The sequence below is a fragment of the Eublepharis macularius genome, chromosome 14, assembly GCF_028583425.1.
Source record: "Eublepharis macularius isolate TG4126 chromosome 14, MPM_Emac_v1.0, whole genome shotgun sequence".
NCBI classification, from domain to species: Eukaryota; Metazoa; Chordata; class Lepidosauria; order Squamata; family Eublepharidae; genus Eublepharis; species Eublepharis macularius.
In genome coordinates, this window is record NC_072803.1 from 60,271,531 (window position 1) to 60,393,426 (window position 121,896).

The 121,896-nt window shown below is 47.6% G+C and overlaps 1 protein-coding gene across 1 annotated transcript; it reads left to right on the plus strand.

Annotated features, from left to right (window-relative positions):
* Positions 1-60,312: 60,312 nt before the first annotated feature.
* On the plus strand, positions 60,313-121,150 carry FIBCD1 (fibrinogen C domain containing 1). Its single transcript, XM_054998361.1, has 6 exons — positions 60,313-60,786; positions 79,907-80,066; positions 80,842-80,978; positions 114,926-115,022; positions 117,304-117,483; positions 120,891-121,150. The coding sequence occupies exons 1-6, from the start codon at positions 60,313-60,315 to the stop codon at positions 121,148-121,150; spliced, it is 1,308 nt and encodes a 435-aa protein (XP_054854336.1).
* Positions 121,151-121,896: the final 746 nt, after the last annotated feature.

Consider the following 121,896-nt stretch of genomic DNA (forward strand, 5'->3'; position numbering starts at 1 on the left):
CCCTGACTCTTTTGTGGTTCTGCTGGTTTCCTCTGTTTCTATTCATTTTTCCTGTTGGTATTTATCTGGATCAGGTGGGTTTTTTGACAATGGGAAAGCAGCTTTCAAAGTATTACATAACTAATTGAATAGCTAGTCTGGGCTGAGGGTGCCTGGAGACCCCACATACCTCCACATGAAGTTGCCCAGTTGTTGAGCTCAGAGGCCCACCTCTGGGTATCCAGCCCTTGCAAGTGGCAAGGGTGGCAGGCAGGGATAGGACCATCTCCTTGGCGGCACCTTGTCTCCTTGGCTGGCTTTGACATTGGCTTCCACGCGCCAAGGAACGTAACTGTTTCCCTGAGATTTTGAATGCATCCCACAGCTAACTTAGAACGCTCAGCTCAAGTGGGGAGGGAGCCATCTCAGAGAAAAACATTCATTCACACGGGCAAAGCCATTCCTTGAGCCTGCAGCCATCAGGTGATGGGAGCGGCACGTGGGAGCAATCTAACCCATCTAACAGGTATGCCATCACCTGTGGTATAGGCCCTATACCCTGGGATGTATTAGACTGGGCTTCAGCATATGGGTCGCTGTTAAAAGTTGCTCTCTCTTGTACTGATTTTTATGATTTTAATGTAATGTAACGTAACCAATAAATAATGGCTTTTAATGCGATTTTGACTGTTGTTACCTACTCTGAGCCTGCATGCGAGACAGTGGGATATAAATTTAACAAAATAAAATGAATAAATAAGTAAATAAATAAATAAAAAGTTCCTGGGTTGGTTGGCAGTGTTGGTTCTCCCGCTAAGTCACTCAAGTGACAGCCTGGGGCAGCACGAGGAGGTGGGCACTGCCAGGACCCCACTGGCTCCCGGTCCTCCGGGCCAGGGGACTTGACCAGCGCCCCCTCCTGGGCTCTCACTGCTGATGGCCTGTTCCGCCTTGGCTTGGACCTGGACTCAGCCAGCAGCGCTGAAGCCCGGAGAAGGGACGGGTGTATCTTGTTTAGGGTGACAAAACCCCTCCGATCAGAGCTGCTCTTTTTCGAAGGGCAAAGTTTTCAACAAAACAGCCCCCCCCCCGGTAAGAAAACTGATGAGGGGGCCCCGAGGAGGCGTTGGGGCGTCGGACTCAGCTCGGCCTTCCGAGGCGAGAGACTTCTTCGGCGGCCGGTCGGCGCAAAGAGAACGGCTGGCGGGCGGGCGTGTGGACGCGTCTGCCGCGCATCGGCTTCGGGAGCCTCGGTGCGCAAAGAGGCTTTCCGCCTCCGCTCCCAGGGAGGAGGGGGCTGCAGGGACTCCACTGGGGCACGATGGGAGGGGGGTTTGCAACGGGAAAAACGGCCACCGACGCCCCCTCCCCTCCGTGCAAACTGCCAGCCCCCCCCCCCCCCTTCCCGGGGAAGCGCCGGGGCGATGCGCGCCTGACGCGCGGAGTCAAGTTCATGCCGGGCTGGAGCTGGCGCGCCTCCTCCTGCCGGGGCTCGGCCGGGCGGCTGCACAGCCCTCCCGCGGGCCACCCCCAGGCGGCGAAGTTTGGCCCGGCGGCCCGCCCTGCTCGGCCCCCGCCCCAGCGCCTGGCTGGGCTGGGCTGGGCGCCGCCTGCGTCTCCCTCCGGCTTCGTGTGTTTGAGTCGCTGCTGCGGATCCGCCTGCGAACGCGAGGAGGCGGCGGCGGCGGCAAGCAGAGGGCGGGCGGGCGGCGGGGCTGGAGCAGAAGGAGCCGCGCAGCGCCCGCAGCAGGAGGGGCAGCCGCTCGCTCGCCCGCCTCGCCGCCTCGGCACTCCTGCGCGCCCGCAGCGCACGACGGAGAGGAGCCGCCCGCCGGGCCCGGCCCGCGCCCCCAGCCCGCGCCGGGCCATGGGCAACGAGCGCTGGAAGGAGGCGGGCGGCGGCGCGCAACTCGAGGACGGCCCGCAGGAGAAAGCCCAGGTAGGCAGCGGGCCCAGCGGGGGGCGCCTGTTGGCCGGGCTGCGGCGGGGCGCCAGTTGCGCGCGGGCGGGCTGGCCCGGGGCGGGCTCCCCCCCGTCGAAGCCGCCCGGCTCTCTGCCCCGTGCCCGAGGACGCCGCCGGGGAGGGCGCGTTGGGCCGCCCGGGCTGCGGGCGGGGCGCCGGCGCTGCCCTTCGCCAAACTTTTCCCCTCCTGTTGCCGCCGCGCCGCCGCCCTCCTCCCGCAGAGCGCGCCTCCTTCGCGGGCCGGGGCTGGCCGGGGAGCGGCGCGCAGGTGGCGCCCCGCGGAGTGGCCTTGGCGACGGGCTCCTTTCCGGCCATGTGCCGCCGGGGCCGGGGCGCAGGGGCTTGGCCCCGGGCGCTCGGAAAGAGGTGCTGGCAGAAGCCCCGCGGCCGGCCCCGTCCTGGCCTGCTTGGAGGCTTGGCTGCGCCTTCGCTGCTGGCTTCCCCCGGGACCCGCCGGGAACCTGCGTTGCCGGCTCGTGGCGAATTCGCCTTGAATTATTTAGCTTATTTATTTACAGAGAATGTCACATCGCCGCCTGGCTGAGCGGCTGGGCTGCGGGGGCAAGCGCGGAAAGAGGCTGGGCGGATCCACCTGCCCGGGAGAACTGCTCACCCCTGGCAGGGACCCTCTCCAAGAGGGGCAGCCTCTGGGCTGAAGTCCAAGTTCCCCCCTTCCCTTGGTTGTCAGAAGCAAGCTGCCATTGGGGCACGGATGCACCTAGCAGAGCATAAAATTAAGCATGCATCTGTAGGAGAAGCTGCTCTCAAGGCAATGTGTCAGTGTCACACTTTTGACTTGTGACACAGGCAACAAACCTACGCAACACTCCAGGGGAGTCCAGGTGCATGCTTGGCCCCGCACAGGCAAACTTCGGCTGGCTTGTGAAACAAGCTGCACTACAAGGAAGCTGCGCCCTTCCAGATCCACAGTGTGAACAGGTACACAGGTTTGTGGACTGTGATGGGGAAGGCTGTGCAAAACTGTGATCATGTGCAAGAGTGTGCTTGTACCGCCATGCAGTAGTCCACCTGGAATACAGGACAGGAGTATATCCAAGTGTGTAAGTATGTGGCAGATGCTATAGAAACAAGTAACCGCGCAGCCATACATGTGGCTGCATTTGAAAGAAGAAAAATGTGGATTAAGAGCATGCATGCACAGTTATGTATGCACAGCAGAGGTTGTCTCAGCACTACAAAGACGTCTTCAATAGCATCGCACCTGTAATGGTTTTCTTTCAAGTGCAGGAGCTTCTAGGTCCATAAGTGCAAAGTTGCAGAAAATTGGATGCGTGTGTTTATTTTTTAAAGATGATCCGCAGCAGGGCCGTTCACTAGGAGAATGTCTTATGTGGTTGCAAAAGTCCTGCACCCAGCCAGAAATGAGCTGCCAGCCGATCCTTTTCAGTTAAAGTAAGGGAAGCTAATGGGAAGAGAGGCTTTGAGCACAACGGAGGGAAGGAGACACTGAGCAAGATTCTTCCCCTTGCTTTCTCACTGCAGCAGCTCAGAGCCCGAGGCATTGCTCCAGGGGGTGGAGTAGAGCAGAGTGCCTGCTGGGACTCAATTTGACCTCCCAAATGCAACCAGGCACCTGTGTCCTCGACTGTCTCTTCCCACAAATGTCCCAGTTCTTAGAAGAGGTGAGCACAGGAACAGACACGGCAGGGGAATGAACCGCGGCAGGAGCAGATTTGCAGAGCTGGTGCTGGAGCCGGGCAGGTCTGGCTTGTGAGGCAGAGGGAAGCTCTCCTGCGCAAGCTCCACGGGAGCGGGCAGAAGCTGCATGGGAGCAAAGTGCAGCGTTCCATCAAGTCGCTGCAGAAGGATCAACCCAGCATTGCATTCCTGTTCAGGAAGGCTGTGCAGGAGACCTTCCCGGGAGACTGTACCTTCTGTTAATTAGCGGGATAACTGGAGATGCTGTTTGGATTTTCAAGCAGGGTCCAAAACATCCCAGGCTAGCCCAGAGGATGAAGGAAGGCCCCCAGCAGCACAATCCACGCAGGAAGTTGTTTCGGACAAGATCGGTGCAAGCCAAACACCCATCAGGCCCTCTGCTTTGCCGTCCACTTGGTAATAGGTGGCTGTCCCCACCCCTCCCCCAGTGCCAGTCTAGTCTTTGCAACCTTCCACCTGCAGCATGAACAGTGAGAGGACAAGACACGCTTCACCCAGCACCTGAGAGACATCCGATACCAGGCCCCTGGGGAACTGCCCTGCAGGGGGGGCTGAAAGCCCGTTCTGCTGGATGGCCCCCAGGTCTTCCTTACCCCCAAATCTGCAGGCCCACTGAGGTGGAAGAGGAGGAAGTGCTGTGGGACAGGCAGAATTTGACTCCTTGCCTGCCACAGAGGCCCCTCCCTCAGACCCCCACATGGCTCCCTTTCCCAGCGTTTTGACAATCAGAAAATTTCGCAAGGTTTCTGTCCTCTCTCCCCCACCTCCAATTCAGGCAATGCACTCAGTTAAATGTTTTTAGTGGATAAGTCACTTGCATGAACTCAGAAGTTAGTCCTGCCGTTTTCTTGGGGAACTTTCTCCTAGTGAAAATGTGCCGCCTTGGTTGATTCATCACAGATTCAATTTAAATAAATTTGCACATCGCCAAAAACGTCAATGTAGGTGGCTTTTTGAGAAATCAAGGGAGGTGTGAGATAATGATTGAACCAGCACAAGCTACCTCTCTTTCCTCTCTGAATATGCCCTGGGACTTAGGCAGGGGGTGTGGACTTAAAGGGGCTCTGCTAGACAGGGTGGTACATATAACACTGTTGTGACAAGCTTGGCCCTACACAGGCGCACATGCAGTGGAAGGTGCGCAAAGGTCCAACACAGGCCACAGCTCTAGGCAATCGAGAGCCCTGAAAAAGCAGGATTTTTCATCTTTTACTGCAACACACCAGTCTCAAATTTGCCGCCTAAATAAACAAAAGGTGATCTTGCCTCTCAGTTTCACAAGTTTAAAAGCCTGCACACCGAGGAGCCAGCAAAAGCTTCTGCCACTTGATCTAGTACTTAAGCTTGCTGCCCAAAGAATACATATAGCACTTTCCTGCAACTTTTAGAGTACTTCACATACATTAACTTTAGCGATTTCTATAACAACCCTGCAAGGTAGACCCAGACCAGTATTATTACCCCACAGAGCAGAGGGAGGCACTGATGATGGAAGACAGGGTTGCCCAGGGTTATCAGACAGTCTGGCCGAGCATGTCACGGAGAGAGGTTCTCTTAGAAATGCTAATTTTTAATATGCAGGGGCTGTTTTTATGTATGTAGGAATCAGCAGTTAAGTGACCCACAGCTGAAGTCTGAACTAATGAGGATGCTTACTATTTGTGTAGTTCTTTCCAACATTCAGCCCTTAAGTATTGTCGAAGGCTTTCACGGCCGGAGAACCATGGTTGTTGTGGGTTTTCCGGGCTGTATTGCCGTGGTCTTGGCATTGTAGTTCCTGACGTTTCGCCAGCAGCTGTGGCTGGCATCTTCAGAGGTGTAGCACCAAAAGACAGAGATCTGACACTGAGAAGTCTCTGTCTTTTGGTGCTACACCTCTGAAGATGCCAGCCACCGCTGCTGGCAAAACGTCAGGAACTACAATGCCAAGACCACGGCAATACAGCCCGGAAAACCCACAACAACCATTCAGCCCTTATTTTGTTGCAACATCCACAACTGCCCTGTAAGGCTTATCATCTCCATATTGTAGGGGTGGGGACAGGGCTTTTTTCTGGGAAAAGAGGTGGTGGAACTCAGTGGGTTGCCCTTGGAGAAAATGATCACATGGCTGGTGGCCCCGCCCCCTGATCTCCAGACAGAGGGGAGTTGAGATTGCCCTCCGCGCCGCTGAGCGGCGCGTAGGGCAATCTCAACTCCCCTCTGTCTGGAGATCAGGGGGCGGAGCCACCAGCCATGTGACCATTTTCAAGAGGTTCCGGAACGCCGTTCCACCGCGTTCCTGCTGAAAAAAAGCCCTGGATAGGGACGAGGATAAGAGAGAGAGAACAGTTTGCTAAAGCCAACTAGTGAATGCGAGGTGGAACTGAGATGCAAATTGTCGGCTTCCTCGATGCCACCCCACTTCTTGACCCAGACATACGCCCTCCATGAGACCCAAGTCTTTGCAAAATATCCGTGGGGACTTCCTGACTCACAACTCATTCCCTGAGCCCTTGCAGCCACTCTTTAAATGAGAATCAAAGTACCCAACTATTGCTTTTGTGCCTCTTGGGATTTTAAAGCCCAGCCCTAAGTACATTCTTTGGAAACACGTTCCACTAAAGAGCAAATCCGTCCTGGAAAAACCAAACAACCCCTTATTTTTGGATGGCGCAGCCACTCCGTACAGATACTAAACTTCGAATGAGAGCAGTGAACCATGTCCAACTACCTGGAAGTTTGTCCTTCAGGAAAAATTAAAAACATAACTGCTCCAGTGTGGATCAGACCAAAGATCCACTCAGACCAACATTCATCCTTCACAAAGCTTACGGAAGCAGGGAATGAAGGGGACAGCGTTGCCCTATTTGGCATTGAGGTATACTTTCTCTTAACATGGACATAGATCCAGAGGAGTTAGCCGTGTTAGTCTGTAGTAGCAAAATAGTAAAGAGCCCAGTAGCACCTTTAAGACTAACCAACTTTATTGTAGCATAAGCTTCCGAGAGCCACAGCTCTCTTTGTCAGATGCATTGTCAGAAAGTTAGTTTTAAAGGTGCTACTGGACTCTTTACTGTTTTTCTTAACATGGAGATTCCAGTCTTAACTGTCATATCTAATGGCCATTGATGGACCAATCCTCCATGAATTAAAAGCCGTTTAGGCCCGCAGTCACTCATTACTAACTTTTGTGACAGCACAATCCCATCAACTAATGAAACACGGTGTGAATTTTGCTTCCTTTGCCGGTCCTGCTGCCATTCATCTCCATCAGGTATCCCCCAATTCTGAGAGGAGGAGGAAAATGTCCCTATCCCCTCTTTCAATGCCTCTTATCGTTTTAAGAAGCCGCTACCACGCCCCCCTCAGTCTCCTCTTTGCTAAGACAAAAGCCCACCGAAAGCTTTAGCGTTTTACTGCGAGAGAATGTGCAAAGACATCATATTGTCAGAGCGGCATCGGAAACCTGCTTTCCTGGAAATTAAAAGTCCCTTTCTTTTGAGTAAATAAGCGTGGGATGATTTTTAAAAGAAAATTTAGATGTATTCTTTGAAAGAAAAATCACTTTAAGATGAGAGAAGACAAAAAAGGAGAGGCTTTTGGATGTTTAATGGCTGTGCAGATGAGGGAATTGTTGGCTGCTGAATATGGTTTTTCTCCCCTACGTGAGTAGCTCCCTAGATGCTCACACCTACCCACCTTTGCACCCCCCTAGCAAGACATGAAGCTAATTTTAGAGAGGTAGATTTAAAGGGGGAGGTCCAAGAGCAATTGACCAAAGAAGGCAGAGAGCCCGTTGTCGAATGGGAAATCTCTTTCCTTAAAGAGAAATTAATATCTTGTGAAAACTCTCCACGCATGAATTTCAGGGATCCTTCCAAACGAACATGCCATTAAAATCACAGTTAAAACCCCCTTAGAACAGCACGTTATAATTGCTAGCAGCAAATCTCTCTCTCTCTCTCTCTCTCTCTCTCTCTCTCTCTCTCTCTCTCTCTGTCTCTCTCTCTCTCTCTCTCTTTCTGTCTCACCTCATTTACTTAAGCAAACAATCCATTTCCACCTGCTCCCTAAAATTAAGATGGTTTTTTCCTTTGCTGGAACTTGCATAGAAAAAGATGTTGTACTGAATGTGTTGACAATGTTTCCAAAACAGACTCACTTCTCTAAAACTGTGCCGTCTGTTGGTACCCAAGTTTTGAAAATGCCTTTTGCTGCCAGCTGAATTTGTATGCGCAGTGATGGAAAGGTGCCCAGAGAGGGGCACCGAGGCTGATGCTTGAGATTTGAGAATACAATATTTAATCCTTTCCCCGAGAGTGTTCTCCGGTGTAAAATCATTGCAAGGAAGGTGACAGATGCAGCAGCTCAGACCAGATTACAGAAGAGAGCTAACCTGAAGGGGATCAGTCCGTGTTATCCCCATGGGAGGTCAAAGGCAGCCACTGTAGTGGTATGCTTTCTTCAATGGAGTTGGGAGAGGGTGTGTGTAAGCTGGAGAAGTATTATGCCCAATGGGAGCTTCAACAGAATTTCCTTTGAGCCAGGGTTAAGTAAGGACCAATTTTTCAGTGATGGGCTTCTGCTCTTCGCTTGGCAGCATTGCAATAAGATAAAAACCAGCAATTGACAAATGGAAGCGCCCCCCCCCTCCTTTTTGTGAGGAAAGACAGCAGCCATGGTTCAAGCTGGGTCTGGCCAGAAGGGCTGCAGGCTTACAAGGTGGTGGGTGTACCTTGCTTGGAGTGGCAAAACCCCTTAAACTGCAGAGCAAGGGCCCCTTTCCCAAGCACTGCAAGAGTAGGTCATAGATCCAGAGGAGTTAGCCGTGTTAGTCTGTAGTTGCAAAGTAGTAAAAAGTCCAGTAGCTCCTTTAAGTCTAAGTAACCAACTTAATTGTAGCATAAGCTTTCGAGAACCACAGCTCTCTTCATCAGATGCATCTGATGAAGAGAGCTGTGGTTCTCAAAAGCTTTATCCTACAATAAAGTTGGTTAGTCTTAAAGGTGCTACTGGACTCTACTATTTTCTAAGAGTATGGACGTTGCTGAACGCTGCGGCTGCTGTGGTTCAATTCAAAAGCTGGAGTGCTTTTTCTTGGCCCTCACGACCACATCGCGGTGGCTGCTTTCCTGGCCAAATTGAATCTGATTGATGTTAAAATTGATGCCTGTTTTGTGAGCAGAACAGAAATGAACACAACAGGAAAATGGGGCGGGACAAAAATGCTCACGATGAATACGCACAAAAGCAAAAATCACTGAAAAAAATGGCACCCCCACCAATCTCACACCGGCTCTCAAAAGTATGGGATCAACTTATCATAGATAAAATAACAGATAATTTAACCAGCAAAGTACACAAATCCAACTTCTATGAAAAAATGGTGGCATTTCTTAGATTACATTGACAGAACAGAAGCAAATCCTCCAAACCATCTATATCAGAAAATTCTTGATAGTTAGGTATAAGATAAGTTGTTTCACTAGACTCTGTATACTATTTCTAACTGTAATGACTGCAAATAATAGTATTCTGTTATCAATTTCTCTATGTAAAACATCTTATTGTTACTTCTATACCTTACCCTTTGTATTTACTGTTTATGTGATAATGTTTGAAGTTGTTTACTGTTACGTTGATTTATAAAATTTAATTTAAAAAAATGGCACATTCGTAGAGACCACTATCGTCAGGTGGGCGGGCCCCAGGCTTGCCTTTGGCCCATGGTGCTGGTGGCCTGAGCGCATGGCAACCACATCTAGAAATCAGTGCGTGAAGTTGTCTTACCCCTGAGGCAGACCAACAGTTGATTGACTTTGGTGTTGTCTGTGCCTGGTGTGGCTGTATGCACTCTTGAGAAAAGGGGCTTCCCAGTGCTGCTACGTGGTATAACAGAGTGCTGGATTAGGATCTAAGCCACCATTCTACCATGAAGCTTGCTGGGTGACTTTGGGCTCCGCACTCTCAGTCTAATCTACCTCATAGGGTTGTTGTTAGGGTAAAAGGGAGAAGGCAGGGACCGGCTTAGGTGCTTCCCTGAGCTCTCTGGAGGAGGGGCAGGATAAAGATGTCCGGAACAGAGCCTTGTAAGTGGAGATAGTAGTTTGCCAACCTCCAGGTGGGGCCCAGAGATCTCCTGGAATTACAACTGATCTCCAGTCTACAGAGTGCCCCTGGAGAAAATGGCGGTCTTGGAGGGTGGAATTTCACCCCTGTTGATTTCCCTCCCCAAACCCCACCCTTCAGGCTCCACGCCCAAATCTCCAGGAATTTTACAACCCGGAGCTGGGGACCTGTGGAGATGCTAGGGAGTGAACCCAGCAGTTTTACCACCGAGATATGGTCCATCTCAGTGCCCACGTTGTGTTATCCAGAGAGTCCAAGGCAAGGTATGAGAGGGACCTGTGATCAGACGGCTGGATGTATTTTAATGTTAACAAGGGCCGATTCCAGACGGCCCTCCCCATCGCGAAACGTCGCGCGTCGTCGCGCAGAAAACGCGATATTTCGCGTTTTCTGCGTGACGACGCGCGACGTTTCGCGATGGGGAGGGCCGTCTGGAATCGGCCAAGGACTGGTGGAGAGGGGCTGTGGCACAAGAAGCGGAGGCTCGTCCGTCCGTTTCCTCATGCTGTTTTCCCAGTACAGACTTACTTATTGGCAAGATTTTTGCCCTGCCTTTCTGCCCTCACAGGGCCACCAAAGTGGCTAGCAAATTTAAAACATAAGAATTAAAATCTCATCTTAAAAGCCATTAAAACCAACACATAAAATGTATCATGAAAACATTTTTAAAAACCCAAATTTAAAATAAATATAAAGGTTTTTTTTTAAATCCTCCTGCTCCCTGCTCAGTGTTTCCTGGCCTGTGAGTGACCCAAAAGTAGGCCCCAAAGCCTGTGAAAGTGGGCACCAGGCTTTTGCAGTTTTAATGATTTGTGAAATGCTCTGTTTTTTTCCAGTTAATTTTGACTTGTGGGTCACCATACCAAAACGGTTGGAGACCACTGCCCTAGCTGCTATTCACCATGGTAGGAGAACAAGATGGGCACAGTATGGGGGCCTGTCTCTTTTCTCTTTGCAGGGCTTATATCGGAGGGGCAAATTCTGTTGGGAAAATGGCATGGGAGAAAAGCATTAACCCCCCCTCAGCTTGCATTGTGAACTCAAGGCTATTCTCCCCTCCATAACTTTTGAACATGAAAAGATACATCTCCCATACACTGTGTCCTTTAACCTAGAATTAGTTCCTTGGCCTATCTAGTAAGGGAGGGTGTGTGTGGTTCTAGCAGGCTGGGGAGACAGGAGTTCAAGTTCCCGTTCTTGGATGTCTTTGGACCACTCTCTCTCTTATGCCTCATCTATCCGGCAGTTTTGTTGTGAGGATAAAATGGCAAAGGGGGGGGGATTCTTATATGCCACAGCTCCTTGGAGGAAGGGTGGAATAAAAATGTAATTAATGAGCACTCTCACCCTCCGCTGCTCTCCAGGGTCTTGACAGAGGGAATTTCCCAGGCCTATTACCTCAGCCTCCTTTTATCTGGTTATTCCTCACACAAAGTATGTGCTTTGCTACTGAGCTACAACATTTCCTTAGCTCAAAATCTCCACTGCTGAGGCTCAGAGAATGGTGAGAAGGGCCAGGTGCAGATCTCCAAGCACGTCAGGAGCAACTCTGAGGAAGATTTAGGCATTGTAGTGAACATCTGGACATGTTATCGCTTATAAATCGCAAAAGCTGGGGCAGATTGCTTCATCGTTTTCCAGGCTTAGAACTTTATAATACTGCTCTGCTCAAATCTGGTAATATTCTGTTCAGAGAACAGAGTTCAGTTCTGGTTATCAGAATTCAGGAAGGAGATGGATCATTTGTAAGAAGGTTCAGACGAGAGCAGCGACCATGATAAAGGGGGCCGGAAGGCAAATCGGATGAGGCCGAGGGCTGAAAGACCAAAGTGTTTAGCCTACAGAAAAGAAGATTAGGTGTGGGAGAGAGGATGAAAGTATATTCAAATATTTAAGACAACCTTGCATATGTTCTATAACACAATATAATTGCCTATTGCTCCTCCTTTTAGGAAGTTCAGAGCATCTTACTTAGGCACTTGGTAGTGTCTCCCATCTGGGCAAGGCTCATGTCCACATATCTGTTTCGCTTCAAAAAGTGGCACAGCACCGGGCATTGATTGGGCAAAAGTTACTACCCCACAAAAATTATCACTAACCAACTTGCCCATAAGTGTTTTGCTTGTCATTTCTGTCCCTAAAGGAAGGAAAACGTCCGCTAAATATTCACGATGCTCTATTTCAGTGCAAAAGTTTGGGAAGGGTCTTCTTTATTACGACTGGAGGAATTACCCCACGAAGGTGAAGAGGTGTCCCGTGGCCAGTAACCAGTGTGAAAACGGCCCAAAATTCAGGGCAGCCAACCAGATTCAGCTATGCAGTAATACCAACGAAAGCTTTCTTCACTGTATGATGCCAAACAATTGGGGATCACATGGTGAACTTGATAATATCACAGGTCAGTGCTGCCAATCAGGCCCTCACTTTGCTGAGTACAGATGTAAAGAAACACCTGGGCTTTTAAAAATGTACGGAACCCCACAAATACTTTTAGCCTTTTCAAGCCCCCCCCCCCAACCGGGTCATCGAAGGCTGAGAAAATATAACAACAACAACATTGGGTTTATATACCATCCTTCAGGACAACTTAATGCCCACTCAGAATGGTTTACAAAGTATGTTATTATTATCCTCAGGACAATCACCCTGCGAGGTGGTTGGGGCTGAGAGAGCTCTGAAAGAGGGTGGGGCTGAGAGCGCTCCGAGAAGTTGTGACTGACCCAGGGTCAGCTTCAAGCGGAGGAGTGGAGAATCAAACCCGGTTCTCCAGACTGGAGTCCCGTTCTTAACCACTACACCAAGCTGGCTCAGTGCTGGGGAGCTAAGGCCCTCAGTGTTGGTAAAGCTTCTCTCATCACCCAGAAGGGATTCTTACTTGCCGCAGGAGACTGAGTAAATGGCTATTTACAAGTGTGAGAAAAGGGTAAGCAGTTCCTCAGCTTGCCTTCTGAGCATGGACTAAGAAGGGGTGACTTTCAGTTACAGAGAGAGAGGTTAGCTTTAGCCAAATATCAGGCAGAATTTTCAAACTGTATAGGCATTTTGCTACCTCAACAAGCTGCATGGAGAAATTACGGACTTCCCTCCTTTACAGAAGCTTAGCCAGATAACTGTCAGGAATAGTTCCGGTGTTCAGTTCTGAGGCTAGGATGGAGTAAAAGATCCATGAAGTGGCGTTTAGTTCCGCAGTTCTAGCATGATGGGTTCACAGCAGCTTGTGACAAAATGAGGTTTCCTGGACATGAGAAGTCCTGGAAACAGAGCTCCACCTTGGAAGTTCCCGCTTCGCTTTCCCCTCATTTCCCCTTGGCCCTTCACAGATACTTTGAGACTGGCTTTAATTATCCGTTGAGATGCCTGATCCTGTCCATTTGTGGGGTCTTTAGGATTATCCTGCATTCAAGAATCCAAATTCGCCCTGCATGATATTCCAGTAGATCTGAACATGGCTGTTTGGCCAAATTTTAATTGATTTTTATACCTGTTCCAAATTACTGTAATTTTCTCTTGATGTGTAAATTACATCAACTTTCTCCTGCCTAATGAAGAGAAGCACATCACCAGGCGATTATCTCCTAACAATTGAATGCCCATTGAGGAAACATCAGCGGACATCCTGAGTCATCAGCATGCCAAAGAATCACCGTTTACCCCAAACCTATGCAATTCTTCTCCATCTCTTGTACTGCAGTGGTTAGAGGATTTTCCTGTTCTGGGTTTTTTTTAGTGGTCAGAAGAAGTGCTTCATGCCTTCCGAAGGGCGGCACAAACTTGAGGACCATCAAGACCTGCAAGGTCTGCTGGTCTCTTCAACCAGGTCCACCTATTGCCCCTCTGCTGCTCTTTGTACAAGGAACCATCTCTCAGAACACCTACAGAGCATCATCTTTCTTTTGACCTTCAAATTTCCCTTCAGGTCCCACTCTTCCCATGGTTTAGCCCCCATGTTTTTCTCCATAACTAGAGGAACAACTGACCATCCTGAAAAAGCACAGCCCAACAGCCTAGCTGTGGTTGGGGGAGTATGGCTGGAAGACACATGAGGCAGCCACCTTGCTAAAAGGTCTGGTCAAGGCCTGACTGGGAAACATCCAGGGAACTTGGGGAGCAGTTGTGGCTCAGTGGCAGAGCTTCTGCTTTGCATGTTGAAGGTTCCAGGTTCAATCCCTGGCACCCATGGACGGGTCGAGGGGGGGCAGGGGGGTAGCCTGCCCCCGGTGCCGCAAAAGAGGGGGTGCCGGGTGCAGCTGCCAGCCGCCGGGAGCACACTGTGGCTTGCCATGCAGGAGGCTGAGCGCAGGGTTGAGAAGCGCTCGCCTGCCTTGCTGATGGGGCGGCTGGCTTGCTGCACGTGCAGGACCTCCCAGCCCTGCGCTTAGCCACTTGTGCGGCAATCCAGCCGCCCCAGCGCACGCCTGTGCCGCTGCCAGCTCTACGGCGCACCATGCGCTGGGGCAGCCAGCTTGCCGCGCCGGCGGCACGGGGCAGCGGGGCAGGCGAACTACGCGGAGGGCCTCCTAGCCCTGTGCTCAGCTGCCCACGCAGCAAGCCGGCCACTCCAGCACATGGCCGCGCTGCCACTGCTAGCTCTGCGGTGAACCGGGCGCTGGGGCAGCTGGTTTGCCATGCGGGTGGCATGCCTCCCACCCTGCATGATGACATCACAGAAGTGACGTCATCACGCATCACCAGGAGCGCACGCGCACTGCGCTCACACACAGACGGCCGGACAAGGGTTGCACCAGGCACTGGCAATGCTAGATCTGGCCCTGCTGGCACCTCCACTTAAAAAGATCATAGATCCAGAGGAGTTGGCCGTGTTAGTCTGTAGTTGCAAAATAGTAAAGAGTCCAGTAGCACCTTTAATACTAACCAACTTTATTGTAGCATAATTTTTAGAGACCCGCAGCTCTCTTCGGTAGATGCATCTGTAGCATAAGCTTTCGAGACCCACAGCTCTCTTCTTGTTTTCAAAGTTGTTTTTATTTTATTAATAGAAATAAAAGCCCATTGAAAGGGCAGAAAACAAGAATACAGAAAAAGTTTTTTAAAAAGGTAAAGAAAACTTACAAGCAAGAGAAAAGAAAAAAAAGAAAAGAGGAGAAAAAGAAAACAGAACTTGGAACTTAGAAAAGAAAAAGGACAAAAATACATATTTCATTCCAGTTCTTCTCTACAACACTTGTCTTATTTTAACAAAGTTACCATCTCTTCAAAATTTTCTTTCCCACTACTGCCACCCTTCTGTTTGGTTTATATTCCCCCATTATCTTCTTAATGATCGAAACCACAAATCATCAAGTTACTATTCCTCCTTCGTGCAGAAAGTCAATAAAAGGTTTCCAGTTAACCAAAAAGATAGACAATGATGAAGAGAGCTGTGGTTCTCAAAATCTTATGCTACAGATGCTTCTGACAAAGAGAGCTGTGGTTCTCGAAAGCTTATGCTACAATAAAGTTGGATAGTCTTAAAGGTGCTATTTTAAAAGGATCACGTAGCAAGTGATGTGAAAGACCTTAGCCTGAGACCCTGAGAAGCCAGTGCCAGTCTGAGTAAACAATACTGACCTTGACGGACCAAGAAGCTGATTCAGTATAAGGCAGTTTTGTGTGTTTACATAAGCTACCTTGATTTCCATGATGGAAAAAGGGGCGATATTAATGGCAATCATTAAAAAAAAAATACTGGTTCGCATCCAGTTGGAGGACAAAATCATTTTGGGATTATGGTTTAAGGACAGAGTCCAGCATACCGGATGATCCAGGCGGGGGGGCGGGGGGGAGCTTAGGGAGCTTTTGGCTGATTTTGGGGCGGAGCCCAGTTCGAAAGCTATGTCATTTTAAGACTTATATTGTAAGCTGCTTAGGGTAAAGAACTGTTCTGGATTTTTATGCCATCTTCTAACATACTGATAACTTTACCAGTGCTACTTGAATTGCTTATGAGGCAAGAGCAGGGCTTTTTTTCTGGGAAAAGAGGTGGTGGAACTCAGTGGGTTGCCAGCACAGGGGGCAACTCTTGGCGGGAGGTGGTGCCCCTGGTACCACATGTGCACATGCAAAGTGCATGCATGCTTCCAGGGCTAATGATGTCACTTTGGGTCAGCTGGAACAAGGGGGGGAGTTTTTAAAAGTTTAAATCGCCCTTGGCGAAAATGGTCACATGGCTGGTGGCCCCATCTCCTGATCTCCAGCGGCACAGAGGGCAATCTAAACTCTCTTCTGTCTGGAGATCGGGGGTGGGGCCACCAGCCATGTGACCATTTTCAAGAGGTTCCAGAACTCCGTTCCACCGCGTTCCAGCTGAAAAAAAGCCCTGGGCAAGAGACAAACCTCAGCAACAAGAGGGTCCCCAGCAGCAGTGGTTCTAATGGCACATTCCAAAGTCAAAGTCCGAGTAACATAATCTAGAGGCAAAGTTTAAAAAGCAGTCCAGGGTCTCAGTACAAAAAGTAGGTAAATTGTTCCAGGCGCAAAGTCCAAGAGTCGGGCGACAAAGTTCTAAGAATCCACAACAAAGGAAAGGAGCTGGTGGGCTAATCAGAAAGATTGCCGGCACTGACTTCAACCTCTGTAGCCTTATATAAGGCATTTCCCCTATCGGTGATGTCGGGTCACACATAAGCCCCCTGTGACGGACTCAGCTTCACATGCTGAGATTGCCGGACAGTAAAGAGGATGGTTGACGTGACCCCCCCCCCTCTTTGGGGCTAGCCTGAAATGGCAGTTGGTGATGGAATGTCGAGGGATTGACAGTTGGAGAAAACGGAAGAGTGAGGAGAGTTGGGAGTCCGGCTTCTGACCGGAGAGGGTCAGCTAGAGAGTCCTCCATCTGAGGAAGGAAGGGGAAGGTGTACCCTTTAAGGAAAAATCATTACGTTCATGAAGCACTAAAAGTGGGAAAGACAGCACTAACTTCTGTGTAGACACAAGAGATCTGGGAATTGTAGTGGGCCAAGGAAGTGGGTAGAAAGGAGTCTCCCCTTTGGACACACCCCCTCTCTACATGCTGAGTCAGCTCCAGTCCTCATGAGGACTAGTGGGTCCCAGGTCCTGCCTTGACTGATTGGTCTCTCCTGGCCCTTCCTCAGTAGGGGGAGCCCTTGGGCTGCTAAGTCACAGTCCTGCACTGGGCCTTGGCTCTTCACCTTCTCTTCTCTGGCAACTATTCAGGAGGAGACCGTTGTAGGTCTTGCAGTGGGTGCGTCCATGTTGGATCTTTCTGGCTTGAGGGTCCTGATGGCTCAGGATCTCTTTGGGAGGGCCCTGAGGAACCTGCCTCACAGGAGCTATCTGCTGAGGCATGACTTGTGGGCAGGCTGTCTCCTCCAGTGAGGAGGACACGTCTTCCCATGCCATGCCAGGGCGATCCATGACTATGAACCACTAAGACCATCTTCCTCCTCAATCCTTTGCGAAGACACTGCTTCCATTTTATTTATAATTTGTTTTGAATATTCTTATCTTGCCCCTTCCTCCAAAGATTCCTAGGATGGCTTACATATTTAAGTTTTTAAAAACACAACCAAAGATAACTTTCTCTCTGAAAGTGCAAACCAGTGAACATCCAACATTCCTACAACAGCAATAAAACAGAGTAAAATAGAGTCAAGTAGCAGCAAGAGTACCCCACTCTGCTCAAACAGCACAAAAAGAAGGGGAAAAGCAACTGCAGATGGGAATACAAAAAACCAGAATATAAACTCAGAAAGCTGGGTGAACACATATGTATTCACAAGGCAATGAAAACTTAGAAAATCCAGTGCCCGGTAGATGGTTGAGGGGAGGCCACCCTACAGTTGGAGTGGCCTGCCTGTCTCCTTTGTTGAAGATGGTAGAAGGGCCTTGGAAGACGACCTCAGTTGATGGGCCCATCTGTATGGCAATCTGAGATACAGTAGCCCTCATTCCCCCTTTGCAATCATTTGAATCCTTGCACAAGTGAACACACAAGCTCCAAGGGAAGGGAATTGGATGATAGGGTGTGGGGAATGCACATGGGGAGATCTTATTCAGTGGATTCCAAGATAACAGGATTCGTGCCTTCATTACAAAATCTGGCTGCTAGGAAAGCTTCCGCACCTTGTCTTGCATTCCATTTTAGTTCTCTGTCTTCCATTCCATGGCCATTGTGCAGGGTGGGCAGGTACAGGCACTTCCCAGGACCTACATGGCTTACCTGAACCCGGAACGCTGCGCAGCATGCCGGAAAAACCGCAGAAGATCGCGTTTTCTCTCGCGAGTTTTGCGCGATGTTGCGCAACGTCGTGCAAAACTTGCAAGAGAAAACGCAATCTTCCGCGGTTTTTTCGGCATGCTGCGCAGCGTTCCGGGTCCAGGTAAGCCATGTGGGAACGGCCCTAGTGACTGTTTAAAGACACAACATAGATTCTCCCTACCATGTTTCCTGCTAGTGTGCAGACACGAGCTGCCCAGAAGAAACAGCTTTTGTCTGTAGCAGTAGAAAAGGGCAAGAGTCCAGCAGCATCTAGAAGACTCACACAATTTGAGGTAGGGTAAGAGCTTTCGTGAGTCACAGCTCACGAAAGCTCCTACCCTACCACAAATTTTGTTAGTCTTATAGCTGCTATTGGACTCTTGCCCTTTTCTACTGCTACAGACAGACTAACACGGCTACCCATCTTGAGCTTTTGCTTTAGTTTCAGATCGGTAGCCATATTGCTCAGCAATAGAACAGCAAGAATCGAGTCCAGAAGCACCTTAAAGACCGACAGAATTTCCAGGGTATAAGCTTTCGAGAGTCAAAGCTCCCTTAATGATACTCTAAGCTTTTGCCTTAGCATCTCACATCTTTTGTGGTGGTTGTGGTTGTGGTTGTGCCCCGGTCAGGAAGAGTGCTTTGTACGGTCTTGGGGCCATAGATTACCACCTGAAGCCTCCCCCACCCGCCACTCTAGAGATACCTCTTGGAACAGGTTAGGACGGCCTCTTCTGTTCCTACAAGCAGTGGCTGCGGAAGGCAGCTTAGAGCTGTGTGGGCTTCCGCTGCCCTCTGCTGTTCAACTCTTTCGGCAACTGCAGGGAGCCGCTTTCTTTCTGCCCCTCCAGGCGCCCCCACTAGGGCTTCAGTGTCACCCCGAATGAACTTGGCTTGCTCTTGGAAGCACAGTCTCTGCAAGCAGGAGGTCAAGCTACTGCACTGCATGCCTGGAGCATAGCCTAGGTACTTTTAGACCTAAAGTGGAGCTTTGGCCTGCCCAAAGGGAACCTTTATTAGGGAGGCAACCTGGAGTAACCAGAAGTTTATTCTCCTGGCTGGTTGCCGTAGCTGGAGGATGGGAGGGGGCACTTCCAGCAGGTGATGCTAATGACATTTGCGTCATCGTGATGCTCTTGTTCCCCACTGAACTGATTTGATGCAACCTTGGATGTGAATAGAGAGGAACGTGCCTCTCTGTTACAGTTAGGAAAGGGGGGGAGGGGGCTTTCCTTGCTGGGAACAACCTGAGACCCAGATTTCCCTGGCAGTCACTGGCCACCACTCAGGCTTCTCCTGAGAACAGCTAGACTGATCCGCTGGGACGCAGCCCTTCCAGCGCCCAAACGGTCTGGCCCATGAGAAAGAGAGGAATATCGCAGAGAAAAGTATTGTACTAAGGAAGCCCAAAATGTCTTTATAGAAAGAAAGTTTATTATAGAAAAAAAGAGGAAAGGGTGGGTGGATTCAAAAGGGGTAGGAAGGAAGACGAAATGCAACATTCAGGGGAAATCACATTATCACACAGTCTATCAAATAAAACAATAACATGAGCTTTCTCTGTGGTGGCCCCTGCCCTATGGAACAGACTGCCTGAGGAGGTCAGGAGAGCCCCATGCTCCTGGTTTTCCGCAAATGATGCAAAACCAAATTATTCAAAAAGGCTTTTGTATTGTAGAGAGGGGCTTCTCAAATGCTTCACTAATGAGTTAAGGACCATAGACTTCACCCCTGTGTTGCCTTAAGACCTGTTGTCTTAAACATGTGCTCCTATGAGCTACTTGTGCTTCATGCTGTCCAATGTCAGCCCTAGAATTGCTTCTGTTCTGATTCAGCATTTCTTCAACTCTGTATTGGACTCTTGCTAATGGCATGTCTTTGTAAACTTGTGTTTATTTACCCTATGGCATTGTTTACGGAAATGTCCTTGCAATGGATTGTACTAATCTCACACTGTGTAATCCGCCTTGAGTCTCAGTGAGAAAGGCGGACTATAAATAAATAAATAAATAAATAAATAAATAAATACAGTTGAGCTAACTCAGCTAAGCACACTTTACCTAAGTTGTAACAGGGTCCTCAGAGCATGCACAGAGTTCCTTGCGGTACCAAGACGATGGAGCAGTCCTTAACCCCTGGCCCACTGGTCTTGGGTCTCCATATGTTTCAGAGTTGGGACCAGAGAAAAGTCCACAGATTCCAGATATTTACGGGCAATGGAGTCTGACCTGGGCCAGCCTCCTGGGTGAGATTGATTGGCAGATCTGACCAATCCCAAGCAAAGCTCCATCTCTGAGGTCAGAGACTGTTTCCACCCATCAGAGAATTATTATAGGATGGTCCTGCCATTTTAATGGATCTTCACTAACATGACAAAAAGGGGATCTGGCTCAAACTGGTTGCCCTTTATCAAAAAAGGATTAAGTTGGCCAAGTAGCCCTGACATGGAATGGAGTATAAAGCATTATTGTCGTGTAAGCGCCAGGAGTCCAAGACCCAGCTGCTATAGGTGCCACTCTTCAGCCATATTGAATCTTAGGGTTTTGCCACACCCTCCCAGATCACTCTTAGTTCCTTGCAGCAAGAAGTCTTTGTTGGTAGCCCGATTGATTAAAGGTGGTGGAGATGGGAATTTTAATGTGATTAAACCTTTGACTCGGATCTTCAACCTTTTTAAGCCTCTGGGCGTCTTTGGAATTCTGGCACAGGTTGGTGGGCACAATTGCAGAATGGCTGCCATAGGAAGCGGAGCCAATGACAAAATGAGCCAACCACAAAATGTTAGGGAGTGAGGTTATGCATAACTCTAATAGTAACACTTTAAAGTTACCATTTCGGGCCGAAGCTCTGCTTAACAGGATGCCTTTTAAAATGAATGATTTAAAAATATTTTCTTGCATACACTCCGCTTACCTTCAGCCACGCAGTGAAAATCCATGTGCTGTGGGTGGTAGCTGCTGACAAAGCAAAAATCTGCAAAGCTAATTAGATCTCCAGTGGCCAATCAGAAGCCCTGCTGGGCAAAGGCCCCGCTGACTCCACCCATTTCCCAAAAACATTTGGCAGAAGCCTGGAAAGGTGTCAGCAGGTGTCCTGTGGGCATCACATTGGGGGATCCCTGCTTTAATTGATTAATCACCGCAGTTCACCAGTTGAACCTTGCCCCCTTCATCTGCACCCCTGGACAATTCTTTGACTGCATTCCACAGCCAGCAATAGATAGGATCAGGAATTCCGTGGTGGCCAGAAAGTGCGAAATTCCTGGTGGAGCTCATAGGCCGAGACTTCACATACACACACAAGCGACCTCTGCAAGAGTAGATTTCTTAAGTAGATGAAGAAGGATTGTACTACTAGTTCATGCAAGCTGTAACCCGAGATGTTTTGGGGTTGCCTGCATAGTGGCAAGGGGAATGTACTTTGTACGTTCTCGAGGGCATTGTCTTCTGTGAATGCTCATTTCTGATTAATTACATCAATGCTGGTCCTTTGGCAAAGGTGGAACATATTAGTGAATTCTCCTTCTTTTGCAGTTCTGTGATTGGGGCAGTTCCAGGTTTAGGCACAGTGGGGGAGGGGTATCACTACCGCATCTCGTTTGGATCTTCAATAGCAATCTTTTTGCTTAGCCGGTCTGAGCTTCCCAAGCTCTCTTTCTATGTGTTTTTCAAAAACCACTGTAAATATACAAGTTCAGCCAAAGCAGCCTGTCAATACTGGCCATTTTATAAAGGCACTGGATCTAAAGACCAGCGCACACAAAACACAATTCTTGCTCTGCAAGGACAATTTTGTTTTAGGAGTTTGTTGTGCAATTGTGGTGACCCCAGTGTAACATTTCCAACCCCCCATGCTGGAAAATGTTGCATTTGCTTAGAAGGAATTGTATTTGTGGTCATTCAATCCAGCAGCAGAATCAGCATCTTTTGACAAGCAATCAGTTACATTTCCCAGAAAACTCCTAGCAATAGTGACAACGAACACAGACAATCAAGTAGGAAGTACTGGCATAAACTCTAGCATTGGGATGGGGGAGGGTAGCAATGCATGACTTGATATTATCAGACTGAAAGGAGGCTGATTGGAAGGAGGAAAGGCCCGAGCAGAGATTCATTCAGAGAAACAGCAGGCAGACTCCTTTGCAGGGGGACATTTTGGGCGCACGCCTTTTAAATTAATTACTTTCTGGTGGCCACACAGTTGGGAAATTACTGACCAAAGGTAATCAGGCTAGCTGACCATGATGTCTTTTGAGCATCCAGGATCCAGCACCATCTGCTTGATGTCTACTTGGTGACGGAGGGAGCCAAAGAGAAACAGACTCAGTGGAAATTAATGCTTGGTGATGCAACTTCCTTTGTTCCTACTCCCATTGTGGCTTAGATTTGTCAATCGGGGGTATGAAAAAAAGCTGGACAGGGGTGGATCCTGTTGCGGGTGGCATCAGGGGGAACTTTGACTAGTCAGGCAATGGAGTCAGACAGTTGCTGGTGAGCTGAGGGTGCAACTTGGCGAGTGTGGCTGGATAAGGGGGTGGACTTTGGCAGATTTTAGTTACATCGGGAGCTGAAGGATTCAAAGGAATTAGCCACCTTAGTCTGTAGTCAGGGCCGGTGCAATCATTGAGGGAGGTCCGGCCCCCGCCTTGAGTACCGAGGTGCCAGAGGGGGCACCGGGGGCGGGGGCATGTGCTGCAGAGCTGGCGGCGGCAGCGCTGGTGGCTGAGCGGGAGGGATGGGAAGCCGCTCACGCGCCGCCCCAGCCACCTGGCATGCCTGGACTGCAGCTGCTGCAGCCTGCCAGCCCACCTGCCCCACGCCACCACTGCCACCGCCAACACACACCCCCGGCCGGGCACAGCAGCCACGGGGCGGCGTGTGGAACAATGGAGCGGGAGGGCTGGGAGGACGCACGTGCACCTCCCCAGCCATCCTCCACGCCTGACTGGGAGCGCGGGCAGCCTCCGTGAGCCGTCCCAGCTGCCCACTGGCCAATGGGGCCAGCTTGCTGCATGATGACATCACACGCAGTGACATCATCACGCAGTCCGGGGTGTGCATGTAGGGGCAGCCTCGGGCGCCAGAAACCCTGGTGTTGCCCCTGTCTGTAGTTGCAAAATAGCAAAGAGTCCAGTAGTACCTTTAAGACAAACCAACTTTATTGTAGCATAAGCTTTCGAGAGCCACAGCTCTCTTCGTCAGATGCATGTGATGAAGAGAGCTTTGGTTCTCGAAAGCTTATGCTTCAATAAATAAAGTTGGATAGTCTTAAAGGTGCTACTGGGCTCTTTACTATTAAGTGGAGGTGAATCAGTGCTCAAGGTAGAATGATGTAGAAAGAAGGGTCTTCCATTAGTAGAACATGAAAGTTAGTAGGATCATACTTAAAGCAACACATAGTATGTACTAGTAAAGAATCCAGTAGCACTTTATCCACTAGCCAACTTTATTGTAGCATAAGCTTTCAAGAACCACAGCTTTCTTCGTCAGATGCATCTGCATCTGACAAAGAGAGCTGTGGTTCTTGAAAGCTTATGCTACAATAAAGTTGGTTCATCTTAAAGGTGCTACTGGACTCTCTACTATCGGGAGGAGAAGAGCTGGATTTTTTGGGAGGTGGGGAGGACAGACCAAGATGCCCGAGGGCAAGAGGAGTAATTGAAGTCCCCCCACCAGCTCAAAACCTGTGGGGTATTCTGCAATATGAACAATACAGAACTCAAAGCAAAGCAATCCGACAGGCAGATGGGATGCTTGATGGCTGGCAACTCTGTTGTGGCTTGGATATTAACACGGTGAGGATCCCTCTGCTTTCAACGTCTGTATGACAGCCTGTCAGGTGTCTGCCTTCCTCGATAGCTTTGCTGAAAACAGGAGCTGGCCCTTGGAAAGTGACCGTGTTTAGCCAGATCTGTGCCTCTAGTAGTACAGAATCTCAGCTCCAGAACAGGAGGTCTCAGGTTCAAATCTCAGCTCTGCCATGAAATCGCTTAGTGAAGCCTCTCTTTCCCAGCTTCTTGTCTGCAGTAGGAACATTACGATGCTGGTCTGCTACTGCAAAACAAGATATATAGAGTTGTTTGAAAACTCTGAAGAGCCCCATTGTCACATTTTATTCCATCCTTTCTCTAAGAAGCTCAAGGTGGCATATGTGGTTCTATCCCCACTTTATCCTTCCAATAACGTTGTTTTGTAGGCTGAGACAAAGTGACTGGTCCAAGGTCTTCCAGCAAGCTTTATGGAGGGTTCAGCCTGGGTCTCCCCCAGTCCTGGTTCCATCCGACGCTCTAAATACTGCCCCTCACCAGCTGTATAAGCCTATATAAATCTATGTATTGTTATTTCGACAGTCAGGGTAGTTGTTACGACTCCCTTTCTTTTTCAGTTAGATTTTGCCTTTAACCCTCTTCTTAAACCCTCTGGGTAGATTGCTACCACCAGGAATTATATTCCAAAATAGTTAATTTAAATTTCTCCTTTAATAAGATTCCCAAGCATCAGTCTTCTTAATGGGACTATGTGGCCCCGAGGAAAGGAATGGGATATAGGTATAACATATACTGTGGGATAAAAAAAAAAACTTTTATTTTCACAAGAAGCATATCTGTTTCACGTTATTACTTAAGCCTGATGGTTTCAAAGATAGTTCTCAGTTCTTAAAGCTTCTTTACATAGGCACAGTCACACAGATATACACAAACTTTCTCAGGCCCACACACAGTTTGCCTGTCTAAGAATCAATATTTCTCTCAGAAATGCATAGACACCCTCAGGCTGCACACAGCTTGCCTGTCTAAACCAAAAGCCCGTTTTCTCTCTCAGTGATGAAAAACTGCATTCACTCCGCCCACACTCTGTCATCAACCCATCATCTCACTCGTTCATCCCTCTCTTTCACCCCCACTCTTCATCTGTACCACACCGAGCATTTAAAGACACACACACTTAAAAGCATTACCGAGGTGAACTCAGTTTCAGAGCAGAAGCCGAGAATACAGAGTTCAAATCCCCACTTGGATGCAAGTAACTATCCTTCAGTCTAGCCTAGCTTACCTTACCAGGTTGTTGTGAAGTATAAAATGGATTAAGGGGCATGAATAATCCCAGAGCTCCCTGGAGGAAGGGTCAGGGTGAAGCAAACAAAAATTCCTTTCATATAGAATATCCAGGGCAGGCTCTTTGGGGGGCTGTTTGGATTCAGGGGGATGTAGCTCCGTTTGCTAGAAGAGAAGAGAGAGAAGCTTGCTGCTTTCTCCTCACCCACTTGTATTCCCCCCCCCCCCAGGTACCTCATGATCCATACATAGCCCCATATGAGAGGGAAACGTTCCAGCCACCATCCTGGCTGCCTTTCCATGGCATTCATCAGGCCCCACCTGGAGTATTCCATGCAGTTCTGGAGGCCTCACTTCAAAATGGATGCGGATAAATTGAAACGGGTGCAGAGGAGAGCGGCCAGGATGATCAGGGGCTTAGAGACCAAGCCCTGTGAGGAAAGACTAAAGGTCCTGGGAATGTTTGGTTTGGAGAAGAGGAGGTTGAGGGGAGACACGGTTGCTTTCTTTGAGGATTTAAAAGGCTGTCACTTAGAGCAAAACTACATGAGATGCCCAGCATGTGTCGGGTTCTCGCAGGTTTACCTGGGTAGTGTAGTCAGGCCAGCAGCAGCAACAGAATGAGAGGGAAAGAGCGAGGGGTGCGCGAAGCTGCCAGGTGGCTAGCGGCAGCAGCAGGAGTTACCGCCGCCACCACCATCACAGAGAAGGGATGGTTAAGTCTAGCAGCGGTGAGAGCTTCAGCAGCTCCTTCTGCCGCTGCTAGCCCCCCGGCAGCTTCGGGCTCCCCTCGCTGTCTCTTTCCCTCCTCTCCTTCTGGCCCTGCTGCTGCTCTGACATGCCAACCACCCAGGAGCTCCTGGCAGAAAACACAAGTGGAGTGGATTTTTGCAAAGCCAGAAGGACATGAAGGAGTCAGCGGGGGCAGCCCAAAGAGAGCCGAGCCCGAAGCCGACAGGCGGCGAGCTGTGGCAGAAGGAGCTGCCAAGGCTCTTGCCGCCGCCACTGCCGCTGCTAGACTCAACCATCCTCACAGAGGAGTCAGGATGTCTTGTGTAGTTTAGCCCTTCGAGGAGGGAAGGTGAGCTGCTTCTGTTGGCAACAGAGGATAGGACTCGAAACAACGGGTCTGAACTACAGGAAGGAAGGTACCAGCTGGACATTAGGAAAAACTTGTTCACATTAAGAATCATTCAGCAGTGGAATTGTCTGCCTAGGGCTGTGGTGGGTTCCCCCTCTTTGGCAGTCTTTAAGGAGCAGCTGGCCAAACACTTGTCAGGGATGCTTTAGGCTGTTCCTGCATCGGGCAGGGAGTTGGTCTAGATGGTCTGTAAGGACCTTCCAACTCTATGATCCTACGACACGCGCTCTGCCCACCAGCCTTCCTGACTGAGAACAACCCAGCGTTTGCCTCAAGTAGGTGCTCAGTCCTGCCAGCTTTCCTGCTTCAGTGTTTGCGGGAAGGATGAGGGAAGGCAGTTGTCTGAAGTCCTCATCTGCTTTCCCCTCTGGTGAGACAAGCACCTTCGTTCTGCCGTGTTCATTCCCCGGGCGAGGACGGCGGCTTTCTTCTCGCAGTTCCTTTCATTTTCCAAAATGTGATCTGTCAGTCAGAACATAAAGCTCTGATCCTTGCCATGGCAGAGACAGAAGAAGAGGGGGAAGAGGTGAAAAAATAACAGCCCTTATTTCACACTGGCTGCGGCTCGCCTAACCCAATCTAACCGTGTAACAAGCATGAGTTCATAACCACGCGGCTTTGTTGGCCTGTTAGAGGCGGCTTCTAGAATGAGCTTAACAGCTGTATTGCCTCCCTTCCCCCCCCCACCCTGTTCTTTTTCTCTCGCTTTATTTCCCTTACAATTTTTTCTCTCGCCAGTATTTTCTTGCCTAGATATTCTGATTATTTAAAAGTTAGTCTGTGTCAAAGCTAACCTTCGGTTTCACTTGAGCCTTGGGTTGCTGCTGTCTTAAGTGAGGATTGAAAGAAGTTTGGGGTTTCCTTTTCGGGCAAAAAGACAGGAAGATTTTTTTGAGGGAAGCGTTTTGGCTAAGTTTAGTACAATTGCATGACGTTTCTGCTCATCTGTTCTGCTCATCTGTCCTTGTCCCCTCCCTCCTACCCCACTGGGAGTGTTATTTAATAGTATGTTTATCTCAAGCAGCTCAGGAGAACTGAGGGAATGTTAGGGACGCTCAGCCTAGACACCTGATTTTGGCGGGAATTTGATGGCGCAGCTGCAGTGAGGACTGAGTACAATTGCATGACATTTCTGCTCGTCTCTTCTTGGGACAGAGGCCTTGTCCCCTCTTCTCCCCTCCCTCCTACCCCGCTGTGAGTGTTATTTAATAATATGTTTCTCTCCGGGGGCTCGGGACAACTGAGGGAATGTTGGGGACGCTCAGCCTAGACACCCGATTTTGGCGGGAATTTGATGGTGCAGACGCAGTGAGGACTGAGTACAATTGCATGATGTTTCTGCTCATCTTTTCTTGGGACAGAGGCCTTGTCCCCTCTTCTTCCCTCCCTCCTACCCCGCTGTGAGTGTTATTTAATAATATGTTTATCTCCAGTGGCTCGGGAGAACTGAGGGAATGTTGGAGATGCTCAGCCTAGACAACCGATTTTGGCGGGAATTTGATGGTGCAGCCGCAGTGAGGACTGAGTACAATTGCATGACGTTTCTGCTCGTCTCTTCTTGGGACAGAGGCCTTGTTCCCTCTTCTCACCTCCCTTCTACCCTGCTGTGAGTGTTATTTAATAATATGTTTATCTCCGGCGGCTCAGGAGAACTGAGGGAATGTTGGGGACGCTCAGCCTAGACACCCGATTTTGGCGGGAATTTGATGTCGCAGCCGCAATGAGGGCTGAGGGTCCCCCTTAGTGAAATTTTAAAGCTACAAAGAATCTCTACAACGAACCCTCTGAGGTAAGCTAGGCTAGACTGAAGGATAGTTTGATTTCAAATTTTCGGATACCTGTGTGAGGCTGAGGAAGTGTCTGGGGCAGGTCAGGGAGCAGAGCCACATAGGGGAGCGTAGGATTCCCCATGGCTGCCCTGGCCATGTCACCAAGCCGCCCGGCCATACCTCTTCTGCCTGCCTTGGTTCAATACAGCCATTGCTGGGCATCTGTGAAGCAGCCACACAAATTGAAGTTGATCTTAACCTGGTGCCCACAGGCCCATCACACTTTAAGCACACACATTCTAGTTTTGCTTTTCAAAAATCTAGCAACTGGCCCAAACAGACAGACAGACAGACAGACAGAGTGAGCCAAATAAGACTGAATGCAGTGAGCAGTCTAGGAGGAAGGGTGCTCAGACCTACCCATCAGGCACCAAAGAGGTAAGAGCAGTGCAGCATCAGCCCCTGGTGATTGGTAGGCAGTATGAAGCCTTTGGATTGGTCAGGATTTGCATAAATACAAGACGCTTGGTATTTTATGGCTGGTCAACAGAACAGGAGTGTTGGACTTTGGAACTCCCTGCCTCTGTACGAGGAGGCTTGCTGAACTCATTTTTTAAAAAAGAAAATGCTATTACAGCTAGTAACTCAAGACTTATTTTAGAGACTTACTGCCTGCTATGCTGGAATGTGTGTGCGCTTTTGTTATATGCAGTGCATTTCATAGCTTGCTTTATATTGATTTGTTTTAATAGGGATTTTTTCCTTATTTCTTTTTATTGTATATTGTTCTGCAGGCAAAAAAGAGCAGCGCGGTGAACATCCCCTCCGTCTCTGCCTGTCTTTCAGGGCTCTGAGGCCTTATGCAAATCCCAGAGTCAGAGCCCCAGGAACACCCCTTTTACCCCCTTCAGACAGGGAAATTGCAGCCCTGGATAAGGGCATCAGCTTAGTTAGGTTTTTTATTTTCACTTTTAGTAAGGATTCGGGGTCAAGTTAGGGAAGGGGACTTGTTTTAGTGAAGTAGACAAGCACCCTGTGAAGGGTCTGTCAAAACTAACTTTACAGGTCCTGTGACCAGGATCTCTTTGAATTAAAGGAGCAGCCTCTAGCCTGGGTACTAAGCCTGTCAGCTAGGGCTGTCAACCACCAACTGGGGCCTGGAGTTCTCCCAGAATTACAACTTATCTCCAGACTACAGAGATTAGTTCCTCTGGAGAAAATGGCTGCTTTGGAAGGTGGAGTCTCTGGCTTTATACCCCACTCAGATTCCTCCCCAGGCTCCACCCTCAAATTAACAGGTATTTCCTAACCTGGAAATGACAACTCTACTGTCAGCTTTGGTAAAAAGGTTAGAGTTAACCTTTGCATGTTGAGGAATCCTGTTTGGAGAAAAAGGAATCAAATTATCCTTTAGCTGGGAAGTGTAGTTTAAAATTCACCTCTCTCTACAGAGCTGACAAAGATCCCTTCTCAGAGGGTTTGTTAAAATTTTACAGAGCCATCGGGGGGGGGGGGCAAAGAGGAAATTAACAAACCCTCTGAGGAGCGATCTTTGGTGGCACTGTAGAGAGGTGAAATTCAAACTACACTTCCCAGCTAATATTGTGTCTCCTTTCATTTGAGCATCCTCGTACAATTTGTCTTGTGTGATTTATCTCTCAGACTTACTTCACCATGTTAACTCCCAATGGGGAACAAGTATAACCTCTGGGGTGTGCAGTTGAGAGTCAATTATACATTCAATGTGATGGCTTATTATAATAGTGCAGTATCCAGTGATGTGTGGATCCAACCATTCAAGTTACCTTTGAACATGGGGGCATGCAGAGGCAATGATCAGAAACAGTTTTAGAAAAAAGAGGTTAAGTGGAACAAGACAACTATTACACTGGCATCAATCATAATTACTACTGACCTACGAGAGCATTTGATGCCTACACAAATTTGTCAACCCTGCTGTTTCAACCGGAAAACCTCCACTTTGACTCCACTTCTTTGTTGAGCGAATCATACCAGATTCTTCATTTTCATACCAATTGGTTTCCTCGTGCCAAATTTTCCTGTAAATTGTGTGCCATTTTCAACGTTACTTGGGCATCAAATTGATATGTGAGTAAATAGCATACATTAAATGTGTAAATTGCATTTGAGTGATCTACAAGATGCTTTTGCATGAGAAATAAAATCTAGACAGCCAATGGGAAAAATAAGACAAAGGAAATAGGAGGGAGTCACACATCCCCAAGGCCAAAACAATGAGGAGCCAGCGCATTGACTTTCAACAGCGCTTTACAGTTCATTACTTTAACTTTAGTATTTTCTTCTAGTATTGTTCAAAGGCTCCCATTACCTGATCAGCCAAACAGACCGCTTACTTTTTCTAAATGCAACAAATCAATAAGGAAATGTTCAGAGAATTTCTTCCTGGGTTCTTCACAAAGAACACAATACGTAGCAAACATACAATTTCTACTCTCTCCACTCTGCAAATGCAGAGCCTTTCTTCAGAGAGGATTTTACAAAAATGGCCCTTTTCCTGTTGCAAGGGTGTTATTTGTAAACAAGCGTTGCACAAAGTGAAGGTTCATAAAAATGGTTCTCCAGTTTATGAGTTGCCCTAAAAATGTGTGGGAAAGGAGAAAATGAGGTCTCGAGTCTTCCCCACATGCAGGAAAACTTTTGAAATACATTTACCCACCTGCTTCAGAATGTTTTTAAATATTGAGGATCGATGTTAAATAGATACAATGTTAAATAACATGTCTGAAGAAGTGAGCTGTGGCTCACGAAAGCTCCTACCCTACCACAAATTTTGTTAGTCTTATAGGCGCTACTGGACTCTTGCTCTTTTCTACTTCTAATGAAATGTTTTAATAAAAATTCAAATTCAGTTAATGGTCTTCCCAAGGATTCCTTAACCAGGAAACTCCTGCTTGGAATAAGCTCTGAACCTGGAAAGCTCCTTCCCAGCCTCGCTGCCCTCCTGTTTCAGCTCGCTTTCCTCTTCCCCCGGCCCTTTCCAGGGACTTCTCTCCTTCCTTGCTCCCACCCCAACCCTTTGCCCTCTGCCTGGGGAGCTGCACTCCCCTCTTCTCTGCCCCAGACTGCCGCCTAGAGTGGGCTGCATACAGCCTATGTCTCTGGACTCAATATGGCTTAAAAAAAACAAACTGCAATGCTATCATTGCACTGTTTCAATGGTTCTACTTTGGTTGATAGATCAAGATGGTTAGCCACGTTAGTCTGTCTGTAGCAGTGGAAAAGAGAAAGAGTCCAGTAGCACCTATAAGACTAACACAATTTGTGGTAGGGTAGGAGCTTTTGGGAGCCACAGCTCACTTCTTCAGATATCTGAAGATCAAGATGGGTAGCCATGTAAGTCTGTCTGTAGCAGTAGAAAAGAGCAAGAGTCCAGTAGCACCTGTAAAACTAACAAAATCTGTGGTAGGGTATGAGCTTTTGGGAGCCACAGCTCACTTCTTCACAGCTTCACTTCTGAAGAAGTGAGCTGTGGCTCAGGAAAGCTCATCCCCCACCACTAATTTTGTTAGCCTTAGAGGTGCTACTGGACTCTTGCTCTTTTCTGCTGCTACAGACAGACTAACACGGCCACCCATCTTGATCTATCTACATTTTAGTGCATGAAATTGCCTTGGACTGGTCTGTCTCTCCTGGTGCTGTCCTCTCTGACCGGAATAAGGTCTTGTAGATCTCAGGCTAGGGACGTTCTCAGCTCTGCTGCCCGGGATCCTTTTAGCCAGAGATTCAATGAACTGAGCCTCGGACCTTATTTATGCCTTGACCCACCCACTCCTTCCCGCTACCTATCCATGTCCTCTTTATTCCAAGTCAGGAAACTAGGGGCATATTGCCCAGACATTTCTGCCCTGAGTGACAGTGATTTTGCATGGATTCAGGCTGAGATTCTGCCCTGGCTTTGTTAGCTAAGATGATTTTTCTTAAACTTGGCGACGGCAAACTAAACTTGGACCTTTTGCATGCGAAGCTTACCATATTCGTTAACACATTTATCCCCCACTCCTTCACTTTTAAAAATGATGCCTGCGGCAGTTCACAATCCATAAAATCCTAATATACAAAAGTATTGTCAACTACATCCTACCCAGTATTAAAAAAACCCAACGTATCTTAACACCACAGCAGCAGGGTAGAGAAAAAAAATATGCCCAGCAGTATAAAAATTGAACCTCTTTTCCTTTAAAAGCTCCCTAGAACAGAAACATTTGAACCCATATCTTAAAGGAGAGGAGGGAGTGGGCCAGGCAGACCTCCCTGGAAACGGAGTTGTTCCTTAATCAAAAAACCACACTGAGCAATAGCTCCCCAGCACCAATTCCACACCAGCTTGTCTGGCTAATCTGATTTGGGGTCTCTATCTGTTCCAAACCCCACTTATAATAAGCTTATTTTCAGCCACATTACACAGCTTGAAGGAACAGGGCAAAAAAAATACAGAGCTTCACAGGCGTACGTCTTGCCTCCACTCTCAAACTAGCAGCTGGAGAGTTCTTGAGGGAACGCAGAGCAAGGCTCTTGAAAACGTCTGCTGCAGGATTTCCAATTGATCTACATCCAAGAATCCCCATGCCTTTTCCCTATACATCAACCAAGGGGAAAAACCTTCCCTACATCGTCTCTCAAGACTGGCTAGACTAGATTTCCTCCTTTAGTTCTTGCAAGTCCCCAAACTACATGAGGAGATCTTAATACTTTCAGCTTGGCAATTTCTATTCCAATTATATTTTCCAAAAAACAGCCGCTCTTTTTAGGTAGTTAAAGTATCTGACTTGTAGAATTCCTAGACCATAAAGAGTCCATTTGAGGAGACATAGGGTGGCCACTGACTAGAGATGGTCACGAACAGGAAAAAAAAACCCGAACACGACGTTCGTTGTTCGTTGCCATTCATGAACAGGGATTCACGAACATCGACGGACATGACATGTTCACGAACATGTTCGTAGTTGGAGGTTCGTAGGAGCCAGAATGGCCCCCTTGGGACTTAGCTGAACTTGAGCCGGGAAAGGCATGATCCATGGGTCTCCCCCTTCCGTGTCTTTTTCTCTTCACAGTGGCAAAAACTGGACTGTCTGCTGGAAGCTACTTTGAGGGGTTACAAACTGACCTTCCCAATGTCCAATACCCACCAAAGTTTCAGGGGACATAGTCTTCACTGTCCTCTGAAGACCCCCCCAAGTTTCAGAGACATTGCTTCCTGGGAAAGACATGATCCATGGGTCCCCCCCTTTCATGTCATGCTCTCTTCACAGTGGCAAAAACTGGACTGTCTGCTGGAAGCTGACTTGAGGAGTTACAAACTGACCTTCCCAATGTCCAATACCCACGAAATTTGCAGGGGACATAGTCCTCACTGTCCTCTGAAGACCCCCCAAATTTCAGAGAGATTGGACCCTGGGAAAGCCATGACCCATGGGTCCCTCCATTTCCTGTCATTTTCTTTTCACAGTGGCAAAAACTGGACTGTCTGCTGGAAGCTACTTTGAGGGGTTACAAGCCAGAAGGAAAGCCAAAAGGAGTTCAGACAGAGTTCAGACAGTCCATGCCTATGTTGCCAGGGGAATTGATTGAAAGGCGCCAGACTGTCTGGCTTTATGAACGGCTGACGAACGCCATGAAGAGGGCTTGGAATGAACACGTGTTTGCCGGGAACGGGGCCTCACGAACAGCTTGCTTGCGAACAGCGGATTGGGCTGTTCGTGGCTTTTTTTTGTTCGTATTGCTGTTCGTGCCCATCTCTACTACTGATTACTGGTTGTGATGAAATCTGTTGTTCTCTCTAGCAAGTCGTGCCATGACTTCTTCATAAACAACTCAAACTCTCTTGTTTTGTAGACGGTAGCACCGTGCCATCTGTATACAGTAACATGCATGCTCTCTTTGCCTTGACAGCTGGGGTGTGTGTGAATATGCTGGATGCTGCAGTTCTAATATCAGATTATTTACATACAAATTGAATCAAAGAGGAACGAAGCAAAGCAATCTCATCTCTCTGCTCTAGATGAAGGATCAAACCCAGAAAACTCTCCACCTTTTCCATTCCCAAGTCTCATAGTTTAGTGTTCCTTAAGAATAGTGAGCAAATGGCCGTTTTCACACTGCTTACCAGCCATGGAACATCGTGCTAAGCTCCTGGAACTACAGCTTCTTCCTGGGGCGATGTGATGACATCACAATATCACATAATCAATGCCGTCTTCCTGGCGCGATTTCACGCGAGAACGGAAGTTCTCGCATGAAATCGTGCCAGGAAGACGCTGTCGTTCCAGGAGTGATGTTCCATGGCCGGTAAGCAGTATGAAAATGGCCAATGTCTCTCTGTAGTTATATTCCATAGCTTCATCTGTAATCTGTCACAATTTATCCTATCTAGTCTATGAATAAGATTTACAGAAATGTGCACGTAACCCTTTGGACATAAATAGACATTGGTCACAGGCAGATCTAAATGCTCTCCAGATTTATTTTTCAGCTTGGCTATAGGAGGGCAGCATCCCCTTGCCAGAAATCCTCTTGCACTTTTTCATGGTTGCTTGCTGCTTTTTGCAACCATGTTTTACTCCTTTATTGGTGCTTGATGGAGAGTGATGTCAAGTCATAGCTGACTTAAGGTGACCCCTGCTGAGGTTTTCAAGACAGGCAACTAACAGAGATAGTTTGCCATTGCCTGCCTCAGCATAGCGACCCTGGTCTTCCTTGGGGGTCTCCCATCCAATTCCTAACCAAGGCCAACCCTGCTTAGCTTCCCAGATCTGACAAGATCGAGCTTGCCTGGGCTATCCAAGGCAGGGTCATTGCTGCTTAGGCAGCCATATTTTTCTTTGTTTTGTTCCTTCTCAGCCAATCAGGGATTATGTACTGGATGTGATGACGTCACAATATCACATAATCAATGCCGATATCACTAAGAGCAAACGAAGCTGATTCAGACCAAAAGCAGCACTTCGTACAGGTGACCCTAGCCAATCACAGATCACACAACGAATATATTCACAATTCCCCTAAAAATTACTGAAAGAAGGGACAAACCTATTTTAAAACTCATGACAAGTCATGAAATGTTGCCCTTCATTTCCGGGTCCGCTAGGATCGCATCAAACTAAACCAGCCTCATGGGGCAGGAAGCTGGAACAGCAGAGCGAGAGGCATGGTTAACAATCAGTCCAGGGATCAAGTCCAACAGGTCCAGGGTGGGCATAAGTAGGAAGCATAGTATTAATCAGGCAAGATGCCAAATCCATGGCAGTATTGGGTTCAGAAGTGTGAGCGTGGCAGAGTCTTTCCACTGCAGATTATCAGGACTGAGGGTTTAAGTTACAGGCAAAACTATATAGTTCCAGCCAGGGCTTTTTTTCTGGGAAAAGAGGTGGTGGAACTCAGTGGGTTGCCCTCGGAGAAAATGGTCACATGGCTGGTGGCCCCGCCCCCTGATCTCCAGACAGAGGGGAGTTTAGATTGCCAGAGGGCAATCTCAACTCCCCTCTGCCTGGAGATCAGGGGGCGGGGCCATCAGCCATGTGACCATTTTCAAGAGGTTCCAGAACTCCGTTCCACCGCAATCCAGCTGAAAAAAACCCCTGGTTCCAACTGTTCTCAGACTGCTTCCCTTAGTCACATACCCTTTTTTACATGTCTTCTTTCTCCTCTTGTTTTTGATCTATGTTTGGAACTCCTGGCTTGTAACGTCAGACAAAATAATATCCATGACTTTGTATGTAACACTTTGAAATGAAAAATTATTCTATATGCAGATGATCTTTTATTGTTTATCTTAGACCCGTAGTCTTTCATCTCAGCATTAATGAACCTGATCAATACTTCTGGTGACTTGTCTGGTTGTTCGATTAATTGAACAAATTCTGAATCGATGCCATTATATCATGGAGTGTATTTGCTAATGGACGTTTTCAACAGGGCCCTGTTGTCATAATTTATCTTGGAATATTGATTCCTAGAAATATTATGATTACACTGAATTTCAACATGCTGATTGCTGATGTTGGATAGACGGGTAATTTTAAACCTGTCATTACGGGGTAAAGTAAACACACTCAAAATGAATATTATATCTAGAAATGTATATGTTTTGTGTGCAATTCCTTTTCTCATACCTTGCAGATACATCCATAGTTTATTTCGAAAATGTATGTGGGGAGCTCCTCCTTACCACCTCAGATTTCTCTAAAGAAGATACAACTTCCATTTCATGAAGGAGGATTTGGTTTTCCTGATCTTAGCTTATATCATTAGGCATACTTGTTGTTGGTAAAAGATAAGATCTAAAGTGGTACTGAATGAGGCTGTTTCGTGACTCCTGGGATAGTTTGGCATACTGTATTGTTTTAATTAATTTTAGTAACCTATATAAACTGTGATAAGGGATTTAATTGTTTATTAGTCAATGTTTGGTGATTTGTGACAGCCTATAGCTATAGACAATAAACTCTTTTGACACTACTTGTTAGGGTTGCTCCTCCCAAGTGGATTATCCATCCTGGGCCCTTTTGGATGCTTTTTGTCTGGTGACCCTCTTTAAATGGAGTGCATTAGGGTCTATTCGTGTTAAAATGGATCTTGTTCTTCCAAGAATTTCTGCAATTAGAGAACTGTGGTGCATAATGTCACAACAATATCCATTTGACTCATTTTCACATGCTAAATTAACATTATGGGCCAATAGGGTGGCCAGGTCCCTCTACCCTCCCACCAGGAGGGTAGAGTCCCTGGCACTTAACGTTGTGCTGGGAACAAGATTCTTCTTCAGGTGTGCGCGTGCCCTGGAACTGACACAATGACATCACTTCTGGAAGGGACATCACTGCGCTGGCCGCACAAGTGCTCCCGGGCTCTGCACAGGGCCAATTCAGCCCATTTGGGGCCCAAATCGGCCCCAAATGAAGTGCAGGAGCACTCCCGTGGCCGGTGTGACAACATCACTTCTGGAAGTGATGTCGCTGAGCCTGTTGGGAGCATGCACACGGCACGCATTCCTGAGGTGCCTGCCAGTGGAAAGCAACCTCCTGGAGCTTGCCACCCCCCACCGATCACTGGGAAATCAACAGACAAGGGTCCAGATTCCTGGAAGTTTGCCTGCCACTGGTGGGCACCTGGGAACCCTGTGGACCAATCCATACCTAACAATTGGGAGGAAATCTTTTCTATGGAAAGCTTGGACAGCGAGGGGGATTTTTACTTTAGATCAATTGATAAAGCTATGATGATGAGTTTTTGTCATTTTCTTAGCTGAGGACTAGCAATGACGTCAACCTTTGCTGAATGGCAATATTTACTACTACAATATTTGTTGGTATCTAAATCTGTCCTTGCAGCATTTTGAGTGTTTCTGAATCTCCCCCACTTTTGGAAACTCTCATTGAATTAATGCAAAAACCGAAACATATATTTGTTTACGAATATTTGGTTTTGGTTAATAAACATGATGGGCAGTGTCTTAGGAATGAATAGGATAAGGAGATAGATCACCTAATCTTTCCAAAGCAAGATAAGGCCTTAAATGCTATACCTGTTGTTTCCATGGATCTTAAACTTCAACATGTTCAGCAAAAAAATACGTTTATACTATATTAAACACCACGGTGCTTTTAAAGTAAAGGACTAAGTACGGTGTCTAGTTGCCGGTATTGTAACTTACCAGACATGTCTGTTAAGCATATGCTTTGGGAATGTCCAGTTATTCAATCTTTTAACTTTGTATTACCCATGAATTTTGAGGATGTTTATATAAACTGTCTGCCTGTATCCTGGATCCTAATAGATGGTCAATATAAATGGATCCTCCGTGCCCTTACTGTAGCTAAAAAAACTTATATTACAGTGTTGAAAAGACAAATGCTCACCTTTTGTAACTCAATGGGTTGAGGACCTTACAACTTTATCACTATTTATGGCATACAGATGATAACTGCAGATGGATGTATTTTTAGAAATTTGGAGACCCTTTTATGGATGCTTATGTTTAGATCTCTTACTATTGTTTTCTTTTTTTATTATGCCCCCCCTTGTCCTTTCTTGGCCAGTCTAGGCTGCAGTTCTTTGAGTGGCCACTTGTAGGATGGCACTATGGCTTACTTCTGGATCCTAATAGATGGTCAATATAAATGGATCCTCCGTGCCCTTACTGTAGCTAAAAAAACTTATATTACAGTGTTGAAAAGACAAATGCTCACCTTTTGTAACTCAATGGGTTGAGGACCTTACAACTTTATCACTATTTATGGCATACAGATGATAACTGCAGATGGATGTATTTTTAGAAATTTGGAGACCCTTTTATGGATGCTTATGTTTAGATCTCTTACTATTGTTTTCTTTTTTTTATTATGCCCCCCCCCTGTCCTTTCTTGGCCAGTCTAGGCTGCAGTTCTTTGAGTGGCCACTTGTAGGATGGCACTATGGCTTACTTCTAGGTCTAAGATGGGTAGTTTGCTCCTGGCTGTGGTGGTAGCAGTGAGTAACGCATTGTGGCTGTATTCGAGACTGGGGGCAGTCTTAGAGTCTCTCTACATGATACTTCTTACACAAGGACTTTCAAGTGAAGGGAGACGCAATGTTAGCTGGGAGGTGTAGTTTAAAAGCCAAAGGCTCTGTTAATTTCCCCTCAACATAGGAGGGTAATTTGAAAAGACAGAGTCAAATCGCTCCTCAAAGGGCTTAATTTTATCTAATTAGTGTCTGAGGAGCATCTCTGCCAGCTGTCTTTTCGAACTACCCTCTTGCAGAGAGGGGAAATTGACAGAGCCTTCCGTTCTGCCTTTTTAAACTACACGTCCCGGCTAACATTGAGTCTCCCTTCACTTGAGCGTCCTTGTGTAAGAAGTATTGTGTAGAGAGACTCTGACAGTCTCTCTACACAAGATGAGTTACATGAGGATGCTCAAGTGAAGGGAGATGCAATGTTAGCCAGGAAGCCAAGTTGTAGATCGGAAGGCTCTGTCAGTTTCACCTCTCTAGAGCCTGCAAAGATTGCTCCTCAGAAGGTTTGTATTCACTGCAGCCCTGCCCTCTCAAAGCAGTAGGCAGAGAAGAAGAGCAGGCTCTTGCCACCATTATCATCTGCCCCATCTCAGGCTTGGACAGCTGGTTTCCAGTGGCAGTCGTGGCTCCTGCCCACTTTGCGCAAAGCAAGGGCCACTCCTTGCTCGTCTCTAGCAGTGATTCCAGGGCCCTAGGATTCCTGAGACCACTCCTGCTTGAGACCCCTGGAGCCTGACACCTCCCCTTTGTCTCAGCCTTGAAAGCACAGAACAGTCTTCATCCATCCATAGTGCTTTTTCCTTTCCCGCAATGCGTATGCTCTTCCATCATAATGTTATGTTTATTTTATTTATTCTTTTATTTTATTAACAAATATTGATAGTTCACCTTTCTCGCTGAGACTCAAGGCAGATTACACAGTGTGAGTAAGGACAGTTAATTTTAAAGACATTTCAATAAACAATGAATTGGGAATATAAATGCAAATTTGCAAACATCTAAAGCTAGCAGAAATTCTATACAGAGTTGAAAAATGCTGAAACAGAGCAAACGTAATTCTAAGACTGACATATCAAACAAGACCAAGCTTCTCAATAGGATCATACTTAAAGGAACACATAGTACATAATAGTAAAGAGTCCAGTAGCATCTTTAACCAACTTTATTGTAGCATAAGCTTTCGAGAACTCTTCTTGGGTGTTTGCCACTCCTCCCAATTTGGTGTCATCAGCAGATTTAATGAGTGGCCCATTTACCCCTTCATCCAGATCATTGATAAAAATATTGAAAAGTATGGGGCCCAAAACCAAACCCTGTGGCACCCCACTGGACACCTCCCTCCAATCTGATGAAACACCATTGACCACCACTCTTTGGGTGCAGTCCTCTAACCAGTTCCCTGTCCACCAAACTGTCCTATAATCCAATCCACAGTCTTCCAGTTTACCCATTAGAATGTCATGGGGAACCTTTTCAAAAGCTTTGCTGAAATCCAAGTAAATCACATCGACAGAGTTCCCACGATCCAGTAAGCTTGTCACTCGATCAAAGATGGAAACCAGGTTGATCTGTCAAGAACTGTTGGGGACAAAACCAGGTTGACTTCCCCAGATCACTAAGCGGTCCTTAAGATGCTTACGGATTGATGGCTTTAAATTCTGCTCTAATATCTTCCCAGCAACAGAAGTCAGACTGACCAGCCTGTAGTTTCCCAGGTCATCCTTCTTCCCTTTCTTAAAGATTGAGATAACATTCACCCTTCTCCAATCTTGTGGCACATTCCAGTCCTCCAGGAGGCCTTGAAGATGATGGACAGGGGTTCTGCAAGTTCTCTAGAAAGTTCTTTCAGCACTCTTGGGTGCACACCATCCAGCCCATGGGATTTGTATTCGTCCAGTGCAGCCAGATGCCTCTCCACAACCTCTCTGTCAGTCAACTAGCCACCCAGGTGTCCTGTCATATCTTCTGCCATCTCTAGCTGGGCTTGAGTTCTTCAGGGAGAAAACAGAGGCATAAAAGTCATTAAGCCTGTCTGCTTTTTCTCTGTCCTCCATCAGAGTTTCTCCTACTCCCAACAGCAATCCAATTGCCTCTTTTACCTTGCGTTTGCTTCTCACATATCTGCAGAAGTTTTTCTTATTGTAGCGAGCCCCCCTGGCCAGACCCAGCTCATACTGAGCTTTGGCTTCTCTGATGGCTGATCTGCAGTACCTAGTAACCCTCATATACTCCTCTTTAGAGGTCTGTCATTCTCTCCATTTCCTGAACATTTCTTTTTTCTCCCTTAGCTTATTCTGGAGCTCTCTGTTCATCCACATTGGTTTCTTGGAGCCTTTACCATGTTTCCGTCTTGCTGGGATAGTGAGGGCTTGAGCTTGCAAAAGCTCATATTTGAGAAGAGCCCACCCTTCACTCGCTCCTTTCCCTTCCAGCACACTCCCCCACAAAATGACTCTCATCAAGCCTCTGAGTTCATCCAAGTTGGCCCTACGAAAATCTAACCTACGACTCTGGCTCTGAACTTCCTTGGCCCCCCACAGCAACTGGAATTCAAGGAGGACATGGTCACATCCCCCTAAGGTCCCCACCATCTTCACCCCATCTACCAATTCTTCCCTGTTGGTTAATATTAAGTCTAGTATGGCCGAGCCCCTTGTAATTTCCTCCACCATTTGAAAAAGGAAGTTATCGGCCAGGCAGGTCAGGAAGTTGCGTGAGTCTTGTCGCTTTGCTGAGCTTGTCTCCCAGCACACATCGGGGACATTGAAGTCACCCATAATTATAAGGTTCTGATGTCTGGATACTCTACCAATCTGTTCAAGGAGGGCAGCATCCATTTCCTCTCCCTGGCCAGGCAGTCTGTAACAGACTCCAACAACAATACTCTTTGTCCTTCCTCCCCTTATTTCCACCCATATACTTTCCACTGGGCTGTCAACCACATTCTCCAGAAATTGCTGACAATCAAGCCCTCTCCTTACATACAATGCCACTCCATCTCCTCTTCTACCCTTCCAGTTTTCTTGAACAACTCATACCCATCCACTACCACATTCCAGTCATGGGAATCATCCCACCAAGTCTCAGTAATTCCTACTATACTGTAGCCCTCTGTTTGCAAGAGAAGCTCAAGCTCTTCCTTCTTATTACCTATACTTTGGGCATTGGTATATAGGCACTTGTAGCCTTGTACCTTTGTTTGATCTGTCCTACCCAGGTGGGCCCCCACTGTTTTCACTTCTTCATTGAAATCCCCATGTTGATCATCCCCTTCCCCTTGCGGCATCAGTTTAAAACTCTCCTGATGAAGCTGTCCTGGTTCTTTCCAAACATTTTCTTCCCTGACCTTGAGAGATGAATCCCATCATGTGCTGGAAGGACATCTCTGAGAAAACGTATAACTTACATAATACATCATAGAATTTAAAATATATATTTAAAAAGGGAGAGAGCAATAGGTCTCTATGTATGTCCTTGTTTGCTGTGAGCTTTTATTGTATAAACACAGAACTTGGCTATAAGCCTGGAGATAGTTGGATTTTCATCTATTAAAGTTTCTCGAAGCAAGTCTTATCTGCATAAACTGTTGGTCGGTCAAGAAGGGGGAAATAAGCTTGTCTCGAAGTTCCTTGTAAAAAGGACAACGGAAAAAAATCTTCCAGTGATTCTACATTGCAAAGGCAAAATCTTTCTGCATATGGAATCTTTTTATATATTCTGGGACATACTAATGTGCTGTGAGAAATAAATAAGACCCTCTGCCGGCGTCTGTGAACCTCAAGTACCCACCCACAGAAGAAGTTGCCTATTGTCCCTGCATGTTTCACTGCTCTGGCTTCATTTCTTCCCAGTCAACGTCCACAGAAAGTAGGTAACTGTGCACATTTCCGCGCCGAGTATGGTGCATCATTCAAGGACCCCAAGTGCAAAGGATTGCCCAGAAGAGTCCCCAGAACGGTGACTCACACAGAAACCCAGCGGGTAGACCACTCTGTGGGCAGGCAAAATCAAGCCTTTTGAGCCATGAGTGTAAAATAATCCTTTTAAAAAATTTGGGGGGAGGAAGTATACATCCACTATCGGAAGTCCAGGACACATTTTTAGCTGAACAGGCATCACCAAGCAGTGCTAGACAACATCTTTCTACGATACCCAAAGTCACCTCATACACCACCACCCCCGTCCCAATTCTCTTTTGACTTTTCTGGTTTCACTGCTTAAGATGGTGCCAGCCCCCCTTTTTGGAGACCTTGGAGAAAGGCAGCTTTTAAGGCTTTGGGAAACGGAGGCTGCACCGACCGTACAGCTTTCCCTCTAGGGCGGGAAGAAAAGCCGAATTAAGAAAGAACATAAAACTTGGCACCCACTCTTTCCTAGTTGGTGAGGTAAGCGTGCTACAGCTCTGACTGTTGCTTATTTTTGCTTATTATGTAACTGCTTAAAGACCCTCCAGAGATGTCAAAGTCCTTCAGCAAAGACAAAGAGGCAGTAACTTCCCGAAAGGACACCCCTCCTCCCATCAAGCAGCAGAGAATTTCTGGAAAGACAAATAAGGCAGAAGCTAAGACGGTTAATACATGTTAACTCTAGTACAAGTACATTTCACCTGCTCGACACAGCTATAGTCTTGCAGCTCTGTTTGCTGCCTGTCATTTTTCCGGAGTTTTGCTGCTCAATGAAATATATTTTTTTTCCTCTCAGATCTGTCTCCTGCCCTTCTTCCAAGGAACACAGAATAGCATCCATGAAAATTTCCCCATATTATCCTCTTGACAAATCTGCATGTAGGTGTCTGTGACCCATCCAGAGCGTTTCACAGAACACATAATTAATTTATGGAACTCAGTGCCACAGGATATGGCAATGGAAACTAGTTTAGATGACTCTCGGGGGACTAGAAGAGGTCCAGTGGTTATCAGCAGTGGTGACTAAATGGAACCTAAGCTAATTCCTTGGAAGCTTTTCTGCAAGGTGGAACTTCTGAACTGGGCTTTCAATTCCGCTTTAAGTGAACTTGGTGGCATAAGAGGAACCCTGTTGGATCAGACGAATGGTATAAACCCAGCACTCTATTTCTCATAGTAGCCAATCAGATGGTCCTGGAAGGCCTACACATAATAGAAGAGAGGCCACAGTTTCCCACATTGGTGTTGCCCAGCAGCTGGTATTCAGATGTGCTTTGCTTGCAAACATGGAGGATTAGCCATCCTGGCTAATAGTCATCAGTGGACCTCACCATCATGAATTTGCCAAATCCTTTTTTAAAAATCATCTCTACACACTCACCTGACAGGAGACATTGCATTACTTTTCTCAACAGTCTTTTTGTTTCTCTTAAAACTCCATGGAGAGTTAACCTGAGCAGCAACCTCCAGATACGCAATTTACCTTTAGACGAAATTCAGGGTTATCTCAGCATAATGTGCGTAGACTGCTGCAGGTTTTTCGCCTTCCACAGATCTGAATGTATTATTAGAAGCACCAATTTGTTTAAGTCCAAAGCCTCCCTGAGACTGACTGTCATCTTGTTTGTGAATGCCTCTAAACTGGAAGATGACAGAACAGGATTTCTGCACCTGTTTTAAGACAATCACCTTCCCGTGGGTTGGCTTTGCCAGCGAACACCCCGTCAGCTGCCACATTACATCTCCAGGTTAAGGAATTATGTCCAATTTCATAGGCACCCCGAAGCTGCTTCTGGTCGGGCAGGATAGGGGCTCCGATGCTGTAACAAGAGCCTCCCTTCCAGAGCACAGCTGAAGTCACCTTAATGCAAATAGCTGCCGGGATGGGAATGAAGGGTGCTTGAAGGAAGGTGTCAATCTGGGTAGACGTGCATAGAGATACAGGGAAGGGGGTGGGGGAACTGTGCTGGGGAGGGGAATGCTTTGCCGAGGCAGCAATTTCGTTCTTTTTCTGCAAGAGAGAGGTAGCCTTTTGTCTCTTTGAATGTGCAGTGCTCTCTCCCCCCACCACCCCACCCCTCAGTCTTCAATTCCTTCTGACAGCTGAATCTGAGGTCAGGTGAAAACCATTGCCTTCATTCTGCAGGTGTAGTGGGAAGGAGGAGACAGAGAGTGAAGGAACAGGAGATCTAAATGCAAAGCAGGTGGCAGCAAAGGAGGAGGCAGCTGGGCCACAGAACACCCAAAAGGGAAAAGGCGCCGGAACTCTCTGTGGGGAGAGAGGGAGTGAGGAGCCAGGAGGAGAAAGGCGATCTCATCAGGAACTGAGAACCAGCATGGGGTGGAAAGGTGGCACATGGGAGAACCCAGGGCTTTTCTTCTGGGGAAAGAGGGGGTGGAACTCAGTGGTGGAACTCAGGACCGCACAATGACGTCACTTTGGGTCAGCTGGAACAAGGGGGAATGAAAGTTTAAATTGCCCTCGGCGAAAATGGTCACATGGCCGGTGGCCCCGGCCCCTGATCTCCGCTGGAGCGGCGCGGAGGGCTATTTAAACTCCCCTCTGTCTGGAGATCAGGGGCCGGGGCCACCGGCCATGTGACCATTTCCAAGAGGTGCCAGAACTCCGTTCCACCGCGTTCCTGCTGAAAAAAAAGCCCGGGGAGAACTGGAACCTCAGTAATAGCCTTAAAATACAGATGAATGGAGATCCTTGACCTTTGTCATGTCTGATTCGGCTCTCGGCAACACAATCAAACCCCAATTACAGAAACCGGCACGTACTTCTGTAAGAAAATTGCACTTCCTTTATTCAGTTTTGAAGTGACAATTGGCTAGACTGCAATGTAAAGCAGGGTTTTAATAATGCTGACGATCAATACAAATGTCACTTTAAAATGACAGAAACCTCCTTTCATCCTGTCTGCAACCCAAGTCACATGAACACACAACGCTGCTTTATACTGACTCTAGCCACTTGTGTATCTAGAATAGTCTTGTTTATTGTGGCTAACGGCAGCTCTCCAGAGACTCAGGCCTAGGGTTGCCAGCCTCCAGGTAGGGGCTAGAGATCACCAGGAACTACAACTAGTCTCCAGGCCACAGAGATCAGTTCACCTGGAGAAAATGGCTACTTTGGGGGGTGGACTCTATGGACGGCCAAGGTCCTTTCCCTCCCCAAACCCCACTTTCTCCAGGTTTCTCCAGGTTTCGCTCCTCAGATCTCCAGGAATTTCCCAACTTGGAGCAGGCAACCCTACTCAGCTACCATTCAGAGCGGTTTACAAAGTGTGTGATTATTATCCTCATGACAATCATCCTGTGAGGTGGGTGGGGCTGAGAGAGCTCTGAGAGAGCTGTGACTGACCCAAGGTCACCCAGTTGGCTTCAAGCAGAGGAGTGGGGAATCAAACCCAGCTCTCCAGATTAGAGTCCTGCCACTCTTAACCACTACACCAAACTGGCTGTCAATAATAATAACATCCGATTTATATACCGTCCTTCAGGACAACTTAATGCCCACTCAGAGCAGTTTACAAAGTGTATTATTATTACCCTCAGGACAATCACCCTGTGAAGAGGGTGGGGCTGAGAGAGCTCAGAGAGAGCTGTGACTGACCCAAGGTCACCCAGCTGGCTTCAAGCAGAGGAGTGGGGAATCCAACCCGGCTCTCCATATTAGAGTCCTGCCGCTCATAATCACTACACCAAACTGGCTTTCATAACTGGAGAGGCCAAGGACTGAATCCGAGACCCTCTGCATGCAACGTAGATGCTCTACCGCCGAGCATCGCGAGTCCTTTCCAAGTCTTTTTTGAAAGGAAGGTCCTTCTTGACCAGCCTTGTGAAACATCTGAGCGAGTCTTGCCTTGGATGCTGCTGCAACCACATCTGATTGGCTGATGAAGTCGCGAGAAGGTGACTCCATTTTGAAATCTCTGGAAAGGAGCCTGCTTTCTGCCTGCGCTCCTCTGTCCTTTGCTGCTCTGCTCCTGAGTCCTCGGGAAGAGTTATTCTAGGGTGTAGCGAGTGCTAATTTCTCTCCGCTTTTGCCAAGGCACAGGACTTCTTCTTTTCTGGTTTGAAGCTGTAATATTCTGCATTTGGCCAACTGAATTGCCATGAATGAGTAGCCAGGGACCCGATGAAAGAACGTGAATGCGTCTTAATTATTGTGAATGGTTTTCTGAACAGGCAATTCACCTGCAGGGGGGAGTCAAGGACGAGTGTTCTCCAGCTGTATCTGAGCCAGTGTGGGTGAGTGAGCAAAAAGGAAAGGCAGCAGTTTAGCTGTTTGCAGAGACTAGGAAGAGCTGGAAGGGGGCTGAAGCCTCCTTGTGGATACAACTGCTCTCTTGCTGGCCATCCACGGTCTGCTTTTAAGGGTCCACTTGCTTCCAACAGCCTCTGTGTCTTTATAGTAAAGAGTCCAGTAGTACCTTTAAGACTAACCGACTTTACTGTAGCATAAGCTTTTGAGAGCCACAGTTCTCTTTGTGAGATGCATCATCAGCTTTCAAGAACCACAGCTGTCTTTGTCAGATGCAGCTGTGGTTCTCGAAAGCTGATGATGCATCTGACGAAGAGAGCTGTGGCTCTCAAAAGCTTATGCTACAATAAAGTTGGTTAGTCTTAAAGGTACTACTGGACTCGTTACTATTTTGCAACTACAGACTAACACGGCTAACTCCTCTGGATCTATGTGTCTTTATGTGATTAAAGCATATATTAGAAAGATCGTGGGTCTCTGGCACTCTCTGGTCCAAAATGAACCGTCCATCTAGAGTCAGGGAGTGGGGAATATGTAACAATATGTACTATATTGGAACTAAATTGTCTGTCTGTTTGAAGATTTAAACAATGATGCGGGGCTGGGAATCCAAACCGACAGTACCTTCATTTTTTTTTTAAATACATCACTCCAGAACTGGCACTGGCACCAGACTATGAGCAATGGGAGTTTGACCCAAGAAATTCATGATTAAGATTATGTCCCACATTTGAAAAATAAGAAATCCAAAGCTCCGGAGAGAGGGAAAACTGAGCTTTGACAAGGGACATTAAAGCAACCATGCACAGCCCATGCAAGCGCCTGATTGTGGTATCTTACCACCTTCTGCTCCTTAATCTTGCCTGATTCCCCTCTTCCCTTAGGGTTGCCAGTTCCAGGTTGGGAAATTCCTGGAGATTAGGGGTGGAGCCTGGTGAGGATGGCGTTTGGGCCGGGGGGGTGGATCTCAGCAGGGTATAATGCCATAGAGTCCACCATCCTCCAAAGTGGCCGTTTTCTCCAGGGAAACTGATCTCTGTCATCTGGAGATCAGTTATAATTCCAGAGATTTCCAGGCTCCATCGGGAGGCTTGCAACCCTACTGCGATCTGCAAGCTGCACTGAACTATGTGGAAATCCTGGATATAAATATTGCAGTAAATAAATATACGTAAACACCACCTGCAGTCTGCTAGTGTGCAGCCCAGAAGGAGGGCTACCATTCCTAGGAGTGCCAAAGAAATGGAGGGAAGCCAGGAATGGCTCTTGCTTCCAGGAAAAAGGAAATAGGAACCGTAATTCCACAAACCAGTGGTATAGTGTGTGGGGGGGGGGCAGAGGGGTGGTCACCCCAGGAGCATAACTTTTAGGGGCGCTGTGCCTAGGAGAGCCTGCGCTGCATCCGCGGGAGGCCCCCCGCATTGCCCTGGCTGCCTGACACACTGATGAAGTGGCTAACTTGCTGGGCACTGAGCTGGCTGTCCAGTGGCTGCTGGCTGGGCAGTAGTGGTGTGGGTAGCTACGCTGTAGGGCTGCCAGTCAAGAGGCAGGGAGATGAGTGGCCCGAATTGCGGGAGCTCTCCTGGAGGGCAGCCGCGCCGTGCATGATGATGTCACACTGTCCCAGGAGCACGCATACTCTTTATGTGCGCATATGGTATCAGGGGCACCAGCTCTGCTGCCACAAACACATCTCTGGGTGCCATGGCATAGTACCCCAGTGGGGTGCAGTGCTCCAGAGAGTGTTCAGAGCCATCCAAGTCATTTAAGAAGTCATTTAAGAACAAGCCCTTTCCTGCTGCAATTCAGCCTCCTCTGCTGCTGGTTATGTTTGCTTGAATTGGGGGGGGGGCAGCAACTCCCAAGCACATTATGTTTAAATTAAAAGGGGTTTGGCCCTGAGAGTGGATTTCCTAATGGCGGGGTTGCATTCTGAAGCCCCTATTTGGATATTTGTCTCATCGCTACCAGTGGTGCAGGGCAAGGGGCAAGGGGGTGGCTGCCCCGAGCACAGAATTTTGAGGGGGCACCACATCCATGATCCCCCAAGGAGCACCCCGCTCACCACCCCGCCCCTTCGCTGCTGCCACCAGCTCTGCACCCAGTGAGCTGGGTGCCCCGGTGGCACGGCAGGCGGACCACCTCCCTGCTCATCTCCTGACACTCCCTGCTCCCACGGTTCGGGCTGCTAGCGCCCCCACCGCTTACCTCTTCACCGCAGCTGCCCACGCCGCTGCCGTCAGAGGTAAGGGGTGGTGAGGCGAGCAGCCTGAACTGTGGGAACGCTCTGGGTGGGCGGGAGCGTTCCCCTGCAGCCCACCTCCCCGCTCCTTCGCTGCAGCCGCCCACGCCACCACTGCCAGCTCCGGCGGCATGGCAGGTGGTGCAGCACGTGGCCTGCCTCCCAGCCCCCCCTCTGAGCGCTCCTGTGGTTCGGACCACGCTTGCCTCCCCACCCTTTACCTCTTCACCACAGCCACCCGTGCCGCTGCCGTCAGCTCAGCACCCAGCGGTGACATGGGCAGCTGTGGCGAAGAGGTAAGGGGCCGTGAGGCAAGCAGCCCAAACCACGGGAGCATGCTTGGGTGGGCAAGGGAGCGCCCCTGCACGATGACGTCACGGAAGGGGCAAGGGCGCCACCTCCTGCCCCGGGCACCGCTAACCCACGCCACGCCGCTGATCACTACTTTTCACGGGACTAACTGGAAGTCTCTGCTGGCTTTGCATGAAATCCCCCTGTAAAGCAAGGGGCCTGGCAGGGGTAGGATGGCCAGTCTCCTTCACTATCCCTGACACAAGGAGACATAGCCTGGCCATTGCAGTGATCTTTCAAAAATATCCTGGAGTTGTTCTCTGATGATGGGGGTTGGGGGGTGGCGGTGCTGTTTCCAACCAGCCAAAATGTTGCTTTTCAATAAATTGTGTTCTCTCCAGTATCCGGTTCTGGAAACCCATAGCTAGCACTACAATGATTCCAATAGAGGGATTCCTGTGCAATTCCCTTCCAACCCATGAAAATCATACCACTAGCTTGACAACCATGACAACTATATTCATTCTTTGCGGCCATTGGGGGATTCTTTTGCTTACCTTTTGCAGCTCAAGGCTTTTACCTTTGTAGTTTTCAAATTTTGCGCAGAGAGAAGACAACTTGGCCTTTTTCATTTTTTGTCCTTGTTTTCTGTTTGGCCAATTTTTGACATTTTCACTGACGATTCTTTTAGTTCATTCATGTATTTCATACAGAGACACCATTGTTACGCTATTGACTTGCCGTTCTGCAGATATAGATCGTGTATATGCAACAGATACAAAAATGACGCTGGAAATGCATAATTATTTTCCTGGAAAAATTTCATATGGGGAAAGAAAATGTAGTGCAAAAATAGAGTCATGGATCTGTTCCTTACAAAAGAGAAATGAAATGGAAACGGGGATATTTGAACTGAACCGGGCCATCTGCGTATCTTGGCGCCATCCCACTTCCACAGCCACGTCGTTGAAGGAGGAGAAAGCAGATGCAGCATGAAAAGAACTCCCAGATGTCTCCAATCTGGAGCACAAGCTCCGCTTTCTCCTACATGCTAGTGGGCAGAAATTGAAAGTGAGCTGAACTGTCAGCCTTATCTTCTCCATGCTTTGGGTCCAAGGCCCTCACCCTTTGTCCCACGTGACTTGTAGGTGCCCAGTTTGGATCATGACGGTGGCGTACGTGGAGAAGGAGCTTCAGCCCCCTCCAGGGGTCATTCCGTAGAAAAAGAGCTGGAGGAACTCATTAGCATAATTGATTAGCATAACATTAGCATATGCCACGCCTCTTGACATCGCCGGACATGGTTTGTTAGCATGACTGATTTGCATATGCCACACCCCCTGACATCACCTATCCTGGCTGTTTTGGACCCAATCCTGGCCATTCAGGGCCGAAATTGGGTCCAAAATGGCAAAAAGAGGCTGACAATGGCTGAAAAGGAGCCCAAAATGGTCAGGATTGGGCCACTGCTGAGTGGGAGAGTGATCCACCACCTGTCAGAGGCCTGATCTGGGCCGTTTTGGCCCCAATCCAGGCTGAAACGACCCCCAAATGGCTGAGAGTCAAGTGGGTGGGGCCACCTGACATTTGACCTCTTTGGGGAACTGCCGGAACTGTGTTCCTGTGCGTTCCCCCTCAAAATGAGCCCTGGCCCCCTCCATGCCAATTCCTTGACCTGAAATGGTACGGGGAGGTACTATTTTGCCCATTGGGGAAACCCACATATTTAAAAGCTGCAGATGCTCCAGGAATAGGGAAGGAGAAGGAGATTTCTTAGATGTAAACGAAATGTTATGTTTAACACGTGACCACCCCAAGGATTTGCAGTCGGACAGCAGCCACAATTTCTCGGTGAGAACTCAACCCCAAGCACTACAGGGACCTGATTTGGATCAGGGCCGTGTTATGAGAGGGGAATGGGCTTCAGCCTGCTGCCAGTATCATTTTCCTGACCCAAAACAACCATGGGGGTGCTGTTTGCCTTGGGGGGGGGGGGTTGTGTGTGCAGTATTCAGTAAACAGTTAGCCCCCATAGGACAAGCAACACCCCCAGGGCTGTTTCCTGTTGGAAAAATAGCACAAGGGAATGGCTAAAGCCCCTCCTCCCTTTCTGCTATGGTGCCAACACAAACTGGGCCCCTGTATAGGTTTCCCAGGTGCCCGCCGGTGGCGAGCAAACTCCCAGGGATTTGCCCCCCTTGCCCAGCAATTGCCCAGCAATCAGCGGTAGGTAGCAAGCCCCCCCCCCAGAGGTTGCCTGCCACCGACAGGTACCCAGGGAACACGTGTCATGCACACGCTCCCTGCCATGCACGTGCTCCCTGGGGACAAGGCGATGTCACTTACGGAAGTGATGTCATCATGCTGGCCATGGGAACATTCCCATGCTGTGTTTGAGGCTGAATTGTGCCCCAAACAGACCAGATCGGCCCCGTGCAGAGCAGGGCCAGATCGAGGGGGGCAGGGGGGGTAGCCTGCCCCCGGCACCGCCAAAGAGGGGGCGCCGGGCACGGCTGCCAGCTGCCCGGGAGGCTGAGCGCAGGGTTGGGAGACCCTCGCCAGCCCCGCTGATGGGGCGGCTGGCTTGCCACACGCGCAGGACCTCCCAGCCCTACGTTCAGCCACCAGCGCGGCAAGCCAGCTGCCCCAGCGCATGCCCTCGCCAACACCAGCTCCACGGCTCACCTTGTGCTGGGGCGGCTGGCTTGCCACGCGGGCAGCACAGGGCAGTGGGGCACGCAAATCGCACGGAGGGCCTCCTAGCCCTGCGCTCAGCCGGCCGTGCAGCAAGCTGGCCACCCCAGCACCTAGTGAGCTGTGGAACTGGCGGCAGCGAGGGCGTGCGCTGGGGCAGCTGGCTTGCCACGCGGGTGGCTGGGAGGTCCTGCGCACGCAGCAAGCCAGCCAGCCACTCCAGCGCATGCCGGCACCACCGCCAGTTCCACGGCTCACCAGGCGCTGTAGTGGCCGGCTTGCCGCACAGGCGGGCATGCCTCCCGCCCCTGCGTGATGATGTCACGAAAGTGATGTCATTACGCAGCGCCCGGAGCGCGCGCGGAGCACCCGGGCAAGGTTTGCCCTGGGCGCCCGCGCGCCTAGATCCGGCGCTGGTGCAGAGCACAGGAGTGCTTGCACGGGCAGCATGATGACATCACTTCTGGAAGTGACATCACCGCATCTGTCCCGCATCTGCCCCAGGCACACGCGCTTGTGCCCGACACACGGTAAGTGCCAGGAAGCCGACCCTCCCATTAGGAGGGGAGAGGGACCTGGCTGCCCTATCCCTGTAGCACTTGGAGATCGAGTTCCCCTGGGGAACTTGCCGCTAATGTCTGACTGCAAGTCCCTGTGGGGGACATGTGTTAAACGTCACATTCAGTTTGTCCCCTCGGTACATCAAGGAGTGCTACAGATGAGTTGGCTTCTGCTGCAAACTTGCAGGACTTTGGAGACAAAGAAGGATGTTTTTGACGGAATGTAATGGAAGTGCTTCCAAATCCAGCTCGGTTCTCTTTAAAAAGTTCTTTCTGCCGTTACCCTTCATTTTCTCCCTCCCTCTCTCCTTCCTTTCTGCTTTTTACTAACAAAAGTGATTCATGATTCATACAGCAAGTGGATGCTTAATGCTTAAAACCGGCAGCCTCATTAAAGAGTCATGAGTCTTGGCAACCCCGCTGTAGCAATGTGCCCAGGTGACATGGGAGTCACGGCAGAGGAAACGCCTGACCGGAACGAGGTCTCCCTGTTTGCCCCTCTGGACGTGGAAGCTGCTTATTGTTGCATTAAATAAAAGATTCAACCGCAAAAGTGCATCTGCTGCGTGACCCTCCTTCGTTATTATTTCATAGTGCAAGCACCCACAGGGGTCATTTATCAATTTTGCGTTATGCATAACTGCCTGGTAAAACTGTCTCCTAGGGCTAAGCATCTATCTGTTCACCTTTAAAGTAAGGCCTGTGGGTCCCCTCCCCTTTAAAAACCTCTGTTACATACAAAAATATCAAAGTGAACAACCTAATTATTCAAAACAATACAATCAGATAGCATCCAGCATTGCCAGAAAACCTAAAACTCTCTCTACGTACATATCAGTCAAATTATCTTCTCAAAGTATCAGATCATGTAAGGTCACCTGTGTTATATTAGCCATATATCCCACATTCGTACAAACTACTAAAGAAGAGAAAGACCGATTCCAGACAACTAACCTGAAAGCGCTGCATGCCGCCATGTTCCGGATCGCGACGGGGAAAATGTGAAATATCGTGTTTTCTCGCATGAGTTTGGCGCGACGTTGCGCCAAACTCACATGAGAAAACGCGATATTTCACGTTTTCCCCGTCGCGATCCGGAACATGGCGGCATGCAGCGCCTTCAGGTTAGTCGTCTGGAATCGGCCAAAGATTCCCCAGCAACTTAATCTAAAACAACTAAGTGTTACCCCAGAATGGGGGAAATAGAAAACAGGAGGGAGTAGTAAGTTAGTAATACAGAGATAGGTTCGGGTGGGCAGCCATGTTGGTCTGCGGTAGAAGAGCAAGATTCAAGACCAGGAGGCCCTTAGGGACCAACTGGATTTCCATGGTACAACCTTTCAAGAATCAAAGCTCCCTGACCAAAAGAGCTTTGACTCTCGAAAGCTCATACCTTGGAAATCTAATTGGCCTCTAAATTGCTCCTGGACTGTAGTCCCATGGAGACAAATGCAAGGAGTATTGGCCCATCAGTGGCTATTGGCCACAATGTCTCCCCCCTCGTTCCCAGTTTATTAGCTCCTTGCCGCCCTTCCTCAAATGGAATGGCAGTTTCTGGCTGGTGTGTTCTTGAGCCAGGGTTGCCAACCTCCTGGAATTTCAATGGATTTCTAGATTGCAGAGATCAGTTCCCCTGAAGCAAATGGCGGCTTGGGAGGTGGGACTTCAAGACAGTGTACCCTGCTGAGATCCCTCTCCAAACTCCATCCTCCCCAAGATCCACTCCCGGAGTTAGCAGGTCTATCCTGAGCCCCTGCTTTCCCAGACTAGAGGCCTTGAATGTCCTGGGAGCCAAGCAGGGAGAGGCCAGGTGCCGTCCTGCCTGAGATGCTGTTTGAGGGAAAGCAGTTGCAGTTGGGGCCTTTTACAAATGCTGGTTTTCTCTAATGGCTGCTTGCCAGGAGATGGCCTCCTGGGCAGTTTCTCTTGCTAGGGTTCAAGGCTCTATCAGAGTTTGGAGGGGTCTCTCTTCCAGCTAAAGGGCAAGGGGCAGGGGTGTGAGCATGAAGAAAGAGCAAAATAGTAAAGAGTCCAGTAGCACCGTTAAGACTAACCAACTTTATTGTAGTTGTGGGTTTTCCGGGCTGTATTGCCATGGTCTTGGCATTGTAGTTCCTGACGTTTCGCCAGCAGCTGCGGCTGGCATCTTCAGAGGTGTAGCACCCGGAAAACCCACAACTACCATCGTTCTCCGGCCGTGAAAGCCTTCGACAATACAACTTTATTGTAGCCTAAGCTTTTTAGAACCACAGCGATTTTCGTCAGATGAGAGCTGTGGTTCTCGAAAGCTTATGCTACAATAAAGTTGGTTAGTCTTAAAGATGCTACTGGACTCTTTACTATTTTGCAACTACAGACTAACCTGGCTAACTCCTCTGGAAGAAAGAGCAAGAGACAGAGGCATACAGAGCATGCCTCTCTGAGGATCTGACATGGAGTAGTTCATTTGTTACCTGCAGCAATCTGGCTCCACCTGTGCCCTATGTGTAAATAAAGCAAGCATCACAAAAATGCCATTCAGCTATGAGTTTCTCTTATCCAAAGGAAACGCAGCCCCCAACTTTGGCTAGATCGCATCACCTGCTTCTTTGTGCCTGCACCGTCTCTGGTATCTGTTAGAGAAGTGATCACGAGAACTGATTGCAAGATTCATGGGCAGACGCTAAAGGCATGCAGATATACTCCGTAGCAGGGCCTTTTTTCTGGGAAAAGAGGTGGTGGAACTCAGTGGGTTGCCAACACAGGGGGCAATTCCTGGCAGGAGGTGGTGCCCTTGGTACCACATGCGCTCGTGCAAAGTGCACGCACATCTCCGGGACCGCGCAATGACATCACTTTGGATCAGCTGGAACAAGGGGGGAGTTTTTAAAAGTTTAAATCGCCCTCAGCGAAAATGGTCACATGGCCGGTGGCCCCGCCCCCTGATCTCCAGACAGAGGGGAGTTTAGATTGCCCTCCACGCTGGAGCAGTGCGGTGGGCAATCTCAACTCCCCTCTGTCTGGAGATCAGGGGGCGGGGCCACCGGCCATGTGACTATTTTCAAGAGGTGCTGGAACTCCGTTCCACCATGTTCCAGCTGAAAAAAAGCCCTGCTTAGTAAATTTCAGCTCAAAAATTCCAACAATTTTTTCTTAATCCAAGGCAGTGGCGAGTAGTGGGGGAGGGACAGCCTTAAGAAATCCATCTAATCGGACAACAAAACAGAATATACAAACAGGCACATCAGAATTCATTTGGCCACATCTGCATGGCTTGAACAATTGGCTCCTTGCAACCAGCAAGCAGGATATGAGCCAAGCTGGGCTGGTGGTGTCCAAGCGTAATTAGTTACACCTAGATTACGGTCTCCTTCATAAATCACTGGTCACACACTGTGCTAGTGTGTTCTGTGTTTGAATGTCTTATTGTGCAGCAATGTTTCCTCTCGCCAAGATTTGGTTACCACTCTGTTGAAGGTGTCTCAGTCCTTCATCAGTCCTGGACGAATAGTCGGGGGGTGGGGGGCGCTATTCTCATTCGAGAGTCTGTCTCCTTCAGGCCACTCCCCGCACTAAAGATCACTGGCGTTGATTGTGTTGGACTGATGTGGGAAGCTGAGGAAAGTTTGGCTATCTGCATAGTGTACCGACCGCCTAGCGCACCAGCAGCTACCCTGCTGAGCTTATTGGAGGCAGTGGTGGGATGGGCCTTGGAGCACCCTAGGCTGTTGGTCCTGGGTGACTTCAACATCCATGTTGATGATGCCGCCTCAAGCGGTCCCAAGCTGCGGACCTAGTGTCTTCCATGGCAGCACTAGGACTTCCCCAAGTTGTTTCAGCCCCCACATGTAATGCGGGCCACACGCTTGATTTGATCTTTGGGATGGGGATTCATGTGGACCTTGATGCTATTAAAGCAGTGCCGTGGTCGGACCACTCTGTCCTGAAGGCTCATCTGGGAATACCAGCTCCCCCCTGCATAGGCGGCGAGCGAATTTATGCGCACCCGCAGAGACTAATGGATCCAATTGGGTTCCAGAATGCTCTGCGGGATCCAATGCCCCCTGGCAGTTCGTTAGATGAGCTGGTAGAGGACTGGCATGGCCATCTCTCTGAAGCCCTTGTCGAAATCGCTCCCCGTCACCCTTTCTGCCCCCGCACCAGACTACCTCCTTGGTATACGGAGGAGCTACGATCGATGAAGTGGGAGCTGAGACGGCTTGAGCAAGGGTGGTGGTGAAGCCATGATGAAGAAGTAACATCATCTTATAGAGTGTTTATGAAAGCCTATGAGGTGGCTGTGAAGGTGGCAAAGAAGGATTACGACACCACCTCCATAGCGTCTGCAAGCTCACGCCCGGCAAAATTGTTTCAAGTAGTTCGGTCCCTGGTCTCCCTCTCAGAGGTTGATAATTCGGTTATTAGATGTGAGGCTTTTGGGAGCTTTTTTTGCAGATAAAGTCTTATCTCTCCGCCGTGACCTGCCTGCCGTGGTTGATACAGTAAGGAAACTGGAGACCCCTTGGCCGTCCTCTGGGCCGATCTTAGATCACTTCAGTCTGGTCTCCCAGGAGGATGTTGACAGGATCCTGCAGCGGGTGAGGCCCACTACGTGCTCCTTGGACCCTTGCCCTTCGTGGCTGGTGAAAGCCAGCGTGGATGAGCTGAGGGCTTCACTGGAGGCCATTATCAACTCATCTTTGAGCTCTGGGGTTTTTCCCGGGGCGTTAAAGGAAGCCATGGTGAAGCCTCTCCTGAAAAAACAACTTTGGACCCCACCAACCTGTCCAGTTACCACCCAGTCTCGAACCTCCCGTTTCTGGGTAAGGTGATTGAACGGGCAGTGGCGGAGCAGCTGCAGGCTTTCTTGGAAGATGCATCGGTCCTGGACTCATCCAGTCTGGCTTCTGCCTGGGCCATGAGACTGAGACAGTGTTGGTCGCCCTCACAGACGATCTCTGTAGACATCTGGATCGAGGTGGGTCGGTGCTGCTGGTGTTATTGGATCTTTTGGCAGCATTCGACATGGTCAACTATGAATTGTTGACCGCCTTGCCGATTGGGGATACAAGGGGCTGCCTTAAAGTGGCTTGTCTCTTTTCTCCACAGTCAGGGACAGGGTGGCGCTAGGGGAGAGGATGTCTGCACGCCAACCATTGGTATGCAGCACCCCCATTGTTGTTCAAGCTGGCATGGAGCTTCAGAATGGGCTGTCACCAGTACGCTGATGACACCCAGTTCTATCTGTTGGGACAGCCGCCCTGGCTTGGCTCCAGAAGCCCTCATTAAAGCTTTGGATGCCCTGTCTGGTTGGGTGAAGCAGAGCAGACTGAAGTTAAATCCCATGAAGACCGAGGTCCTGTACTTAGGCTCTCAGGATGTTGGAGGGGGGGATCCAGCTTCCAGCCTTCGATGATGCACCACTTGTGCCCGTTTTGCCAGTCAGAAGTCTTGGCATGCTGCTGGACTCCTCTTTATCAATGGAGGCCCAGGTTGTAGCCGTTGCCCGGTCTGCTTTTTTCCATCTTCGGCAGGCCAAGCAGCTTGCTCCCTATCTCTCAACCCATGACCTGGAAACAGTGATCCATGCAACGGTCATCTCCAGATTGGGCTACTGTAACTCGCTCTACACAGGGCTTCCCTTGAGTCTGACCTGGAAATTACAGCGGGTCCAGAACGCTGCTGCCCATGTCCTGATGGGTGTGCTTTTCAGGACGCGTGTAACTTCAGTTGTGCAGCAGCTACACTGGCTTCCCGTGGAGTTCCAGATCAAGTTCAAGGTTTTGGTATTAACCTATAAAGCCCTAAACGGACTAGGACCAGCATACCTGAGGGACCGTCTCTTCCCATATACTCCCCGGAGGGTGCTGAGGTCAGCTGGTAAGCACCTACTGGTGGTCCCTGGCCCCAGGGAGGCTCAATTGGCCTCAACCAGGGCCAGGGCCTTTTTGGTCCTGGCCCCAACCTGGTGGAACTCTCTGTCTGAGGACACCTGGGCCCACCAAGATCTTATCTCCTTCAGGCGGGCCTGTAAGACGGAGATGTTCCACCAGGTGTATGGTCAAGGCCGTCAAGGTTTCCACCAAATGATCCTCTCTCCCAGTCTTCTCTATGTCTGTTGGGAGTATTGACCAGCTACCCCCCATATATGAGCAACCACGCACGGTTAAACCACACCTCCATCTCCATTAGATGCTAAATGGTTTTTATACGGTGAGCAGGTGTTTTATTAGAAAGCTGTGTTAATTGATTGTAATTTTATCTTTGTATATTTTATCTTTTGTTGTGACCTGCCCTGAGCCTGCTTGTGGGGAGGATGGGATATAAATATAATAAATAATAATAATAATTGAAGTGATCCTTATAACCAGAGATCACATCGAAGGGCACTTTCAAAAGTAATAACAATACTTAGCATTAACAGGGTGCCTTTCCAGTGTTCAAAGTGCTTCACATACATAATCTCAGTCATCTTTATGGCAGCCCATATCACTCTATGCATTCAGATGTGCCAAGGCTAAAAAGATCATCACTTGTCTACAGTCACCTGGGGAGGTTGTGGCATGGGTTAAGATCGGAAATGAAGCCATTCTACCTCCTGCTTTTTGCCACACCAAATGTTACCTGTTGCATTACTAGAGACATTAACAAATCCAATCCTAGTGTGTCCAGGTACCTTCCCATATGATCAAGAACACCTACTACTTAAAGGATAAAACCTTTTGGTCTTGGGTAAAGCTCAAGGGGCATCCCATTGCAATTTTACAACAGAAGATTAAAATACAGGAAGAAGGGGAAATGTATGTGGCATAAGTTTGCTGTGTGTGTGTGGCACTCGGAGCTCCATGAATAAAAGTTCTAGAAGGGGAGTGCAGCTATTTGCATACCCTTGAACAAACAATGGTACACTCCTTCTATCCGGGATGGTTATCCTTGTCCACTGAGTGCACAGCTTTGGGAGCGATGCACATGGTGCAATGAGGGTCCTGCCTAACTAGCCAGATCAGCCAAATCAACCCTGGTGATCAATGGGGTGACAGATGTTGCAGCCAGTTCGCCCTCACATCCAAGCTCCATGAATGGAGTTTTCAATAGGGTCCCCCCCACCCTTTAGCAATCACATGCTTGGGGTCCTCATTTTGATCAGTGGGTACAGTTAGAAATACTGCCTCCTGCCTCCCTCAGGTATCTCGAGTCAGGAAACGCTATGGTGCTAGAAGAACCACGTGATTAAGGCAAAAACAGTGAATGGCAAAAATATTTCCTTTTAACAATTCCAATGCTCGTGCCGTGGAATATTTTTCTGTCCCTCTGAAGAGGCGTGTGTCTTTTTATTAAAGAGCATTGCAATAACATCGTTCTTTGCCGTATTCCTTACTAGGGGCAATGTTTGAATTCCTAGAGTTAGTGTGGTGTAGCGGTTAGAGTGTCAACTAGGATCAGGAAGTGCCAGGTTCAATTCCCCACTCCCCCATGGAAGTTTGTTGGGTCAGGCTAACGTACCATACAGGGTTCTTGTGAAGATAAATGGAGGAGAAGAAAATGAAGTCAATTGCTTTGGACAGGGATGTATAAATGAAGAAAATGAAAAAGGCAAGGATAGACAGCAGTGAAGAAATCAATTTTCAAAAAGATGCTTCTGCAGTACATGCTGATCTAACCCCTCACTTCTTAGCTTCAGGAAGCAGGACTGCTTTTAAATGTATTTTGGCTTTGTTTTGATGCTGTTTTTAACTGCTGGGTTTTTAAAATATTTTCATTGTAAACCGCCTTGAGCACCTTGGGAGGAAAGCTGGCTAATAAATATCTTAAAACAAAGTTTTAAAACCATTGGTGCTAGAAAGTGTGCTTAAAACTCACTTGTGAAAAAGTTGTATTACGTCGCCAATGTTCTGTTTCCTTCCCTCTTCCTTCTTCTAGAGAATGAGCTGTGGTTATATCCTGTGCACCGTCCTGCTATCCGTGGCTGTTCTCTTAGCCGTTACCGTCACTGGTGCGATCCTCTTCATGAACCAATACCACTCGCCCGTGACAGACTCTCCGCCTGTCATCAGCACCAATCCTGATGAAGCGAATGCCTTGGTTACCATTGAGAAAGCCGACAGCTCTCGCATCAACATATTCATCGACCCAAACTGCCCGGATCAAGTCAATGGCTTAACTCGTCTGGAAGGCCTCCAGTCTTCCCTCCTGAGGGCTGTGACTGACCATGATGCCGAGACGAAGTCCTCTAAGGGGCAGGAGAGGGCCCTGTTGGTCGGCTTGTCGGACGAGGTGTCCAAGCTGCTTACCCATGCCACTCAGTTACGAACCGACTGCGACAGCCTGAAGAAGGGACACAGCGCCATGGGGCAGGAGCTGAACGCCTTGCAGAATGAACAAGGACGCCTCATACAGGTGAGGAAAGGGAGCAGTGGCGAGAACGGAGGCCCCTCTGTGGCCACAGGTGCATGTTGGAGAAAGACGTGGATTTGGCCTCCGACTCTGTGATAGTTTTCTAATGGAAGAGAGTAGCAACTCGTGGCTTAAGGCTCCTCTCGCACTATAGCCTCTGAGCCCCAGGATCTCTTTGGTTCTGTTGCAGAAATTAATCCCTGGACAGAGCCAAAGCTCCTGTTTTTTAGGCTCCCTGTACAAAACTTGGGGCTGCAAAGGGGCTTTGGTGACCAACTGCGGAATCAAGTCATGTGACATATACTTTATTCTGCCTCCAGGTCAGGCCACTTTTTGCTCTTTGGTAATTTAATGTAAGCCACCAATTTAACGCTGGGTTCTTTTACATTTCCTGAGGGCAGCCAGGGTTTTGCTGTTCTCTTCAAAGAAGTGGAGATTCTTGAGCATTTTAGTATTTCATTATCAGGGCTTTTTTTCTGGGGAAAGAGGTGGTGGAACTCAGTGGGTTGCCCTTGGAGAAAATGGTCACATGGCTGGTGGCCCCGCCCCCTGATCTCCAGACAGAGGGGAGTTGAGATTGCCCTCCACGGAGGGCAATCTCAACTCCCCTCTGTCTGGAGATCAGGGGGCGTGGCCACCAGCCATGTGACCATTTTCAAGAGGTTCTGGAACTCCGTTCCCCTGCGTTCCCCCTGAAAAAAAGCCCTGCTTTTTAAATTAATTTTTAATTAATACCTTTTGCACCATCATCTACCCTGCGATGCTGGTTTATAGAACATGTAATCAGTGTTGTTTAATGAATTTGTGGTGACTGTATGAGTTTTCCTGAGCTTGCATCCCATCAACTGGACCATGGCAATGTTGTCCATTGATTTCATATTCAGTCATTCAAATAACTTGTACCAAATGGATGGACGCAGTCAGAGATGTATACATAATATGCAACATTGACAAGATCATACTTATTCCAGATTCATGTGGAATAGGATCACTGCCCCCAAACCAATTAAATCACTAAGTGTACATTAGAACGTCAACATCAGTCATAAGTATGTATTGGAAAGGCAGGAAAAATCCACACATGTGTTACTCTACGACTGTCATTGTGCAGGTAACAGGATGACCAAAGATTGTGAAGGGTTGACTGATCTATATAGAATAGTCTGATGGGCCCTTTAAAAAAAGAAGTGGGAGCGAAAGTTATTCGTCTGTCTCCTTCCCCACAGACTTGCCAAGCAGGTTTTACTCTTTCAGAGAAGACTCAAAGCCTGAAGCAGGAAATAGCACCATCTCCCCTATAGTGATGCAAGTACAATAAGTTAAATAAGTGGTAATTTTCTGGCTTTATCATTCAAAGTTCCAGGGAAAACACACACACGCACACACTCAGATAAGAAGTCTGTGGCATCTTAAAGACTGACAGACTTCTTGTAGATTCTCTTGTTTTCGCTGCAACAGATCAGCATCTAGAAACTATTTCGTAGGGTCATGGCAGCCAGCCCAGAAAAACAGAATTGGACAGCATCAGCATATAGACTGAAAAGCTCTCCCATCTGCAGCAAAGAAGTGTTTAAGCACTGGGAAACCCACAAAGTGTACTCTTTTCTAAGTGCCTCTAAAATGGCTGCCTTCTGTCCAGGGCTTTTTTTCAGTGGGAACGTGATGGAACGGAGTTACGGCACCTCTTAAAAATGGTCACATGACTGGTGGCCCCACCCCCTGATATCTAGACAGAGGGGAGTTTAGATTGCCCTCCGCACCGCTGGCACGGAGGGCAATCTAAACTCCCCTCTGTCTGGAGTTCAGGGGGCGGGGCCACCAGCCATGTGACCATTTTCGCGGAGGCTGATTTAAACTTTTACAACTTGGCTCTCCATTACAGCTGCAAGACCAGGATGCCGACATTTCCCATCAAAACTTGAGGGAAGCTGACAAGTGTCCAACCTGTGTCAGGCGTCACTTGTAGCTTGTCTCTGAGTAAACCACAGTTTAGGCCTCAGATAATGAGAGACCTCTAAATAGAAGAAATGTAGACCTCTAAATAAAAATATTTGCTAAAAATTATTAAATTACTATTTTTGGAAATGCTATGGAGCCTCCTCAGTTTGACATAGCTTAGGGCCTTAGCGTATCGTAGTCCAGCCTAGCAACTCTCTGACCTGCATGCCCCATTTGATGATCGAATTGGCTCCCCACCAAATCAAATATGAGTATGAGCTGTAAGGCCAGCGGCGAAATTGGCTTCATCCCTTCTGCTCATAGAGTTGCCAACTTCCAGGTGGGGCCTCGAGATCTCCCAGAATTACAACAGATCATGGTAGCTTTTGTTAGTCCAAAAGGCAGGTGCGGTAGTAGGCGTACAGAAGACCTTTATTGCGGTAAAGGGAGGAACAACATCCAAACACAAAGAGGTTAACAAATTCCTCACAGAAAAACAAAGCTACCGCTCCTTATCCGGATCGGGCCTCTGATGGGTGGTGGATCACTCTCCCGCTCACCAACGGCCCAATCCTGACCATTTTGGGCCCTTTTTCAGCACTGAGGGCGATTTCTTCCATATAGGGATCCCCCGCTTTCACCCGCCGCCCTCCACCTCCACTTACCTGGCTGGCGGAGGAGGAAGGCATGGGAATGTGCCTCCCACGTGTGCTCCCAGGGCAGCACGACAACATCACTGACATCATCACACCACGCCGGGACCACTTCTGTGCTTTGCCGCAGGCCGATTTGGGCCCTAAATGGGCCGAACTTGGCCCGCTTAAGGCCCAAATTGGCCTGCTGTGAAGCAGGGGAGCCCCCTGAGCCTGTGAGGTGATGTCACCAGAAGTGATGTCACTGCACATGCCTGGGACCACATGCAAGTGAAGACTAGAGAGGACAAAAAGAAGGTAAGAGCCAGATCTCCCCCCTCCCACCAGGAGGGTAAGGGGACCTGGTACCGCTACTTCCATATACGGTAATCCAAGCTAATTGGCCCAGTTCAATGGTGCAGTATGAAATGCAAGGCATATTTGTGTCTAAAGGGTTAAACAAGTTAAGTTGGTCAAATATCCTCTGGCTCCACCTGTGATCAGTATTTTCCTCTAGGAGCACTAGGCCAGACTAGGCCTGACACCCAGGGCTCAATTTGAGGGGGAACTCACTGGAACGCAGTTCTGGCAGTTCCCCAAAGAGGTCACATGTCAGGTGGCCCCGCCCACCTGACTCTCAGCCATTTGGGTCCCGTTTTGGCCTGGATTGGGGCCGAAACGGCCTGGATCAGGCTTCTGACGGGTGGTGGATCACTCTCCTGCTCAGCAGCAGCCTGATCCTGACCATTTTGGGCCATTTTCAGCCCCTTTTTGCCATTTTGGGCCTAATTTCGGCCCTGAATGGCCAGGATTGGGTCCAAAACAGCCAGGATAGGTGATGGCAGGGGGTGTGGCATATGCAAATCAGTTATGCTAATGACACTTCCTGTGATGTCAAGGGGTGTGGCACATGCTAATGAGTTGTGCTAATGAGTTCCTCCTGCTCTTTTTCTACAAAATGACCCCTACTGACACCTAACACGTCAGGCATGTGCCATCAGTCCTCCCTTTGGCCCAAGGCCCAACCTATGGCAGGCCACTTGGACCACCTTGGTTTCGATAACGTCTCTGAAGCATTGCATATCTTTGTTCTACAGTTTCTGATTTAAAGCACTTAATGCAACCTGCATTAACCAATGGCAATATTTGGCCACAAATGCATGAACACATAACACAGAAAAATACGGAAACCCCAAGTACCAAGGCTGACTTAAAGGAGTTCCCAAGATTTGGCCACCATGATCCAAAGAAGGTCTGCCACCATGACCCATAAGGAGTACATAAGCTATTTGCAATATGCGAGCAGCCCTATTAAAGATTACCTGGCGATTATCTGGAATCCAGGCACAGCATGTGGTATTAATTAAGGCACAAGTGCCCCCTTTTAATGCTAAAATTAGGTCCAGAGCCATACGGTTCTGCGGGGCCATCTGTCAGACCAGCCCCTGTTCGATGGCAAGGTCTCTTAGGTCACTAGCGGTTTCATTGGCTACTATTTCAACCACTGCTTGTAAACACCAAACAGCCTCATTAAGTCCTCCAAATAGCCCAAACCGTGTACATATTGCTTTACATACTGCTGGGCTGTTTCCAAATCTCTTTAATTCCGGATGTGTGGTCTGGTACCTAAAGTTGACGTAACAAACAAGGGTGGTAAATATAAGGACTAAATATCGTATCCCTGTTCCATTTGTTGGTAATGCAGAGTAAGCCCTCCACCCACACACCCAATAGACACCAGCTAGCACCTGTAATGAGGAATTTGCCCCTATCCATTGAGCTGAATAATACCCTGTTCCAAAGGTATCCGGCCCTACTGCAGGTATATTAGATGTTTGTAATAGCATTTCCATGCAATATTTTCTTGTTCAGAGCATACATCTGATGAATCCATGTCATTCACGGTCTCATCCTCATGAGACCACCAGGGCTCAGATAGGTTGGTTATGGGGTTCCACATAACACCCTTATGCCATAGCTTTGATCCATTTTCATACACGTAGTATCGCCCCTCCTCCAGAAAAATATGGTCACATTTCAATCTGCTCAGCCTCTTACCCTGTGGCATGGATGAATTCTTCCAAAGGCACCACTCGGACTACTTGGAGGAATCCTACATTTCGAGACCCTACCTGCTGCCAAATTTTATTTTGGATGGTAGTATCATTTAACCAAAGCCGGGGAGCTACAGCCATTTCAGAAGCCGTCAAAGGTTTGACTCTTAAGGGCATATCTAGGCGAGAACTTTCGGGCAGTTGGGCACACACCCAGCATTCAGTAACATTTAACAATTCACTGGCCCTCATACCGAAATGTGGGAACAAATTTAGTTGTCCATATGATATTCCCATTCTTCCCCCATGATTCCTGACACTTGGAAAAAACTGATTATTAAGACTGCTCCCCTGCAGGGGAGCAGTACACGCTTGGCCTAAGTCTCATTTGAATGGAAGTACTAAAGATTTTCCCTCCCTTCCCAAAATAATTACTAGAGTCTTTTGACTACAATGAGGCTGTTTTATGAACAAGAACTTGAGATCACTGATTGAGTCTACAGTCCAGGATACTGGTGCTTCAGCCTCCAAGATCTCAGGAGCCAGTGCCTTCTTTAATCGGGTGTGGCATATCCAAGGATCATGACTAGAGATGGGCACGATCCAAAAAATTTTAACGATCCAGCAGATTGTGGATCGGTGCGGACGACGATCCCGAATTAACGATCTGCGCCGATCATCTCCCGTTCCCGAGCCGTGGATCGTGGATCATGGAGGCAAAAGCGGAGGGGCGCCCTGCTGTTCCCAGCAATACAGGAACGGTGGGTGATGCCGGCGGCATCTGTGTTTGTGTTTGGCCGTCTGTATTTGGCCGTCAGAGCTGCCTATCAGGGTTTGCAGGGATGAGATTGGAGTGCCCATGGCTACAGAACACCCCCTTCCCCCTCCCTCCCCTGGGGTAGAGTGAGCATGACAAACCCTGAAGGCATATTTGGAATTGGTGTAGGTGGGCACTCTCTGTCCTCATCCCAATATCAGAGCTCTTCAGCTCAGCAGCTTGGGCTGACCATGTAGATGGGAGGGGTTCCACTTCCAAAATCTCATGCAGAGTGGTAACGGCATACCCAGTCTTTTGTTTTCCTTTTATCACCTGGCTTGAACCATCTATAAAAATTTCCATGTTCGGATTGTCCAGTGGCGTATCCAACAATTCTGCTCTTGCCATTGTTAGGTTATCTACCACTTTCAAACATTCATGCGTGTGTGATGACTCAAGCTCATTTGAAAGGAAGGTGGACGGGTTGAGGCGATTGCAGCTCTCAAAAGTCAGGTCCTCCCTCCCAAAGAGGAGTGCTTCATACTTAGCCATTCTGGCCGATATCTGCCATTTACTCTTCTGTTGCCAAAGTAGGGAACAGACCATATGTGGACAATATACGTGCACTGGATTAGTCTGTCAGGCTCACTCGACATTTCACATGGAGAGGTATAGTCAACTGTCCAAATCCTGGAATCGAGACTTGACAGAATCCTGCTGTTCCCAAAAAGGCCCACAGCTGACACTTCATCTGAGGAGGTGGGATTCAGCAAATGTTTTCTTTGCATCTGGGGTCCAGTTGCCGCTGCCCATGGGAGAGTAAATAGCCCAAATATCAAACCTCCCTTGATCACATGTCCTCTGTGATCAGTATTTTCCTCTAGGAGTACCAGGCCAGACTAGGCCCAACACCTAACACGTCAGGCATGTGCCATCACTTCGGAGGATGAACTCTATGGCATCATATCCGACTATTATACCTCCCGTCTCCAAATCCCTCCCTTCTCAAACTCCACCCCCAAATCGCCAGGAATTTCCCAACCCAGAGTTGGCAACCCTGGTGGCGTGATAGGGAATTAATCTCATGGTTTCGTCACAGTTCATTCAGCCCAAAGTCAGACTGGATGCGGGCGGCTTTGTCAACAAAGACTTGTGCAGAATGGTCACAATGGACTGGAGCAGTTTTATCCATCAGCGGCTCCTCTTTGGGTCCCAGCAAGCCACACTCCATTCGGGTGCAACTCCACAAATGCAACAAGGGCAGAGAAAACCTCAGCCTCTTAAGTGAGTGACATCACACAGGCCCCACAGAATTGCTACCCCACCCCACCCCCGTGATTCTGCAATGTTGTCAACTCCCTGCTCCCCCTTACCAGGCATTCATTGCTTTGGGGCACCCCATGGAGAAGAAGAGAGCTGTGCTTTCAGGTGGGCAAAAATGATTTTCATTTCTCCCTCCTGGCAGAAGAGCTACAAGTAAAACTGGGAGGGTCAGACTGCGACAAAGGAAGGGAAGGAAGAAAGTAGGTCCATGTTTGGCATGTGAGACTCAAGAGCTAATTTGCCAGGAAGGCAGCTAAACCCTGGCAAGCCCTCAGGATGTTAGCTTACCTCAGCGAACCTCTTCTCATTTTAACTGAAAATATCCAAGGAGGAATTGCAAATTCTGTACTGATGCCTGGGGCAAGGTTAGAGGAAAACAGAAGACCCATTAATTCCTTGCCATTCACGAGAACACGTAAAATCCTGAAACTAAATGGATGCTCAGTAGCCAGGCAAGGCTTAACTGATGAGGGCTGAGACCCAGAACCTGGTATCGCCAGGCAGCTCCTAGATTGGATTCCAGGCTCCACGCCGGGCCTTCGTGAAGGCTCTTGCAGGCCCTCGATCCCATGAGGGAGAAAGTTCTGGAGCCACAAAATTCAGCTTCATCTCTCAAGCTAAGAAAAGCTGGGCCTGGGCAGAGCCTGGCGGGACACCATTGCGAACATTGTGACTGTTACTGGGGATGGGGACTAGGACTGCCAATGCCTGGAAATGCACAAATCTGACAAGCAGTAAGGTGTAGTGCCCACCCAAGGAAGAACCCAGTCCAGGGGAAAGGGTGGGGGGCTGGCAAATACAATCATCATCTAAGGTGCATAGCTACGCCATGTACGTGCAACACTCACCAAAACATAGCTTTGAATTATTTTCCAGAACGTGTTATAAACAGGGCTTTTTTTCTGGGAAAAGAGGTGGTGGAATTCAGTGGGTTGCCAGCACAGGGGGCAACTCTTGGCGGGAGGTGGTGCCCCTGGTACCACATGCGCACGCGCAAAGTGCACGCACGCTTCCGGGACCATTCAGTGATGTCACTTTAGTTTAGTTTATTCAGTGTTTAACCCGCCCTCCCCACAAGTGGGCTCAGGACGGGGTACAACAGTCATAAAATACAATTACATAGCAGATTCTACAATAAAATTTAGCAATTAAAATTATATATATACAAGAACCTGATATAGTTGGCTACACATTCCTGCCCCCAGCATACAAAGAGGAGACAGACAGACACACGAGCTGTACTCGAATACTGGAGACCGGTGGGAGGCTCAATGATGGCCCTGACCCTGGCCTCAACCGTAAGCCTGGTGGAACATCTCCGTCTTGCAGGCCCGCTGAAATGATACAAGATCCTGGTTGGCCCAAGTGTCCTCAGACAGAGAGTTCCACCAGGTTGGGGCCAGGACTGAAAAGGCCCTGGCCCTGGTCGAGGCCAAACGAGCCTCTCTAGGGCTAGGGATCGCCAGTAAGTTCTTACCCACTGAACAAAGCGCTCTCCAGGGCACATACGGGGAGAGACGGTCCCTCAGGTATGCTGGTCCCGATCCGTCAGCTGGAACAAGGGGGGGACTTTTTAAAAGTTTAAACCGCCCTCAGCGAAAATGGTCACATGGCCGGTGGCTCTGAGGGCGATCTAAACTCCCCTCTGTCGGGAGATCAGGGGGCGGGGCCACCGGCCATGTGACCGTTTTCAAGAGGTGCTGGAACTCCGTTCCACCGCATTCCGGCTGAATAAATAATGTAAACAATCATTTAATATGTTGCATGCGTTTCTCTGTGTTATATATGTACTTAATTTTTTAAAAAATTAAGTAAAAAATCTTTTAAACCTCAAGATTGTCACAATAAATGCAATAAGTGCACAGATGAAATAGACGTTAAAAGGAATTCCGAAGATTCCCCCTGACGAAGCTGATGCGAAACACGTAGGGGTTACTTTACAGCTAAAGAATTCTTCCTTTTGCATCAGTTGCTGTTCCTTCTTCGTTAAGATTGTCACAAGCTAATGAGTCCTGTGCACAACCATTTTGTCTGCAAACAGAACAGTTTCCCTTGAGCTCCATCTGAGACAGAAGATTATATATATAATTTGTCCAAAATGTGGAGAGTGAGCTCTTGCAGTGAGCTAACTGCTCGGATTATGTATGTATGAACACACTCATATCTTCTGTTTAATTTCTTACTAACAGACCAGACCCCAAATAGCCTTCAAAAATGAATAAATGTGCCCTTCTTTCAGCCCTTGTGATGAAAATCCTTTCTTAACTTATTAAAATTCGGCCCAACAATTAACCATCTTGGGACTTAAGTAGCCTACCTGCACATTGGTATCCATCTGTTTCCATCTTCCTCCCTGTTTATTTATATCTACAAACTGATGATACACTTCATGCATCTGATAAAATGGGCTCCAGTCTATTGCAGATTTTGTCACAATAAACCTATTAGGATGCTTGCACACATATAGAAGTTTGTGCTCGTGTTGAGCATGACTCACAGGTTTTCTGGGGCTTTCCCCATTAAATTGGATCAAAAATGAACCCTGTGTGACCTACACAAGATGAATTACACAGCGACACTCAAGGGAAGGGAGATGTTATGTTAGCCAGGAAGTGTAGTTTGAATTTCACCTCTGTCTACAGAGCTGGCTAGATCACAATTCAGAGGGTTTGTTAATTTCCTCTTTGCCTCCCAGAAGGCTCTGTCAATTATTAACAAACCCTTTGAGGAGCAATCTTTGCCGGCTCTGTAGACAGAGGTGAAATTCAAACTATGCTTCCAGGCTAACATTGCAGCTCCCTTCCCTTGGCATGTCCTCATGTAATCGTCACGTGTGGTTTAGCTCCCAGTTCAGAGGGGGAACTGGGTGCGAGCCGCACCACACTGTAATTTTTTTACATACACAATGGAAGAAAGGGGGGAGCAGCTGGCAGAGTAAGAACGAGTGCGTTCAAACCACTTCCTCAACCCACTTGCTGCTGCCAAAGGGGTGCTTTTTCATGTCCCCACATCAAGGCAGCCCAAGTGTGAAGCGAAAGCAAAGTTGTCTCTATAGCTGCAGCAATTACCCCATGCTCATTTACTTAGAAATAATTCCCAGTAATCTCAATAGTACTGGTTTCCAAATTAGAGCACAGCCTAAGGTTTTTGGGTTGTTCCAGGACTCTGAGCAGCAGAGGCATAAGGTTTTTTTGCAGGGGGGACAGCAGGGCTTGAACACCCCTGGGATTTCTCGGGGTGCCACACCCCCAGAGGGCTGCTAACCAATGCCCCTGATTTCCCTTGGCTTGGGCTACTTGAGATCCCACCATTACTTGCCTCTCATGGCAAGGCCTGGACTCTTTCATTTGCTCCCTTACTCTTTCTAGCCACAGCAGTAAAATGTGAAATAAGCAGGGCATTTTTTTTTTCAGCGGGAACGCGGTGGAACGGAGTTCCGGAACCTCTTGAAAATGGTCACATGGCTGGTGGCCCCGCCCCCAGATCTCTAGACAGAGGGGAGTTGAGATTGCCCTCCGCACCGCTCCAGCGGTGACCATTTTCTCCGAGGGCAACTCACTGAGTTCCACCACCTCTTTTCCCAGAAAAAAAGCCCTGGAAATAAGTATTTCTTTTATGGCATTGTCACCGCGAATGCCACCAAGAATTTGGTTAGGAATGTTACTTTTAAACAATTTCTTATCCTCCCTTCTCATTTCCCTTCCACACCTCCACTTAAATACAGAACCATTTCCTTTATTATAGCACCAGAAGCTTCTTTCTTTCTTTCAAACCCACCTAACTAAGGTATGAAACCATTTCCTTAAAATATTTGTATCAGACAACTTTCCATTTGTTTGCTTTGGCAAATGTTTTATCCAGCACATGGTGCATGGTGGAACTACTTCACTCAGTCTCTACAACTCACTGTCCCCTTTTGCCGGGTTATGTCTTGTGGTGGGTAAGATTTTTCATGTTTTACATCAGTCCCTCTTCTTCACTTTCTTTTGAGTATGTATCTCAACTGGATAGCTATACATTTCTGTGTATCTGAGGAAGTGAGTGTTTTGTTACTCTTTTTACCTTTTTTTTTTTTTTAATTTATTTTTTTAAACCAAACAAACAAACAAAAACAATGTACAGAAGTAAAATAGAGTTTTGTTACTCTTTGACACATTTTTGTGTAAATAAGAATTCTTCTCTCTAACAATGGGAGTTGTATCTGTATCTGAATAATAACAACATTCGATTTATATACCGCCCCTCAAGACAACTTAATGCCCACTCAGAGCGGTTTCCAAAGTGTGTTATTATCCTCATGACAATCACGCTGTGAGGTGGGTGAGGATGAGAGAGCTCTGAGAGAGCTGTGATTGACCCAAGGTCTCCCAGTTGACTTCAGGCAGAGGAGTGGGGAGTCAAACCCAGTTCTCCAGATTAGAGTCCTGCTGCTCTTAACTGCTACACCAAACTGGCTCTGGAAGGGAGCTTTTGACTCTCGAAAGCTTATACCCTGAAAATCTTGTTGATCTCTAAGGCACCACTGAACGCAAATCCTTCTGTTCTACTGCAGACCAACATGGCTACCTTCTGAAACAACCACCACGTGGATATCAGAGGAAATAGCAGGTGAAGAAATCTTTTTTGGTCATCAGGACTCATGAGCATTGGCAGTTTGAGAACTACTGAAGTATAATAGAATGTAGAGGGGGGTGACTTTACCGGGGGGGGAAGAGATAAATGTGAATTTATAAGCAGTTAGATTAACAGATTGATATATATATAGATATATATAGGTTAATAGATAGAATATTGATGGAAAATAATTAATGATAAGGTTTAAATATAAGTATTGAGTAACCAACAATATTTTCTTTCTTTGATAAGATTTGTATAATGCACCAAACTGAATGTACAGAAGAGTTAAATTGATTGACTATGTGATGAGTTATATAGAATTACCATAAAAAGATACAATGAGTAATATATAGAGAATAAGTCAAATTGTTTGATTTGAATGTAAGATTTTTATGGTTTATGATATATAGGTTTAGGATATATAGAAATATTTAAAACTGGAAATGGGATAAATTGTTTATCCAAGATGGAAACAAAGACTTACAGTTTGGGTATATAACAAGAAAAGTAGTTAAGGATGTACTGCTTAGTATAATAGAGAATGTATATTTGTTTTAGATAGGGGAATTTAACAGAAGTAAGGGAAAAGGGACAAAGGGTGGGAAAGCTGTTGGAAGTCAACAAAAGGGGGGGAAAGGGAGGGGGTTAGAAGTGAAAAACTTGGGGAAATTTGAATGTAATGTAAAAAATAATGGATTCTAACCCAATAAAAAATTTTTCAAAAAAAAAAAAAGGACTCATGAGCATTGGGGAGAGGGGCAAATGGGAAGCCCCTCCTTGATCTTGGATAAAAAAAATTTCTCAGATGGGGAGTGTGAGAGATCGTTGACCTGTGGCCCGCCAGGTTCTCCTTGGCTTCACCTCAGCCCAACAGTTTCCACCCTGGCTCCCCCTCCACTGGCTCAGCACAGGGAAGGGAACTGCTGCTGTGGAGAAATGCTTTTATTTGTAGGTTTGGAGTGTATCAAAACCTTCACCCCCAGTCTAAAAAGTGTCTCTTAGCTGAGAACAGGTAGATGGGGAAAGGGAATCCCGGATGCTTTCTAAGCTGAACCCAGTCTTGGGCTTTAGTTATGCAGGTGTGTCCAGAAGACTTTCTGCTAAAAGCTTACGCTTCCTGGTGTGTGTGTGGGGGGGGGGGGGGAGATCAGAGACTTGGAGGACTAAAATGCCAGAAAGGTTTATTCGTGGAACCTCCAGGAAAAGCCTCTCTGACCTGCACCTTTGCCCTGCCTGGGGGGTGGGCAAAGGGAGAGAATAAAGCTTCCTATCACAGGGAGGAAGGTCTGTTTGGCAGATTTGAGCTGGAAGCTGGATGAGCCTAAGAGCTGGCTCCTTGCAGGCAACAAGCCTTTGGCCACGCGGAGCAAGGTTTCCGGTTTCCCGGTGGGGGCAGGGGATCCCCTGCTCCCAGCCTCTGCCCCCCGCCACCACTCACCTGGTGGGGGGGGGGGGAGGAGGCAGGGGAATGGGCCTCTCTGGCTGCGCTCCTGGTGCAGTGCGATGATGTCACCCCCAGAAGTGACGTCATCACGCAGGCCGCAAGAGTGCTCCTGCACTTTGCCTTTGACCAATTTGGGCCCCAAATGGGCTGATTCTTTAAGAAGCACTCCTGTGGCCTGCGCGGTGATGTCACTCCCAGTAGTGACATCATCATGAAGACTTCAGTAAGGTGAGTGCCAAGCCCCCCCCCCCACTCCCGCCAGGAAGGCATGGGGATGTGGGAACTGTCAGGCTATAGATGACAGGATATGGTAGACAGGTCCCTGTACCATTGCAACAAGCAGTCCAAGCTCTTGATTAAATGTTTTTTATTCAGAAATCCAATCTTTCCATATATAGGTCCATAGAATTACTCAGAGGCAAGAAAGCATCCAAGCAGTACACGCTTCCTTGATAGGAATAGAAACTTGAGAAAAGTACAGCTCTAAAGACTCAATCATTTCCCCCCTCCCAAACTACAAGTTTGCGCGGGAAGGAGTCCGGGAACTTCTGCTGGAGTTTATAGGTCAGTTAGACAGGACAAAGAGGCATAAAAGAAATGACATTTCAGACAGTGCAAGGTCACTTCAGTGAGCTTCAAAGAAAGAGATAACAGCTGTGTTCTCAGAGAAACAAAAGTGATGATTATAGCATTTGCAAAATGAAATCAAGGCACAGTACTAGCAATGGTTCAATACCTAGAACAATGACATGGATGTAGGAGTACAGACATGACAGGAACCCTATGGAAGATGGAGGCCTGCCCTGAATCATGAAAAGTGTGAGGATTTCTCAATAAGCTGGAACTTTCTAAGATAGGGAGCCTGCCTAAACAGAAGATTTCAGTTAGGCGTGTTCAAAAAGGTGGATAGAGGAACTGCATTTTCACTCATTTCTTTTTTAATTTCCTTGCTTGTCTTGCTGCTGTGCTTAAAAGTGTGAGTGTGAACAATTTTCTCTTTTTAAAATATTTTTTAAAAAAATTCTTAAGTGCTGGTAGCTGTTCTCTCTCCCACATAGACTCCCACTGCTCAACCGCCCTGTCTAAAATAGGGTGGTCTGTTTGTGATTTGCTGATCCGCTGTGGCGCACAAGTGGTTACGAGGCACTGGTGGCAGGGGACAGAGTGACAGGCCTGCCCAGAGGGGTGGGAAGTCTTGGCCCTCCTCATAGGCAATTCCCACAAAGGCCAAGTGGTGGCAGTGGGTGCAAGAGAGAAAGAACCAGGGCTCATTTCGAGGGGGAACACACAGGAACGCAGTTCCGGCAGTTCCCCAAAGAGGTCACATGTCAGGTGGCCCCACCCACCTGACTCTCGACCGTTTTGGGCCCGTTTCGGCCTGGATTGGGGCCGAAATGGCCCGGATTGGGCCTCTGACGGGTGGTAGATCACTCTCCTGCTCATCAGTGGCCCGATCCTGACCATTTTGGGCCCCTTTTCAGCCATTTTCAGCCCCTTTTAGCCATTTTGGGCCCAATTTCAGCCCTGAATGGAGCCAGAATAGGTGATGTCAGGGGGTGTGGCATATGCAAATTGAGCACACTAACGAAACACTTCCGGTGATGGCAAGAGGTGTGGCATATGCTAATAAGTTATGCTAATGAGTTATGCTAATGAGTTCCTCCGGCACTTTTTCTACGAAATGACCCCTGGAAAGAACAAAAGCCCCTCTGAAGGTTGGGCATCACAGGGGTGGCACACACCAAGCAGAGCCTTGGGCTGTCACGGGCAACCCCCAGACACCCCAGAGGGCAAGAAGGGGCAGCGCTCACAAGCCAATGTGGCTGTTCCATCACAACAGCTTTTAAAGTCAAGAGCTGGTACCAGAGTCCCTATTACTCCTCCTGCACGGAGCAATACTGTCTGGTTTCCCAGATCTTGTAACAGATGCCAGCACGAACCTTTTGTGACACAATGTCACATGACTGCTTGAGATTTAATATTTTGTCTGCTTCCTACCCAGAAAAGCAAAGATCTTTCTCTCATGCCCTTTCATGCCCGGGGATGGGTAGGTGGGAATCAAGAACCTTTTAAATCCGTTACTGTCATTTTCCGGGAAAGCGAGAGAGCAAACGTCAAGACTGGCTACATCAGGACGCAGTTATTTTTAAACTGCCCAGTGTTTTTCACCCAAATGACAGCCACCAAGACAAAAGATTACAGCAGGAAATGCTTTCTCTTTTGATGCAAGCTGGAACTTGAAAGGGACTTCCTGCGATGAAGGAGAGGAAGATTCTATGCTCTGACTTTTAAAAAAGTCTATCTCCTGTAGGATAGTCTTCTGCAGGGGTCATTTCGTAGAAAAAGAGCTGAGGAACTCATTAGCATAACTCATTAGCATATGCCACACCCCTTGACATCACTGGAAGTGTGTCATTAACATAACTGATTTCCATGTGCCACGCCCCCTGACATCACCTATCCTGGCTGTTTTGGACCCAATCCTGGCCATTCAGGGCCGAAATTGGGCCCAAAATGGCAAAAAGGGACTAAAAATGGCCAAAAAGGGGCCCAAAATGGTCAGGATCGGGCCGCTGCTGAGCAGGAGAGTGATCCACCACCCGTCAGAGGCCTGATCCGGGCCGTTTCGCCCCAATCCAGGCCGAAACGGGCCCCAAATGGCCGAGAGTCAGGTGGGCGGGGCCACCTGACATGTGACCTCTTTGGGGAACTGCCGGTACTGCGTTCCGGCACGTTCCCCCTCGAAATGAGCCCTGGGCTTCTGACTGAAGAGCTAGAGGTGGGGGGGGGGGGCGCAGAGGTCACATTCTAGGATAATTTACGGCTCATTGTTCTTAGCGCCAGATGAAGTAAGATGGCCACTGGAAGTGCGCACATGAAGCCTGCAAGGAGGGATACAAAATCCAGTTCTTCATCTCCCTCTGCTCTATGTAGCGGGAAATATCTGGGCGCAGCCTTGTAGAGGGCTAATTCCTTAGCAGGGAGAGAGAATTGGAGGCTTGTGGGATTCTTGTAAGATCTGTTTATTGGGAAATGTATACAAGCTGAGCCCGCGGGAGTCAGCAGCATCTTGATGGAGACGGTGAGCTTTGAAAGCAGCACCAGTTCCCCCAAAGAAAACAATGTGCCCTCGAAGTTCCTCTCAAAAATGCTTTTTTTGTTGGCAGCCCGCAACAGACGCCAAGTCTTGATTCTCTGTTGCTGGCTTCACGCAGAACTGCCAAACTGTTTCCTTCAGTCTCTCTGCAAACAGGGGGGATGCGTCCAGAGCTAATAGCCACCTGCCATCAGAAGCCATCAATACTCATTTAAGCAAGTGTCTCTCAGCTGTCAGTGCCCAATAAAGAAACACCTTTAGCTATTAGCTAAACAAAAGCCTAGAGAAAAAGATAATCACCTCACTGGGTGTAACACGATAGCTTTCCTTTTGCAATAAGGAGGAAAAGGTGTCATAGATTTATCAGATTTTAGTTGCTTTAAGAAACAGTCCTTATTCATCCCAGTTACATCCAACAAACCAGTGGAGTTTATGAGTCCAGACAAATAAAGATGCTTTTCTCCGGAACAGGCAGAAGACAAGCTAGTGTTGCTTCTCTCCCCAGTGTCACAGACATCCAACGGCAACTAGCTTCTGACTGGCTCTATGTGGAACCCTTCATAGTGGCTGAAACTTGAACTGCCAACTTTCTCCAAAAGAGAACAAAAAGGAGCCGGGAGGTATCTAAAACTGGTTTACTGGAACACTGGCTATTTTCACACTGCTTACCAACCACGGAACATTGTGCCAAGCTCCCGGCAGTTCTCGCAAATGGTAGTTCTCTCGAGAACGGCACTTCTCGCACGAAATCACACCAGGAAGACGCTGTCGTTCTGGGAGCTTGGCGTGATGTTCCATGGCCGGTAAGCAGTGTGAAAACAGCCATATTTTTTCTTCTGTGGCCGGAACCCGCCTTATCAGGTGCAAGCAGAGGGAAGCCTCTCCTTGCGCATCTGGAGATGGAAAGGGTTGACATTGGCCATTTCCACACACGTTGAATAATGCACTTTGATTGCACTTTTGCAATCCTTTAGAAGTGGATTTTTTGTTTCACGCATGGAAAATCAGTTTCAAATGTTCACTAAAGAGTATTGAAAGTGGATTATCCAACGTGCGTGGAAGCAGCCATTATCCAGGTTCAGCCTGGAATTCTTGCCAGGCCTTCGGCGTCACCTTTCGGGCAATCCAGCCACATCTTCACAAATGCCCATCTTGCAGAGGGGCCAGATTTCTCACGAATGCCAAGAAGAATGCCCTGCCTTCGTGAGGGCAATTTGCCACCCTCTTCTTCATCGGTGCAAAAAGGAGGTGACCTCGGTCTCTAGACAAAACTACCATTAGGAGAAGCCCCCACCGAGGAAATACCACAATTAAATTGGAATGTTTATAGGTATTTATTGGGGTATTTGTTGTATTTGAAAAGATATTGGGGGTTTGCACTAAGAGCACTTTAGCACATGAAGTCTATAAAATTCCGTGATAAACTGTATATGCTTTAATTGTAGTATTTCCTCAGTGGGGGGCTTCTCCTAATTGTAGTTTAGCCTGTTCGGCCTGTTCTTCATCAGCCACTGGCCTTACTCCACCTCAAGGTGAGGTGAGGGGGAAAAGGAACAACTTGAACAGGAAGACAGCAAGCCTCAGAAATTAGGACCTCAGTGAGAAGTGTGCTATGCGTACCTTTGTGCACTGCCGCATGTTCTGGCTGGCTCGGTACATGAGTCGCATTTTCTCTGAGTCAAGGTGGTATGACTAACTAAGTTTGAATTATACTGTTCATAGCGACACGTCAGCCCAATATGTTGCCTGCCTTTGGATCACTAAAAAAACTTTCATACCAATAACATTATCTTTTCTATTAAAAATTTTAAAAATTGAATGGAAAGAACTAAATCCAAATCAATGTACTGACTGAACCTGCAGTTTGGTTTGTTGCTAGTAGTTCCTTTGAATAATTTTAGAGGTGACCAGAGCAAAATTTGCAGTGTTACGAGGTAACTTGGCATCTTTAGCACTCAGCAAAATAGATAGGCTATGAGAATTCATCTGTTATTAAATCTGTATTTTACTCGTATCCTGTAGGAATACTTAATGCAATTCCATTCAACACATTTTGTTATAATAAATGAAAAGCATTTTCTTCTTTAATACCTAAATATAATTTTTTTAGAAACCCTCGGTATATGAGCAAGATTCGGGTTCAGTAGCACCTTAAAACTTTCGAGAGTCAGAGCTCCCTTCGTCAGATATAAGGAGTGGGAAAAGGCAGGAGTCTTTATAGGAGACTCCAATTGGTGCAAAACATTACAGTGCAACTGCGAGCAGGAGCATGAACATCACTCCCATCTTGCAGTCACTCCACTGGCTACCTATCAGCTACCGTGCTCAGTTCAAGGTCTTGGTTATCACATACAAAGCTCTTCACAGCCTTGGCCCGGCATACCTATGGGACCGCCTCCCTCCCTATGTTCCTCCATGATGGCTTCACTCATCTGAACAGGGTCTCCTGCAGGTGCCAGGCTGCGCATGGGCGAAATTGACAGCAGCCCATACACGGGCCTTCTCTGTGGTGGCCCCTTCCCTGTGGAACGGCCTGCCTGAGGAGGTCAGAGCCCCCACTCTCCTGGCTTTCCGCAAACGATGCAAAACCGAATTAATCAAAAAGGCTTTTGTATTGTAGGGAAGGGTTCTCAGATGCTTCGCTAATGAGCTACGGACCATAGACTTCACCACTATGTTGCCTACCTGTTGTCTTAAATACATGCTCCTATGAGCTACCTGTGCTTTATGCTGTCCAGTGTCATCCCTAGAACTGCTTATGTTCTGTTTCAGCATTTCTTCGACTCTATATTGGATTCTTGCTAATGCTATGTCTTTGTAAAATTGTATTTATTTACCCTATGGCATTGTTTATGGAAATGTCCTTGAAATTGATTGTACTAATCCCACACTGTGTAATCCACCTTGAGTCTCAGTGGGAAAGGCAGACTATAAATGACATAAATAAAAATATAAATAAATAAATAATCCAGGCAGAGGGTGGGAGGGGTATTGCAAAGCAGAGTGTTAGGAAGCTGGCTATAGTACATGTTGTAATCAGCGTGATAGAGCAGGGGAGCAAAGTGAAGAAAATTAGCATCTGTAGTGTGACTCTCTAAAGTTCACCCCCTGGAAATCTCGTTGGTCTTTAAGGTGCTCTTTAAGGTGCTCTTCTACTGCAGACCAACAAGGCTGCCCACCTGAAGCTCCATATATGCAGGCTTCATTTTGTCGTCATCAGTGTGATGGTTCTGCTGCTTGACTTTTCTTTGTTCCACACAGCTGCTGTCAGAGAGCCAGACCAACATGGCCAGACTGGTCAGCTCCGTCAGTGATATCTTGGACACCTTGCAGAAGGACCGCAGCGTGATCCGGCCTCGCCTCAAGGCCGATCTTCAAAAAGCCCCAACCCGAAGTGCCCGGCCAAAGGGATGCTCCAATGGTGAGAGAGCCCTTCCTTCTCAGCCGGGGGGCGGGGGGGGGGGAATGACTTCCTAGCAGAGGCTTCATAGGGCCTGCCAGTCCCATAGAGGATGCAAGCCTCTTGCTGAATGCGTTCATTTGAGGCTAGGCTGAAATAGATGCTGTGCAAATCGCTATGAATCTTCCCTCTGATTTTTAAAAAAAGTCTTACCATATCATGGGATGCCCCCAAATGCGTGAACTGTTGGTTAGAGAGTACAGTTGCCAACTCTGACTTAGGAAAATCCTGGAGGTTTGGAGGCAGGGCCTGAAGGAGACAGAGTTGGGGGAGGGAAGGGAACCCAACATGGATTTAATTCTATAGACCCCACCCCCCCTCGAATGCTGTCATTTCCTCCAGGAGAACTGATGTCTGTAATTGGAAGAACAATTAAATTCCAGGGGAACTCCAGGCCTCACTTGGATATTGGAAGCCTTATTAGAGACAGAAATGTGAACGTGGTTCGGCAAAGCCAGCAGGAAGCAGCCCCCCCTCCCTCTCGATACACAGAACTCCCATTCACTGCTTTGTTTCTCCTGCAAATGGTCCCCCTCGGAGGCAGAGCTGTACAAGGACTACATTTGCCCAGAGCCTCGGATGAAGCGGAATTGAGGGTGTTTTAGTTAAGGCAGTCAATTATCACAGGCGAGAGCGCCCAAGCCCAAGAGCTCAAACAGTGAGGCTGTAATTTAGACAATTAATTAGCTTTGCATCTCTCTCCCTCCACACAATTCCCTTCCCCGCTGCACTTCAGGCTCTCGGCCCCGGGACTGCTTTGACATCTACGCGAGCGGACAGCAAGAGGATGGCGTCTATTCAGTCTTCCCCACTCACTATCCCGAAGGCTTCCAGGTTTACTGTGACATGACGACAGACGGCGGAGGATGGACGGTAAGGGTTCGGTGCCTGCTTGCCTGAGTCTCTTTGACACTCTTGGTTTAGGAGGAAGCCCAAAGGTTTTGCCAGCTCCACAGGCTGGTCCGCACATGCGACCTTCCATCAAGGTTGAAGCAAAAGGCAGTGGCAGAGAACAGATGCTCAAAGCTCACGGAGCGCCTCAGAAGGGGAAAGGGAAAGCTGCCACCCTTTGTGGATTGAGGGGTAGGACCCGCCGGGTCATGGAGGTGCTGTAGCAATGTGACAGCCACAGGCCCACATCGGCCAGCATCAGAGCAAACCCTGGGCCTTTCGAGATTGCCAAGCAAGATATTAAAGTCACTCTCTTTCTGTATCACCTTTGCACATAGGGTTGCTAACCTCCAGGTGGAGCCTGGAGATCTTCCAGTATTATGGCTGATCTCCAGATGACAGAGATGAGTTTCTCCTGGAGAAAGCAGCTGCTTTGGAGGGAGCACTCTATGGCATGCCCTGCGGAGACGGTTCCTCTCATCAAACTCTGCCCTTACCAGTCTCCACCCCCAAATCTCCAGGAATTTCCCAACCTGGAGTTGGCAACCCTAATTGTGCACTGAATCTAGGAGGTCACAGATCCTTTTGCTTGGCCCTTTGCAGAGCAGAGCCACCCACCCCGCCTGGGCAAGCAGCGTTAGGAATAGTCCGAACTCAGCAGATCTTTAGATTCAGTACGAAGTCAAGTGCCAGGCCTGGTTCCATCTATTGGGCTTAGAATCAGCCTATATATAAAGCACAAGCCTGCCTTGGCATTATCAGGCAGATATAATACGCAAACATTTGTAAAATCAGCTGGGAAAGCAATCAGCCGGAGTGGATATGCAAAATAATACCAACAAATTTTATTATTAAGAGTCCACGTAAATGTACCAATTGTGTAGAAAACTGTAATTTTCCATATGTCAGTAGCGTTACAGGTGGCCAGTATTAACTGTGCAAATTGGGGAACTGTAAAGAAGTACAGAAGGGAGAAACAATTTGGAAATCCTCTCCTCCCTCCAATCCTCTGTGCTTTCAGGGCACAAGCAGGCCGAGCTGTCTTCCCCCTTTCACTGACTCTCAGCTGGTCTCAACAGTCTTTCCTTTCAGAAGCATTTTCAGTCCCCATTGGGTCATTCGTGTTTCTTAGGGGTGCCAAGTCCCCAGGAGCCCAACTGGTGTGTGGGGCAGTGGGAACTTATCCCTCGCTTACCCACCCATTGTGCCAGAAAATGATATTTCCCAGCACGTGACAGAAGCGATGAGTTGGTTGGGGGGGAGCCACGGGCTGGTTTTTTCCCATTGGCCTGGGAAGCCACATACTTAGTTCAAAGATGTGAGTTAGAAGAACATTATTGGCACGTATGAATCTCACCAGCTTGCAAGCTATGCACTACATGGTTCTGTAGTGTTTGGGCGCATGTGTTTGCGTGCATGTGCACAAGAGATGCATAAGGTGGGGGCTTGGACAATTGTCCCTGGTATGAGAATGGGGTGTTGCATTAAAATGTGTCTCTTATTTCATCTGTGAAATGTTAGGGGGTATGAAGGGAACTCATTGCTCTCTACTGCTATGGATTGCACTGGAAGATTGGAAGCGTGCCGTGTCTTATAAAGAAACTTGTCTGCTGTTGTTGTTCTTCTCTTTGTGAAAGTCGTGGTAGACTTTCAAGCCCCACCCCTCATTGTCTAGAACACAGGTAGAAAACCACTTTTCTAGAATCCCATTTCTCCCACATAGGGTTGCCAGCCTCCAGGTGGTAGCTGGAGATCTCCTGGAATTACAACTGATCTCCAGGCAACAAAAATCAGTTCCCCTGGAGAAAAAGGCTGCTATGAAAGGTGAACTCTATGGCATTATATCCCACCAAGGCTCTATCCCATACCCTGCCCTCTCTAGGCTCCACCCCCCCCCCCCAAATCTCCAGGAATAGCCCAACCTGGACCTGGACCACGAGAGAGTCCCACAACATGAATTGAAAAAATTGCGGGGGGAGGAGGGGGGCTTCCACTTCTGCTACTAATCACTAGATAGTAAGGATTAACTAATCCATGTAAAGCAATTTTGAATATGTGCCCCACAATGTTTGCATTTCAGATGTAATAGAGTAGTTGAAAGTCTATTAATGGCTGGCTCTTAACGGGCCATTTCATCAGTTACGTGACCTGCCATTTTCAAAAGCCAAGATGAAGTTATTGGCAACATCTGACAAGTTTGCCCTGGGGGAGGAGAGTCATCGACGCGACCTTCCCTCAGAGACTTGGGGTCATGCTAACAGCTCATGTATACAGCAAAGCTGATTGAGGGCTTAGAATCTGCCGGTGGAAATTAACAAACAGCCATGAAGAAATGCCAGAGAGAGAGAGAGAAGCTGCACTCGGGGGAAAACAGCTCGTGTTAGAAAAGCTCGTCAAGAGCCAGGAAAATAAAGTTGGAAGGTTAGTTTCAGGAGCAGAGCGCTGTGGACATGCGGATATTGAGAACTAGGGCCGTTTTCACACGTCATACCAGCCGCGCAAAATCGCGCAAAACCCCCGGAACAACGGCATCTTCCTGGCGCGATTTCCCGTCATGACTCTGGTTTGTGACACGATCGCGCCACAAACCAGAATCATGATGGGAAATCGTGCCAGGAAGACGCCATCGTTCCGGGGGCTTTGCGCGATTTTGCGCAGCCAGTAAGACGTGTGAAAACAGCCCTAGTTTGGGGCGATAAGAAAATTGTTTCTGGTGATGACATTTTCCCTTGCCCGCAGAAAGGAACTCCCAGGTGGTTTCACTGGGTTTGGGCTTACACCATTTTGGATGGATTCTGTTTTGGACATATTGCAGATTCTCAATAAATTCTTAATAAAGTGGGTACCAAAAAAGAAGGTCCTGCTATATGTCATCTTAGCTTCCAGGAGGGCAGCATCTCTAGATTGTAATGGGCAAGGAGCAACCCATGGGAGGGATTCTGGACCTTCACTGTTTTAGGGCTTGGAAGATATTAGAACCCGTCGTCGGCCCTACATTCTTGCTTCTGCTCTTGGATCCGAGGAGGAGACGCAGCAGTATACGGGGCAAGACTGTCAGAGTACCCCCCCACACACACACTGGGGAACCACTTCCCATAAGAGACCCTCTACTCACAATTGCTTGCTGTGTTTCAACAGATGGTGAGGACCTTTTGATTCCAAGCTGATAGGATTTGCCTTTCCACTTCTGCTCACTTTAATAACGGATACGTTACTGAATTTTGTGGTAACTCTGGCTCAGTTTGAAAGCTTAGGTTTCTTTTATGGTTTCTCACACTCGAGATGAAATGGCAGCTGTTCCAGTTTAATAGGAAATAGAAACAATTACAGTTACTTGTTTAATAGAAAATTTATGTTAAAATCAACACCTGTTTTTGCAGCAATTGCCTAAAAACAAACAAACAGGTTATTTGCCAAGGAAAATAGGGGGGACACAAATTCCTGCCAGTTTGGCAATAGTTTGGTGTAATGGATAAGAGCAATGGGTCTAATCTGGAGGACCAGGTTTGATTCTCCTCTCCTCTGCTTGAAGCCAGCTGGGTGACCTTGGGTCAGTCACAGCTCTCTCAGAGCTCTCTCAGCTCCAACCACCTCACAGGGGGATTGTTGTGGGGATGATAACATATTCTGTAAACTGCTCTGAGTGGTGTTGAGTTGTCCTGAAGGTCAGTATATAAATTGGATGTTGTTATTATTGAGAGCCAGTTTGGTGTAGTGGTTAAGAGTGGTGGGACTCTAATCTGAAGAACTGGGTTTGACTCCCCTCTGCTTGAAGCCAGCTGGGTCACTTTGGGTCAGTCACAGCTCTCTGGCGCTCTCTCAGGGATATTAATAACATATTTTGTAAACCGCTCTGAGTGGGCGTTAAGTTTTCCTGAAGGGCAGTATATAAATCAAATGTTGTTGTTGTTATTGACCACGAAGGACTTAAGAAAAAGAATATTTGCACTTCCTGATTTATAAAGATTATTTTACTTCTGCCTTTGGTGCCTTTCTGTTCTTGAGAGCTAGTGTAGCTTGGTGGTTAATTGATTAGGCCATGAGCCGGGAGATTCCTTCAGTTCAAATCTCACTCCTGTCATAAATGCATTGGGAAATGTCAGGCAATCCACTTTCTCTCAGCCCTTCAACTTTAACTGTATCTTACAGGGTTCTTGTGAGGTAATGTATGCAAAGCACTTTGAACCGTTAGAAACTGCTATATCAACGTTTATGTTTTTAGTTTTCATTTTACGTTGCTTTAGAGGTTGTTCATTATGCTGTTTGTTTTAGAGTGTTCTGAAGTTACCGTGAACATTTTACGGAAAGATGACAGATAAAACAAATAAAAAATAAGTAACAGCACGGGGAAACAAAAGAGAAGGATGGGAGCTTGGTAGTGTTTTGTTTAGAGGTGGCTAAGGAGGGGGAGAGCGGCTGGTCAGTTGGGCAGGTGGAGACAGCTGGAGACGTCCTTCTCCTGGAATCGGGCAGCGAGGTGGCAGAACGCTGGTGACAACTTGGCAGGCGTCTGCCTCTGATGTGAAAGGCATCTACAGCCCCGGCAGAGAGGCCAGGTCAGGAGGTTTGATTCGCAGTGGCTTCTCCAATCTAGATCTCTGACAAAACATCATGTACAATTTGCCGAGACACCTTTTTGCAGGGAAATGGGGGATATGAGTAATATCTGTTCCCCACTCTGCTCGAGCCAATCTTGCTCACATCTATTACAGCCACCAGTCAAAAGCAAGAAGCCTGCCAGAGCAAATTGTTTGGGGACTCAATTGCAGCTTGTTAGTTAAGAGAAAAAGCAGAGACTGTCACTTGGGACCCATCCGTCTTTCTTCACTTGCAGCCAGAGTCTCGGCCATCAAAGCTCTGGCTAAGAGGCACCATGTGGAGGCCCTTCCGAGTGCAGAATTGGGCCGGGTTCTCAAATCAATGGAAGTCATAGAGATGGTCACCTTATTGGCAGCTGATGTATGATAAAAAAACATCTATCGATTCAGGGAGATGATACCAGGACAACCAAGCTATTTTGAGACGACAAAGAGAGAGAGTTCTGACATCAGTATGAGCTCTGTAACATGCCAAATTCTGTAGGTTTTGCTATGGCCCCCAACTATGTAGTCCTCCTTCCTGCTACACACACATTCATGGTCAGGAGGGGGAATCTTTTAAAGAAAGTTTTGGGGTAACCCACAGAGAGATACCACACCACTGAAAAGCAGCTGCAGAGATGCAATATGTACTTTAGTGTGCCTGGGAACAGAACTCCTGGAAAATTTCACCTGTAAAGTCATGGATTCTCTTTCCCCATTTTATCTCTTCTCTTTGGGTCACTCTAAGAGTGGTCATTTCCACACTACTCACCTTCATCCGGAACACTGCGGAACATTGCAAAAAACCCGCAGAAGATGGCGTCTTCTCACGCACGTTTTGCGCAATGTTGTGCAAAACACGTGCGAGAAGAGGCTATCTTCTGCGGTTTTTTCGCAATGTTCCGCAGCGTTCCGGATGAAGGTGAGTAGTGTGGAAATGGCCACTGTCTCTTCACAATACTACTTACACGAAGACGCTCAAGTAAAGATAGATGCAATGTTATCCAGGAGGCGTAGTTTAAAAGCCGAAGGCTCTGTAAATTTCCCATCTCTACAGGAGGGTAGTTTAAAAAGGGAGCGGACAGAGATGCTCCTTAGAGGGTTTGTTAATTAGATGAAATTAACAAACCTTTGAGGCGCACTCTGGCGCTATCTTTTCAAACTACCCTCCCGTGGAGAGGGAAAATTTACAGAGCCTTCGGCTTTTAAACTACGCCTCCTGGCTAACATTGTGTCTCCCTTCATTTGAACGTCCTTGTGTAAGACGAATTGTGTAGAGAGACTCTAAATGTTACTTCCTTCACGAGTTCACAACGGAGCCAACCCATGCACTACACAATCTCACAGTAGCTCTGGAGAATGGCTACTATTTAAAAAGGAGAGGTCAAATGGACCGGGAAAGCTGCCGCTGGCAGAGGCAGAGCTCCTGCGTTTCTCACAAGCATTTTTCCCCATGCAAAATCAGTGCAGGGATGGAGGGAGAGTTTTCTCATTTCTGCTGCTGCACAAGCACACAATACCACCACATGGAGCTGCAGAAATAGGAAAACATACACACACACACAGTTTTTGCACAGGGGGAAAAACTCGGGAGAAAGGCAAGAGCTCTCCCTCCTACGGCAGCTTTCCGAGACCATTTGGGCTCTCCTTTTCTTATGCGAGCCATTCCCCAGAGCTGCTGTGTGTCTGTGCGGAGCCCAGATTGGCTTCGTGGCAAAGTCACGAAGGAAGTAACATTTCAAGTGACCCTTTGCCAAGAATGATATGAGCCAAGTAACAAGCTTTCCTTTCCAGGAAAGGTTTTCTTGTGCTTTTAAATGGCAGAGGCAAAGGCAATCGGTGAAATTCCTACCACCACCACCACCCCGCCTATTCTCCATTTGCACAAGCACGGCCAACTTCTGGACATCTCCCAGAATTAGAACTCATCTCCAGACTACAGCCGTTGTGGAGGGTGGGCACTAGGGCACTATACCCCACTGAGGTCCCTTCCCTCCCCAAACCCCACCATCTCTAGGCTCCTCTCCCAAATTTCCAAACACGGGCTTAGCAACCCTAATTTGCATGCTGGGTAAAGGGCCACCTAAATTTCAAGGTAAAGGAGGTTTGCTCAGCAGTGGGGGAGGGGGGGAGGGGAGGGGAGGCAGCCCTTCCCAAGAGTTCAGTGGCTGGCTATCAACGGTCTGCAAATGAAACGAAGTCCTATGAGCGTGCCCGGTGGAAAACATAGGAAGGAACTCTGCCTGGGTCAGGCTAGACCAGGCCAACCCAGGCCTTACCTCTCTTGTTACCAAAGGAGGCCACAGAGGGGATTGCTGACACAAAAACCCACATTCCCAAGGCTCCTTTGACAATCCAGTTGGTTAAAATTGTAATAGAGCTGTGTTTCCTGTGTGTGTTACCCTAGACGCTGAGGGCTTGTGCTAGGTGTGAGAATGACAGCTGGTCAGAAAAGTACATGACCCCGTGGCTTATGACTTAAGGAGCGACCTGCCTCAGGGAGTTTATGGTGGGGCCTATGCAGCACACATGCACTCTCCCCCCCCCCCCGCCCCACCAGCATGATGATGTCACTACCGGAAGCTCAGAGCAGGCTCGGTCCTTTTTGAATGAGGAATGAGTATTAGGGTTGCCAGGCATCCGGTTGTTACCTGGACAGTCTGATATTTTCGGGGACTGTCCAGGGAAAACATCCCCCAAACACCAGGCACCTGGCCTCTCCTCCCCATGGCAGCTGCATCACCCAGCCCAGGCTGGGTGCCCAGCCTCCTGTGCAGCGCTGATGGGAGCGGGCAGCCTGGCCGCCTGCGGCTGTGTGGCACTGGTGGGAATGGCCAGCCAGCCCGGGCACCTGGGTGGCCTCCTGCAGCTGTGCTGCTCTGCCCAGAAGTGGCCAACCAGCCCGGGAGTGGCGACATCATCATGCCGGCATGAGAGCATGTGTGCACTGCACATGCACGTGTGAATATTTAAAAAAGGCGAGTACCACCCCCCCTCCCCAAGGCACAGAATTATTCCAGACCCCATCTGGCATCGCTAATGAACACAGCAGATCTGGTCAGGGCCCCATTTTGAATCCATCAGAGGGGCACCAGCTATGAGTTGCCAACTGACTTTTTCTCTCTCAGGATTTTAACAGTTGCCTCAAAAGCCAAAATTCACCTATATAAGGGAAGGGAGATTTCTGCCCATTAAGGAGGCGCAGGAATCAATTTAAAAAACTAGACAAGAAACCTCTCAGCCCTACAAGAGGAACACACAGTGAAGGCAAATCTGTGAACAACATGTTCTTGACAGGAGACTTCATAAATGGATAGTGTTTTAGGAGGGAGAGAGGGCAGGGAGTTTAGCTTCTCGATCTGGAGGCAGTGATACGTCCTCAGTGATACGTCCTCAGTGATACGTCCTTCGTAGGATTGCCAACCTCTAGGTGAGGCATGGAGATAACCAGACTACAGTAAAGGTATCGGTTCCCCTGGAGAAATTAGATCCAGAGGAGTTAGCTGTGTTAGTCTGTAGTAGCAAAAATAGTAAAGAGTCCAGTAGCACCTTTAAAACTAACCAACTTTATTGCAGCAGAAGCTTTCGAGAGCCACAGCTCTCTTCGTCAGATGCACTGCCAGCTTTCGAGAGCCACAGCTCTCTTTGTCAGATGCATCATCAGCTTCTGAAGACCACAGCTCTCTTTGTCAGATGCATCATCAGCTTTCAAGGACCACAGCTCTCTTCATCAGATGCATTGTCAGCTTTCAAGAACCACAGCTCTCTTTGTCAGATGCATCATCAGCTTTCAAGAACCACAGCTCTTTGTCAGATGCATCATCAGCTTTCAAGAACCACAGCTCTCTTTGTCAGATGCATCATCAGCTTTCAAGAACCACAGCTCTCTTTGTCAGATGCATCATCAGCTTTCAAGAACCACAGCTCTCTTTGTCAGATGCATCATCAGCTTTCAAGAACCACAGCTCTCTTTGTCAGATGCATCATCAGCTTTCAAAGAACCACAGCTCTCTTCGTCAGATGCATCATCAGCTTTCAAGAACCACAGCTCTCTTCGTCAGATGCATCATCAGCTTTCAAGAACCACAGCTCTCTTCGTCAGATGCATCGTGGTTCTCGAAAGCAGGCGATGAGAGTCAGATAGATAGCAGGATGGGATCCTTCTTTCCTCTTCTCTTCAGTCTTTCTTGCATGTCTCCAGATTCGTATTTTTAGGCTACTTCCTGTTTCTTCCCAGAAGTCCCTCCTCCCTGTTTAGTGAGGCAGTATCTATTCTGTTTCTCTCAGCTTTCTATCATAGTTGTAGTTCTTGAATAAACTCTCTTCATTCACTCCTTAATCAGACTCAAGATCATTCCTAAGATATACCATATCCTACGCATTCCCCATGCATGCGGAAATGATGTCAGTGTGTTGTCAGGACTGCTCTAGGCATTTGTGCAAAACTCTAGGATTAAACCTTAGAGTTTGCCTGATGGTTGAACATCTCTGGCGGTGCGCTGATGTCACTTCTGGGTGCACAAGGAGTGACATCAGCACATTGCTGGTGATGTCATCCTGTCACCAGCATGGCCCTCCGCCAGGTGCCTTGCAAGTGACCATTTTGTCTCCTCTGTATACATTTTCAAATTTGGCTGTGGAGAAATGTGCAAAATTGCAGTTCTGTGCTGCTGAGAAACAATTAGCAACAAAGTCATGCGTCTGTCATGAGGGGGAAATAAGTGCCATCTTCTCTTTAACCGCTGTTAGGAATAGAAATAAAGAGGCAGGAAGGAGGAAAGCTGCCCTCTTTCATGGCCTCTCTGCCTCAGATCCCCAGCTGACACCGAGTGCCCAAGGGGTGGCTGCTTTATGGGCAGTAGGAAATGATAACGGAGGCACTTAAGTGTCTATTTAAAGCCAGCCCAGTCAGCGGGATCCTCTGCTCTTTGAAAAGAAAATGGTTTCACATCAAAGCAACATGCTGGCAGCAAATGCCTCAACGGGTCTGTCAGAAGCACCTGTCAGCTCCTGGCGACGACTCACAACCGAATCCAACCCTTGAAAGTTAAACACCATGCTGAAGACATGTGTTGCAAGGATATGCCAGCGGGCCTTGAAGCATTTGGCAGGGCTTGGACACATATCCATGAGAGTTACGAAGCGGGTGGAGGGTACAGATGATTCTAGACACAGGCATTGCTTCCTATGCATCCAGTCATGAAGACACATCACTGCCCAAACCCGTCCCTTCCTTCCTTCCTCTAGTACCCACTCTGCAGCCTTTTCTCCGGCCTTCGAGAGTCGTATCTCTATCCACACTTTCACTGTCAAAACCTTCCACTTCTCTCATCACTCACACCAACAGGTGCCTCTCTGTGATGGGTTTCCTTCCTCTTTTGCATCCAAATTGTTCTTTCGTTTGGAGCTTCTCCCACCCTGTCCTCCTGCCTTGATTATCAGTATTGTGTTTTCAAGTGTGCCAAAGTGCATTTTCTTACAATATGCTTTTCCCAGCTGCTGTCCTTGTAAGGCAGCCTGATTACCCCAATATTGCAGATGGAGCAGTTGGCAAAGGCAGGAAGGGAAGAGCAGCTTTCCCTAGAGGGTTTGTGAGTGAGATTCTGATCCGGGTTTTTTTTATTCCAGCGCTCATCTAGAGGCGATGGAAACCCTGGATCTTTTTGGTCCTTTAAAGGCAAATCGGCTCTTTAAAGGGAAGAGGGAAAGACTGTGGGGGTTGTGATGCCAGCTTGTGTAAGCATGTAGGGGGGAAAGGGTTAAGTCCATTCTCCCTTCTCTGTGTGGTCTCCAATATGAATCAGAACCGCTGCGTGATTGCAACTGAGCTGGAAAAGGCATCTCCGAACACCTCATCTGTTTTGACTCTGACAGCCAAGCTCCAAGTGATGCCTTACACAAGTTGGACACTTGTCAGCTTCCCTCAAGTTTTGATGGGAAATGTAGGAGTCCTGGTTTTACAGCTTGGCTCTCCATTACAGCTGCAAGACCAGGACGCCTACATTTCCCATCAAAACTTGAGGGAAGCTGACAAGTGTCCAACCTGTGTCAGGTGTCACTTGGAGCTTGGCTCTCAGTCCTTTAGCTGCTGAGCCCCACCAGAACTCTCGCTCTTGCCATCTCTCAGCTCCTCAAAACTCAGCTGCCCTCAGCTCTGCCAGCGTCTCCTTGGCTCTTTTAAATCACCTCTCCCTTTTGCCCCTGTGGCTGGCTGTGGCTGGGATACCCTTCCTTCTTCCCCAAACACCAGAGTGGTAGCACCCCTGTTGGGATTTTACAAGTGTCATTCTCTTCAGTCATGAAAGAGTTAATCTGTTTGTGTTTAGTTAGAGGCAGCTAGTTAGCATAAGGCCAGTCAGATGTTGAGTTATTCTTCCTGCCAAGGTAAAGGGGAGTTGCATGCTTAATGAACAGATCTAGGATTGATTATTGGCTGACCAGGTTTATTGGGGGGGGGGGGCAATTGACGTTCTTTCCTTTACTCAGGGCCATTGCTCTCCAGTGAGTTAGACCGTTATCTCCAGGGATGTAAGGATGTAGGAACTAAGTTAGCTTTTCTTTCTTTTATCTCCAATGTAACCTTTATTAATTTACCTATACGTAGTAAACTTTTATTTTAGAAGCTGAACGCACATGTGTCTGTGATTCTTTATCTGCTGTGCAAATTCTCTACTCTGCAACAACTAAATTTATCCAACAACCCCCTTCTCTCTCTCTCTCTCTCTCTCTCTCTCTGTCTCTCTCTCTCTCTCTCAACCGCTCCTTAAAACACACCTTTCTTCCCCCAAACTGTTTGGCTTCATTGTTTAGTCCCCACTCTGACTAAACTGACAGCAAAATGTCCGTGGTACCTCGCTCACCTCCTTCCCCCACCCTTTACCCTTGCTGCTTCCTTTCCATTCCTCCTTTCAGTTTTTATGTGTCTGTCAGCACTTAGGATGGATTGAAAAAATGTGACATTGGTGAGGCGAAAGAACTTCACTCATGAGATTCTGCACTCATACAGCCTCCAGTTTTAGCTGGCAAAGCAGCTACACAACACGCGACTTTACACAAGATGCTGTCTGAGTGCAAAGCCTGACGGGCAAGTTCTTTTGCCTTGCAAGCATCAGTATAAATCAAACTACAGACTGTAAGCTCCTTGAGGCAGAGATCTTGAGTATTTCTTTTTTTATATAGTAATTTATTTAGGTTTTTTATCACAATAAACAACAATAACAACAACTTCATAAAACAGCAACGAATTACCAACAAATAAAGAAACATAAAAAATGAAATTAATAATTAATAATTAACATCATAACTTTTGAACTTTACAGCTAAAGTATATAAAGCCTATTTTTACAAAGAGAGTGAGCAATGTATACAAGTCTAAAGGTATAGAATAATAGAGGTCTTGTTTCATCTTAGCCGATGTCCATTTTTCTTCTTTGGTCAAATCATCCGAAATTGGGAGCCATTGTTCTAGAAAATATGACTTATATTTTGGATTATCCCTTTGTGTTAGTTGGTCAGAGATTTTCTGCAGAATAAAATGGTCCCAGATGCGAGATTTCCATCTGCTCACTGATGGGGTATTTCTATTAACATACCCTATAAAGAAACATGTACAGCAAAGGCACTCTGGGTGTGTAAGTGTATAATACATTCCCTTGCATGTCACTACAGTCATTCAAATGGCATATTTTTGATAATTTAATTTATTACATTTATATTCCGCCCTCTGGGCAACCCAGCTTTGGAGCTTTGAAATGAACATTTGTTGGCCATTGACTGTCAACACTGTTGGCCATGATTCTCTCCTCTGTAACTGAGTGTCCCCAAGGATTTAATAAAGTGTGATTCTGAGGGGCAGAGCGCCAATTCAGCTCTGTCTTTGCTGTGAGAACAAGTACTGTAGGCTCCTTTCAATTGCCAAATTGCATTTCTTTAAGGTGTGAGAAAGTGTCAAGATCTGCATTTCAATGAATGGAAGTGGGGGAAACTGGGATACTTTCAGCAGTTGAGGAGGAACTGACATCAAACATGTGACGCAGAGCAAATTGAAATGTGACTGTGAGATCGAGTGCATGGAAAGTTGGAGAGGGGACACATGAAATGAGGTTCGCTTGAGCGTCCCTGGGTACTTAGTAACGTGTAGAGAGACTCTGAGATGAAGGAATGACAAGAGACATAACAGCTTATAAATGCTTGGGCAATTTTAGGCCACTTTGCAATCCCAGGATGGACATTTGAGGCCAGCCAATGCCTCTACGTACTAGAAACCATGGCAGACTTCTGACAGAACCTCTTCCGCACCACTACACATGTTAAGAGCCCAGCCTGGTTGTGCGAGTTGGCCCTCAGTGTCAAATCTGTTTTGACAGTGCCATCAGCCACCTGTTCAGTCACCAACTTCAGAGGGGAAACTACTTCAGTCAAACTTTCCCCTCAAAATCAAAGCAGTAATTTTTTGGGAAAGGGAGTTAACTAACGTGATAGAGTGGCCCTGCCTGAGAAGCCTGAGAGAGAGGGAATTTCCCCAGAGACACAGCCATTTGTGTTTCCTGCCTCACTTTTGCCTTTTCTCACACGTTAGTCTCTCTTCACAAGACATCTTACACGTGGATGCTCAAATGAAAGATCTTACACTTGTTCTCCTGTTGTGGCTACACATGCACTGCTAGGGAGACAGAGTAAACTTGAATATAAGACCACACAGAAAGGAAGTCACTTGAGCATCCCGGTGTAAGAGGTCTTGCGTAGAGAGACTCACAACAGAGACAGAGTCTGTTCTCATTTCAAAGACAATCAAAATGCTCCAGTTTCTGGCCAAACGTGCATAATTCTCCTCTAGCTTGAAAGACACAAAAAAGGGAAAGGGGAGATTCATGTCTACAAGGGAAGATAATTCTCCTCAGCCTTCCCAACAAGCTGCTCACTTGTGGCAACTATGCATAGCCTCCAGGCAACCATGCTTTCATAAATTAGAAGAGAAGTGGTTGGGTGTTTCAGTTCAGTGTACTACCGATCACTAACGTGGGAACACACAGGCTAGGAAACTGTTTTGAGGGTGCAGCCACAAAGCTTCAGTGAATCCCTCCCTCCAGAGGACCACAGCAGCCCTTCCTTTCAAACGGGTTGAAATGGTAGCAAATTTCTCCGGCATCCAATCTCATTAGGCCTGTATCCTCTGCCAGGTACTTACTAGGCTGCTGTCAGCATTGATTCCTTGTATTAAGAATTGCACATTAATATTTCAACCTTTCACAAATTGTAATGTGTCTGGTTGAATCCAGAGGGGTAAAGCCCTCCCAGGGGAATATGCGGGGGAAAGCACTGAAGCTTATTGTCTGAACACGTCATAGGCACGCACACACACGCACACACCCCCCGCACACACACCCCGCACACACCAAGGTCAAAACCCATTGCATCTCCACAAAGATGTACAATTGGGGTGGAACCAGGAGTAAGCAAGCTCATACGTATTTATTTTATTTATTTATTTATGTCATTTATAGTCTGCCTTTCTCGCTGAGACTCAAGGCGGATTACACAGTGTGAAAATAGAACAATCGGTATCAAGGACATTTCCATAAACAATGCCATAGGGTGAATAGATACAAGTTCACAAAGCCATAGCATGAGCAGGAATCCAATACAGAGTTGAAAAGATGCTGAAACAGAACATAAGCAGTTCTAGGGCTGACATTAGACAGCATGAAGCTCAAGTAGCTCCTAGGAGCACATATTTAAAGCAACAGATAGTATGTAAGGCAACATAGTGGTGATTAGTGAAGCTTCTCTTCGAGACCACCTCCTTACAATACAAAAGCCTTTTTGAATAATTTGGTTTTGCATCCTTTGCGGAAAGCCAGGAGGGTGGGGGAGTGATGCCAGAGGAGCATTTGATTCCTAGCATTTGGCTCCAGCCAATCGGGTTTCCAGCTAGTCATTATTCCACCCCCCAACACCATATGGAGTCTCAACTTTATTTACAGTGATCCATTCGTTCGTTAATTCCTCCTTGTGGAGGGAAGGCCATTATTTCTCTAGTCTGACTCGTAAAACCATCAGGAGGTCAAGATTGGGGTCTGGGAAATTAGAAAAATATCCAGAATCTGCATCCATCCAAGAAGTGGGGGCTGGAGTGCTCCCCGATTTACAACTGATCTCCAGACTACAGTGGTCAGTTCTCATGAAGCAAACGGCAGATTCAGAGAACAGATTCTATATGATATCACAGAGTCTAGGAAAAATGGAAATCCCTCCCCAGGTACTACTCTCAAATCTCCAGGAATTTCTCAAGCCAGAGTTGACAACCCTATCTACCAAGCTTCACTCATAACCAGGGCATTTTTTTTTGGGAAAAGAGGTGGTGGAACTCAGTGAGTGGCCAGCACAGGGGGCAACTCTTGGCAGAAGGTGGTGCCCTTGGTACCACATGCGTGCGCAAAGTGCGCGCACGCTTCCGGGACCACGCAATGATGTCACTTTGGGTCAGCTGGAACAAGGGGGGGAGTTTTTTAAAGTTTGAATCGCCCGCAGCGAAAATGGTCACGTGGCCATTGGCCCCGCCCCCTGATCTCCAGACAGAGGGGAGTTCAGATAGCCCTCCACACTGCGGTGCAGAGGGCCATCTAAACTCCCCTCTGTCTGGAAATCAGGGGGCGGGGCCAACGGCCATGTGACCATTTTCAAGAGGTGCCGGAACTCCTTTCCACTGCGTTCTGGCTGAAAAAAAGCCCTGCTCGTAACCCAACAGGTTTTACCTCTGGTCTTGCTCGGAAAGCTAGTCTCTTCAGAATCACAAACTGGCAACCCTTCCAACCAATACTGATTCATTTTCAGAGCAGAATACAGGAGTCTTCAATTCATGACTCTTGTACCCTTTGGGCTTCTGCTGTAGAACCAAGTCCAAAAGCTCATTCATATACAGGGTGTCTGCTTATATTGAGGGTGCTCCAGAAAACTTGTTGTTACATTGGCTGTTGTCCTACGTTCTTAAAATAGCGCGACGTTCACCAAATGCTAGCGGCTTCTTTGCGCGATTTCTGACATCATGTGTTTACAAAACTGATGCAGGCAGTTATGATTTTGGCACGAAAATGGAATCATAACTGCCTGCGTCCATTTTCTTAACAGGTAACACCAGAAATTGTGCAAAGAAGCCGCCACCTTTCGGTGAGTGTCGCGCTATTTTAAGAACATGGGGAAACAGCCGTTGTGACTCAAAATCCTAAATATGTGATGTATAAATACCTTAGGAAGCGGTCCGGGTGTCCATGCCTGCTAACTTGATTACCATTAATGAGACAGTTTTGAAGTTCGGGGGAGGATTTGCATGAAGAATGTAATACCAAACATAAAGATAGACTCCTAGAATACTCCAAGTCCTGGGTTTCCCGTATGATTTGGAAAATCCATTGATCTCTGCCTAATCTGCCTATTGGGTGGGATCAATACTGCACCCAGCACCCAAAAAACAAAAATGTGTATCAGAGGCAAGACCTGGCAACTGAAGGGAGCTGTTTTGGGGATGGGCCTTGCCTAGGGTTAACAGCTCCAGGTTGCAAAATACCTGGAGATTGGGGAGTAGAGCCTGGGCAAAGTGGGGAGAGGAAAAAGGGACCCTCGGCAGAGTATTATGTCATAGTGTCCACTGTCATGTATGTCTGTACCCATTCATCCATGCCAATTTTAATTCTGATCCTGAGGCTTAGTCCAGTTATTGTAAACATGATCCTTTTGCTAGCGCTCTAACTGTTTCTCAGGCTTTCACAGGTGGTTATCTGTTGGACTCCAATGTTTATGATCTTGTATTTCCTCTTAGACTATGATCTGTCTTTCATCCTAGCAACGCATCGTGATAGCACAAATATGTAAAATGTTCTCACAAACAAAGGACGGCAAAAGTTTGTTTAGAATTGGAAGGGGGAGGAAAAGCAGAGTAGAAAAGAGATGTATTTTTCTCATGTGGTCATTCCTGTCAATTTTCTACTCAAGTTGCTTAGAGGCTTGTCTTGCTCCTAAGTAGACCTATGGACCTGAACATAGAAATGATCTGATTTCTGAATAAAATCCATTTGACTAAGTACCTGTGTCTTACTGCAAATGGGCCAGGGATCTGTCTGCTATATCCTGTCATCCATAGCCTGACACCCACCTCCAAGGCAGCCATTTTTTCTGAGCAACTGATCTCTTTAGTCTGGTGCTCAGTTGTCATTCTGGGAGATTTCTAGGTCCCACTTGGAGGTTGACAAATCTACCCGGTGACCCTGCAATGTCACTTCTAGCATGACCTGGAAATGATGTCATTGGACAGGGGGCAGTGCTCTAGCATTTGCCCCAAATCCTACAATTCAACCATAGAGTATTGGGTGAATGGTAGATTGTTGCCCAATGCAATGATGTCATTTCCAGGTCTCACCAGATTTGACATCATGGAGTTGAGGAGGACGCTGATTGCCCCACGCCATTCCCCTGGGAATTTTTCTCCCATCACCCGGCTAGACAGCAGGGGGAAGAACCGGTGGGAGGGGGGCAAGAGGTTTCCTGCTCCAGGACTTAGGGGTTCTCCAGTGTCCTTTGTAGAAAGTCTCTGTGGCCTCAGTATTATGAAAGAAGTGGGTTGACTTCATCCTCTGCCCTCTCTCTGGGCTTCTCCACAGCCAAGCAGAAGGAGCCTGGACATATCCCCCTTGGCCTTTTGCTGATGCACCTTTTAAAAAAAGTCACTGGAGCCCCAACAATCCTAAAAGTCCGGAGGAAATCCCACAAAACTTCAGATGGGGACATGTGGCTTTATAGCTGGGGAAGTCCCCTGCTCATATTTGTAGGGTTGCCAACCTCCAGGTGGAACACAATGAGGACAAGAGTTCCCTGTGGACTATCAGTTTCTCAATATAACCAATATCTTATGAAATTTATACTTGATATTTAATATTGATTATTTATTTCTCCATATTTATCGATAATCTTGGATGTGACTGCTGATACGTTGTGAAATATTTATGAGTATATTTTGTAGGATAACCACTTTCAAACACTTTGCACTTTATAAATTATCAATTTCATAAGATATTGGTTATGTTGAGTGACTGATAGCCCACGGGGGACTCTTGTCCTCATTGAGTTCCAGCTTGTACCCGTGGAGGCCTCTAGTTTCTAGTTGTAACCTCCAAGTGGGGCCTGAACATCTCCCAGAATTACAACTTTTCTCCAGTCTTTGGAGCATGGACTCCATTGCATACATCTCTTCCAGAAAAAAACCAACTATCCGGAGTAAACCATATATAATCCAAATATCAAGCATTTAATAATACATATAAAGTGCAGAAGGGCTTCAGTGCTAACAGTCAATGACATTAATCAATACAATTGTTAACATATCCAACTGATGGAAAAGTACAAAGACAGTTTCATATACTCTCCAGAATGTGCACAGGCATCCAGTAATACATAAAGGGCATTGTAAGTCTCAGACTCTGCGGCTTATGCTTGCAGGAATCTGTGTTAAAGTCCACCTTAAATAAACATGCCAGAGTATGATGTCTTATAGTCTCTAGAATGCACACAAGCATTCAACAATGCTTTATCAGATGACAGTCTTTGTAGCATACGCCTACATAAATCAACGTGTAACTTTGTAATAAGACAAGCCACGTCAAGCCACGCCTACGGGTTTTGCCCGCATAGAATCTTCTCCCCGTTTTGTCCACTGACTTCTTCATAGGCATATTAATTCATAACGTTTATCTTCAAGCACCCCACCATGTTGCTTAGCTCAGGACTTACAATTCCCTTTATGTATTACTGAATGCCTGTGCACATTCTGGAGAGTATATGAAACTGTCTTTGTACTTTTCCACCAGTTGGATATGTTAACAATTGTATTGATTAATGTCATTGACTGTTAGCACTGAAGCCCTTCTGCACTTTATATGTATTATTAAACGCTTGATATTTGGATTATATATGGTTTACTCCGGATAGTTGGTTTTTTTGTGTGAGCAATTGTATTTCCGGAGCAGCTCCTGTTGGTTGTACATCTCTTCCAGGGCTTTTTTTCAGCTGGAACGCAATGGAACGGAGTTCCAGAACCTCTTGAAAATGGTCACATGGCTGGTGGCCCCGCCCCCTGATTTCCAGACAGAGGGGAGTTGAGATTGCCCCCCGCGCCGCTCGGCGGCGTGGAGGGCAATCTCAACTCCCCTCTGTCTGGAGATCAGGGGGCGGGGCCACCAGCCATGTGACCATTTTCTCTGAGGGCAACCCACTTGAGTTCCACCACCTCTTTTCCCAGAAAAAGAAGCCCTGCATCTCTTCTAAGATCCCTCCCCCAAACCTTACCCTGCCTAGGTCTCACCCCCAAATCTCCAGGAATTTCCCAACCCTGAGTTGGTAACAACTCTAATTCTGGGCCTGCTGGTGCAGCTCCTTGAAGTGGCCCTACAGCTTTGCTGGCACTGCCAGCTTTTGATGAATGTTGCTTCCCAGGACCAGCCAGCCTTTCCCTGGGGAGCAGTGAAGGACAGAACTATGCTGGGTGCCAGGAAATTGCCTCCCATCTGCTGACCTTGGCAATTGCAGGGGTGGGATCCCTGCCCTCAGACAGGTGAGTGAGGCCAGCCATGATTGGCGAGGCACACTGTTCACTGGACAGTGGAAGAGCACTGCTGTGCAGTGTAGATACGACTCCCCTGGCTCTAGGACACACACACAAAATCAGAGCGCTTGAGTCAGTAAACACTCTCCCCCTACTCCTCACTAGGACTATAAAATCTGCCGGGACCTTCCAAACCAAACATGGCAATCATGCTCAAAGCCACACTTCATTATGTGAAAAATTAACGATAAATGTAAAGAAATGGCACGTTTCATGGGGTGGGGGATGGGGATAAAGTTTCTAGCTCTCAACACCACTGAAAAGCTGGCTTCCGGATAATGAGCCCTCCTGCCGAACTGAGCGGTGTGGCTGCGGTTTTGTAGTCTGCAAAGTAGGTCTGTCCCTGCATCCCTACAAAAGGGATAATCGGCAGGAGGCATTTTGCAGGAAAGCTGCATGTGCCACTAATCTCCCAAGGCGTTTTGTGTAATCAGGCCTTATTACATGGGGGGTGGGGGGGGGGGGAAGAGTTCTGTGCGAACGCACTCCGGCCCCTTTGCCACGAGCACAATGGACAACTGGCCTACTTTCCAGCCTGAGGTTAAAGGAGATTAACGAAGGAGCTGCCTAATCAGCCCGCATTCCCAACCTCCCTCCCTCCTCCATGGCGCTTTGAAATAGGTACCAAGAACAGCCCCTGCTCTCCGTAGCAATCCGCTTTGGCCCCCTGTCCAGCAGAAGTCTCCTCCTTTCAAAGGGGCTTAACAGCAGCTTCTCAAGAGCTCAATGCCACAGACAGAAATGAAGACTCCAGTTCTAGAGGGGAAGTACAACGTGGATGCAGGAGGAGGGCACTGTGTGAGCGTCCTGATACGTGGCTCCTCCACATTTTCACCCCACGGCAGTGGAGGCCTTAAAGGGAGGGACTGCAAACTTGGGACAGTATCCAAGTTGTGCTGATACATCTAAGGGTACATCTTGCCATTTTTTTTTTAAAAAAAAGGTTGATTGCAGAGATCTCTTAAATGCATTTTGTTCCAGTGTCCCTAGAAGCAGTGATTGCAGAACCAACGTGCATAGCAGGCATTGAGCTTTGACATTATACTAGCCCCCCCCACACACACATACACAACTGCAGTTCAGGCCTGCACAACTTGTGACCCCTTTCCCAAGCTGAACACAACCTGTTCGCAATAGTTTATGACTAGCTAGAGTCTTGCCATCCTCCCAGTTTTTGAAGACCTCGGCATGTAGCAAAAACGACAGGTTTGCCGCGTCTTTTGTGGCCCCCCCCACACACACCTGGCAGGCTGTGCTTGGCTTGAGGAGTCACACATTGTCCCAGCCTGCTGTCCATGCAGCCAGAGACTGAAGGCCGTGCCTCACTTCCTCGATTAATGTACTGAGCCTGCCCCAGCCCCTTCCCCAAGACACAGTGAAGCAGGTCATTTAACCACAGCTGGAGGCTGGACCACAGATGATCATGATGGAGACTCTGGCAAGGATCAACTGCGTGCATTTCTCAAGCACAATTTGTGCTTTTGAAGGTATTTGACATACTCAATGATGTTCTGTGCAAAGGGATTAAAAAATAATGTTCGGTTTAAAGGAGCCCCTGTTGTTTTTTAAAATACCAATTTTTCTTTGCTTTCCCAGTATTCATTTTGCCAGACCAGCACCAAATCATGGGTGAAACTAGGCATGAAGGGCATGACTGTGGCAGCTTGCATGTTTAAACACGGAAGAGTTGCCACTAGGGCTTTTTTCCCTGGGAAAAGAGGTGGTGGAACTCAGTGGGTTGCCAGCACAAGGGGCAACTCTTGGCGGGAGGTGGTGCCCCTGGTACCACATGTGCGCGTGCAAAGTGCGCGCACGTTCCCAGGACCAATGATGTCATTTTGGGTCAGCATGAACAAGGGGGGAATTTTTAAAAGTTTAAATCGCCCTCTGTGAAAATGGTCACATGGCCGGTGGCCCCGCCCCCTGATCTCCAGACAGAGGGGAGTTGAGATTGACCTCCGCGCTGCTCCAGCAGCACGGAGGGCAATCTCAACTCCCCTCTGTCTGGAGATCAGGGGGCGGGGCCACCGGCCATGTGACCATTTTCAAGAGCTTCTGGAACTTCATTTCACCATTTTCCATCTGGAAAAAAAGCCCTAGTTGCAGCCACTCAGGCCTGTTTTCAACAGCAGAATGGGTGCATGGGTTGAAGGACACTGAATCCTCCTTGTGAAGGAAGCAACAACAAAAAAGTGGGCATTTTAGTACTTTTTCAGAATATCTTTGTTTCCCTTTCCACTTGCTTCTGGAAAGGTATCTTCAGCCATTAAGCTAAGGAGAAAGCCTGTCCAGGAGAGGGGTGCTAAGATACTGCTGGAGGAGGCCATTGCTGCCCTCACCCATGTGCCAGTTTTAAAACCAAACCCGTCCACCCCTCCCCATCCTCTCTTTTCACGTGGGGCTGCAGAGCCACCTCGGTCTCCCAGGTGAAGATGGATCGTGGGCAGGAGTGGACGGAACAAACAGAACCAAAGGGAATATTACACACGGGGAACAAACACGACTCAAAAGCAGCTTCAGAAAAAGACTGGGCTAAAGTGGTCCCAAAAGCACCAGGAAAAAAAACCGGGAAAATGTGAGGCGAAACGAAAGACTCAAGAATAAGTGCAGAAATCAGGGGACAAGCCAAAGGCACGTGGAGCCAGAACTATCCTGTCCTTCCCCACCATATCACTTGCTAAGATCCAATGCAAACGTAACCCCTATGAGCTAATCGGTTTAGCCCAGGAGGGCAGAGTCAGTAGCCAGAGCTGGGCAGCTGAGGAAGAGGGTGGTTGCTGGGGAGCTTGATAATTAATATCAGGGCTTTTTTCAGGGGGAACGTGGGGGAATGGAGTTCCGGAACCTCTTGAAAATGGTCACATGGCTGGTGGCCCCGCCCCCTGATCTCCAGACAGAGGGGAGTTGAGATTGCCTCAGTGGTGCGGAGGGCAATCTCAACTCCCCTCTGTCTGGAGATCAGGGGGCGGGGCCACCAGCCATGTGACCATTTTCTCCGAGGGCAACCCACTGAGTTCCACGACCTCTCTTCCCAGAAAAAAACCCTGATTAACATGCTCTGATCACCTTGAATAAGGGCTGTAGTTCCCCAAGAAGAGGACAGACGCTTGGGTTCCAGTTGCTTCAGACTGGAAGGATTGCGGCGAAGGACTCTCTCACGCGGAGGAATCTGACCGGTTGAACTGTTGACCTTTTCAAAGACATTATTGGCTGAAAGTTTCTGTATGGTTGCCAGGTCCCCCTGTCCTCCCGGCAGGAGGTGGGAGCCCTATCACCTAACTGGTTTGCTCCCGGCCCACACAATGACATCACTTCTGGGAAGTAACGTCATTGCGCAGGCTGTGTCTGCCCCGGGAGCGCACCTGCACTTCGTGTGTGGGGTGTGTGTGTGAATCAGTCCCGGATCAGGCCCGGATCGGCATGGAATGGACTGTTGTGGAGTGTGGGAATGCTTCCATGCTCCGCAGCGGCCCAATCCAGCCCAATCTGGGCCAATTCAGGCCTGAACTGACCTGTTTCAGGCCCAAATCGGCCTGAATTGGGCCAAAATTAGGTTGGATCGGCCCCGCAGGAGCACGCCACACCTCCAAGGAGCACGCTCTGGGAGGCCTATGCCTCCCTGTTGGCCAGGTAAGCGGGGGCAGAGGTGGAGGGTGGCAGCGGGGGAACCCCTGCCCCTGGTGGAGGAATGGCAACCCTCATGGTTGCACTTATGAGTTTAAAGAAAAGAAAAATAGTTGTATTGTAGATCCAGAGGAGTTAGTCTGTAGTAGCAAAATAGTAAAGAGTCCAGTAGCACCTTTAAGACTAACCAACTTTACTGTAGCATAAGCTTTTGAGAACCATAGTTTTTTTCTAATTGTTAATAGGTTTAAGGAAGAAGGGGTTTTCCCCCTTAACTTCCATGTGTGTGAAAGTTTGCTTCCTAAATTAGCCCCATAGAACCCATACAAAAGAGGTTACACAAACACCGTAAGAAAGCAATGCGTGTAACTTTTCCAGCCCCAAGGCCCAGGCCGTGCAGGTTGCACCCCCCAGGTTCTCCCCCTCCCGCCCTGTTTCTTAGCAGTTCTGTTTCTAGGCCACTGGGGAATCCTTCCATGTTTAAAACACAAAGAACTGCAGCTACTTCATCTTGCTTGGTCTTAATATTGTGAGGACAAGGCTTCTTGGATGCCCCTGAACATCATGATACAGCTGAACCACAGCAGGATTTGGGAACATATGCATCTAAGGCAGCTCTTGACATCCAGATATTGCAATAATGTAATCACGGGGAGTTTATGCAGCATGAAATTGCCCAAGCCTATTCAGGAAGAACCACCCATAGCTGTGCAAACAGCTTGGGGAGATGTTTGAGCAGCTAGAAGTGGGAAACCAGGGAGAGAGAGTGCAGAGGAGTGATTCCCCACCCCCCCCCTCATAACAGTGGAATTCCTGGCCACAAAGCTCAATTGATGGGTAGAAGAACATCCTGTTCACACATGCTCAATCTATGGAATTAATCTGCAACAAGTGCTTATGCCACTAGTTAAGATGGTTTTAAACCTGCAAATACTCACAGTAGATACAACTATCCATAGCTGTTAGTAGTTAAATGGAGCCTCTGTGCACAGATGTAGTATACCTTTGAACACCAGCTGCTGGGGTCAAACAACAGGGGATGGCTGTTGCATTCATGCCTTGGTTGAAGGTTTCCTGGAAGCACCTGGGTGGCCACTTTTGGAAACCAAATGCTGCAGTTCTAGGAACTTTGATCCACTCACGCAAAGCAATTCTTCCATCACATACACACAGGAACACTTGTGGTTTGTGCATTCAGCGTGGTTAGATTCAGATCGAAAGATGGAAAGGAGAGGGAAGAAAAGAACTGAATGCCTCCTGCATACTGATAACACCTCACTTCAAATATCTGACACAGCAGCTTTGTTATGTTAAATAATATGGGAGACAAGAGAGAATGATGACAAAAGCCATGGGACAGGGGAACAGCAATCAGCTGGGAAGGGTTAGAGCCACTGCAAGCCTCCAAAACTCGCTAGGGGCCAAGCTAGAAGCGACGAATGACACTTGAACGGCAAGTGAACAGACTCGCGTGCATTCCTCCCTGTTCACTTGCGCTCCACTTGCACTCCACTCGATCACAAATGACACTTGAATGGCAAGTGAACAGACTCACGTGTTTTCCTCCCTGTTCACTTGCGCTCCACTTGCACTCCACTCGATCACAAATGACACTTGAATGGCAAGTGAACAGACTCACGTGTTTTCCTCCCTGTTCACTTGCGCTCCACTTGCACTCCACTCGATCACGAAGGACACTTGAATGGCAAGTGAACAGGCTCACGTGCATTCCTCCCTGTTCACTTGCGCTCCACTTGCACTCCACTCGATCACGAAGGACACTTGAATGGCAAGTGAACAGACTCGCGTGTATTCCTCCCTGTTCACTTGCGCTCCACTTGCACTCCACTCGATCACGAATGACACTTGAATGGCAAGTGAACAGACTCGCGTTTATTCCTCCCTGTTCACTTGCGCTCCACTTGCACTCCACTCGATCACGAATGACACTTATGGCAAGTGAACAGACTCACGTGTATTCCTCCCTGTTCACTTGCGCTCCACTTGCACTCCACTCGATCACGAATGACACTTGAATGGCAAGTGAACAGACTCGCGTGTATTCCTCCCTGTTCACTTGCGCTCCACTTGCACTCCACTCCATCACGAATGACACTTGAATGGCAAGTGAACAGACTCGCGTGTATTCCTCCCTGTTCACTTGCGCTCCACTTGCACTCCACTCGATCACAAATGACACTTGAATGGCAAGTGAACAGACTCGCGTGTATTCCTCCCTGTTCACTTGCGCTCCACTTGCACTCCACTCGATCACGAATGACACTTGAATGGCAAGTGAACAGACTCGCGTGTATTCCTCCCTGTTCACTTGCGCTCCACTTGCACTCCACTCCATCACGAATGACACTTGAATGGCAAGTGAACAGACTCGCGTGTATTCCTCCCTGTTCACTTGCGCTCCACTTGCACTCCACTCGATCATGAATGACACTTGAATGGCAAGTGAACAGACTCACGTGTATTCCTCCCTGTTCACTTGCGCTCCACTTGCACTCCACTCGATCACAAATGACACTTGAATGGCAAGTGAACAGACTCACGTGTTTTCCTCCCTGTTCACTTGCGGTCCACTTGCACTCCACTCGATCACGAATGACACTTGAATGGCAAGTGAACAGACTCGCATGTATTCCTCCCTGTTCACTTGCACTCCACTTGCACTCCACTCGATCACGAATGACACTTGAATGGCAAGTGAACAGACTCACATGTATTCCTCCATGTTCACTTGCGCTCCACTTGCACTCCACTCGATCACGAATGACACTTGAATGGCAAGTGAACAGACTCACGTGTATTCCTCCCTGTACACTTGCACTCCACTTGCACTCCACTCGATCACGAATGACACTTGAATGGCAAGTGAACAGACTCGTATTCCTCCCTGTTCACTTGCGCTCCACTTGCACTCCACTCGATCACGAATGACACTTGAATGACAAGTGAACAGACTCGCGTGTATTCCTCCCTGTTCACTTGCGCTCCCCTTGCACTCCACTCGATCACGAATGACACTTGAATGGCAAGTGAACAGACTCACGTGTATTCCTCCCTGTTCACTTGCGCTCCACTTGCACTCCACTCGATCACGAATGACACTTGAATGGCAAGTGAACAGACTCACTTGTATTCCTCCCTGTTCACTTGCGCTCCACTTGCACTCCACTCGATCATAAATGACACTTGAATGGCAAGTGAACGGACTCACGTGTTTTCCTCCCTGTTCACTTGCGCTCCACTTGCACTCCACTCGATCATGAATGACACTTGAATGGCAAGTGAACAGACTCGCTTGTATTCCTTCCTGTTCACTTGCGCTCCACTTGCACTCCACTCGATCACGAATGACACTTGAATGACAAGTGAACAGACTCGCGTGTATTCCTCCCTGTTCACTTGCGCTCCCCTTGCACTCCACTCGATCACGAATGACACTTGAATGGCAAGTGAACAGACTCGCGTGTATTCCTCCCTGTTCACTTGTGCTCCACTTGCACTCCACTCGATCACGAATGACACTTGAATGGCAAGTGAACGGACTCACGTGTTTTCCTCCCTGTTCACTTGCACTCCACTTGCACGCCACTCGATCACGAATGACACTTGAATGGCAAGTGAACAGACTCGTGTGAATTCCTCCCTGTTCACTTGCGCTCCACTTGCACTTGCACGTGCAAGTGGAGCGCAAATGAACAGGGAGGAATACACGTGAATCTGTTCACTTGCCATTCAAGTGTCATTCATCACGTATAGCTTGGCCCCAAGGCAGAGCTCTGCGACCCAAGGCTCTCTTCAGCCAAACGTAGCTCAGTATAGGATCAAACTCACCTCTTTAAAAAAGAAAACCAAATCTTTATAGGATTATAAGGAATATTGGACAGGTAAGTGAGATGCTAGAATAGCAGACAAAGATTTTTATGGGACTGAACTGAAGGGCTTTTTAGAGATGCTTGAAAGAAAGGGAAACGATAGACATGAATCATTGCCAGCAATCCAAGTGTGAACCATGAGCAGATTTAGACCAGTGCACACAACTGAGCAGTGCTGTGTATGTTTTTTACTTATTAGGAGACCTCATGCATGGCATTCCCTAAGAAAGGGCTCAGCACCATCGTTTGGGCTATGGAAATTTTATGCATTATTGAAAGGGTTGCCAGCTCCTGCTTGGGCAGTTCCTGGAGATTTGGAGGCAGTGCCTGGGGAAGGCAGAGTTTGGGGAGAAGAAAGAACCCAGCAGGGATGTGATGCCACAGAGCCTGCCCTCCAAAGTTGCCACGTCCTCCAAAGGAACTGATATTTATAGTCTAGAGATCCGCAGTAATTCCAGGAGAATTTTAGGCCCCTCCTAGTTATTAATAGGATTTAACCATTTTAATAATATTAATCAGTTATCAGTCGTGTTTAGTTGCCGAGGTTCAGTTAAGCAACTAGGCTTTCTTATGCTAGCTCTTTGTTGATCTCTTGCTCTAAATTTTGATTTAGTTGGGCCCTTTAATTGTAAAATGGGGCAGAGCCCTGGTTTATGGTGTCAAAAGACACCGAGAGGTTCAGGAAAACTAGTAAGGATGAGCCTAGCAGTCAATGGGATAGACCCCATGTCCAAACTATCACTGGCTTACCTTCGGCCCCCAAAACAAGCTCTGATAAAAATATCCTGCCATGCTTCTGAACAATATGCAGGCTTGGCCTTTGGCAAATCTCCAAAGCAAGACTCCTAGACTCATGTGTCTGCCACGATGACATTCAAATCAGGCCTTCGTAGGCTCCTTCTTAGCTCCTGTGCTAAACCTGCTTTTGAAAGTTAGCTCCTCAGTGCCTAGTACGACTGATCTAACTTTTAACTCTCAAATCTGATTTCATTTCTTGAACATATTAAATTGCTTTCCCATGCAACTGCCAAAGCAGTCTCTGGATCACAAAAATTTTGCTAGCCTTTTTAGGAACCACAAGATTCTTACTTTGGCAGCAGCACAGCTTACCAAACACTTCCCCCTACCGATTCATTTTTATACTGACCAGAACTGTTTTTGCATAGCTTAAAAATAAATAAATAAATAAATAAGGATTTTTCTTGGATAATCCTGGGTGCCTTGATAGCACAGCTAAAGTTGGGCATTAAATTGATGGACGTTCTGTTTAACATGGAAGAGGGCCTTCATTCAGCACCACTAAGGCATGTCTGTCCAGCAGCTAGACACGCTGTTCCTCCTGCCACTTTGCCCTTTTGTAGCCCAGCTGGCATGAAGGCACTGGGAAAGTTATGCAGAAACTGAGAAGCTCAGACTGTGACGGATTTTATTTTTGACCAGCTGAAAGCAAGGCCATCTTGTTCCCAAAGGAAGGGGGAGAAGGAAATGGGAGCAACCAACAAGAAAAACAGCTGGGTTTGGGGAGAGACTGTGCTTCAAGGGTAGAACACTGGTGGGATGTCCTGGTACAGTCTCTGGCATCTCCAGCTAAAAGGGTCAGGTAGAAAGTGATGGGAAAACCTTTGCCTGAGATCTTGGAGAGCCACTGCCCAACACCTCAGACAGCAGAGACCATGCAGCCAACAGAATGGGGATAATCAATAGAAGCACGGTGTTGCAGTTGTTGCTTCCTGCCATGAGCAGACTCGGAGTGGGCATGCCGGCATCACTGGTAGGACTGTGCCCAGCAAACGACTTTAAAGGAAACAAAAGACTCACTAGTTGTATGGACCATTTAAAGGGGCTCAGGGATGAAACCAGGCTAAACCTGGCAATTTTGGTCCCAAGAGGCTTTGCTCCTTTCCAGGGAAAGTGGGCTTGGCCAAATTTAAATGCAATTAAACCAAGGGATTGATGTTTAATTAACAGCAAGGGGTGAGACAGAAGGCCACAGCATTTTTCTTGATCCCTGTCAATACAGCACGGTTTAATCAAGTATGGAAAATGCCAAGAAAGGCACTTTACATGACTAAATTGAGATGCACCAAGGAATAAAAAGATGATTCCGTGGATAAAGAGAATCGGGTTGGTACAACTTTTTTGAAGAGTTTTGGATCCCAAATGAAAGGCAGATTCACTTGTGCATGCTCATTGTCTGGTAGGACTGTATCACTGTGTGATAACTTGCATGTGCGGAATGGACAGAGCTGCCATATTACCCCACAGCCACAAATTGGGGTGGGGGGCCATGTTCTGCTGCAAGATACTAAGTCAATGAAAAACAAGCTATGGAGTAATTCACATGCACATGGAAAGTTCTTTTATATGCCAATGGTATGATCCTGGTCTCTCTTACCCACGTTGGCCGTAAAAGGCTCTTACATGAACTTGGTGACTTTTGTAAAGAAGAGGCCTGAAACATCAATTAAGCCAAGACAAAAGTCTTGGTTTTTAGGAAAAGACCTCATAGGTACAGGTGGACCATAGATGAAACCACCATAGAACAGTGCAACACCTTTAAATACCGGGGGATTACCTTTAGCAGAACTCTATCTTGGAGGGTGCATTTGGCAATAATCGAAGCTACAGTTTTTAGATCAATAGATGCCATTCTGAAATTTTACTATATGAAAGGAAATTTTCTAATAGACATGGCACTGAAAATATATCTGAGCGAGACCGTTCCTCAGCTCCTTCATGACATAGAGGTCTGGGGTTGGAAAGATTGTTTAATTACAGCTTTAGAATCTAACCAAAACCATTTCTAAAGGCGAATTTTAGCTTTATCAAAAAGTACTCCTGCAGTTCTTATGCGAGCAGAGCTTGGTCTGCCCTCAATCAGAGTCCGTGTACATCTAACCCTGCTTAGATTCTGGAGGAAGCAGCGTAATGATAATACCAATCCATTACACAGGTTATACTATACAATTATGCTGGAAGATGAGGCTGTACAACTAGCCAGCTATAATAACATCCTTTGATATTACTCCATCTCCCAGGGTGTCCCGGTTGCTGGCTTTAACATTCAGGACAGGGTGTTCCACTGTGACGCCGTAATGGATAGGCAGGCAATCTCTTATTCTAAATTCTCCCAATGGTTTAAACTATTCAAGAAGGATCACATTACATCCCCCAATTCACAGCCTTAGAACAGCCTTTATCTCCATTTGGTTCCAAACTATACCCACAACGCTGTTAGCTGGTCGCTACACCGAAATACCTCGAGCCCTCCACTACGGTATCTGTGGTGCCCATGTTGTGGAGAATTTACCACATTACCTATTATCTTGCCCACTCTATGCAGAACCAAGGAATAGAAGAGTTTTTAATCGGTTTAAACTCCTCTTCAGACTCTGAGAAGTTGTTTTTTCTTCTGTCTGATACTGCTGCATTTGTTTCTTATAGAGTCTCTCTTTTCACCTTAGCAGCCAAGAAAATTCGGGCTTGAGCGGATTCCAGTGATAGCAATGCTTCTATTTGACTGGTATTTTCTGCCTAGATAATTTTAATCTCTTAATATTTGTACATAGGGGCCATTTCGTAGAAAAAGAGCTGGAGGAACTCATTAGCATAACTCATTAGCATAACTTATCAGCATATGCTATGCCTCTTGTCATCACCAGAAGTGTGTCATTAGCATAACTGATTTGCATATGCCACACCCCTTGACATCACCTATCCTGGCTGTTTTGGACCCAATCCTGGCCATTCAGGGCCAAAATCGGCCCCAAAATAGCAAAAAGGGGCTGAAAATGGCCGAAAAGGGGCTCAAAATGGTCAGGATTGGGCCGCTGCTGAGCAGGAGTGATCCACCACCCATCAGAGGCCTGATCTGGGCTGTTTCAGCCCTAATCCAGGATGAAACAGGCCCAAAATGGCCGAGAGTCAGGTGGGCAGGGCCACCTGACATGTGACCTCTTTGGGGAACTTCTGGAACTGCGTTCCTGTGCGTTCCCCCTCAAAATGAGCCCTGTTTGTACATATGTTTATATGTTAGACTGTTTTATGTGTTTTATGTGTATGGGTTGTAATGGCCTTTGGCCACAAACAATAAACCTACCTACGATGGTTGTTGTGGGTTTTCTGGGCTGTATTGCCGTGGTCTTGGCATTGCAGTTCCTGACGTTTCGCCAGCAGCTGTGGCTGGCATCTTCAGAGGTGTAGCACCAAAAGACAGATCTCTCACTGAGAGATCTCTGTCTTTTGGTGCTACACCTCTGAAGATGCCAGCCACAGCTGCTGGCGAAACGTCAGGAACTGCAATGCCAAGACCACAGCAATACAGCCCGGAAAACCCACAACAACCATCGTTCTCCGGCCGTGAAAGCCTTCGACAATACAATAAACCTACCTACCTTTCACATGCACATGGGGGAATCTGCCTGAAGGACTGATTCACACATTACATTTTAAGGTGCCCATGTAAGATCGTTGGACACCATTTGGTCAGTGAGCAAGGACAAGGCTGAAGCTTCATTCCAAGAGTGTACTTCCGCAGATCTAGGCCTGTTGCAACATAATGTGTGAAACCACCATAAGAGTTTGTCAAGTTGTAGAAGAGGTGTGCCTCAAACATTGCAAACAGGCTGCGTCCAAAGGTAGGCAGCGCTGCTGCAATACTTGCAAATGGTGCACTTGAACATGGATCTTGCCCTGTTTGTGTTGCTTGTTTTCTATCAACTTGAGAGCATCTCATAGGCACCTGTTGCCAATTCGTTTGTCATTGAACAAAAGCAACACTTCAAAGGCATTTGTGTCTGTACAGTGGGAGGTCAGCCAGAACTTACTAGATTGCTAGAGTCAGGGCTTTTTTTCTGGGAAAAGAGGTGGTGGAACTCAGTGGGTTGCCCTAGGAGAAAATAGTCACATGGCTGGTGGCCCCACCCCCTGATCTCCAGACAGAGGGGAGTTGAGATTGCCCTCCGCGCCGCTGGAGCGGCGCGGAGGGCAATCTCAACTCCCCCCTGTCTGGAGATCAGGGGGCGGGGCCACCGGCCATGTGACCATTTTCAAGAGGTTCCGGAACTCCGTTCCACCGCGTTCCCGCTGAAAAAAAGCCCTGGCTAGAGTCAATGGGAATTGTGGTTCTCTCTGCCTTCGATTCCGAAATAATGCTGGGGAAGATTGCAAAGAATAGCTTAGAGGGAAGACAAGTTCCAATCAGGGTCTATCAAGAGCTGCCACCCCCCCCCCCCCCGAACAGCAGGCTATTCCCCCTCTAGAAATACAGGAATATGGCTGGGGGCAGAGCTGGCAAGATGCCCCCCCCCCTTCCGCAATCCTTCCACTCTCAATTACTGCTGCTCCATGGAATCCACAGAAACAGGATGCTTCCTTGTTACTTGTCTAATTTTTACCCTGCACTTCCTACCAGATTAGGGTACTTGACTTTCCCTTCCTCATTTTGCCCAGACAAGAAGCCTGGCAAATGAGGCTGAGAGGGTGACTGTCTTATGGTCACCCGTGAGAGTCTCTCTACATGCGATTCATTACCCAAGGACACTCAAGTGAAGGGAGATGCAATGTTAGCCGGGAAGCCAAGTTTTAAAAGACAGATTGGAAGGCTCTGTCAGCTTCACCTCTCCAGAGTCCACAAAGATCACTCCTCAGAAGATTTGTTTATTTCCTCTCTCTTTTTTTTTTTAGTTGGCAACCATAGCGAACTTTTAGGGGAAGGCTGGGAGGTGCATTTTACCTCAGGCCACGTTCGATGACTCCCAATAGCAACTGCATACGGTTTAGAGTTGGGGGTGAGGGTGAATCCGGCTGCATGCGCAAATGACCTCTGTGTTCCAACTGTCTCTGGGGAGGGGGATGAGGTGTGGAATGCTGTGAGCCCCAATCAGCCTGCATATGCAAATGACCTTGAAGGTTGGCCCAATCAGGGAAGAGTGGCTGAGCTGGCAGTGGGCAGGTCACAGCAGGCAGCAACCTGCCAGCCACACAGGGAAGCTGTATCCCTTTGGGAAGATGCATTTTATCCCTTTTCACCCCCTTAGAGGGCATATTTCTTAAAATCCTTTCTTAGTGGGTGTTTACATCAGGAAAGGAATGTTCTCTCCAAATGTCATGTTTCTAGGTTCAGGGGTTTGGGATGGGCATTGATGAGTTAGTCAGGACACTTACCTTTTATATATATAGAAGATTTATGTCATTTATAGTCCATCTTTCTCACTGAGACTCAAGGCGGATTACACAGTGGGAGATGAGTACTGTCAATTTCAAGGACATTTCCATAAACAATGCCATAGAGTAAATAGATACAAGTTTACAAAGACATAGCATTAGCAAGAGTCCAATACAGAGTTGAAAAGCTGCTGAAACAGAGCATAAGCTATTCCAGGGCTGACATTAGACAACATGAAGCACAGGTAGCTCATAGGAACATATATTTAAAGCAACAGACAGTATTTAAGGCAACATAGTGGTGAAGTTTATGGTCCCTATTCTTTAGCGAAGCATCTGAGATTCCTTCCCTTCTATATGGCTCTGTGAATTTTTTCGTGGATAGATTTCTATATGTCACCAAATGGTTTTAACCTTTACGGATATGGCCTATGTTGGTTTTTCTCTTAAAATTCTAGCTCAGTTCAGTTGGGAGTTAGACATTATATGTGCTGTGACCATTGAAAGCAGAAGCTTTGCATCTAGTCCCTCCTCCCTCCACATACTATCTAGTATAACTTGTCTATGTCCTGATGTCACAACATCGTGCATCTCTCCATCCACAGCTAACATGCAGTGGGGAAACATCGAGATGTTGGGACACGAGTAAATTATATCAATTAGAGAACAAGAAGGGGAACCCAGCACGCAGCTGCCATTTTCAGCAGCAGCTGCGTTTATATTATAATGTCCAGTTCTGGGCTTAGCCACCTATTAATCATGACAGGCAGGTCTTTTCAGAATCCTCTGTGCTCAGCCACTTCAATGTAATTAGCCAATTTAAAAGGTTTTTAATTTGCATTTTGCACTCAGATCTAATAAAGTGGCACCACGGCTCCTCCAGCGAAATCACAGCTGCTGCGATGAATGGAATAAGCACCGGATGCAACCGACAGAGGATTGCCTTCAACGAGCTGTGCTGTGTGCTGCTTCCCCCCCCCACCTCTCTCATTAATTCTCCGTTGCTTGGTGTCTTCCTAGGTCTTCCAGCGGCGTGAGGATGGCTCTGTGAATTTCTTCCGCGGATGGGAAGCTTATCGGGATGGATTTGGGAAGCTGACTGGAGAACACTGGCTAGGTGTGCCCATCCTGGTCTATAACCGTTCTGGGGGATGTTATGCGGGTCTGTTATTTAAAGACTGGAACTGGATTCCAAGTCAATAGAGCAACATGGATTGTGTTCAGTGATTTAAATGGACTATGGCCTTAGTATCAAGTGGTCCTTAATGACAGGTATGGGTGTGTTTAGCAATGGGTTGACTCCAGCCATATTTTTTAATAAGTAACCTTCTTCCTAAAATCCCTAACCCCTTATGATTTTTGACAATGCAAGTGGCGTAATTCCCGGCATAGCTTTTTTTGTGGTCTGTCGGGAACCTCCTCCTACCCTTTTTGACAGTAGAAAAGCTGACTGACTCTAACCCAGTCAGATGTCTGAAGAAGGGAGCTCTGACTCTTGAAAGCTTACACCCTGAAAATCTTGTTGGTCTCTCAAGTGTCACTGGACTAAAATCTTGGATCTAACCCAGTGACTGCATATGAGGAAGTAAGGAGACCCAGACAGAAGGTTCACTAAGAAAAGTTCTTTCAGCATCTCTAGAAATTCCTCAGATTTAACCCCAAGGAGAAACCTCCAAATTTGAATAGAATTTGGCTTAAGGCAAAATTTCAGCAGCTGCTGGTGCACTGTGTCTCCTTGGTGAATCAGTGGCTTGCCGCCAAGCGGCACCTCAGATGAAAACACCCGGGCTTAAAGGCAGGCCGATGCCACCCTGTCTTCTTGAGATTTTCTTTTTAAAAAATAGAACAGAGAGAAAAAGAGAGAACCCAGCACTTTTCTCAATGAATCGTCACTCATTGCCGATGACAACTCCTGAGAAGTTTAATTAAATCACCTCTTAATCAAGAGATAATAAAATGGACAGGAAAAGTCCCACAGAATTGCCAGCCAGCTCTGAAAACGGCAGAATGATTTCCCCTTCCTGACTGATGAAAAACGAAATCCCATCTCTTGGCATCTGTGTGAAGGGACTCACATAAAACAGCTTTTAACAGAGGTTTAAACCAGGAGTTGCTCCTCAGGCCAGCCAAGATTCCAGCAGCTGAAGGGCTGATAACAAATCCTGAAGGGTCTACTAGCTACCCCACCAGTCCCATCTCTTACACAGCAAGAACACATCAGCCATCTTCAAATGTTAATATTTCAAGTTACCTCAGCACCATTTTCTGTAGGGCCTACGGCTTTTATAATTAGTGTGTTTGACAAACAGTTATTTAAGGACACATCCACACAGCCAGTTTAAATGGGTTTGACACCAGTTTAATTGTAAAGATGTCCTCACAAGAGCTCTTGGAGCAATGGTTTTCTGACCGCCACAATGAAATTACCTGCCCTCCCTCACAAGGATTTGAGTCCAGTGGCACCAACAAGATGTTTCTTTTAAGAGTCAAAACTCCCTTCTACAGATATAGGGAAGAGTGGAGACCCATGAGCCTTTATATCTCAGAGTCTGTCCACTTGCCGTTCAAGTGTCATTCGTCACTTGTAGCTTGGCCCTCAGTCAGGAGGTGGGAAGGATGAAGCAAAGAAGGGAGATTCAGGAGGTAAAGATCTCCAAGGTACCAATGGACTGAAATCCTGCTGTTCTATCGCAGACCAACGTAACTACCTACCTAAAACCCTCTCACAAGCGTTGCCAACTCCAGGTTGGAAAATTCCTGGAGACTGTGTGGGTAGAGGCTGGGGAGGGGGAGTTTGGGAAGGGGAGGGACTTCAGTAGAATGTAATGCCATAAAGTCCACCCTCCAAAGCAGCCATTTTCTCCAGATGAATTGCACTCTGTCGTCTGGAGATCAGTTGTAATTCCAGGAGATCTCCACACCCCAACTCGTGGTTGGAAACTCTCTCTCACACACACAACTACAGTTCCCAGCATTTTTTGACTGCCCTAATTACAAAAGGTTAAAAAAAAGAAGAAGTTGCAGAAACAAAGACTTGTGAATGCAACCTGGATTTCCTAACATTGAAGGCAGGGAAAGCATTCCTTGCCTTCTGAAATGGGGACAAATAACCCAGTATAGCTGAGGAAAGTGGGTGGCCTACTTCAGGGAGAAAGCTGGAAGCTGCCAGACATTCTTCACCATAGAATCCACACACACACACACACCCTGAAGATTTTTTCTTGAAGCTGGTCATTTGTATGTGATTTTAATTCATGTGAATTACTTCAAAAGCAAATTTTTGGCAGAAAAATATGATAACAAGATCGTAAATAATACATCCATGTATCTGCCTCTCGCCATGCGTAAGTGATGTGCCACATTATGTGGCTGACTTTCCCCTTACTTTGCCGTTCTAGGGCTGAAGCGGATCCATGCCTTGACCACGCAAGCCAGCTACGAGCTCCGCATTGACCTGGAAGACTTTGATAATGGCACCGCTTATGCCCATTATGGAACCTTTTCTGTAGGTCTGTTCTCTGTCGACCCGGAGGAAGATGGTTACCCAATCAACATAGCTGACTATTCCGGGACTGCAGGTGAGTGTCTGGGATGAGTGTGTACAGGGGTCATTTCGTAGAAAATGAGCTGGAGGAACTCATTAGCATAACTCATTAGCATATGTCATGCCCCTTGACATCACTGGAAGTGTGTCATTAACATAACTGATTTGCATATGCCACACCCCCTGATATCACCTATCCTGGCTGTTTTGGACCCAATCCTGGCCATTCAGGGCCGAAATTGGGCCCAAAATGGCAAAAAGGGGCTGAAAATGGCCAAAAAAGGGCCCAACATGGTCAGGACCAGGCCGCTGCTAAGCAGGAGAGTGATCCACCACCCGTCAGAGGCCCGATCCAGGCTGTTTCGGCCCCAATCCAGGCCAAAACGGGCCCAAAATGGCTGAGAGTCAGATGGGTGGGGCCACCTGACACGTGACATCTTTGGGGAACTACCGGAACTGCGTTCCTGCGCGTTCCCCCTAGAAATGAGCCCTGAGTGTGTATATAAATTAAGGATACTCCCCAACCTCTTGTAACCAAAGCATCTCCTTGCTTTTGCTTCTCCAACTGAACAGAATGAATCCGGAATTCTCTCTGTTTTCATGTTTATTTCTGCACTTTGTATAAAGAACTGTAGGCACCCAGCATCCCCCCTCACTTCTGATGTGCAGATGCACACTGATGAAGGTGCAAAAAAGGAACCTCTGATATGACTAGAAAAAGCTGCATCAAGGTTCCTTTTGTGTGGTGTTTCCCCAATGCGCAAGAGCACATGGGAGCATCAGCAGCATGCTGCAGACAAAGAATCTTGATGCAATCAGATGTACAATGCCAGCAAGATCACTCCTTTGAAGGTCTTCACACATGTACATCTGCATTGGTAATGTCAGGGGGGCTGGGGAAAAACAAATCAACCAAGAAAATAGAGGAATGAAATTATGCACCATCCAATTCCAGAATTAATTTTAGAATTCTTTCTCATTAAGCGGGAATAAAAGAGGAATGGGACATCAAAATAATGAAATGGAAGAAATCTGCTCCTCTCTAACAGGAAATGTAGGAATTTTTTGATATATTTTTTCATGGATCACTCTAAAAGGGACTATTTTTCTCTGAGCTCAAAATAAGGTGTATTATATTCTATGCAGCACCGATGCTAATAACATTGAAATGATTTGGCCTGCCAGAATGGCAAATTTCCACTTCAAGACATCCACTCAGAACTGAAATTTCATGTCAGAAATCAACATTTCACCCTGCAGTAAGAGTGTTTGAGAGCTGGAACATCCAATTTCCAAGGAAGAATGTGGATCTCAGTGGTTAGTGACTGACTTAGACACAAATATAAGTTTACCTGCCAGGAAAGGGGAAATAGTTTATTTGAACGGTGGTATCTTAAAGAAAATTAAGTTCTGCTCTTACAGCTCTGTTAATTATTTATCTTTTTAAAAGTATTTGTACCCCCAATGTACCTAACTTCAATTTTTCACTCCATCCCCGACTCCACCCTGAAACTTATGTCAGTTTGCAAAAGACAAATCTATAGAAACTCATGAGTATGGCTTCTGGGTAGGATTGCCAGGCCAGGCCTGACACCAGACAGGAGGGTTTAGGCAGGGACATGGGGAGGGGGCCACAAGTCTGGCTGCAATGTTACATTACTTGTGGTAAAAACCCAGAAGTGAGATAGGACAGCTCTAGGAATCATGGGAAACTCTATGGTAAAGCATCATGTCTTCATTCTTGCTGCTAATACTTCTTCTCTGAACATCATGCCCACTGTTATGTGAGGCCATCACAGCGTCATATTGCACATCGGTGTTTTAGGGAAGACAACTTTGTAGGCAAATCACACACAATGCAGTATGCCAACATCATCACGTAACAACAGCAACCCATCATATTTTGACTCTAAGTACTAGCTGGACGAAATTCCCACAACCACAAAAACAAGATTCAAGCCCAATGGCACCTTGGCGACCAACAAGATTTTAAGGGTGTCAGCTTTGGGGAGTCAAAGTTCAGAAGCTGGAACCTTTAAAATTGTGTTGGTCTTCAAGGTGCCACTGAACTCAAATCTTGCAGTTCTGCTGCAGACCCACCTGAAACACACACACACCCTCCAGATATTGCTGAAATGAATAGTTCACATCTAAAAATTTCAGTTATGTGTCTACAGTTTCCACTATGCAAGGGAAATTATATTGAATTCGAAGCAGGAGATCCCAGCAAGCACCCACAGGGAGCCTCACTTGGCCACTGAAGACACATGAAGCTGCCTTTTATTGGTACGAGCCATTGGTCTATCAAGGTCAATGTTGTGGTCTATAACTGGCAGCGGGTCTCAGGGAGGGATTTTTCCATGTCAGCCACAACCTGTTCCTTTTAACTGGAGATGCTGGGGATGGATGCAAAGCAAATGAACAGAGCAGGATGTTGAGGGGTCTATTTGTTACAGGTGGGGCAATGCAGACAGTGGCAATTGACAGCATGCAGACCCAACAGTTAGAGAAACCCTCTTGGTCCTTTGGAGGCACACCAGATGAAGGGGGGGCTGGGGAAGGGGGAATCAGGGCTCAGGGAGAATCCCATCAGCACAAAAAGTCCTCACTTTACCATCAGAGCCTGTCATGAATGGTAGAGAGTCCAGTAGCACCTTTAAGACTAACTAACTTTACTGTAGCATAAGCTTTCGAGAGCCACAGCTCTCTTCGTCAGATGCATTGTCTGGGAGGTTAAAGGGAGCAGGCAACCCTGCACAGAATCCACCCTCTAAAACTGCCATTTCCTTCAGGGGAACAGATCTGTGTTGCCTGGAGATCTTCTATAATTCTTGGAGATCTCCAGGTCTCACTTTGAGGTTGGTAACCCTGCTATAGTAGTGTAATTGTCTGGATGTGAACCACTCTATTAATACTCTCTATCGTTAGTTGGGTTACATCAAATCAAGATCTGAAGCCATAGCTTGAGGTTAGTTTATTAACTGCAGTTAGTCATAACTTTGGTTTCATGCGACGTATGAATACAAAAGCTTGGTTCGATCCTCCTGGCTTGTTCCCATACGAGGCAATGAAACCTACGTTTGTTGAGGCAAATTGGAATTTGATCGATCATCTGTCTCCTGGTTTCACAAGCTAACCATAGTTAAAATAAATAAACCATGGTTTCATGTGATGTCTAAGTTGCACCGCTGTAAAATGTTGCCTGAGACTTCAAAATTTTGGGATGTCAACTGCCAAAGCCATTTCAAACAATTAAATAAATCCATTATCAGGAGAGTATTTGCCATCGATATCCAGAGAGGAGAAGTTTAGGGAACAAGTTCTGTTTGGCTCTTATCTACACCGCCCTGGGAGGAGGGCAAGTGTCTCTCGTCACTAAGTGGCTGAAAAGTGAAACGATCCTGTTGGCTTTCCCCACTGAATTCCTTCTCTCTTCTGCAGGAGACTCCTTCCTGAAACACAACGGCATGAAATTCACTACCAAAGACCTGGACAACGACCACTCCGAGAACAACTGCGCCGCCTTCTACCACGGGGCCTGGTGGTACCGCAACTGCCACACCTCCAACCTGAATGGGCAGTACCTCAAGGGTCACCACAGCTCCTACGCAGATGGTATTGAGTGGTCCTCGTGGACGGGATGGCAGTACTCCCTCAAATTTACGGAAATGAAGATCCGACCTCTCCGAGACGAAAATTAAGCCCCGCCCGCCCGCCTCTTCTCTACCCCACCCACCCCGCCCCCTTTAGCTCAGTGTTGTTATGTCTGAGTCTGGGGCAGCAGGAACTGAAGGCCACCCCCGCCCCAAAGATGTTCTTCTAATGCATCTGAAGTTCCCCCAACAAGTACAATGGCTTTTGGATAAGGTGCCGTCTCTACCTCTTCTTCCCAACTCCAAGCACAGTTCCTTTTAAGCCAGTAACTCTCCCATATGAAGACACAAGCAAGAGCACCAGAGAAGGCCCAGGTACACAACTGGTGCAATTTCACCCCATCTCATCCGAGGCACAATTAAAAAAAAAATACTGTGATATCCAAAGAATATCTGCCCCACGAAGCTTCTGTTTTGTTTGGTCCAGGCATATCAAAGAATCAGTGGTCTCAGGGGTTTGCTGTAACACCATTGTAAGGCCTGGCAGAAGAGAAAAAGCCAGGCAGGAAGGAGGCAGGCAGGCAGGCAGGCCTATTGACATTCTACTAGGGCCAGAAATATGGGAAAGCAAAGCTAGAGTGAACCTCTTGTTGGGAACCGGAAAGCATGGATTAATACAAAGAAGAGACACCTGCATTAACTGATGTCTGTCTGCTTTGCCATCAGAAGACGCCATGTTCGATGCCACACAAAGGCTTGGGGAGGCACCAAAGTTTTGACGTTAGAGAGAAAGACAACAGGACAAACTTGCCGTTGGTGGTCGCAGGGTGACTGTCACCTGGAGACACAGTTTC

What these genes read in the sequence shown, in the direction of transcription:
- FIBCD1 (XM_054998361.1), top strand. Translation starts at nt 60,313, where the DNA reads ATGAGCTGTGGTTATATCCTGTGCACCGTCCTGCTATCCGTGGCTGTT. An exon ending in CAGACGGCGGAGGATGGACG is followed by an intron (nt 80,979 to 114,925) that starts GTAAGGGTTCGG and finishes GTGTCTTCCTAG; the next exon opens with GTCTTCCAGCGGCGTGAGGA. An exon ending in GACTGGAGAACACTGGCTAG is followed by an intron (nt 115,023 to 117,303) that starts GTGTGCCCATCC and finishes TTGCCGTTCTAG; the next exon opens with GGCTGAAGCGGATCCATGCC.